General features: G+C 36.6%; 1 protein-coding gene and 1 long non-coding RNA gene across 2 annotated transcripts; one reads left to right on the forward strand and one right to left on the reverse strand.

Annotated features, from left to right (window-relative positions):
• The first annotated feature begins 29670 nt into the window (after nucleotides 1-29670).
• Nucleotides 29671-119756, forward strand: LOC131383398 (uncharacterized). Its single transcript, XR_009213388.1, has 7 exons — nucleotides 29671-29844; nucleotides 34932-35026; nucleotides 70659-70718; nucleotides 81023-81093; nucleotides 98477-98558; nucleotides 99548-99591; nucleotides 119715-119756. It is a non-coding gene; the product is annotated as an uncharacterized LOC131383398 (long non-coding RNA).
• Nucleotides 76292-76777, reverse strand: LOC116466426 (large ribosomal subunit protein eL21-like). Its single transcript, XM_032754941.2, has one exon. The coding sequence runs from the start codon at nucleotides 76772-76774 to the stop codon at nucleotides 76292-76294; it is 483 nt and encodes a 160-aa protein (XP_032610832.1). The 5' UTR covers nucleotides 76775-76777.
• Nucleotides 119757-144179: the final 24423 nt, after the last annotated feature.

Here is a 144179-nt window from a genome sequence, read left to right on the forward strand (position 1 = left end):
CCAAAACAGTATCTGGTCTAGAAGATGAAGTACAGAAATTGGCAGGAACCAGCGGGTGATGTGGAAAGCAATCCCTAGCTCCCCTTATTACTTATTAGCATAGGACACTCCCAACAACACCATCACAGTTTACAAAAGCCATGGTAGTGACCCAGAAGTTACCACTCCTTTCCATGGCATTGACCCAGAAGTTACCACCCCTTTCCTAGCAAGCTCTAAATAACCCACCCTTCTATTTGCACTGACGGGCTTCTTAATTTGCATGTAATTGAAAGTGGCTTTATGTAAGTAGAAAAGCAATTGCCATATTTTCTTAATCCAGTCTATCGTTTTTGGACATTTGGGTTGGTTCCAAGTCTTTGCTATTAATGGGTGCAGCACACCAATATGGCACATGTATACATATGTAACAAACCTGCACATTGTGCACATGTACCCTAAAACTTAAAGTATAATAATAATAATAAAAAAGAAAAGCAACTGCCAAAAGCCTGTTGGTTGACCTACTTGGGGTGCATGGCCTATGAATTAGCCCTGCTTCTCAAGGAGCAGTACAGTGCAATAAAAGATTGCTGTCTAATACCAGTGGGTCATACTTGAATTATTTTTTGGGCTAAGCCCCAGTTCTCGGGCTCCTCTGTTTTGCAACATCACAAGCTAATTACAGTTAACTACTCAAAATGCTTTCTTTTGGTAAATTGGAAATATGCTCAATTATAGATACAGGGATTATTGTAATTTGATGTCACAATTATAGCTTGTACATTAGAAAAAAAACTAAAAACTGATAAAAGTATTGATAATTCTGTGGTTTTCCTCCAATTTTCTAAGTCCTAACCAAATCTAGGTTAGGTATGTTGGAATCTAGTTTCAACATAAAGCCATTTCTTGACTAATAAGAAACAAACTTTACCAAACCTTGATAGTATTATACCATACCAATGTTATTAAGATTTCCTAAAGGAATAAGAAGCTAATAATTTTAAATATATACCCTAAATGCTCACTAGCGTCAGTGTGTGCATGTGTGTGTAAAACAGCATGGGCATATGTTTTACTTCATCTAATTTCTTTTTGTCTTAACATTGCTTTCTGGAATAAGAACTATTTACAAAAGTCATTCATTTCCTCCTCCTTTTTGCTGTTATTGTTGTTATATTTCACTTCCAAGATACAATTAAGCCATCTATATAAGCAGGAAAAACATGTCAGGGCTATAAAGAAGTCCTTAAAAAGAGTGATACAAACAGAAAACTGATTTGTTTTCATGAGTTTTAAATAGTTGAAGGATATGATAAAAGTGCAGACTTGATAATTTAAAAGTATGTTCCTATTAACAGCCTTAGCTTTCATCAGAGCTTTAGTGCTTAGGGCTTGCTTTGATTTTCTGAATTTTAATAAGCATAAATTATATTTCCATTTGATCACTATCATGGACACTAGGTTTTTAAAACAAGTCTTTGTGGACATCATCATTTTCAGAAATTTTTGTATCTGCTGTTGTGTAAAACCAATTATGTGATCTACAATCTCCACATACGATTCTTGATGGTTACTCAACGTGTCAAAAATATTTAATGAAACCTTTTAGAAACAGCAAACCACATATGTAAGGAGAATCTGAACATGTTTAGCACTTGTAACATCTGAATGTTTATGGATATAAAAAAATTATCTCCTAGGAAATACGTTGCTTAGATAGGGAGGTTTTGACTTCAGCAAGTAGACTTTATAAACAGATGGGATCACAGTCGTTTCTGTTTCAGGACACCATGTCATTCTGTATGTGCCACCATGCTACAGCAGTTTCTTCCCACCAGCCTAGTCACGTCAGTCATTCACCTTCTGGTACATCAGGGTTTCATTAGCTCATAGCTGCCTGACCTTGTGATGGGTGCAAGTCGACAGGTAGTTCATAACCCTTTGCTGTCAGAATTAGCATTCATGATACTATTTAAACTGTGCTGCCAATTTAGAGTTCATTATTAAATGGGGCATATGTTACTACACTTACAACTGATTCGGTCTAGTTATTTTTAGTTTGACCTTTTTTTAATTCATCAAATCCATTTTGAAATAGACATTGAAGTACCCTTTACAGTTCATTATAAAAATTTCTGTGGCTGATATTTTATATGGAGTTTTCCAGATTCTCAGTTGTTCCATGATAAACGTTAGATTTCAATGTTAGTTTAAACAAAAGTGAAGTAAGCATGGGTCCCCAGGATATTGATGAACGCTTTTTTTCAACCCTGAAACAGCTTTACACTCCAAGTATAACTGAATTTGAAAGCATACACCTTCCTTTCAGTATCAAAAGTGACAAAAGTAGAACTAGGAATAACAATGTATATTATGAATTATTTTACATCATTAATTCTTTTCTGACTCTCTCTACCCTTCCCACATTAATCTAGCATTGAAAAATATCAAACCCAAAAATATAGATAATATTCAATACAAAGCACTATATTTTTTCTTAAAAATAGCTAAAAGACATTTTACTAATTCAATTAGAGATTTCAAAAGCACGATTCTTAGAAATATGATTGAAGAAAGAAAACAGTACTGAAAGGAACATTGTTCCATAGAGAGTGAAGTCTAAGAACCATAGGAATAAAGGCAAAAGTGGTAGATGCAAATCTTAAAGGGTGCTTTTGGTCTTCTCTTACTCAGCAAAATTCATTGCTGGTACTATGGGAAAGTGTAGAATTTTGCAATGATTCCTTACTTTAAAAATTGTATACATTTATACATGTTAAATGATAGATGATGTGTGATAGAAGTTTCATGCATCTAATTATCTTATTCTTTTCTTCATTTATTATTATTTTACAGCAAGTTTAATATAATAATGTGGATACTATGCCATATTCATTACCAAATGAACCCAAGGATGATGTTTATAGCATAGGGAAATTCAAAATGAAAGGTTTTTTTTAGATGCTATAGGTGAATTTTTTAAGAAATAAGCAATAGAGAGAGTACTTTAAAAGGTAGCTTTTCCTGCAACATCATAATGACGTATGTCAATGTGGGCTTATTGAAGCCGGATCATAATACAAATGTTACTATATATAAAAGGTCAATAGCATGCCTTTGCTGTTTTCTTTACCTGCAAAGTCACCAGTCAGCGACATATTATCTGATTTCAAATTTGCAAGATTTCCTTGAATTTCTGACAGTGTATTGGCCATTAAGTTGGCCACATATATAAAAGAAGAATTTATTAATTCCAAGCATGACATTGAAGGGATAACTTGAATTCAGAATTTTACTTTTGCTAATTTTCTCTTTTAACTATTTTTGTGGGCCTGATTAAATCTTTAAAATCTCTATTATGCTTCTAACTGTTTACAAGAAATTGACAATTTTTGGTATTTTGTCACACTGGATCTTGGAGCATCTGTAACACTGGAGTATCTTTAAATGAAGGAACCAATAATTATAATACCAAAACTGCAACTGGATTGGTAATTAGATTCCATAAGTTATAATACATACAGTGAGCTGGTCTTGCCATATATAGAAGTAAGTGTAAAAATTAACTGGATGCTTTAAAACATGAGTGTCCAAACTTTCAGCTTCCCTTGGCCACATTGGAAGAATAAGAATTGTCCTGGGCACACATAAAATACACTAACACTAACAATAGCTGATAAGCTTAAAAAAAAAAAAAAGTCCATGCATGATATCTGCCACCACAAATAAGCAAAAAAGTCCTCAAGTTTAAAAGGCTGGAAACAGCTGCTTTAAAACTTACTGAGATTGGAAAAAGTAGCAGCAAAACAATTAAATACTAATAACTAAGCTGCTCCTTTGAACTTGATTTGAGAGGGTTAAAGGGTAATCATATAAATGATTTCAACACTTCTGCTTTTAAGGGCATTTATATTTTTTCCACTGGTCAGTTCTCTGTTTTCTCCTTGCAGGGTTTACTGTCTGATATTTCTTTCTGTATTATCATTCCTCTTCATTTATAATGCAAGCTTCCATAGACTCACAAAAACTAAAATCTAATGGGCACAGGTCCACTCCTCAGAACGCTGCACAGTTGCAATTCCTGTATTTACATACCCTTTTGGGAAGCCTATGTTCACTCCAGGCTCTTGGTTCCTTTCACATCCATCTGAACAACAACTACAAAATGATGTTTTGATATACTGCAAAAATTTAAGAGAGTGCCCTGAGAATCGGGCTACCTTTATCTTAGCCCTTTTACTGTAACTTTGGGAGAGATTCAAAAGCAAAGCCTTTAGTTTCACTTAGATACAATGTTGGCAAAAATAGAGTAAATCAAGTACCAAGAAGGGTAAAGTGCATCATATAATTGTCATACTGGAATCTAATGTCACACTTTCAGAGATTATTATTTAAAGAACTAATGTTTTAGTAATTTCACCAGGAGCAGAAATATTTATAAGCTGCTATTAAACTTACCTGTGCCTTATCTCCACTTCTAGCCCATGATGACATTACAGAAATATGCTTCCTGCTTATGTATAAATACAGTAAGAACATTTCATGCCAAAATTACATATATATACACACACATATATATACACATTTTTTTACTCCTCCAAGTATTTTTGTTTCCACCATCAATTAGAAAGTTTATTCTGAATCCAATTATCTTTGATTCTTTCTCTCAGTTCATCCAATTTCAATCACTGAAACGTTATATCTAGGAGACTACCTTTTTACAAATTGTTTTTAACATTGTATTATTATAAAATAAGACAAATTTTAGATACAAAATAAACAAAACTTAAAAGTGGCTAAATTTGCACATGTACAATGATTATTCTAGTTTGCATGACCAAAATGACAATAATAATTAAATATATAGATATATATTTTTAAATAGAGATAGAGTCTTGCTCTGTTGTCCAGGCTGGAGTGCAGCGGCACAATCATAGCTTGCTACAGCCTTGAAATCCTAAGTTCAAGCAATCCTCCTGCTTCAGCCTCCTAAGTAGTGGGGACTACAGGTGTGCAGCAACACACCAGGCTAATATTTAAAGTTTTTTGTAGAGACTACTATGTTACCCAGGCTGGTCTCAAACTCCCACTCTGAAGTGATCCTCTCACCTCAGCCTCCCAAAGTGCTGGGATTATGGGGATGAGTCACTGCACCCAGCCAGTAATAATATTAATAAAACTGCTTATGCCTTTCTAATTCCCTTTTTCTCAATTTGTCTTCTTTTGTGTAGAGCAAGTTGATGTCCTTTAAAAAAATGCAGCATAATTAGTCTGTATATTTGTTGTAGAAAATGAATACCTTTAAATAAAAATATAGAAGGGGTTTTGATGCAAGGACCAATTTTGAATAATGTATATTTTAAACCATGGCCAAGTTACAACAGTTATGACTACCTCTCCCAAATTAAAAATGGATAATATTTTAATATTTAACAATAAATTAATGGGCTTTTATGAGGCTTAAATGAGATAACAATGCTGCATCAGATATAAAATTTGTGTTTGTTTCTCTCCTTCGCATAAGTGAATATCTAATTTATAAATGTGAAACTTGGGAAATGGTTGTTTGTATAAAATGCATAATAAATATTGCCTATTTTCATTTCAGATCATACTGTCTTCACATAGGTAAAAGATGATAAAAATGATTAGCATTTCACAGGGCGCAGTGGCTTATGCCTGTAATCCTAACACTTTGGGGGGCAGAGGCAGTTGAATCACTTGAGCCCAGGAGTTTGAGACCAGCCTAGGCAACATGGCAAATCCCCATCTATACAAAAAATACAAATATTAGCTGGGCATGGTGGCATGCACCCATAATCCCAGCTACTTGAGAGGCCAAGGTGGGAGGATCACTTGAGCCCAGGAGGTCGATGCTGCAGTTTGCTATGATCACACCACTGCACTCCAGCCAGGGTGACAGAGTAAGACCCTGTTCCAAACAAAAAACAAAACAAAACAAAACAAAACAAATATATATATATACACATATAAAATTTCATCTGTACAAAACACTATATAAAACTACCTCTGTGGAAAATAAAATTTTCACTTCACACATAGGACATGGGGCATTTTTTTGTTTTCTTATGTATTGTTTATGTGTGGGGTTCCATATGGATTCCCATTTATATGATGTGGTAGTAAATAAATATTTATGAATATCAACAAATCATTAATTCTAACATCTGCGAAAGAAAAAACTTCTTAATCAAATTCTCTATGTTAAAAATGAGTCATTACTTAATTTAAAAAGAAATAATCCCAGACTCTGATTCTTAAGATACCCTTTCATTTACACAGATTTTGTTAACTTCGGGGTTTTATGAGTCAAACACAAACTGTACATGAAGTTGTAATTAAGTCTATGAATCTGTTTACAATGTCAGTAAGTCTAATAATTATAGTCTCACTTATTATTATTATATAATTATTGATGTGTTTTTAAATAATGTTAAATATTATTAATAATGCTAAATAACAATTTAATGGAGTTGTGATGCAGCATTTTGCCAATCTGAAACAAACTAAAAAATACTAAGGATTTGGGAATTTGAAGAGCCCAAATCCCTGAAGGCATAATTAGATGACTAGACTCTTCCGCGAATTCCTGCTCCCAAGCTGCTTTTCTTTTTTTTTTTTTTTTTTTTGAGACGGAGTCTCGCTCTGTCACCCAGGCTGGAGTGCAGTGGCGCAATCTCGGCTCACTGCAAGCTCTGCCTCTGCCTCACCCTCGATACTGGGCTACAGGCCCCACCACCCTGGCTAATTTTTTGTATTTTATAGAGACGGGGTTTCACTCGTGATCCGCCCGCCTCGGCCTCCCAAAGTGCTGGGATTACAAGCGTGAGCCACCGCGCCCGGCCCCAAGCTGCTTTTCACGTCAGCAAACACACAGGCACCTCTGTGATCCCTGTTGCAAACTGCACTTCCCTTTGGTATCTCCTGTTCCAAAAGTATTTACTTATACTCTGGTTTCTCTTCAGGTCATATAAATCTTCTGCCTTTTACCAAACGTATTTCCTCTATTAGTCAAAATTTATTTTTCTGAATTAAAGCTGTATATTATTTAGCTATTGTCAAAAAAAGCACCCTAAATTCAATTCCTTTAAAAAAAACACGCACACATATCATTTATTCTTACCCATCTGCAGATTGGTAGGCAGTTGGCTGATCTAGCTTAGCTAGTCTGGGTAGCTCTGCTGATCTCAGCTATATTCCACTTTTGCCACTATGGGTTGGCTCATCCAGCTCATCCAGGGTGTCCTTAAATGGATTGTCCATGTTCTTTCCATGGAGTTAATACAGACTGAAAAAGAGCAAGACCAGTTATACAAGCACAGTTCAAATATCCTCTTATGTCTACTTAGGTCTATAAGTATACCATTTGTGTCCAAGAAAGTCATAAAGCTTAATTCATCATCAAGGAAGTGAAAAAGTTTCATCTCCTGTGAAACTGAGGGAAAAGCGGACATTTGAAAATAATAATCTAATACTTCTTAGTCTTCACATTAATCTGAGAACTGGGTAAATTTGTAACATGTATGCATTAGAAAGAACCTCAGAGCATTATGTATTTCCAGTAAGACCTCTGCTGAAAATTCCATAAATCTAAGAGAAATTAGTGCACAAGAACTCTCTGCCACTCACTATATTTCTCCAGTAGTTCATTGTCTTACTATTACAGTCTGATTGAAACCACAAGGATCAATTTTGTTGTGCCCTTTTTTGGGACAGTCTCCATGGATCTCCTGCATTTTGGCATGTCTTGTGAGTAGAAGCACTGAAAATATTTGTTGTAGACTATATTTTTGATGCTTCTACAGCAAACAGACTTGAAAGACGATACCATATTACCTTCTGAATCAGAGGGAAGACTCATTTACTATCTAGTATAATGTCTTTTCCAAGTCAAAGTCGATTCAGGTTAACTTGTTGCCAAATATAAATGATTTGGATTCCTTAGTATTGGTGTTTCTTATTTACGATGCAAACACCGCATGCACAGTTTCTACTTGGATCAAGAGAAGCCAACGTGAATGTGAAGTGCATGCTGTTTGCTGTACTTTAAGTTAAAAAATCCTTTATTTCTGATGCAGGAATCTAATGTCTTCTGCCAGCATTCAGAAAACAGTGACAGGCTAACTTGTTTGCTTGGAATAAGAGTAGAATTTCAGAGTCTTCACAGTTCATGATACCATTTATTTTGGTTTGTATCAACTACCAAGGTAAAACAGGACTCACAGGTTAATCTGGATCTCACACTTTTTAAGCTCTGTACATCTATCCCCTTTTCTGATCTATTCCCTCATGCCTTTTCAGCTCTTGAAACATTTCTAGTGCAGCCTTTGAAACACTCTTAATCACTAGCAAAATTCATTATATTCTCAATCCCTTTCTGAATGTTCTTTTTACTTTCTTGCTCTCACTGCTTTTTCTACTTTGAGGACACTGAATGTCTCCAGTAGTAAACGATTTTCTTTTTCTTTCTCCCACAGCTTGGAATTAGAAGTACGATAAAGCACCCTTTGCTCATTGCTGCTTCCATGCCAGTCTCCTTTCCTTCTCCCTGCCCCACCCCAACCAAAAAAAGTAAAAAAACAAACAAACAAAGAAACCCCCCAAAAAACATGCAGCCTTGAATCTTATGCTACAAAAAAAAGCCCTCACTGTTACCCTCCTTTTTAAAACCACCTTAGCTATAATTTTTAAGCAATTTAATTAAGGTATAATTATCTTACTATAAAACTCATCCATTTTAAGTGTATAATTCTATAATTTTGGAAATTATTTAGTAAATCTGATGCACTGTGCATCCAGTAAGATTTCTCGTGCTTGTTGACAACTGATCTTCTCTCCCGTGCCAGACTCAATCAACCACTAATCTATTTTTTGTCTCTATAAATTTGATTTTATGAACACTTTCTATAAATGAAATGATAAAACACATGATCTTTTCTGTCAGTCTTAGAATTAGCAGAGAGTTCATCAGGTTTACACATGTCAGAGCATATATCAGTATTTCATTCCTTTTCATAAATGTATATTTCACTGCAGTGACATAGCAACTTTCTTGATCCACTAACCAATTGCTGGTTATTTGGATTTTTTAAATATATTGGTTATTTTGAATAATTTTAGTATCTCTATTTGCTTCCAAGACTTTATTTGGACATACGTTTTTATTTCTCTGAAGTACAAACCAGGAAATTTCTTGATAATTGAGTAAATTTGTTTAATATTTTTAAAAATTGTCAAACCGTTTTGCAATGTGGTTATATCACTTCCCATTTCCACAAGCAAGGCATGAGAGTTTCATTTCTTCACATCAACGTCAACAGTATCTGTCTTTTTGAATATAGCCATTCTAGTGAGTGTGAAATGATATCTCATAGTGGTTTCAGTTACCTCTCTTTTTGCAGTCAATCTCTGGTCCAGCTCAATTTCTCTCAATGTTTACAGATTTTGTTTCCTTGCATTTTAATTTTCACGCATTTTAATTTTAGTAAAAACTCTTTCTGTCACAATTCTTAGTGTTTGCAAACAACGTAGATGCTTTTTTCAATAATGCGGTATCTCAGTAACTAGACCTCACTTGCTTTAACAACTCCACAAATATAATTTCATGAGGCTGAATTTTTAATACTTATCTATTCAGCTTACCCTTAAGTTGCCCAAAACTACTCTTTTGGACTCCACTGAAATACTTCACCATTTAAGTTGTCCTCATCTTCATGTTTTCATTTCCCTCTTTAATTAGCTTTGATTCCATAGTTCATATTTTAATCTATGTTTTGCATTATCAATTCCATTATCACAGCCATGCTTTCTTTTATACTTGTCTGCTGGTAGATGCAATTCTTTGCTTGTTCCTGAAGTCAACTGTTGCTGGAGAAAGCTAGTCCTGTTTACTGGCTTTATTTTAATATCATGACTATTAGCATCAAGGGGTCCTTAGTCCTGCCAGGGGGACCTGTAACATTTTCCTACCTATTCATTTAAACTATTTCTCCCCATCTCATCCTTTAGCTTCACAACTCTAGCTGCTTTCTGCCCATTCTCATTTCCAGCTGCAGATTTCACTCTGGGAACAGAAACAGTCATAAACAAAATTTCCTTAGCATGTTGTTAACCATATACTCTATATTCTTATTGTCATGGATGAGAAGTCCATACTCTTCTTTAAACAACTCTTCTACTTGACCACTATATTTCCATCCTTTTCAACAACTTTTTTCTCTCTTCATTGTCATATGTCTCCTCTAGCTCCTCAAACAATCTCATCAGCTCTTAACAACACATGTTAAGTGCTATAAATCCCATCTTAAAAATAAAATAAAGAATTTCTCTTGACACATATTTTGTTCTAGTTACTGCCTTTTCACCTAAACTTTTCTTGAAAGAATTATGTATACTCAATGGCTGGCTTTTTCTCTTTTCTTGAATCCTCTTCCTTTTCTCTTTTCTTGAATCCATTTCACTGAGGCATTTCCCCTCAATACTCTACTGAAAATGTTCACCTCAAAGTCTCCAGTAACCTACACATTACTAGATCCAACATCACGCCTTAGTCACTGGTATGCTGGTTAATGTTTAACAATGCCTCTTAAGGGAAGAAAAAAACCTCTCTCTGGCTCCTAGAGCCTGCTGATTTCCATGCTGTAAATACTCCAACCATGGTGAATTTCAAGTTTTTAACATGATGTCAACGAACACAGAACATGAAGAAATGCATGCAATTGGCTCTTGCTTGCTGGTGGAGCAGGCCCTAGCACCCAATAAACTGGTCTTAATTTCAGTTGCCTTATCTGCAGTGTTTGATGTAACAAAATTACCGAATACTTCTCAACTCAATACAATATTTCTGGAATACCACTGTCTTCTATTATTACTCATATTGTGGTTTACTCCTTTTCATTGTGTCTTTTCAAACACGTTAATACTCTTGACCTCTAGATGTCAGAGGTCTCTATTGATGTGCCTTTTTTTTCCCTTCCGTCTATATTTTCACTTGAACATCTCCTTCAGGCCTTTAAATTTAAAAACCTTTTGTATATCCAAATAACCTGTCCAGTTTTTCCTCAAAAATTTTGAACGCCTGAACTCACATTTCAATTTCTCTATTCAATATCTCCGCCTAGATATTTAAAACTGAATTTATGTCCAACAATAAACTCCAGGCATTGTTTTCCCAAGTCTGCTCCAGCTACAATGACTAGCATTCTTCTAGTTACCTCATCTAAATACCATTCTTCTAGTTACTTCATCCAAGTACCACTTTCTGCAAAGTGTCATTTCTGTCTTCTTTTTAATTCTCACATCCATATTCTGTTACTTCCATGCCCACATCAGCAAATCCTGTCATCTTTTCTTTAAAAATATATTGAGAATCTACCACATCTCACCATCTCCACTATAAACATCTTGCTCCAAGTCATCATCATATTTTACATAGATTATTTCCACTTGTTTTCTGGTCTCACTGCTTCCACCCTATCCCCTAAACTCTACTATTAAAACAGAAACAAAAACCAAAGTGGATGTACTTTTGAATAGTGTATCTCACATTACCACTGTTCTGCTCAAGCCTTTAAATGTCTTTGCAGCTCACTTAAAATTAAATCTTTTCATTGCACTACAAATTTCTATACGGACTCCCTCTCTCAAGTTTGATAACATTGTTTACCGTCACTCTCCTCTTCACTCAGTCAGCCTCACTCACACTGGCACCTTGTTGCTCAAAACATGCTATCAGGAAAAGGCCTGAAATGTTTTTCCTCATATATCTACATGATTCAATCATTCATTTCATTTAAATATTTGTTCAAAGATGAAATCCTCATTGATACATTTCCTCATCACAATTTTAAAATGCTATGCATCACTACCATAGCACTAGTAATTTTCTAGTATAGTACACAAACACATATGCATATATGTGTATCTGTACGTGTATACGTGTGTCCATCATATCCATCTGATCCTACTAGAATATATTTTGCTTCCATTGGAATATATTTTGTTTACTGAGGTATTCCAATGTCTAGAAATTACTTGAACATAAGACAGGAATTTAGAGAAACTTTGTTGAAGAAGTAAAAACAATAATAACTTAGCACTTATTGATCATTACCTATGTTCAAACACTGTGATACATGTTATAATTATAGTATCTCACACGAATTTCGCAAACAAAGAAACTAAGGCACAGGACTTGGGTTTAATTTTAGCTCTGCCCACCTACTGGCAAGCATGTAATAAGATGTGGTCCTGGGCCTGTCATAACACTTCATGTTAGCTTATTCCACAGTCATGTATACATTTTTTCTTTATGCATATGTGTGCATGACTGTTTTCTTTTCTTGTATATTCTATAAACAGTTCAAATAAATGGTTTTTTTTTTTCTGGGCTTAATCAGCCAGGATACTAAATTAAATTATCAGGTGGTTTAATCAATTTTATCAAATATTACGTTTTCAAAAATTTTCCCGGAATAAAGCAAGATTATGTTCTATTTTGGACTTTGTGACCCAGAAAAGTTAATATTTCAACACCAAAACATTGTTTGGGATTCACAGATCCAGATTGTGAGAAACACATTCACCCATCCAAACCCAAAGAATGGACTCGGAGTCAAGAAGAATAGCAGAAGCGAGACTTTTTAGCACGGTCTTGCAAGATGGGTGTCTGGTAGGCAGGCACACCCAGTGCCTGTTACAGCAGGTAATTTATCCCCAGCAGGCACACCCATGCCTGTTACAGCAGGTAATTTATCCCCGAGCATGCACCTCCCTCCCTGAGTTCCTCATTGGTTGAGTACTATGGGGTTACAATCTTCCAGGACATTGTCTGAGTTTCATTATCCCCCTTATAAGGTTAATATCCCATCCTTGCTCAAGTTCCAATTTCCCAATAATGAAACTTTCTTCCCTTTTATGAGCTGACCCCTCCTCTACATTCTGTTCACTTATCGTGACTTTCTAGGTGCATGAGCCATGCGTTTTGTCACATCCATAGGCTGGCTGCCAGCACTCAGATTTATCATGCCTTGAAAATGGACCACTTAAAATGTTTTCTCACAAGATTAGGGTGATGTTTGACTAAACTTTACATCTTCTAATTCAGAAGCCTCTTCCAGACATCCTTCAATGCAAAGATCAGAAAGTTCCGTAATTGTCCAAGTCCACCATTTATGATTTCTTTCTGAGAGGATTATGAGGTAGGAGATAATTTTCATTTTCATTTATTTCTATTTGGCAGATATCTGAGAACTTGATCGTTTTCATTAGCTTCTTGGTACATATGGTAGAGGAGGAGCATGTTGAGAGGAGATAATGTTTAAGTTTATAATTTCTGCAGTTACACAGAAACAGCCTATCTTATGATCTAGCATTGTTTAAAAGCTGTGGTTCCTTGAATACAAGGTTAAACAAAGTTTAATGGAAAATATAGGTTACTGTTATTTTCATGGCTCAAAAGTTATTGTTTTTAATTATAATTATTTCTACTATTGGAGAAAAATATGATTTAATAAAAAAACATAGTTTTGTTCTGTTTGTTTTTTAACCACACATCTTCTAGGAGCCTATGTTACTCTCTTGAAGCTAAATAGGTCCTTAGAGAAGTGAATTGATTATTTCAGGCTACTAAGATACAACTTTGTAACACTGTTGAGCATGCTATTTAACAGGCCAGATGGGGACACTGATATACCGAAACAGGGAAAACAAGTTAATGTGGAGGAGAATTTAGACACCATAGGGGAATGTGTGAATGTAAGAAAAGAAATTGTGAATGATATACAGGACCAAAGAAATGTACTCTTTGCAACATATTTCTTTCTAGCCTACTTTTTGACTCTGTTTTTCTTTTTTTTTTTTCTATACATAGATTGTGGCCATAATAGGATGGTACAAAATATGTTTCTAGAGAAACTGGCATTAACTAAACCATACTCTGCAAAACTCAAGCAAAAGATAAGGACAACAACATATGGACTTTTACAACAAACGAGTTCACATGACTTTTTTTTTTACATTCTTCAGCTATGAATAGATGAAAACAGCAGAATTCATGGACAATGGGGATATAAAAGGTGGCAATACAAAGTGGAATAGATAATAAATGTTGTGACTAGAAGAAAATGGAGTAAATTGAACGTGAGTTCACAGATAACAATACCGAAGAGAAAAGAGTGACATCGGAATCTTGCAATTTGTCAAAGATTGTTTAGCCTGTAAGTCAACATTTTGTATAAATTTGAAAATTAAACTAGCTCTTACCTCCTAAGGCACCATAATGTAAATTCATTTTAATTATATTTGATTTATTGACTCATCCTCCATACAAACATTCATTCATTATTAATTAGTTCAAAGCATACTTATTTAAAAAATAAAACCTATCATAAGCCAGGTAGTTTGCTAAGTATGGGGAGGCATCAGCAGACAAGGCAGAATAGGTTCTTGTCCTGATTTCAGATAGCCATAAAAGTTGTGATGAAATGAAATTATGTGATAGAGATAAACCGAAGGAGAAGTGGTCGCTGTTAGGTTTTTTTTATGGTCACCTGTCCTATGAATGTTTGTGTCCCATGAAAATTTGTATGTTGAAATCCTAACCCCCAAGTTGATGGTATTATGTTGGTGCAAAAGTAATTGCAGCTAATTATTTGCAATGGCAAAAACCACAATTACTTTTGCACCAATGTAATATTAGGAGGTAGGGTTTTCAAGAGGTTATTAGATTATGAGTGTGGATCCCTCATGGATGGGATGAGCACCTTCATAAAACAGGTTTCAGGGAGCGTGTTTGCTCCTTCCAACATGTCAGGATGCACAAGGGAATGTGCCTTCACCAGCCTATGTATCTGCTAGCTCCTCGATCTTTCACTTCCCAGCCTCTGGAACTGTGAGAAGTATTAATACATTTCTGTTGTTATAAGCTACTCAGACTAAGCTGATTTGTTGTAGCAGCCTGAATGGACTAAGACAACCTGCTTAAGCCAGGCCCTGGGATTCCCAGTGTCTTTTTTTCATACTAGTTAGATATCCAACTGAGGAATCTGGATAAATCAGAGTGAAACACAATCCATTATTCTCTAATGTTGCCATGGTTAGACACAGTAGAAGATTGAGGCATAGGAGCCTGTATACTTATAGCTTGAGAAGGCAGCTACACAGTATATCCGCCCATAGACCTCACCATAAGTTGGCCTTCCCAGTCCCACTGCAATAGTTTCATGTGCTTGGTATTTCAATTTCCTTGCATGCTGTGATTTTTCAGTCATGATCAGCACTTTAAAGAAGGCAATTAGTGACTATTTCTCTGATCCTCTGAACCTTCCTTCCAGTTTACTTCCTCAGCTGCTTCTACATGTCTGTAAAATAGAGCTTTTATAATTAAATTATTTATTTCCATATTACCCCATAGTGTTTCCATTTCCAGACTGATAGACTATCTCTAAGAAGATGCCATTTAAACTGAACCTGTAGAAGAAATAAAAATCCAGGTATAAAGAAAATTAAATGAAGACAGGGCACATTTAATTCTCAGAGAAATTAAACACTCGTGAAGAAGACTTTTTGAAGGAGGAATGAGGGGAATGGGCTACGAGAGAGATTATTCAACAAAACTCCAAGTATGATAAGAAGAAAATTTGGAGGATATGGTTTTCTTCTTTCTATAATTGATTTGACTGGAAAGTATTTGGCATTATATCTAAGCACTGTGAAATAAGTAATAAAGTTTGAAACTTTCTTGAACATAATAAACAGACTCAGCAAGCATACTGGACTTTCTACTTTCTCCTTCCTGCTCTATGCACCAGATGGCTGATCTGTGTGGACCATATCAGTGGGCTTTCTTGTTCTCTGGCTTCTAGTTGAGTTTGACCAGTAATAAGCAGGGACAATAGCTCTGAGGGGAGGAGGAGAGTGAAGTTTGGTTCCTTCCTTGTAGGATGCTGTGTTCTGTGACTAAAAAGTCACAATTCCTATTAGATGCATCTCACAACACTGACCTCCTGTCACCTTTGAGTGGTACAGGCGACTGGTTGTTACATGCTTGGGAATTACGTTTTCCTAATGTGGCTTTCCTTTCACCTTTATATCAAAAGATCTATCTATTAAGCTTTCCTTAAATTACCCAATGTGAGTAGTTGCTGGGATCCTAACTGATAGGGTCAGAGATACTGAATGAATTTTGTAACAGAAGCACAGATGTGTACAGTTTAAATGTTTAAAGTACAAGTAATCTTGGCAATTATTACATGTCTGAATTAATGCACAGAACTTCCTTATTTTTTGAAATCAAATTTCATGTTATATACACAATATGATTTAGCTTCTATGCTGATAAACTTCAGTATTCATCAATATGAAATTATTTTTGTAAGACCAAAATACACATGTATCAAAAAATTCAAGAACAAAATAAATGTACGATATCTAGTGCCAGTGAAAAATTCAATATCCACAACAGTAGAAATACAGATGATAGGTGTAAAATGAGCCAAAAAAAAGATAAAAATAAGAAAACAAAGTTGATCAATTTAATCCAAATATAACAATTTTTTCATCCACCACTTGAAGTTGGATGGAGAGAATTGACCACCTGTATTCAAACTACCTGTGACAACTATTAAAAAACAGTTTAGAACAAGGAAAAAGAGATATATTACCTTGAATATATTACTTCAATAAATTTTTTACACTATGCATTCACTGTGTAAAATATACATAAGAAAATATATATAAATTATTAAGATTTTATATTGTATCATGTCTGTTAATTTCACTTAGAAAAAATGTGGGTCTTTTGTTTTGCTTGGATTCTAATATGTTCATAATACCATATGTTTTTAAGCCCTAGAAATTTCCAAAAGATAAAATTGATAAGGACAAGTATACTTTCTACAGTGTGAAGGCATTTAAAAATGACATTAAAAAATTGAGCCAAAGAAGTGACAAAAGAGGGAGGCATCTTTAGATTCATGTTTTAGGTCAATAAGGTAAATCACTTATATAGCAGAGTGATAATTTAAAATCAAGCTATGGTATACATTTATGATGTAACCCAGGCCTTAGTCAGAATTGAACAATCAGTCTAGCTACCACAATGCACAGTTTCCAAGTCTACCCAGCTTAAAGCATAACAGATGATGATGATGACAAATATGATCATGATGATCATGATGATTACTACTTTAATCTACTTCTTTTAAAACCTACTTAAGAATCACTTTGTTTAAATGTGTTCTTTGAATTAATACTGGGGTCTTGCCTTCCTATTCATAGTTATATTTCCCATTTCAATTCACATACATGTTATCTATTTGCTCTCTGATTTTAAACTTGCTGAGCCTTTGGATTACTTACGATACTTCTGTGTTAAAGCCTTAAGCTATCTCTGTTGTTTGTACCTAACATTTTGTTAACATTTGTGATAGTGTTGATGATGAAAATGAAATTCCACAAGTGTATGCTAAACCATGACCAAGGGAAGAAATAAGAGAGATGCTGTTTATGATTCTAGAGTGTCTGTTGTTGAAATAGGCCATATATGTTTCTGTGACTCATTTATTAGGTTGTACTCATTAGAATGAGTATGTATTTTTTGTCATTCATAGAAGTTGAAAGAGAGAAGAAACTGGTTGCAAGAAGTAGCTTCAACTTGCTACAGATGATTCTTTTCTGAATTGGAAAAGAATTGGTAAAAGGTAGAGATGCAGCAATGTATTTTTTCTTCCTATAATATTTTTACATATTTTAATTAAAAACATTTCTGGAACATTTGGATGCATTGTGAGTAATTGGCTATTGCTAGTGATGGGCAACAGATGGTCAGAAGTATCTATAAGCCAGAGGAGCTGGTTTGTGGTGAGATCAAATTTTTACTTAAAAAGGAAGAAATGAATAAAAACCCAAAGTTAAACTTTGGAGAGGAGAGGGATACTCGTGTTAACAGCTAAAATTGGAGAGGAGAGAAATACTAATGTTAACAGTGACAGATTCCCAAATAAAACTTTTTACATAAGTGAGATGTGAATTCTTTTGATTTCTTTAGGGCTACAATAGACAATATTTACTGAGTGAGAGACTGTGACCATCATTTTACATGCATTGTTGTATTTTTGTAACCTTGACATTCCTAAGAGATACACATTATATTGTTCCCATTGTTCAGGTTAGGAAATAAAGGCTGACATAATATGTCTATAGTTCTGCATCTAACGAATGACAAAGCTGGAATTCAAACTTTTACCTTCTCTGGTTTAAAGCTGGTGCTCTTTTTTTTTTTGAGACGGAGTCTCGCTCTGTCACCCAGTCACCCAGGCTAGAGTGCAGTGGTGCAACCTCGGCTCACTGCAAGCTCCGCCTCCTGGGTTCACACCATTCTCCTGCCTCAGCCTCCCAAGTAGCTGGGACTACAGGTGCCTGCCACCATGCCCAGCTAATTTTTGTATTTTTAGTAGAGATGGGGTTTCACCGTGTTAGCCAGGTGCTTTTTTTTTTAAGCAAAGAGAAAATTTACTATCCCTAGGAATCCAAGAAACGGTCCAACTACCAATACTCAGGAAGGGCAAGGAGGCTACTGGGTCTTAAAGACTTCTACAACATGGGCTCAAAACCTGGGCTAGTTCACCTCTCATTTCTGCTTCTTTTCATATGCTAACTTTTAAAACATTGTGGGTACATACATAGTAGGTGTGTATATTTATGGGATACATGAGATATTTCAGTACCCAGATACCTAGACAAATCTTTATAGGTTGCTGGATAACTTTACATATTTTTTCTCTCTCCTCTTTCCTCTTCTCTTTTTTCCTCTCATTTTTTCATCTCTTCCTTTATGAGGCTGGTAATGCAGAACCATAATGGAGTACATAAATTCCTGGACATTGTTCAAATTACAATAAAAATACTGGCTTTTCTATCATTGGTTTTGTTTTCTGCAGAAGGAGAAAACCAGTGCAAGCAAGACACTGAGGTTATGTTTCATAGGAGGAACACAACTTAAATCAATATTGATAGTTCGTGTAGTGGCATTCGGTGCTTTAAATTCTACTTTCTATATCCTGTCTTTGCAAGTCTAACTTTACTTTTAAGGAATGACTAGATCTAAGGCAGTCCTGTAGCCATTTGGAGATAGATCTATATGTATCCCTGAGGGCTGAACTGAGGTCTATAGAAATCACACCTTCAACCCAAGGTATGATACCTTTTGTGACAGGTTCTTTGAAGTTTTCCTTCAATCTTTCTTTAAAGAGAAAAAAAAAGTTCAAACACACATTCTTTTTTCTATTCAGAACTGAGATTAAAAGTTTCCCTGATCATAAGATGGGGGGAAGGAAGAAAATTACTTTTTTTTCTAATGACATTGGTTTGTCTTTGAAGTCCAGCTTCTAGACAAGTCACATCAATATCAAAGAATCTGTAAGCAGATTCAGAAAAGCTCAGATTGGATTCATAGGGATAAGTCAGTATTCTGTCTCCGAGCTTGTAAAAGTTTACAAAATCACAAAGGCACTTAGTATTTTAGTTAACAATAGCTTAATCATATTTTTGGTATTAACATGCTTAAATATTTTATAGATGAAAATATTTGGCTAAAAAGAAAGATCATTACATAAATTAAAGCCTTTGATCTTTGACTTTTTCTACTCTTAATCAAGCCTGATGGTGTGACTCAGTATTTTCTACTTCCAGGAAACATGTAATCAACATGCAGAAATCTGCATTTCTCTGAGATTGTTCTACCATTCATTAGTATTAATTAGTTTACCGATACTGGAAAAGTCAAACGAAAGTTCAATGTACTAAAATATATCATTTGAAGATTTGCAAGAATCTTTTAAAACATAATATTAGCCCAACTACACATGAGAAAACCTATTTGTATCAATGATGAAAAAGAATATTTCAAGGTCTTTCAGTGAATACCTGGAATTTATTAAAGAAGGTTTAACCAAAATGGTCATGCTGTTTCTACAATATAATGACTTTCTCAAGTTAGTTTAGTTACCATGGGTATTCTTCCAGTGTTTTCAACCTTACTGGAATTTTCCCCATATTGATATGATATAGCAGAAAGTTGGATTTAAAAATAAAAGTTTCATTTTTAAATAAAAATATGGGAAAAATAAAAATTTTCCCCATATTGATATGATATAGCAGAAAGTTGGATTTAAAAATAAAAGTTAAAATATTGGCACTAAGCACTTCAAGAATGGTAAAATAAGGATCTGTGAAAGACTTCACTTCTATTAAAGCAATGGCAACATTCATAAGAAATGCCAAAACTAACTTTTTCAGAACTCAGCTATTAAAACAAAAGCTTGCAACAATTCATGGAGCACCTATTCAAGAAAAACAGCTATATCTGGGTAAGAAATTGATCTTTTTGTTATTTTTGCTTGCCATATTCTCATCCTCTTAACATGCTCTGTAGTGGCCTGGAAAACCATCAGCCTAGTAAACGTGGTAGCTGTTAAAACCAGAAGCTTAGGCCGGGCACAGTGGCTCAGGTCTGTAATCCCAGTACTTTGGGAGGCTGAGGCAGCAGATCACAAGGTCAGGAGATCCAGACCATCGTGGCTAACATGGTGAAACCCCGTCTCTACTAAAAATACAAAAAATTAGCCGGGTGTGGTGGCGGGCACCTGTAGTCCCAGCTACTTGGCAGGCTGAGGCAGGAGAATGGCGTGAACTCGGGAGGCAGAGCTTGCAGTGAGCGGAGATCACACCACTGCACTCCAGCCTGGGTGACACAGCGAGACTCCGTCTCAAAAACCAGAAGTCTAGCAGCCTATGGATGGGACAGAATGTTTTTGGAGTTCTCCACAAGCCTAATCTCTTGAAATCTGTCACTATTTGATCTGTCTGGCAGTTCCTCAGAAAATACTTTTCTCAGGGATTGTCTCTTTGACATGACGTAGAGCTCACCTAGCTCTATCTGTAGGGCATTTGTCAAAAATGATCAGTGGAAGTTGTTTAACATTGCAGTGGCTGAAGCAGCACTGCTTGTTAGAACAAACACAAGCTGGTTAGAAGTCATAAATGGAAATTCTTGAGAATGAGATATCCGTAGGAGGCTTTGAAAAACTTTCAACACAATCCAAGGACATAGAAGGCAATGCATATGTGTAGGCCTGTGTAACTGCTTAGAAGAAAATACCTGAGAATGCCTTAATCTATTACCTCTGACAAAACTGCGATCTGTGTAGGCAGGAAGTAAAGACTAAGATAGAGTTGTAAATTGCCTGCCTGAGCATTGAATGTATGACCTAACATATGCACCAAACACTAGTAGACTTACTCATGCCATACTTTTTTTTGAGACGGGAGTCTCCCTCTGTCGCCCAGGCTGGAGTGCAATGGCCTGATCTCGGCTCACTGCAAGCTCTGTCTCCCGGATTCACATCATTCTCCTGCCTCAGCCTCCCAAGTAGCTGGGACTACAGGTGCCCACCACCACGCCCAGCTAATTTTTTGTATTTTTAGTAGAGATGGGGTTTCACCATGTTAGCCAGGATGGTCTTGATCTCCTGAGCTCGTGATCCACCCGCCTCGGCCTCCCGAAGTGCTGGGATTACAGGCATGAGCCACCGCACCCAGCCGGTGCCATACATTTTTTAAAAATATGTCCAAATTTTTAATGAATCAGTAAACTAACCAAGCATATAATTCACTGGCTACACTCAAAAGATAATACACTTCCCAGAATTAGACCCCATAAAGCAATAAACAAACTAATAATTGACAAAAACAACAAATAGAAAAAAAAAGCTAGCCCTAGTGTGTGGTAAAATGTGATTTCCTGAATCTTCAAATTATAATATTTAAAATGTCCAATTTTCAACAAAAAATTATGATAACTTTTAAAAAGGGAGGGTTAATTAAGACACTTCTAGATAAATAAATAAACAAAGAATTTATAATTAGCAGAAGTGCCCTACAAAAATAACAAAGAAAATCCCTAAGAATGAATTGAACGAACACAAATCAATAGCTCAAATCCACATGAAGAAACAAAAATTATGGGTAAGGGTACAATATAGGCAACTATAAAAGAAACTTATTTTTGTTTACAATGCTTGTCTTCCTCCATTTGATTTAAATGAGATGTGTATAAAGCAATATTTATAAAACTGTTTTGATGGGCTTGTAATATATAAAGATGTAATTTGCATGTCAATCACAGCAAAAAGAGAAGAAAACCAACAAATAGGAGCAAACTTTTTGTATACTATTGAAATTAAGTTACTGGCCACTTGCGGTGGCTCATGCCTGTAATTCTAGCATTTTGAAAGGCCAAGGAAGGAAGATGCCTTGAGCTCAGGAGTTTGAGACCAGCCTGTACAACAAAGTGAGAACTCGTCTCTAAGAAAAGCTAAAAAAAATTAGCCAGTAGTGGCATGCACCTGTAGTCCCAGCTACTTGAGAGGCTGCGGTGGAAAGATTATTCACACCCAGCAGGTCGAGGCTATGGTGAGCCATGATCATTTGACTGTACTCCAGCCTGGGCAACAGAGTGAGACCCTACCTCAAATAATAATAATAACAATAATAATAGTAAAGTTAGTATTACTCTAAGTGGATTGTCATAAGGCATGATGTTATTTGTAATCCCAAGGGCAACTACTAAGTAAAAAAACTGCCTGAGCGTTGAATGTATGACCTAACGTATGCACCAAACACTGGCAGACTTACTCATGCCATACTTTTTTTTGAGATGGGAGTCTCCCTCTGTCGCCCAGGCTGGAGTGCAATGGCCTGATCTCGGCTCACTGCTAGATAAAGGACATTTTATAATAACAAAAAAACCTCCAAATAATAAATTAAGATACACATCAAAGGTCCTAAAAGGATACACTGGAAAATATCTATTTAACACAAAACAGTGTGGTAATAGAGGAAAAGAACAACAAGAAAAGATATATTTTTTTAAAACATAGCAAGATGATAGACTTTTTACCTATCAACAATTATATTAAAGACAAAAGGGTTAAAATTTCCATCAAAAAGCAGAGATGGGCAGAAAGATTAAAAAAACAGTGTTCCAACTGTATATCTACAAAAGGCACACTTTACATTCAAATAGACAAATAGGTTGAAAGTGAAAAGATGGAGAAATGTTAACCATGCAAGTAGTAATAAAAAGAGAGCATGGGCCGGGCACAGTGGCTCCTGCCTGTAATCCCAGCACTTTGGGAGGCCGACACGGGTAGATCACCTGAGGTCAGGAGTTCAAGACCAGCCTTGGCAACACAGTGAAACCCTGTCTCTACTAAAAATACAAAATTAGCTGGGCATGATGGCTCATCCCTGTAATCTCACCTGCTCGGTAGGAGGTAGGAGAATCGCTTGAGCCCAGGAGGCAGAGGTTGCAGTGAGCTGAGATTGTGGTGCTATTGCACTCCAGCCTGGGCAACAGAGCGAGACTCCGTCTCCAAAAAAAAAAAAAAAAAAAAACAGCATGAGTCACTGTGCCAATATCAGAAAAAAACAGACTTTAATAGAAAAATTTTTACTAAAGATAAAGGATATTTTATAACAACAAAAATACAATCCATCATGAAGATTTAATAATTGTAAGCATATTCACCAATCAACACAATACCAAGTTTGGGAAGGAAAACCTGACAGAATTGAAAAGAGAAATAGACAACTAGAAGCAGTAGTAGTTGGAGAATTCAATACATCTATTTCAATAATGAATACAATAACTAGACAGAAGGTCAATAAGAAAATAGAAGACTTAAATGACATTATCTACCAATTTGACATAATAAATATCTATGATACTACAACCAGCAGCAAAATATGCATTTATCTGAAATGCACATGAAACATTCTTTAGACAAGAATTTATGTTAGGCTATAAAACAAACTTTCTTAAATGTGCAAATACTGAAATTATAGAAAGTATGTTCTCTAGCAAAAATATAATTAAATGTGAAATGTATGACTTAGAAAAATTTAGAAAACTTAAAAATACGTTGAAATTTCTTAACACAATTCTAAGTAAAAAAAAGGTCAATGAAGAAATCAAGGGATATCAGAAAATATTTTGAGATGAATGAAAATCAAGAAACAACATATCAAAACTTATGTAATGCAAGTAACACAGTCTTGGTGGAAATTTATAGTTGTAAACAACTATAGTAAAAAACAAGGAAGATCTCAAATCACTAAACTAAACTCACACTTTAAGAAAGTACAGTCGGGGTGTGGTGGCTCACACCTGTAATCCCAGCACTTTGGGATGCTGAGGCAGGCAGATCACTTGAGCTCAGGAGTTTCAGACCAGCCTGGGCAACGTAGTGAAACCCTGCCTCTACCAAAAGTACAAAAAAAAAAAAAAAAAAAAAGAGCCATGCATGGTGGTATGTGCCTGCAGTCTCAGCTACTCAGGAGGCTGATGTGGGAGCATCACTTGAGCCCGAAAGGCAGAGGTTGCAGTGAGCCGAGATCACATCACTGCACTCCAGTTTGGGTGACAGAGTGAGAACTCCTCTCAAAAAACAAAAAGAAACTACAAACTACAAACTACAAAATGAAGTGAAAACTGTTAAAAGCAAGCAAAGAAAAGGAAATAATAAATACTATGCAAGATATAAATGAAATCAAGTATAGAACACAATAGAGAAAATCAATAGAATCAAATGTTTCTTTGAAATGATCAATAAAATTGAAACACCTTTAGTTATACTAACCAAGAACAAAGGACAGTAGCTCAAATTATCTAAGTCTGTAATTAAAGAGGAAACTCACTATGAACTTTACAAAAAAATTGTAAGGAAACATGCATAACTGTTTATGAATGACTTAAGTAACTTAGATAAAATGGACAAATTTCAGGAAAGACAAAAATGATCACAAGTGACTCAAGAATAAATAGAATATCTGTATAGACCTACAACAAGTTAAAAAAAATGACTCACAATTTAAAAACAAAACCAAAAATCTTACACAAGGAAAAATACAAGTTTAGATGGTTTCATTGGTAAATTCTACCAAACTTTTTTTTTTTTTTTTTTTGGAATAAAGTTTCGCTCTTGTTGCCCAGACTGGAGCACAATGGCGCGATCTTGACTCACTGCAACCTCTGCCTCCTGGGTTCAAGCGATTCTCCTGCCTCAGCCTCCTGAGTAGCTGGGATTACAGGTGCCCACCACCACGCCTGGCTAATTTTTGTATATTTAATAGAGACGGGGTTTCACCATGTTGACCAGGCTGGTCTTGAACTTCTAACCTCAGGTGATCCTCCCACCTCGGCCTCCCAAAGTGCTGGGATTACAGGCGTGAGCTACCATGCCTGGCCAATCCTATCAAACTTTTAAAGAAGAATTAGCAATAATCCTTAACAAACTTCCCATGAAATACAAGAGGAGAATATAAATTTTCAGGCCAATGTCTGAGGACAGTTTTATATTGCTTAGAACGCTATCAAATAACACCACATGCAAAAAATAAAATTAAAGACCAATATGTCTATGAATACAGAAGCAAATTTTTTCTACATATAGAATACTAGAGAATCAATCAGAAACTTATAACAAGAGTCATATACTACTACTAAATGAGATTTATTGCAGAATTACAAGGTTAGTTTAACATCCAAAAATCAATGAGTAAACAATATTAATAGACTATAGGATAAAAACTATATGATCATCTTTGGAGAATAGAAAAGTATTTGATATAACCCAACGTTTCATCATAAAATTGTCAAAGTAGAAATAAAAGAGACGTCATAGAACTGATAAATGCAATATATGAAAACATCTGTAGCTCAAATCATATTTAATGGTAAAAGATAACTGTCATTACAAAATCACGAATAAGGATGTATGCTCTTACCACTTCTATTCAACATTGTACTATAGATTTTAGTCAAGAAAGTCAAGAAAAAGAAAGAAAAGCATACAGATTGGGAAATAAAAGTAAAATTATATATTTTCATAGATGACATGATCTTATATATAGAAAGTCATAAGTCATCCACTTAAAAACTAGTATAAATAATAAATAAGTTCAACATGGTTTCAATTGACATGATCAATATACAACATAGACCAGGCATGGTGGCTCATGCCTGTATTCCCAGCACTTTGGGAGACCAAGGCAGGAGGATCACTTGAGACCAGGAGTTGGAGGTCAACTTGGGCAACAAAGCAAGACTTTGTCTCTACAAAAATTAAAAGTGTTAGCTGGGTGTTGTGGCATGGGTCTATAGTCCTAGCTACTTAGGAAGCAGGGGGATTACTCAAGTCTGGGATTTTGAGGTTACAATAAACTGATCACACTACTGTACTCCAGCATGGGTTACAGAGGGAGACTGTTTCAAAACAAAAAACAAACATGAATTTTATTTCTATACATTAACAATGAGCAATCCAAAAAAAATTTAAAAAATTCAATTTACAATTCAATAAACAAAAAAATCTTACTACTGGAGAATAAATTTCACAAAGATGGCAAGACACATAACTTAAAACTACAACGTACTGTTGAAAAAAATTAAAGAATACCTAAATAAATGGAAAGATATCCTTTATTTAAGGATCAAAAAACTTTATATTTTCTAGAGGGTGATGCTACCCAATTGACCAACAGATTCAACAAAATCTTTTTCAACATTCAATCTGCCTTTTTGCAGAAACTGACAAAATGATTCTAAAATCTATATGGAAATGCAAAAGATTCAGAATAGCCAAAACAATTCTGAAAAAATAGTATGGATTTGAAGGACTCACAACTCCTTATTTTAAAACTCACTGCAGGGCTGTATTAATCAAGACAGTTTTTGTTTGTTTGTCTGTTTGTTTCCTACAATGGTGGATTAGAGGCTTTCAGCCTGACTCAGCAACCCAGAAATAGCAAGATAGTTCATAAAGATCAGCTCTGTGAGCTTTAATTCTAGAAAGAACAAGGGAATTTACCAGAATTTTGAAGGACATCCCAGATCCTGAAGAGGAGGATGATAGCAAGCAGCCCCCATGACGGAATCTATGATAATAGTGAGTGAAGACCCAGTAGCTGAAAGAGGCAGAGAGCTTCTCTCTATGATTCACCTTTCCACTGGGCATCTGAACAACCCAGGCCAAGGGAGAGGACTTTGCTTCTCCCAAGCCCTGGAGTTAACTTGGGTAGAGGCTTGGAGACCCTGTGAGGAAAAATAAAAAACATTGGGAAAAGCTGCAGACATTTTCCTAGACCCAGTACTGAGAAGAGGATGCCATTTTTAATCTGAGCATATACAAAATCTGCCATTTTTTGGTGTTCTGGCAACATGACCCTGAAAGGGTTTTCATCTTGGGCCAGGGATTGGAGCACCTTCTCTGGAGTGGGGTAGGGACCTCCATAGCCAGAACTATGGAAAGTGCCTGAGCAGTAGGCACTGAAATTGTGATCTACCCCCTTGCTTGCCTGAGGCAGGAGGAGAGCTGCTATAGTGGCAGTTTTTCCTGTGTGGCAAGACTTGCAGCCAGAAGTGGCTTGGCAACCTGGAACTGATTGGCATGTGTCATTGGTGCACCAGCCTGCTTCTCTGAGATTGTAGTGCATCAAGGCCCCTCTCTGTTCCATCCCCGGACAGACATCCAGATATTTGGAGCACCTACTTTCCTGGATCAGTAGCCTGAACACCATTCCTAGACATATTTTGTCATACAGCGAGGCTCTCTTTGCTCCATGCCCAGGCAGATGTCCAATATTTGGAGCACCTGTTCATCTGGTTCAGCAGCCTGAGCCACCTCCTCCTTTCTGTGCAGAGATCCTGGTACAGGGGGGACCCTCCCTGCTACATACCTAGGAAGATCTCCAGGCATTCAGAGCACCTGCTGGCTTGGTCCAGTAGCCTGAGTTGCCCCACTTCTGCTTCACACAGATTTTGGTGGAAGGGGCCCTCTCTGCTCCACTCCCAGACAGATATCCAGGCATCTGGAATACCCATTCTCCTGTATCAGAAGCTTAGACTGCCCCTCATCCCCATACAGAGAATTTGCAGCCAAGGAGGTTTCCAAGCTCCATGCCTAGGCATACCTCTAGGTGCCTGGTGGCCACACAGTGTATTCTTTCTTGCCACTGGTGTTTGTGTCTGCCATCAGGGAACCAGCAGGTGGACCTGCCAGGTCCAGCCCCAACTGTTGTGTCTCTCACTCTCCTGGGGCTGAGCAGAGAGTTCAGACCACTGTTCATTTAATGACTCGGCCGACTGTCTGAGGCAATAGAGAGCTTTTGTCAGTAAACAAGGATCAAGTATATAACCAGCCACACCAGCCGCAGCCAGCTCTTACCTAAAAGTGTCATCTATGGGCTTGTAAGATAAACTGCACAGCCCAAAATAAAATCTGTCAAAAGAATTTCACAGGATAATAGAAACAAAGCCAAAAGACCCTACTCAGCATTATCTACAGTCACACACCCTAAGGAGGAGGAAAAGGAAAAGGGAAAGAAAATTAATAATAATAATAATAACAACAACAACAACATTATAGGGAAACACAGGAAAAGTAAAAAGAAATGCTATCCACACAAAAATAATGACAAAAATTAGAAGATAAAAATCATACAGTGGCAAGTTGGATAAAAAACAAGACTCATCTGTTTTTTGTCTTCGAGAGACCTTAGAAACACCCAAAGACTCAAAGTAAAGGGTTGGAGTAAGAACTACTATACAAATGGAAAACAAAAAAAACAGGGTCACTATTCTCATATGAGATAAAACAGACTTTGAATTAACAACAGTAGAAAAGGACAAAAAAGAACATTACATATAGATAAACAATTCAATTCAACAAGAAGACTTAACTAACTTAAATATATAAACATCCAATATTGGAGCATCCAATTTCATAAAACAAGTACTTCTAGACCTACAAAAAGACAGCTAGATAATAATTGTCAGGGACTTCATCACCCATTGACAGCATTAAACAAATCATCAAGGCAGAAAACTAACAAAAAAATTCTGGACTTAAACTTGACACTTGACCAATTGGACCTAATAAACATCTACGGGGTACCCCACCCATCATTCACAAATATACATTCTTTTCATTTGCATATGGAACGTACTCCAAGACTGACTGCACGCTTGGCTATAAAGCAAGTCTCAAGAAATGTTAAAACATTAAAATCATACAAAACATACTCTCAAACTACAGTGGAATATAGAATTCAATGCCAAGGATATTTCTCAAGGACACAATTACATGCAAACGCAACAACTTGCTTTAAGACTTTTAGGTAGCCTCCTCGCCGCCCCTCGGAGCCGACGAGTGGCGGCGGCGGCCCCAGGTCCCGGGTCCCTCAGGTGAGAGGGCGGGTGGAGGAGGAAGCGGCCGACCCCAGAGTCCTGCTTCGGCGCCGCCAAGCACCGCCCGCCTCAGCCGACCAGCCCCGTCGGCTACCGGGCCTCGCCGAGAGGAGAGGCGCGAAAGGCCTCGGCGGCCGCGAGGAGACGGCGGCTGGGGCGCGGGCGGAGGCGGCGCGGGCGGTCGCGGCTGCCGCTTTGTTGTGCTGCCCGGACCGGGGAAGGAGAAGTGGGAGGAGCGGGGAGCTCGGCGTCCCGCTCCCTCCGCGGCTCAGGGCGACGACGCTCGGCACATCCGGGACCCTCCGGCCGTGGCGTCCGCGGCGCCGGCTGCTCGGGCCCCAGTCCCGGCAGCTGTGGTGACTCCGCCGCGCCTCGCCGGCGCCCCCATCCCCGTCCCCGTCCCGCCCGCCGCCCCCGCCGTCAGGACAAGTCTAACCGCGGAGGCCGGAGGAACGGGCCCTTCAAGCTGCGCCTGACAGTCACTGGAGGAGGATCCATGGCCAAGGCTGAACTCTAAGGACCATATACCTGCCCTGGTTTGTAGCAATGCCTTCTCAGAGAATTTTTTAGAGGTTTCAGCTGAGATAGCTCGAGGGAATGTCCAGGCTGTAGTCATACCCTCAAAAGATCCAGAACCACTTGAGGAAAATTGCGCTAAAGCCCTGACTTTTAGGATACATGATTCTTTGAATAATAGCCTTCCAGTTGGCCTTGTGCCTACTAATTCAACAAACACTGTCATGGACCAAAAAAATTTGAAGATGTCAACTCCTGGCCAAATGAAAGCCCAAGAAATTGAAAGAACCCCTCCAACAAACTTTAAAAGGACATTAGAAGAGTCCAATTCTGGTCCCCTGATGAAAAAGCATAGATGAAATGGCTTAAGTCGAAGTAGTGGTGCTCAGCCTGCAAGTGTCCCCACAGCCTCACAGCAAAATCTTTGTTAAACTCACCATGCAACACAGACTTAGGGGCCACAAGAAAATTGGAAATCATTTAATTCATCAACACAGGAAAACTGTGTTTGCTGAAATGCATCTGGGAAATGAGGTTTTTCCAAACTTAGGATATAAGAGGGCTTTTTAAATTTGGTGCTGAAGTTGAACTTTTTTTAAGGGGACAAAATTAAAAGAATATACAGTTTGACTTTTTGGAATTAAGCAGTTTTATCCTGGCCTTGTACTTGCTTGTATTATAAATGCGGATTTTGTAGATGTTAGGGTATAAGTTGCTGTAAAATTTGTGTTAAGTTTGTATCCACGCAAATTCAGTCTCTTACTCATACACAGTAATTGTGACAACAGAGCTAAATATTTAAAGAAATAAAAAGAATCTATTAGATTTTAGAAAAACATTTAAACTTTTTAAAATACTTACTAAAAAATTTGTATAAGCCACTTGTCTTGAAAACTGCACAAGTTTTTAAAGTAAATTATTAAGCAGACTGGAAAAGTGATGTGTTTTCATAGTGACCTGTGTTTCACTTAATAGTTCTTAGAGACGAGTGTCTTTTAAACATTATTTTTTATTTCTGATTTCATAATTCGAACTAAATTTTTCATAGAAGTGTTGAGCCATGCTACAGTTAGTCTTCTCCCAATTAAAATACTATGCAGTATCTCCGACACCAGTAGCATTTTTCTAAAACCTTAGTCATCAGATATGCTTACTAAATCTTCGGCATAGAAGGAAGTGTGTTTGCCTAAAACAATCTAAAGCAATTACATTCTTTTTCATCTCAGACCAATGGCATCATTAGGTCTTAAAGTAGTTACTCCCTTCTCGTGTTTGCTTAAAATATGTGAAGTTTTCCTTGCTATTTCAATAACAGATGGTGCTGCTAATTCCCAACATTTCTTAAATTATTTTATATCATACAGTTTTCATTGATTATATGGGTATATATTCATCTAATCAGTGAACTGTTAAAGAAAAACAAAAAGACTTTTAGGTAAACAAAATCAAGACTGAAATCAAAAAATTATGTGAAATAAATGTAAACAGAGACAAAACATACCAAAATTCTTTGGATGTATCAAAAGCAGTGTTAAGAGGAAGATTTATAGCACCAAATGCCTACCCCCAAAAGTTAGAAAGATCTCAAATTAATAATCTGGCTGGGCACGGTGGCTCATGCCTATAATTTCAGCACTTTGAGATGCCAAGGTGGGCAGATGGTTTGAGCTCAGGAGTCTGAAGCCAGCCTGAGCAACATGGTGAAATCCTATCTCAACAAAAATTTAAAAAGTTAGCCAGGTGTGGTGGTGTGAACTTGGAGTCCCAGCTATTTGGGGAGCTGAGGCAGGAGGATCATTTGCACTCATGAGGTTGAGGCTGAAATGAGCCATGATCATGCCACTACACTCCAGCCTCAGTGACAAAGCAAGACTCTGTCTCAGAAACAAACAAAAAATCTAACATCACACCTGGAGGAACTAGAAAAACAAGAATAAACTAACCCCAAAGCGAGCAGAAGAAAAAAATAACTAAAATCGGAGTGGAACTGAATGAAATTTAGACACAAAAAATCCACACAAAGAAACAATTAAACCAAAAGTTGGTTCTTTGAAAGATAAACAAGATAAACAGACCACTTGCTGGATTATTAATTACAAAAATAGAGAAGATCCAAATAAGCCCAATCAGAAATGACAAAGATGACATCACAACTCACCCCACAGGAACACAAAAGATCTTCAGAGACAACTTGTCGTGATGGCTCATGCCTGTAATTCCAGCACCATGGAAGGCTAAGGCAGGCGGATTACTTGAGGTCAGGAGTTTGAGACCAGCCTGGCCAACATGGTGAAACCCTGTCCCTACTAAAAATACAAAAATTAGCCAGACTTGGTGCGTGCCTAAAATCCCAGCTACTCTGGAGACTGAGACAGGAGAATTGCTTGAACCTGGGAGGATGACGTTGCAGTGAGCTGACATTGTGCCATGGCATGTCAGCCTGGGTGGCAGAGTGAGATTCCATCTTAAAAATCAAAATAACAACAACAACAACAACAAAATATCCTCAGAGACTATTATGAACACCTCTATGCACAAAAGCTAGAAATTCTGGAGAAAATGAATAAATTCATAGAAACACATATCTGTCAAGATTCAATCAGGAAGAAAATGAAACACTGAACAGACCAATATGGAGTTATGAAATTGAGTCAATAATAGTAACAATAAAACACCTACCAAACAAAAAAGCCTCAGAACAGACAGATTCACATCTGAATTCTGCAAGATGTACAAAGAACAGCTGGTACCAATTCTACTGAACCTATTTCAAAAATTGTGGTGAAAGGACTCTAACTCATTCTATGAAGCTAACATCACACTGATACCAAAACCTGGCAAAGACACAGTTATAAAAAAGGAAACTAGAAGCCAATATTCCTGAGGATCATAGATGCAAAAATCTTCAACAAAACACTAGCAAACCAAATCCAGCAGCACATTAAAAAGTTAATTCACCATGTTTAAGTATGCCTCATTCCTGGAATGCAAGGTTGGCTAACATATGCAAATCAATAATGTGATTCCTCAGATAAACAGAAACAAATATGATCATCTCAATATATACAGAGAAAACTTCTGATAAAATCCTACATCCCTTCATGATACAAACAACTCAATAAATATGCATCAAAAGAACATACTTGAAAATTGTAAGAGCTATTCATGACAAGGCCACAGTTAACATTCTACTGAATTGGCAAAAACTGGAGCATTCCCCTTGAGAACTGGAACAAGACAAGGATGCACACTCTTACCGCTCCTATTCAACATAGTCCTGGAAGTCCTAGCCAGAGCAATCAGGCAACAGAAAGAAATAAAAGACATCCAAATAGGAAAAGAAGAATTCAAACTATCTCTTTTCACAGACTGAATGATTTTATACCTTGAAAACGTTAAGAACTCCATCAAAAGGCTCCTAGAACTGATAAGAGACTTCAGCAATGTTTCAACATACAAAATCAACATATAAAAATTGATCTTATTTATATACACCACTAACATTCAAGCTGAGAGTTAAATCATGAATTCAGTCCCATTTAAAATAGCCACAAAAATTAAAACACCTAAGAATACATCTAACCAAGAAAGTGAAAGATCTCTGCAAAAAAAAACTGTGAAACACTGCTAAAAAAATCATAGATGACACAAACAACTGGAAAAACATTCCATGCCCAGAAGAATGTTAGAAGAATCAATATCATTAGAATCAATTAGAAGAATCAATATCATTAAAATGGCCATGCTTCCCAAAGCAATCTACAGAATAAATGCTTTTCCATCAAGCTACTGTCATTTTTCACAAAATTGGAAAAAAACTATTCTAAAATGCATATGGAACCAAAAAGAGCCCAAGTAGCCAAAGCAATCCTAAGTGAAAAGAACAAAGTTGGAGGCATCACAATAGCCATCTTCAAACTATGCTATACTATAGTAATCAAAATAACATGGCACTCATACAAAAACAGACATGTAGACCAATGGAGCAGAATAGAGAGTTCAGAAATAAAGCTACACATATAGCCATCTAATCTTCCACAAAATCAACAAAAATAAGCAATGGGAAAGGACTTCCTATTCAATAAATAGTGCTTGGATTGCTAACTAGCCATATGCAAAAGAATTAACTAGAACCCTTACGTTTCACAGTATACAAAAATTAATTCAAGGTGGATTAAAGGTTGAAATATAAAACCTCAAACTATAAGAAAACTAGAAGAAAACTTAGTAAACACCATTCTGGACATGGGCCTTGGGAAAAAAATATGACTAAGTCTTCAAAAGTCAAAAATTAACAAGTGCAACCTAATTAAACTAAAGAGCTTCTGCACAGCAAAAGAAGCTAGCAACAGAGTTAACAGACAATCTACAAAATGGCAGAAAATATTCACAAACCATACATCCAAGAAAGATCAAATATTCAGTATTTATAAGGAAATTAAACAATTGAACAAGCTAAAACCAAATAATCCCATTATAAAATGAGCAAAAGACATGAACAGACACTTCTTAAAAGAATACATAGAAGCAGCCAACAAGCATATGACAAAATGCTCATTATCACTAATCAGCAGAGAAATGCAAGTGAAAACCACAAAAAGATATGACTCATACGCGTTAGGTTAGCTAAGAAAATCAGACCAAAAAAATGGTGAAGATAGAGAGAAATTATAACATTTATTCCTTACTCATGAAATTGTAATTATAAGTGTTGTAGCCACTTTGGAAAACTGTTTGGCAAATCTCTAAATGTTAAAAACAGAGTTACCATATTTACTGTACGTATGTACATACTTCATATTTTCTGAATATTATGATGTTTCGATATCTTAAAAGTAAAAAAAAAATCTTTCTGGCTGGGTAGAGACTGTTCCTTCCAGGAGTTGGCAACTCTGGCTTTTTTTCATAATGCACAATAATTGTACATATTTATGGAGTATATGTAATATTTTGATACATGCATACGATGGATAAAGATCACATTATAGTATTTAGCATAGCCATGATCCCAAACATTTATCATTTGTTTGATAGCAATGTTGTGTTGGAAACATGTTAAATCATTTCTTCTAGTTATTTTGAAATATATAATACATTGTTGTTAAAGGTCCATTCCAAGATGGCTGAATAGGAAGAGCTCCTGTCTACAGCTCCCAGTGTGATTGACGCAGAAGACGGGTGATCTCTGCATTTCCAACTGAGGTACTGGTTAATCTCATTGGGACTGGTTGGACAGTAGGTGCAGCCCATGGAGGGTGTGCCAAAGCAGGGCAGGGCATCGCCTCACCCAGGAAGTGCAAGGGGTCAGGTTATTTCCCTTTCCTAGTCAAGGAAAGCCATGACAGACTGTAGCTGGAAAATTGGTACACTCTCGCCCAAATACTGCACTTTTCCCACAGTCTTAGCAACTGGCAGACTAGGAGATTCTCTCATGTGCCTGGCTCAGTGGGTCCCATGCCCATGGAGCCTTGCTCACTGCTAGCACAGCAGTCTGAGGTCCACCTGCAAGACTGCAACCAAGGAGGGGAAGGGGCATCCACCATTGCTGAGGCTTCAGTAGGTAAACAAAGTGGCCTGGAAGCTTGAACTGGGCGGAGCCCACTGCAGCTCAGCAAGGCCTACTCCCTCTATAGACTCCACCTCTGTGGGCAGGGCATAGCTGAACAAAAGGCAGCAAACAACTTCTGCAGACTTAAATGTCCCTGTCTGACAGCTCTGAAGAGAGCAGTGGTTCTCCCAGCATGGCTTTTGAGCTCTGAGAACAAAAAGATTGCCTCCTTAAGTGGGTCCCTGACCCTCATGTAGCCTAACTGGGAGACACCTCCCAGTAGGGACCAACAGACACCTCATATGGGTGGGGGCCCCTCTGGGATGAAGCTTCCAGGGGAAGGATCAGGCAGCAATATTTGCTGTTCTGTAGCCTCTGTTGGTGATACCCAAGCTGTTAGGGTCTGGAGTGGACCTCCAGCAAACTTAAACAGACTTGTAGCTGAGGGACCTTACTGTTAGAAGGAAGACTAACAAACAGAAAGGAATAGCATCAACTACTGTAGGAATTGTAAATGCAAACCGTTCACAGTCTTGCTCAGCTAAGGGGATAGTAAGGAAACAGTCTTTTAAATCTATGACTATTAAAGGCCAATTTTTCAGAATCATAGCAGGAGAAGGCAATCCTGGCAGTAATGCCCACATAGGTTGTATAACTGAATTAATGGCCCTTAAGTCAGTTAACATTCTCCATTTACTGATTTTTTTCTTGGTTACAAAAACTGGAGAATTCCAAGGGGAAAATGTTGGAGCTATGTGTCCTTTTTCTAATTGTTCAGTAACTAAGTCCTCTAAAGCCTCAGTTTCTCTTTACTTAGTGGCCGTTGTTCCATCCAAATTGGCTTATCTCTTAACCATTTTAAAGATATAGGTTCTGGAGGCGTAACAATGGCTGCCATCAAAAATGATATCCTAAACCTTGGTGGGAACTTTGTCTTTCCACTTGAAATGTTTCCTTCAAAATTTGTAAATTTTTTCCTAGCCCCATACCAGGGACATACCCCATTTCATTCATCATATGTTGACTTTGAGGGCTGTATAATTGCTCTGGAATTAGAACTTGTGCTCCCCATTGTTGTAATAAATCCCTTCCCCATAAATTTATAGGTACAGAAGTTATAATTGGTTGAATAGTCAAAGATTGTTCATTGGGCCATTCACAATGCAAAATAAAACTACTTCGATATACTTCAGGGGCTTTACCAACTCCAACTATGTTAAATTTAACAGGTTGAATTGGCCAAGTAGATGGCCAGTGCTGTGGAGAAATAATTGAAATGTCGACTCCTGTATCTACCAAACCTTTAAATTTCTTTCCCTGAATAGTTGTTTCACAGGTAGGACGTTTATGAGTAATTTGATTCACCCAGTAAGCTGCTGTGCCTTGTTTATTTGTGCTTCAAAATCCTCCTGTTCGTTTAGTTTCGCTTTTCCACATTTCCACATTCAGCACAATCAGGAGCTGTGCTATATGCTCTCCTGGCTCTGCTTTCCAGGGAACAGAAGTAGATATAACAATTTGAATTTCCCCATTGTAATCTGAATCAGTGACTCCTGTATGTACTTGCACTCCTTTTGAACTTAAACTAGATCAACCTAGAAGTAATCCTACAGTTTCTGCTCGCAACATCTGACTAGAGATAGCAACATTCTTTAACAGTCCCATTACAAAAGGAGAACCTGGTCCATATTGATTAATAGCTTATTTAAATTCTTTGAGTAATTCAAAAGGAAAGGGCTCAAATGTAGCTATAATATTTCCCTGTTGATCTGGGGGTGTGGGTAACCTAACAGGGAACTGCCAAGCGTCTATATCACCCTCTCATCTAGCTTGCTGAATTCCTGCCTGAATAGAACTGAGAGCAGTCACTCAAGGCGCTGCTTGAATAGTCACTGGGGCAACTACTTCTCACCTAGTATCCTCAAGAAAAGAAAGATCTGCAGGGTCAGGCCACTCTTTTTCTTCAAAATAATGAGGGGGTGCAAAAGGGTAGGAACAAACCTCTTCCTCCTTTGCCGCTTTAGCTTTAGCTGGGAAAGAAACCTGCTCTGTCATATCTTCTGTTACTTCTTTATACTCTCCTTCCTCCTCATCATCAGTGTGAAAAGGTTCCAAGGTGGAATGAACCAGAGCCCACACTTGTCCCATTATTACCTTGATGCTTATGAGCTCCCCTTCTTACTCACCATAGGGATTGCTTGAGAGTACTCGGGTGTCCTCTAGCTTAGTTCCATGTTCTCCACCTGTCACTCTGGTGACCCTTAAATATGGATTCAAGCCCCATGTATGGGCACCACTTGCCGAGACCAGCTCAGTCGTGGAGACCCTAACCCAGTGGCACTAGAGGAATTAAAGACACACACACAGAAATTTAGAGTGCAGAGTGGGAATCAGGGTGCTGACAGCCTTCAGAGCTGAGAGCCATGAACGGAGTTTTACCCACAAATTTATTGACAGCAAGTCAGTGATAAGCCTTGTTTCTATAGATTATAGATTAACTTAAATGGGAAACAAAGGGATGGGCTTTAGCTAGTTATCTGCAGCAGGAACATGTCCTTAAGGCACAGATCACTCATGCTATTGTTTATGGTTCACCCAATACAGGGGCACCCAGATTCATAAAGGAAGTCCTTAGAGACCTACAAAGAGACTTAGACTCCCACACAATAATACTGGGAAACTTTAACACCTCACTGTCAATATTAGACAGACCAATGAGACAGAAGGTTAAGAAAGATATCCAGGACTTCAACTCAGCTCTAGACCTAACAGACCTAATAGATGTCTACAGAACTCTACACACCAAATCAACAGAATATACATTTTTCTTAGCAGCACATTGCACTTATTCTAAAATTGACCACATAATTGGTAGTAAAACACTCCTCAGCCAATGCAAAAGAACAGAAATCACAAAAAAACTGTCTCTCAGACCACAGGGCCATGAAATTAGAACTCAGGATTAAGAAACTCACTCAAAACCACACAACAATATGAAAATTGAACAACCTACTCCTGAGTGACAACTGGGTAAATAATAAAATGAAGGCAGAAATAAATATGTTCTTTGAAACCAGTGAGAACAAAGACACAATGTACCAGAGTCTCTGGGACACATTTGAAGCAGTGTGTAGAGGGAAATTTATAGCACTAAATGCCCACAAGATAAAGCAGGAAACATCTAAAATCAACTCCCTAACATCAAAATTAAAAGAACTAGAGAAGCAAGAGCAAACACATTCAAAAGCTAGCAGAAGGCAAGAAATAACTGAGATCAGAGCAGAACTGAAGGAGACAGAGATATTAAAAAACTCTTCAAAAAATCACTGAATCCAGGAGCTGGATTTTTGAAAAGATCAACAAAATTGATAGACCTCTAGCAAGACTAATAAAGAAGAAAAGAGAAAAGAATCAAATAGACACAATAAAAAAGGATAAAGGGGATATCACCACCGATCCCACAGAAATACAAACTACCATCTGAGAATACTGTAAACACCTCTATGCAAATAAACTAAAATATCTAGAAGAAGTGAAAAAATTCCTGGACACATACACCCTCCCAAGACTAAATCAGGAAGAGGTTGAATCTCTGAATAGACAAATAACAGATTCTGAAATTGAGGCAATAATTAATAGCCTGCCAACCAAAAAAAGTCCAGGACCAGATGGATTCACAGCCGAATTCTACCAGAGGTACAAAAATGGGCTGGTACCATTCCTTCTGAAACTATTCCAATCAATAGAAAAAGAGGGAATCCTCCCTAACTCATTTTATGAGGCCAGCATCATCCTGATACCAAAGCCTGGCAGAGACACAACCAAAAAAGAGAATTTTAGACCAATATCCCTGATGAACATTGATGCAAAAACCCTCAATAAAATACTGGCAAATCAAATCCAGAAGCACATCAAAAAGCTTATCCACCATGATCAAGTTGGCTTCATTCCTAGGATGAAAGAGTGGTTCAACATACACAAATCAATGAACGTAATCCATCACATAAACAGAAGCAATGACAAAAACCACATGATTATGTCAATAGATGCAGAAAAGGCCTTCAAAAAAATTCAACAGCCCTTCATGCTAAAAACTCTCAATAAACTAGGTATTGATGGAACATACCTCAAAATAATAAGAGCTGTTTATGACAAACCCACAGCCAATATCATACTGAATGGACAAAAACTGGAAGCATTCCCTTTGAAAACCAAGGGCACAAGACAAGGATGCCCTCTCTCACCACTCCTATTCAATATAGTGTTGGAAGTTCTGGCCAGGGCAATCAGGAAAGAGAAACAAATAAGGGGTATTCAATTAGGAAAAGAGGAAGTCAAATTTTCCCTGCTTGCAGATGACATGATTGTACATTTAGAAAACCCCATTATCTCAGTCCCAAATCTCCTTAAGCTGATAAGCAACTTCAGCAAAATTTCAGGATACAAAATCAATGTGCAAAAATTACAAGTATTCCTATACACCAATAACAGACAGAGAGCCAAATCATGAGTGAACACCCATTCACAATTACTACAAAGAGAATAAAATACCTGGAAATCCAATTTACAAGGGACATGAAGGACCTCTTCAAAGAGGACTATGAACCACTTCTCAAAAAAATAAAAGAGGACACAAACAAATGGAAGAATATTCCATGCTTATGGATAGGAAGAATCAATATCGTGAAAATGGTCATACTGCCCAAGGTATTTTATAGATTCAGTGCCATCCCCATCAAGCTACCAATAACTTTCTTCAAGTTAAAGTAGAATTGGAAAATCTACTTTAAAGTTCATATGGAATAAAAAAAGAGCCTGCATAGCCAAGACAATCCTAAGCAAAAAGAACAAAACTGGAGGCATCACGCTACCTGACTTCAAACTGTACTACAAGGCTACAGCAACCAAAACAGCATGGTACTTGTAGCAAAACAGATATATAGACCAATGGAACAGAACAGAGGCCTCAGAAATAATGCCAATCTACAACTATCTGATCTTTGACAAACCGGACAAAAACAAGAAATGGGGAAAGAATTTCCTATTTAATAAATGGTGCTGGGAAAACTGGCTAACCATATGTAGAAAGCTGAAACTGGATCCTTTCCTTACCCCTTATACAAAAATTAATTCAAGATGGATTAAAGACTTAAATGTAAGACCTAAAACTATAAAAACCCTAGAAGAAAACCTAGGTAATACCATTCAGGACATAGGCATGGGCAAAGACGTCATGACTTAAACACCAAAAGCAATGGCAACAAATGCCAAAATAGACAAATGGGATCTAATTAAACTAAAGAGCTTCTACACATCAAAAGAACTTACCATCAGAGTGAATATGCAACCTACAGAATGGGAGAAAATTTTTGCGATCTATCCATCTGACAAAGGGCTAATATCCAGAATCTACAAAGAACTTAAACAAATTTACAAGAAAATAACCCCATCAAAAAGTAGGTGAATGATATGAACAGACACTTCTCAAAAGAAGACATTTATGCAGCCAACAGACACATGAAAAAATGCTCATCATCACTGGCCATCAGAGAAATGCAAATCAAAACCACAATGTGATACCATCTCATGCCAGTTAGAATGACAATCATTAAAAAGTCAGTAAACAACAGATGCTGGAGAGGATGTGGAGAAATAGGAACACTTTTACACTGCTAGTGGCAGTGTAAATTAGCTCATCCATTGTGGAAGACATTGTGGCGATTCCTCAAGGATCTAGAACTAGAAATACCATTTGACCCAACAATCCCATTACTGGGTATATACCCAAAGGATTATAAATCATGCTACTATAAAGACACATGCACACATACGTTTATTGCGGCACTATTCACAATAGCAAAGACTTAGAACCAACCCAAATGTCCGTCAGTGATAGACTGGATTAAGAAAATGTGGCACATATACACCATCGAATACTATGCAGCCATAAAAATGGATGAGTTCATGTCTGATGAGTTCATGTCCTTTGCAGGGATGTGGATGAACCTGGAAACCATCATTCTCAGCAAACTATCACAATGACAGAAAACAAAACACTGCATGTTCTCACTCATAGGTGGGAATTGAACAAGGAGAATACTTGGACACAGGGTAGGGAACATCACATACCGGGGCTTGTTGCGGGGGGTGGGGGCTTGGGGGAGGGATAGCATTAGGAGAAATACCTAATGTAAATGACAAGTTAATGGGTGCAGCAAACCATCATGGAACATGTATACCTATGTAACAAACCTGTGCGTTGTGCACATGTACTGTAGAACTTAAAGTATAATAATAATAATAATACATTATTGCTAACTAGTTACCCTGCTGTGCAGAAAACTAACAGTGTGTTTGTAGTGTGGTATTGAACACTAGAAGTTATTCCTTCTACCTTACCGTGTGTTTGTACCCATGATACAAACCTCCATTAATCCCCTCCACCCTTTCCAGCCTTTGATAACCATCATCCTTCTGTCTACATTCATGATATCAACTTTTTAGCTCCCACATGTGAGTGAGAACATACAATATTTGTCTTTCTGTGCCTGGCTTATTTCATAATAATTTCCATTGCTATCTATGTTGCCGCAAATGACAAGATTTCATTCTTTTTCATGGCAAAATAGTAGTCCATCATGTAGAAATACCACATTGTCTTTATCCATTCACCTGTTGATGGAAACAGGTTAATTCCATATCTTGGCTGTTATGAATACTGTTGCAATAAACATGAGAGTAAAAGTATCCCTTTGATATACGGATTTCCTTTTCTTTGTGTGAATACCCAATAATGAGAATGCTGGATCATATGGTACTTCTGTGATTAGTTTTTTGAGAAACCTCCATATGGTTTTCCATAATGGCTATACTAATTTACATTGCCACCAATGATGTCTATATGTGTTCTGTTTTCTCCACATCCTCACCAGCATTTGTTATTTTTTACCTCTTTGATAATAGCTATTCTAACTAGAGTGAGCTGATATTGTGGTTTTGATTTGTGTTTCCCTGATGATTAGTGATGTTGAGCATTTACTTATGCAATTTTGGCCAATTTTAAGTCTTTTTTTGAGAACTATCTATTCAGATATTTTTTCCACTTTCTAATGGGATTATTTGGTATTTTTTTGCTTTTGAGTTCATTGAGTTCTTTGTGTATTCTAAATATTAGGCCCTTGTGAGATGCATAACTTACAAATATTTTCTCCCATCCTACAGGTTGTCTTTTCACTCTGTTGATGGTTTCCTTTGGTGTGCAGAAGCTTTCTTAGTTTAACATAGTCCTATTTGTCTGTTTTTGGTTTTGTGCCAGTGCTTTTGAGGTCTTGCCAAAAAAAGACTTTGTCTATACCAGTGTCCTAAAGTGTTTTCTTTATGTTTTTTTTTCTATTAGTTTTATGGTTTCAGGTCATATGTTTAAATCTTTAATCTATTTTGATTTTATTTTTGTATATGGTGAGGGATTGGAGTCTAGTTTCATTCTTCTGCCTATGAAATATCCAGTTTTTCCAGAACCATTTACTGAGAGGTTATAACAACCTAGCCAAAAGCCTATCTTTTATGTGCAAACTAACCAGTCCAGAAACATACCTCCACTACCTGGCCAGTAAACCCCAAGAGGCAATAATCCTCTGTCTTAATCATCCCAGGGCCAGATGCCAAGCAACTAGGAAGCATAAAACTATTCCATACTTTGTAAAGTTATTCAGGCTTGCCAGTCCTACACTGTTCACCTTGCCTTGTCTTGCTTTTTCCATGGAAACCCCAATAAAGGTCATTGCCTAATCTTTCCCCTTATTCCTGCCTTCTGTCTCCCAACCACACTTCTTTTTCCCACATAGTCATGTGTGGTAATATGGTTTGGCTCTGTGTCTCCACCCAAATCTCATGCTGATTTGGGAGAGGAACCTGGTGGGAGGTGATTGGATCATGGGGGCAGATTTCGCCCTTGCTGTTCTCATGATAGTGAGTGAGTTATCATGAAATCTGGTTGTTTAAAAGTGTGTAGCACTTCCCCACTTGCCCTCTCTCCTACTGGCCATGTGAAGTAGTGCTTGCCTACCCTTCACCTCCTACCAAGACTGTAAGTTTTCCGAGGCCTCCCCAGCCATGCTTCCTGCACAGCCTGTGGAACTGTGAACCAATTAAACCTCTTATCTTTATAAATTATCCAGTCTCAGGTAGTTCTTTATAGCAATGTGAGAAGGGACTAATGTGGTGTGCTGTTTCTCCTGTTTCTAGGACCTGTGAGTATAATGAACCTTGTTTTCCCTGAGCCTCTTCTCTGTCCCCTATTGTGGCCACACCTGGCTGACCACTTCATAAAATAATATAAAACATCATATAATCCAGGAATCTACTCCTAGTTATATATTCAAGAGAAATGAAACCATAAATCTACACTAAAACTATTTATAGCAGGTTTATTCATAGTAGTAAATAAGTAGAAAGCACCCAAATATTCACCAATGAATAAATAAAATATATCTTTACGATGAAATATGTTTCATCAATTAAAATAAAATTGAGTACTAATATGTATTATGTCATGGATAAATCGTGGAAACATTATGCTAAGTGAATAAATCCAGCCACAAAAGACAATATGTGGCACAGTTTCATTCATGTGAAATGACCCAAATAGGCCAATCTGTAAAGATAGAAAGCAGACTAGTGGTTTCCAGGGGCTAATTGTGCTGGGAATAGGGAGTGACCTCTAATATGTATGAGATTTCTTGTTTGGATGGTAATGAACTGTTGTAAAATTAGATAGTGGTGATGACTGCACAACTCTGTGAATGTTATTAAAACCATGGAATTGTGCAAATTAAAAGGGTTAATTTTATTGTCTGTAAATATATTTTAATAGCACTGTTGATAGAGAAATAGCTATAAACTAACATTTATGAACCATGTAATGCTGAAACTTAACCTGTCTGAAATTCAGTTTTTTAGCTAGAAAGTAAAAATTTTAATGCCTCCTTTTATCTCAGAAATTTAAGTATCATGACAGTTAAAAACCTGTGCAAATATGCCTTGCAAATTGTGATACCTTCAAAAAATTTAAGCTATTATTATTATTGACCAACTTATCAAATAAATACTGTTAAGTTCTCATTTGGTTGCTTAAACTCCTTCTGGGATGAGTTATATTCATGTATTATTTATTTATCTTAGAAAAATTTAAATATATTTCCTTTGGGTTTTTCATCACATTGAAAGTATAATAATATTTGAATCAGGCTTTTTAAAGTTGATATCTTGATTAATGGATATTTCTTTAGATTCTGCTTTAGAGAACATGTAAGGACTGGACATCATGGGGGCTATAAAAACACAAAATGTTGCTCTTTCCAAGTGCAGATATAAAATTTTGAATGTATACATATATCTCTGTGTGTGTGTGTGTATAAATACATGCTTTACATGTAGGCACACATACATATTAGAACAAAATAATTGCCATTCTGTTTAAAAAGTTTATATATTTGGTCTATCTATGTGCAAGTTCTAAAAAATATTTAAGAACTCTTTTAGGGAACATGTAAAAAAACACTTTATGATTTATTAAAATTCCTGTTTTTCTATCCATTTGATTGGTAAAACAGGGAAAAGTTCAACAATACTAAATATCAATAATGATATGGAGTACTGAGGAATCATAAACTCTGTTGGTGACCATATCATTTTGCACTATAAAAATATAGTTAAAAACTACATTTTAACTATATTTTAGCCAAAGAATATATATATAATTGACTTCCTTAAAGCCATGTTAATAAAGAGGTTTTGAAAAACAGATTTTTTATTTTTGTTTTGTCTGATTGATAAGAATCTTTCATGTGAGGTTACTTTGAAATAATACAATCCTTAACCTCATTTGCTTCTCCCACCTTTTTTCATAAATATACATAATATATATAACTACTTGTCCCCTACCATGTCTGCATAGATGTGACATTCCTTAATCTCTTTGTCCCACAATGAATTTGTAGATTAAAGAAATAAACGGAAAGCAGTTTAGAGATTATTCTAGTGTGATTGTATGCACAACCTTGTACACTCTATGAAAGCAGAAGAATGCATTTTTAAGCCTTCTTTAGCAACCTGTCAAACTTAATTTGTGTCAATTATATTGCTGTTGATAGGCACTCTCAAGGTGGAGAATCATAGAGTACATTTTAGTTTGCCAAGACTCATTTTTCTTCAAGGAAAAGTATTGTCCAGCTTATTTTTTTAACTACTGAAAGTTGTCATACCTTGATCCATAATACCACATGAATACAAATTCATCTTTATAATACATAATTACTTCCTAGACCTTGACTTTGCAGACTCTTTTTGTCCTGAGGATATAATGCTCAAAAGGTTTTTTTTTTCCTCAGCGTAACATCATTAACTCTGAAAAGAAGCAGTCTTTCTGAGAAGGATGAGGTATTACCCTCTATGAAGAGTACTTGATAAGAATTCCTCACACTTGAGATTGAAAAAAGAAAAAAAAACATTATTTTTGGTCTGAAATATCACCCACCCATTCACAACATGTCAAAAGAGACTACTGCTGGCTGCATTAGTCAATTTTTTGGAGCCATCTGCCCACACTGTGGGATATAGTACAGCCAGAATGAGCACTGCAGGTACCTGAGAAAATGCCAGAAGTGGTCTTAGTCAAGATAATTCATTGGCTGGTAGAAAGAGAATTCCGTGGCTTATAGGACATAGAGATTGAAAACTGAGAACAGTTGCCCTTTAAAAAGTGTCATGTTGCCCTGAGTTCTTGTACATGTCTTTTGGCCCATAAGATTTATATCTCTCTGTCTCTTCAAAGTGTCAATTATAGTATTTTTGAGTGAATTTCTATCTGACTGAAAGAACTAAGTATCCTGCTGCAAATGAACACCCTATGTATCTCTGACTAAATTGACTACCTAATAAGAGCAAAGCAAATGAGGAGGAAAAGCATATTTTATCTATTTTAGGCTTGTTGCCTGATTTTACTAAGTGCAATATGTTTCCTGTTAGTCTTTCAATATATGTATTTATTTTTAGAACTGCTTATAGATACATCCATGTCCCCTCATTCAAAATAGTATTAGCAGGAAATTACCTGTATGTTGGTTATCTTGACTAATAGCCTTAATTTAGCCTTCGATTTTTAGTTCTGCAACGTTTCTCAACAGACCTCTATGTTAATATGTTTAAACAGTTTTTTCAGTTAATTATTTCAGATTCTTTAATAGCTTAAAAAGGTATTTTAATTTTACAAATTTACATTAGTTCAACAAGTAGTAAATATCATGCCAATCTGAGCTCTATTTATTATTATCTTGAAATTATAGAAGTGGCTAGGAAATTTCTGAGTTTAGTTGAAATATAGTACATCATATGGTATTGAGTATACATTTGTTAATTTTTCTACTCCTTTTCTTACACTTTTATGAGGTTTTTGGTTTGTTTTTCTTTAGTGCTTGCTATGTCTCTGTAGTGCTCTGGGAGGTAAAAGGAATTCATGTATAAAATATAGACACTATTCTCTAGATCTTACTGCATACTACAGTTGAGTAGTCTGGAATAATACACTGAAAAAATTAAAGAACTTTGTAAGAAATAAATATTAGTATATTTAATATTCTATATTTATATTATGAGATATAATTTCTTTTCTTTTTTTTTTTTTGAGATGGAGTCTTGCACTGTTGCCCAGGCTGGAGTGCAATGGTGCAGTCTCAACTCACTGCAACCTCTTCCTCCTGGGTTCAAGTGATTCTTCTGCCTCAGCCTCCCGAGTAACTGGGATTGCAGGCACCCACCACCATGCCCGGCTAATTTTTTGTATTTTTAGTAGAGACAAGGTTTCACTATGTTGTGCAGGCTGATCTCAAACCCCTGACCTCATGATCTGCCTGCCTCGTCCTCCCAAAGTGCTGGGATTACAGGTGTGAGCCACCGCACCCAGCCCATGAGACATAATTTCTATAAAAGAAGAGAAAATTGTTCTTAACTAAAAGATCTGGGATTCTTTCCTTGATTCATGAACAACTGCTTTGAGCCTTTATTCCAATAAAACAATATGCATTTAATGTTAAATGGCTTGTTACAGTTTTTATAAGTTACTCAAGATGCTTGATATTAGTTAAACATTTATATAAATCAGTGGATATTTGGGTTTTTTCAAATACTCATATAACTAAATATACACATACATATTATATAATCTCTATTATACATTATATTATATAGTGTATATATGTGTGTGTGTATGCATGCAGCTACTATTTAGAACCATCATTTATACAGAATGCTGATTATTATAGATGATAAGTGTTGGCTAAAAAAAGATAACTCATTTGAAGAGGAGATCTCAGTGTGCTTCACTACTGAAAACATTTTGGTTCATCTTGAAGCAAAAATAAACAAGGTTGAAATGATCTATTTAATTGTATCAGACTGATCTATTTCAGAAAACATTGCTCCATTTCCACTGTTCAAAATTGTTTTTTACTCCTAAACTCACAGCAGTTAAGGAAAATTGTGTGACCTTTCTCACACAATTGCTATAATTAATAAAACTGACAATTATTGGTTCCAAGAAATGAATATCATTTCCTTATAAATGTCTTACCAAGGTCCTGGCAGAAGGCATGGCACTCCAATTTTTATAATGAGAAAGTAGTACCTACAAATGGGGAGACAATTCTTTTTATGTAATTTATATGAAAAATACTTTCTATTAAAGCAATAGTAAAGATAATAGTTGGTCTTAGTAACTTTACCCAAAACCTCAGAATGTAATCTTATTTGGAAATAGGATCTTTGCAAATGTAGTTAAGGTAGGGATCAGGATGAAATCATGCTGAATTAGGGTGGATCATAAATACAATGTAAGTGTTCTTTTAACAAACAGAAAAAGAAAACTGAGACACACACAAAAAAAGGCTACGTGAAGATGGAGGCAGAGGTTAAAGTGATGCCACAGTAAAACAAGAGATGCCAAGGATTGCTGGGGAGGGACCACCAGAAGATAGAAAGGGGCAAGGAACTATTTCAAGAAAGATTCTTCTCTAGACCTTTTGAGAGCGCATGGCCCTGACAATAAATTTGTTTCAGACTTCTAGTCTCCACAAATGCAATAGAATAAATCGATAAATCTCTGTTGTTTTAAGTCACCAAGTTTGTGGTAATTTTTATGACATCCCTAGGAAACAAATATAGTGATGTAGCACAAGTTGAGCCATATTTTGCCTCAAATAGGTTTTGACATCCTGGTTTCTGACTCTTAATCACACTTCATGGATGAACTACACAATTCCACCCATTCCTCCACTTGTGTACCTAGTCCTAATGCTCATCCGTCTCCGTAGAAATGTGGTTCTAGGTCTTCTTGTTCTTATTGAGTTTTCCTATCTACTGGATCAATTACCTTAACTTTAATATATCCTGTGAAGAAAGAGAAAGTCCTAATTCCACCCCTTGACTCCACATTTCCCTCCAACTAACATTTCTTCTCTCTCCTTTTTTACACAAAACTTTTCTGTATTCACGGTCCACAATTAGCTTTGTCTCATTGTCTCTTGAACCACTCCAGACAAGTATTGTTCCCATTATTCCGCAAAAAGTTTTTGTCAAGATAACTACCACATTGTCAAATTCACTGGTAAACTCTTTTTGTCTTTTGTCTTCTCCATACCATTTGTTAACAGATTTTAAATGCCATTTGAAATACATTCTTCACTTTTTTAGTAGGACCATGTTCTCAATTTTCCTTTCATTTTAATATCTTCTTCTGACTTGGCCTGAACACTCTTTCCCGGACCTCTAAATGGTGTAGTGCTCAAGCCTCAGTCCTCATATCTCTTTTTTTCATTACCTATCCTCTTTTTCCTGGCAATCTCACTCAGCTTCAAGGCTTTAAATCCCCCATATTCTGATTTCTCTAGAATTTAAATATCAAGCCTAAACTAGAACTGACTATAAATAAGTAACAAAGTAAGAGGCCAGGCAGTGGCTCATGTCTGTAATCCCAGCACTTTGAGAGGCTGAGGCGGGTGGATTACTTGAGGTGAGGAGTTTGAGACCAGCCTGGCCAACATGGTGAAACCCCGTCTCTACTTAAAAATACAAAAATTAGCTGGGCGTGGTGGTGCACACCTGTAATCCCAGCTACTCAGGAAGCTGAGACAGAAGAATCACTTGATCCTGGGAGGTGGAAGTTGCAGCGAGCTAGGATCATGCCATTGCAAGACTCTGTCTCAAAAAAACCCAAATAAGTGAGTAACATGGGTTTTTGGAGTATAACATTTAAAAGCTTAGAATTATACTGAGACTAAAAATCAGGTTTCTAACCAATAAGATACAGAAACAGAAGCCTGACTATAATTTTTTAAATTGCTTCACTTATTCATGAGGATGGGTATTAAGAAAAGAAATTGAAGATAGTTTTGGGATTCCACAAGTATTACAGAAATTGCTTAATTGAGGCAGAGACGGCTGGATTCGTTTCTTTCTGCTTTACTACTGAAGAAACTTTAATGTTCTTCAAGGTTCTAATGCAAACTATTATAGAAACACATTTCCCAATCTTCTGAAAAGGCATGTAACTAAGACAGCCAATCACATTCAGCAAAACTGTGTTCTGCAAAGAAAAGAATAAATGCTTCCTCCCTTCTTCCTCATTTTAGCTGTCTTGAACATGAATACAATGCCTCAAGCATCAGCAGCTATATCTTAGCCCAGGAGGTGTCCTTGAGGATACAGGTCACCACGGCTCACCAAAAAGAGAGAAAGAAATTGTGTCTCTGGTGGCCTCCTGGATCCAAAATACCAGCCTTGAAATACTTTCCTGCCTGGTATGTTCATGTTCCTGTCTTTAAGCTTCCATTACTTTAACCAAACCTGATCCTAACTGGTACTTTACTTTGTATCTGAAAGGAAAGTGCTTCAGGTAATATAAAAACTGAATTTGGCTAAATAAAAGATTTGAGGCATTAGAAGCACTGATGACTGATTTTGTAGGCTGAGAAACTTTACTAATCTGTAATATGTTTTACAGATTACTATACATTAGAAGTCTTTCTTCATACTTATCAGTAAGAGCGATAATTGAGGCCAGGCGTGGTTGCTCATGCTTGCAACCTCAGCACTTTGGGACTTTGGGAGGCTGAGGCAAGCGGGTCACCTGAGGTCAGAAGTTTGACACCAGCCTGGCCAAAATGGCAAAACCCCATCTCTACTAAAAATACAAAACTTAGCAGGGCATGATGACACGTGCCTGTAATCCCAGCTACTCGGGAGGCTGAGGCAGAATTATTGCTTGAACCCAGCAGGCGGAGGTTGCAGTGAGTCAAGATCTCGCCATTGCACTCCATCCTGAGTGAAAAGAGCAAAACTCTGTCTCAAAAAAAAAAAAAAAAAAGAGTGATAATTGAGTAAATTATAAAAATTTGGTCTATATTTGCAGTTCTTTATTAGTAAAGACCTGAGACAGATAAGATCAGATTAAAGCCAGAAAATTTTAAAACAGAGATGGGTAAGTTAAGAGACCTCTACTCATTGAATAAAAACTGTCAACTGAATATTTTGTAACGTGGAATATTGAAGGTGTCATCTCTTTCTTCTGTTCCTTAAGTTAAAGGTATTATAACTGGTGGAGGTAAAATTACAGTCTTAGGTAATATGCATGACAATCATAAAATACTCATAAGCCCTTTTGTCCGAGGTGTTTGAACCAGAGTGACTCCATTTTGAGTAAGGGCTAGGAAAATGAGCCTGGGACTTACTAGGCAGCATTTTCAGAAAGTTAGGCATTCCTAGCTTCTGGATGTTTATGGTTAAGGGAACAAATCCATAATGTTTACTAAAGAGACCCAGAGTTGGGAGCATACAGATATCCTGGTACCTGGAGAACAATGGCATTCCTAATTTTGCTTTAAAGATAATAATATTGTTTCTTGCAAAATATAGTCATTAATAAAATTAATCTTTTATCACAAACCTTTGTAGCCGAGCACATCTCCCCAAGATCTTTTTTTTTTATTTTTATTTTTTGAGATGGCGTCTCGCTCTGTCACCCAGGCTGGACTGCAGTGGTGCGATCTCGGCTCACTGCAAGCTCCACCTCCCAGGTTCATGCCATCCTCCTGCCTCAGCCTCCCGAGCAGCTGGGTCTACGGGTGCCAGCCATCACACCCGGCTAATTTTTTGTATTTTTAGTAAAGACGGGGTTTCACCGTGTTTGCCAGGATGGTCTTGATCTCCTGACCTTATGATCCGCCTGCCTCGGCCTCCCAAAGTGCTGGGATTACAGGCGTGAGCCACCGCGCCCGGTCCAAGATCTTTTTTTATCCTTTACATATACAAGCATTGTACCTAGAGTGTACATATACCTCCTTTTACTTTCAGGAACGTCCTACTCTGTATATGGAGAAGCTGTGCTTTCATCACTTTACTTTCTTAATAAACTTGCTTTTACTTTGCACTCAGACTTGCCCTGAATTATTTCTTGTGCAAGATCCAAGACCCCTCTCTTGAGGTCTGGATTGGAACCCCTGTCCTGTAACACTTTGAGAAGGAAAGTAGATATGTTACCTCTTCATTCAAATCTGTTACTTTAAATGGTTTTAAGATAGCTACAGTTAATTTGAGGGGTAGGTTGATAAGTAAAATATACAGACAAGTAATAAAAACTGGTAATGTTCAAGCTCAAAGTCTATGGGACTGTAGATAAAATACATTTTATACTTTTTCACAGTCAGGTCTTTTGAAGAAAATTTTGCTGAAACTTGGGACCTGGGATCTCTGGATGTTAATTTCTGACAGATAAGATAATGAGAACTTCAGAGAGATTTACTTCTTGGGAAGAATATTTCAAGAGTGAATAAAACTTGGGATCATGAGACACTAGAGTTATAAAGCTGGAGAAGCTGGTCTTATTTTTCCTCAAGAGAGACTTATTTACATATCAATAGATTAAAGTAATGACTCAGGATCCTTACCATAGTGTTTCCAATGAAACTCAGGGAGTGAAGGCAACCAAATTTTTCTCCTGTATAGACGTGTACATGGAGTGTGACAGCTGTCTTTTATTACCTCATTGTATAAGAATTGAGTCACTTGGAAACAACACAGTTATCATTTGTAGTAAGTAAATAATAATAATTTTCTCTGGTCCAGAAATCTTATGTGTACATTCAAGATAATACCAATACATAAAGATATTAAAAACTTAAAAACCAGTATCTTACAAAAGGATTGACTGTTAAATATGTCCATGGAACTTACAAAAAACAGACAAGAAACCTTTTGTATTGTTCATGGAATTATAATGTCAAATGAATGCTAACTTCGCATAAAACAGACCAAGACTGTTAAATGTTTTAAAAAAGCGCCAGAGCTCCCTCACTCCAATTAATAAGAAATTTGCTGCTAAAACTTTGACATGCCCAAGAAATATGTATTCTCCAATACCCATCTCAAATATGGGCACAGAAGATAGAAGACAATCAAGTCCTTCCCAGTGATTGGAAGAGGCTGTGAAATGGGCCAAAAAATTATGTTATTTCTCCTTCTAGTTCATGGAATCTTTACTACTCCAACCCACAAACTGAATTTGTAGGGACTTATGTACTTTCAATTTTCTGTTTCCACATGGGTGTTTTTACTGTGGTTATTCTTTTTGTTCTCCTCTATTGTATGTGGTGCAGGTTAATTAGTATTTAGTTTATAGATCGCTGTATCACAAATCGCTGCACAAAGCCCTGGTGTATAGATCCTTACCCCATTCAGAGATTCAAGAATTTGTGCTAGATGCAATAATTGTTTAATTTTTTTCTTTCAGGGAATAGAATCATTTGTTATTATATAAATCAGTGCACATTTATGAGTAGGTATGCAGCCAGAGTAGTAAATTATGGACATACCATTAATTATTAGTTTCTGTATCCATTATTTTTTCCTCTTTATTGAAAGAAAACTGATTGTGTTTGGACCAGAACAAAGCATTATGTTTTCCAGCCTTCTTTAAAGTTAAGGCTATCTATAAGATAAAGTATATCTGTGTAATTAAATGCTGATCAATAAGATATCAGCAGTATTGTTTTGTGGAATTCTGTGAAGACTAATTGGAAAGAGTAAGCCCTTCTTTCTCCCTTCTTCATTCATGAGATAAAGAAAGGATACTGAGGGTGAAGATATAGTAGAAGATAAAGATCAAGGGCTTAAAAATATATTTTAATACCTTTCATTAGTTCAAACTAGCTGGAATGTTTGGAGAATGAGAGTGTAAGATTGATAAATAAGCAGCCAGAAGCAAGATCATACTAAAAGTCTCTCTCTATAGGTATATATATATATACACATACGTATATATATACACACATATATATGTATGTGTATGTGTGTATGTGTGTGTATTATAGGTCTAAATTAAGAAAACGCCAACTTAGAAATATACAGTAGAAGAAAGAACATGAACCAAATTCTATTTTTAAAAGATCCATGCAGTCCAGTGACAATATAAATGTCAGCAGTGAGATCCTTGCTAGGTTATGTGAAAAAAAAAATAGAAATGATTTGAAGAAGAAATGGGGACTTAAAATCAGGGAGAACAGTTAAGGCAGGAAGTAATGAGCCCATGGGGTAGGACAATGAAAAAAAGAAGGTTTGAATTCATGAGATATTTTAAAGGGAAAATCAACAACATTTATTGAAAAATTTGATGTTCTGGTTGAAGGATTTGAGAAAATAAAGAATAATACCCATGTTTGTAACTTGCATCTTTCTGTAATAAAAAGAATCAATGAGGATGATGAAATTTAGAGAGAAATATTATGTTTGGTTTGGCATTCTTGTTAGAGTTTTGTCTGGATAAAAACCCAAATTGTTTTTCCTCTGCTCTCACACCAGCAACACAACAACAAAAATCAACCCAGAACACTTCAGTAATGAAATGTGGGGGAGTGGGTTTCTCTCCACGAAGCAAGCAATCAGTTCTGTAGGAGACACCAGCTGGGTGTCCTCCAATTCAATTCCAACGCTGTATACCCGGAGATAGCATCAAATCTCACAGGTTGAGGGCTCAGTCCTCAAAACTGCCTTCCCTTTAGACACCAGTCATGAGTCCAGGACTTCAGAACTTCTAACCAATTGGTTTCAAATTGAGATTCCCACCCACTACCTCCTCTTTGGGTCCAATTAATTCTCTGGAGTAGCTCACAGAACTCCAGGAAACACTTACTTACTTTTTCCAGTTTATTATAAAAGATATAGCAAAGACACAGATGAAGAGATGTATGGGATGAAATATGGATGAAAGTGTATGGACCTTCCATGTCCTCCCTGAGTACAGCACCTTTCAGGAACCTCTAGGTGTTCACCTATCCAAAAGTTGTACAAACCCTGTCCTCTTGGGTTTTTGTGAAGGCTTCGTTAGTAGGCATGATTGATTAAGTCATCAGCCATTGGTAATCAATTTGACCATCAGCTTGTCTCCCATTCCTGGAGGTGGGGGTGGGGCAGAATATTCCAACCCTGCAATCTTGCTTTTGTCTACAGGATAACCCATCCCGAAGCTCTTGGTCAACATTAGCATACAAAAGGACAGCACTTATATATTTCAAGGATTTTAGGAGTTGTATGCCAAGAAGTGTTGATGAAAACCAAATATATATTTCGCAATATCTCAAATACACACATTTAGGTTATTGTATAATCCTGGTGCTACAATTCAAAATCACAGTGTTGATGAAACCACAGGAGTGTAAGGTCAGCCAAGAGAAAGGATGAGAGAGAGAGACCCAAGTTCAGGAAAGCCTTTATTAACCTGCTGGCTGCTCCATTACAGACAGAGGAGACAGCCCTGAGCTTACAAAATGAGGGGTTTATATGGAGGAGAGAGACCCTGGGGTCGTTTATTGGTTAACTTTGCCATATATCACCTTGTGACATTTACGGTAGCAGCTAGATGAAGGAACTTCAGGAGGATGTAGCTAAAGTTTGCTTATGCTTCCCACGACCTCCCCCTGTATGTCCAGATGGCTTGTAATTGGGGTTTGTTTATCGTAGCAAGACCTTATAGGTAAAGTCTGCTGGCTTCACCATGGCACCTAGATAAGGGCTTAGAAAGGTAAAAAGGTTTGGGGGGAGGGTGGGCAGCAGGGAGAGGTTTCAGGGGAGTGTTGGCAGTACCAATAAGATTTTTCGGGAAGTTTGTCCCTAATATTCCAGACTTTTAATAGGTAATAGAAGAGGGTCACCATTATCTGGTTGTTGTCTGGCTGCTTCCTGCTGGGAAGGGGCGACAGTTTTGGGGGAAAGCTGGATGATAGGGACTGTTGTTCTTGGAGCTGTTGGTATTCCTGGAGCAGCATCATATCGTGTATTGTTCCGTGGGTGAATGTTCTGATACAGTCTTGTAAAAACTGGGTGAGAAGGCGTGGGAGACAACGGCCAAACGCTAGAAAAAAAAGAATGGTTATGGCCGGGCCTAGGGGGGGCATTAGCCATGGAAACCAGGTACTAAAGGACCAGGATGGCCACGCTGGCCATCGGGAGATGTTGTCCTTAATTTTTGTGCATGGTCCTTTAGTCTTTTCACAGCATCTTGTACTAAGCCAGATTGATTAAGATAAAAAACAAACACTGTTCATGTACAAAAAAGCAGAGTTCTCCTTTTTCGGCTGTTAGTAAGTCTAGGCCTCTATGGTTTTGAAGAACTACTGCTGCTAAAGAATTTATTTGCGATTGGAGAGTTGTAATGGATTGGACTGAGGAAAACCAGGGTGCAGGTGCCTGTGCAGTTAGAGGGGAGGCAAATATAGGTTGAGGTATCACATAGGAAAAGTATGCCTTGACTTGGCAGAGAGAAGTGGTTGTGAATGTTAAAAAGATGTACTGAGAGGTGAAGCCAGCTGGATTTCCTGGGTCCAGTGGGGACTTGAAGAACTTTTCTGTCTAGCTAGAGGATTGTAAATGCACCAATCAGCACTCTGTGTCTAGCTAAAGGATTGTAAATGCACCAAAGCACTCTAAAAATGCACCAATCAGCACTCTGTCTAGCTAAAGGATTGTAAATGTACCAATCACCACTCTGTAAAAACACATCAATCAGCACTCTGTGTCTAGCTAAAGGATAGTAAACGCACCAATGAGCACTCTGTAAAAATGCACCAATCAGTGCTCTGTGTCTAGCTAAAGGATTGTAAATGTACCAATCAGCACTCTGTAAAACAGACCAATCAGCACTCTATAAAATGGACCAACCAGCATTCTGTAAAATGGAACAATCAGCAGGACATGGGCAGGGACAAATAAGGAAATAAAAGCTGGCCACCCCCAGCCAGCAGCGGCAACCCGCTGGGGTCCCCTTGCACGCTGTGGAAGCTTTGTTCTTTCACTCTTCACAGTAAATCTTGCTGCTGCTCACTCTTTGGGTCCGCACTACCTTTAAAAGCTGTAACACTCACTGCGAGGGTCTGCAGTTTCATTTCTGAAGTCAGCAAGACCACGAACCCACCCTGGGGAACAAACAACTCCGGACTCGCCACCTTTAAGAGCTGTAACACTCATTGTGAAGGTCTGCGGCTTCACTCCTGAAGTCAGAGAACCCGCTAGAAGGAAGAAACTCTGGACACATCTCAACACCTGAAGGAACAAGCTCCGTACACACCATCCTTAAGAGCTGTAACATTCACTGTGAAGGCCTGCGGCTTCATTCTTGAAGTCAGCAAGACCAAGAACCCACTGGAAGGAACCAATTCCAGACACAGTACTATTTTGTTATTTTCATACATCTATACTTTTAGGGTTCTGGCTAGGGCTGCTGCTGTAAGTGGTTGTAAAGGGGTATGTGGTTTAGGCTGGGAGGCTTTGAGGTTCTTTTTTTCCCAGTGTAAGAGGAAGCATTTTGTGTCCACTAAGATCCATGTGGGAGTGTTGTTGAATGTTGGGATAAAGAGAGGTTGCAGGTGGTGGGTGCAGGGATGGTGCATGGAGAGGGGAGCCAAAGGAAGAGGCATAAACAGGGAAAGTGTCCGCCATTGCAGTGCTCTGAATTTTTATTAAGGAGGTGGGAGGTGTCAAGGGCCAGGGGGGCAGCTAGAGAAGCCAAGCCTGTTTTCATTGTTGGCGGCTTTGAGAGTAGTATGTTTGGTGGAAGGTTTGAGTTGTAGGGTATAGTTGCCAAGGGGAATGCCAGAGGGTAGATGTCGTTGGATGCACAGTGGAGCTGGATAGGATAAGATTGTGTGGGTTGTTATGGCTCCTGATATGGGTTTATCACGGCTACTGTAGGGAGATAGGTTGCGTAAGTAGGGATGTAAGGTTGTAACAGCTGGACCGAACTCGCTACCTAATGGGGATGGGAGGAGTTTTCTGCTAATGCCCGTATGTCGAGTTTGAGGGGGCTGTTAATGAGGATTTCAGGATGGTAGTTTACTTGGGTGGAAGTCCAGTTATACGCTGAGGCAGGGATTGTATTGTATGTTGTGGAGAGGAGGGATACGCAGAGCCAGCAGACTTTTGCCAGGGAGGAATTGGAGTTTTTTAGTAAGGAATGTGTGAGACTGAGTGTTTTGTATAGGTGTTCAAGGGTTGTAGGTGTTGGTTTGGCTGAAAGAAGGGTTGGGGTATTGATTACGAGGTGAGTTAGAAAGGCAGAGAGTGAGCAGAAAAGCAAATAGTTTGGTTTTACCTGGAGTGAAGCCATAGAGAGAGCCCCGGAAGAAAAGGTCAGTTATCCACTTGAAAAAGGTTTCTAGGGTGTAGTTCCATGGGCGGAACCAGGAAATATCTTGTGTGAGGACGTGAAGGAAGAGAGTGAAGTGGCAGGATAGACAAAAGCAGGGCATATAGGGGGAATGTGGGAATGTTTGTTTGTTAGTGATTGTGATTTCTGCTATAAGGATAACGATTAGGCAGAAGGCTAAAGTGAGGGAGACTTTATGGCTGGTATTCCAATTGGAAGGAGTTACATTATATAATTTCACTGTAAACAATAGGGTAAGTAGTATGATAGATGGGGAATGGAGGTCTCCTTGAGAGGAGGTAACAGAGCATATATGACAGTTTGAAGTTATGTTTTTTAGTGAGGTTAATAGGTGAGGGGAGAAGAAATATGGGCGGCGGAGGAGGTACAGGGGATGTGCATCACTATGGAAGGATTGGTGGAGAGATGTTAGGATTTTGTTGGTTTGGCCCTGGGGAAGGACTAGCTTCTGGTCCTTAACTATCTATTCCCTCTGGAGGAAGTCTCCTTGTTGTAGTAATAAGGCCTTTTCAGTGGGGGAGCATTGAGGTTGCATTTCAGGGGTAATGAGGAGGAGGGAGGCAGGAGTGGAAGAAAAGGAGGCTTCTTTTGCTGCCTCATCAGCCTTTCTGTTCCCTCTTGAGATTTTTATCTGTTCCTATTTGATGTCCCTGATGGTGTATAACTCCCGCTTCAGTTGGGAGGTGTGAGGCCTGAAGGAGTTGGTAAATAAGGGGACCGTTAGTGATGGGGGTCCTGTTGGCAGTAAGAAATCCCCTCTCATGCCAGATGGCAGCATGGGAATGAAGAATGTGATATGCATATTTGGAGTCTGTGTAAATGTTGACTTGTTTGCCTTTGGAAAGGGTTAGGGCTCTAGTGAGAGCTATGGTTTCTGCCTTTTGAGAGGAGGTTCCTGGAGGTAGGGGTTTAGCTCTAATAACTCAGTCAAGGGAAACAACTGCATACCCAGCAATTTTGCAGGAGTCAGTGGGCCCAGAAGAGGAGCCATCTATAAATAGCTGGTCATCAAGGTTGATTATAGGCTCGGAGGAAATATTTGGAAAGTGTGGCTGCAGGTGATCTAGGATGTCAGCGCAAGAATGAGTAGGAAGGGAAGAAGATACAGGGAGTAAGGATGCTGGGTTGAGGGAAGTGCTTTTGGCAAGACTGAATTTGGAATTTTCTATAAAGAGGGTGAGGAGTAATTGAATTCGGGAAGGAGGAAGGGAACCTAATGCTTGGGAGGAAAGGAGATCCTGTATAAGGACTGTAAATGGTCGTATTTTGGCTGAATGTTAGTTTTCTGCTTTTTTAGAGTTAAATTGCCCGCTGCTGCAAGCGCTCTAAGAGAGACTGGCCATCATCTTGTAATGGCTAAGGTTCTTGCCTAGCCACACCAAAGAATTGGTGTGGCGGCTGACCATGGCGAGTGATAGAGACACGGACCAAGAGAGAGAAAAAGCTGTAGGCTTTATTGAGCAGAGTGAAAGTACAAAGCTTCCACAGTGTACAAGGGGTCCCGAATGGGTAGCCACTGTTGGTTTTGGGTGATTGCCTTGTAAACTCTTTAAGGCAGGAGATACATGAGGCAGGAAGCTTGTTACAGGAGCGAGAAACAAAGGTAGTAAAATATTTTGTGACATATCTTAGATTGTGCGGAAAACCAGAATTGCAACTTAGGTTTTATCTACTTTATGACTTTGCAGTGGCATGGCAAAGGAGACAGGATCTTACAGGACTTTACAAAGTATGTTTATAAGGAATCGGAATTGGGAGTATAGATAAGCTCTGCTGGTCACAGAAAAACAGGCAGTTAACATTCCTTTTACTTTAGTTTCTGGGGAGGGGGAAGGGAGAGAGGGAGAGAAGGACATGGAAACTTACAGCAAAATTTTCGCTGTTTATAGCTTTCTTGGGGAAGAAAACACATGCACAAATCTTGGTGTTAGGAATATTTTAAGCATATATCTTCAATATTATTCATCCAGGACCGATGTAAGTCCTGATGCAGGAAATGAGTGAGTTTTCACAGCTCTCTGAGCCCCTATTCGACCCAGGAAGCCCAGCTGGCACCTCCTCTCACTCTACCTGTGTTGTTTAATTGTTTAGAAGGTAGGCTACAAGGAGTGAAGGAAGGAGGATTTCCTTTCTCTTGTCCTAAGACACCGAGGTCTATTCCTCAGCTTTTGGCAGTATAGATAGTGAAAGGTTGGGAGATATCAGGTAAGAACAGAGCTGGTGCAGTGACTAAAGCAGTTTGGAGTTTGTGAAGTTGGGGAGTATGTTATGTGAGGGATTTAGGGGTTCATTGAGAGGGCCTTTGTCCACTTCATAGAGGGGGCGAGCTAGGAGGGCAAAGTTGGGAATCCATATTTTTAAAAACCCTGCTACCCCTAGGAAAAAAAATGATTTTGCTTCGGGAGGAGGGCAGGGGTAGATTATCTATTAATGCTGCTGGGGCTGGGGTCATAGCTTGGGCCCCAGGGGAAAGTTGAATTTCTAAGTAGGTCACCATGCAGGTGGAGAGTAGTGTGGAGTTTTGAAAGGATGTCTCTGCCCAGGAGCAGAGTTGGACATAAGGGCAGGATTAAGGAAGAGTAAGTGAAGGAAAAGTTGTGTAGGGAGCAGAAGAGTGGAGGGGTGGCTCAGGGTTTGGAGACTTGTCCATCAATTCCTACAGCAGAGACCTGGGAGGACTTGGTGGGTCCTCCAATCCTTTAGCTAGACACAGAGCCCTGATTGGTGCATTTTTACAGAGTGCTGATTGTTGCATTTACAATCATTTAGCTAGACACAGAGTGCTGATTCACCATTTGCAATCCTTTAGCTAGACACAGAGTACTGATTGGCGTATATATACACACATTTTTTTTGAGACAGAGTTTTTTTTTTTTTTTTTTTGAGACAGAGGTTCTTTCTTGTTGCCCAGGCTGTAGTGCAATGGCATGGTCTCAGCTCACTGCAACCTCTGCCTCCTGGGTTCAAGTGATTCTCCTGCCTCAGCATCCCAAGTAGCTGGGATTGCAGGTGCCTGCCACCACACCTAGCTAATTTTTTTTGTATTTTTAGGAGAGATGAGGTTTCATCATGTTGGCCAGGCTGGTCTTGGACTCCCGACGTCAGGTGCTCCACCTGCTTTGGCCTCCCGAAGTGCCCGGATTACAGATATGAGCCACTGTGCCCAGCTGTACATTATTTTAATAATAACACAAGTTTTCTTTCCTGTTCCCTGTGTATTTTCTATGTTGTAAGCAAAATGATACTCTTAAATTTGGATCTGATCTTGCTCTTCTTCTGCTTAATGCCATTCAATTGCTATCCAGTTGCATTTAGGTTAATCTTTAAATTGTTAGTGAGATTTCTTATTAATCTGGCTGCTGGCTACAGCTTCCTTTAGCTTCACTTCTCCACCCTATTTCCTTTGTAAGATATATTCTAGCAGGATTAAACTTGCCTTCATTTCTAAACACACCACTGTAATTTTTTTGATTCATTGCACAAAATGCTTTGTTCTTATATTTAATATTTTTTTCCTGTCATTTGCTAACTTAACTTCTACACATACGTCACGTATTTCAACATCCGTTTACAGGTTATTTACTTTAAAAAGGCTTTTCTGACCCCTAAATGAACATAATATGTCACTCTTTTCATATACTATTGTAATTGCCTATTTCTCACTAGATTTTAAGCACTCTACACTCATATGTTGCTTAACGAAGGAGATACCTTCTGGGAAATGCATCATTAGGCAATTTCATCACTGTGCAAACATTCATAGAGTGTACTTACATGAACCTAGATGAGACCGCCTACTACAAACCTAGGCTATAAGGTATAGCCTGTTGCTTCTAAGCTACACACCTGTACAATGTTGCAGTACTCAATGTATATATATACATTTGTGTGTATATATATACATTTATATATAAATGTATATATATAAATATATACAGTACTCAATACTGTAGGTAATTGTGACACAACAGTAAGTATTCATGTATCTAAACATATCTAAATAAAGAAAACATATGGTAAAAATACAGTATAAAACAAATTGGTATACCTGTATAGGGTACTTACCATTAATGGAGCCCACAGGACTGGAAGTCACTCTGGGTAAGTCACCGAGTGAGTGGCAAGTGCTTGTGAAGGCCTAGGACGTTACTGCGCACACCAACATAGACCTTATAAACACTGCACACCTAGGCTACAATAAATGTATTACAAATTTTTTTTCTTTAATAATAATTTAACCTTAGTTTACTGTTACCTTTTTACTTTTTAAACTTCTTAATTCTTTCTAACCTTTTGACTCTTCTAATAATATTTAGCTTAAAACACAAACACATTATACCATTATACAAAAATATTTTCTTTATATTCTTTTTCTATAAGATTTTTCTTATTTGTAATTTTTTTTGCAACTTTTTAAACTTTTTATGTTAAAAAACCAAGACCCAAACACACACACTAGCCTGGACCTACACAGGATCAGGATCGATATCACTGCCTTCCACCTCCACATCTTATCTCACTGGAAGGCTTTCAGAGGCAATAACAAGCACAGAGCTGTCATATCCTATGATAGTAGCACATTCTTCTGGAATACCTACTGAAGGACCTGCCTGAGGCTGTTTTACACTTAAATTTTAAAAAGCAGAAAGAGTGTACTCTAAAATATCAGTAAAAGTATAGTATAGTAAATACATAAACCAGTAACGTAGTTGAATGGAAAAGTGAAAAAATATATATATACTTAAAAAGAAGGCCTAATAGTCGTTGAAGGGTTGACTAAAGACAAATGACAAGGGCATAGTCAAGAGCAAAACAATAGCAAGTGTAGGGGGTGTAGGGATCACACAAGTCAGAGCAAAGGAGTGTTGCCTCATGGGTGGTAAATCAAGCTACATTTATTGGCAAGTGCATTATGGCAGTATTGTCATCTGCAAATATAAAATAGATGAAGAAAATGCAAAGCAGAACAGGTCAGCAGTTGGAGTGAAAGGCAAAGGATAGCAATACTAAGGTCTTGTTTTGGAAGGATATTATCTTCCTAGATAGGAAGACTAAGGTCTTCCCCAGGACAATGGAATACTAAGTGTTTTGTTGCTGTCTTCATTAATTTAAAGAGATTCTCATAAAAAAAGAGTCAGAGAACAATGACATTGGGGAATTTAATCTAAAAATTTTAATTTACACAAACATGTTTTACATGTTGGAGAAAAATATAGTCATTAAGTCCTCCTTTTTAGCGTCTACATATATTTTAACTTTTCCAAACTCAGATTTTCAGCATGGAAATTAATCTTGGTTTTATGGATAAATAATAAATATACATGCAAATTTAAATTTATATTATTTATAAACATATAACATACAGTCACAAATGTAAGTTCTTTACACAAGTATGTCTGCAAATGAGTGTCTATGTGCATATGTAAGCATTGATTAATAGCACTGGAAATTAATGTCTTCTTAATTTTCTTACAATATTATCTCCAATGGGATTCTTGTTTTGCTTGTCACCTCTTGTAGCTTGTACTAAGTGAGAAGATAGAATCACTGATTAACATCTAAGTGTTGTCACTGAGGAACAAACTGTAAACACGAAGGATATTTTCAAGGTTTTAAAGGCACTTTTTCTATAGTTTATAAGGACCTGTGTTATGTTCTTATGCATTTTACATCTTTCTTATTATAATAACAACTGAATATAGTGTGAATGAAAAGCTAATTGCATTTTTTACATGGAAACTCACTTTTAGCATACCAAAACATAACACATCTTTACTTTTTAAAATGTTAATGAGATTCTTTATCATTATTAATAATAGTTTATTTAAAATATTATTATTTTAGGGTCAGCTGTGCCAAAGAAAGCATGGAAATATTTACTAATATCTAAATCAAATAACGATAGTAAATTTGCTTTTTATCACCCAACATTTCTTCTGCTAGGGAACCTAAGTGTGTCAGAGATTCAAAATTGGGATTCAGTCAACTCTCTGAAAACACCCTATTATGCTAGCATAATGAAACAATAGCACTCAGTTGTGGAGCTTCATCTTAAATGGTGCATCTATTATTACGCTAATGATTGCAAACCATATGGTGTAACCAATAGGGCTGTCTTTAAATACACTAATTACATCAACTGCAGGCAATAAAACAGGTGCTAATACAATGTTCTCACACAGTTTTTCATTTACAGCTCCATAGAAGACCTTTAGTAGAGAGAGTGGAATCCCAATCTATTTCCATAGACTCTCATTTGACATTTAAAGATCCTGCATAGCTGTCCAGTCAACTCCAATTTAAATAACAAATATGCTATTTGTTAGTAAACCTAGAAACAGATTGTTTAAGTGAGGATTAATGGATGAAAGAAGAGCAATTTAAAGCAAATGATGTCAATGTTTATTGGGAATTCTATAGTCAATTTTACCTATTATATGTTGTGCCATTCTGCATTTATAGATCATTTTATATGAGTAAACTTGAAGTCAGACAGATTGGGGTCAAATTCTGGTCTTGGCTTAGATTTTATTAGCTATAAGTATTTGAGAATGTTATTCAATATATCTCTGACTCAGTTTTCTCAGTTTTCTCACATATTTAATAGTTTAAGTCATCATAACAAACTCATAGGGCTGTTTTGAGGATTAAGTGAGGTGAGTCTTCTAACCTGTGTTAAACCCCTGCTTGGCATAAATACCAAATAAATGCTAGCTAATATCATAAAATAATTACATTGTAGGCACAAATACACTAAAAATATGTATCCTTGTAAATATACACTAAAAAGAAATGTTTAAAAAAGGTAATATGTTCTAGAATAAATTGTAGATATTATCTTTAAAGACATTGATATTATCTAATGCCTTATACAAATTTAAACAATGTAAAATATTCATTATCTAGTTATATATTTTTTCCAATAACAAAGCATTTAAAATGAAACTTGTATAGTCAGATTGCAAGAAAAAAAGTATATATAGAAGAATTAGCAAACAAATTGCCTATTTGCAAACTACTGTTATGTTAGTGACCTAAAATGAAAATTGGTTCTCAAATTACTAGTCTTTAATGAGCTAACAACTTTAATGAGAGAGTAAGTAGTAACCAGCATGTTGGGGAATAGGAAAGCACCGCTGGTCAAAAATCTCTATTAAAGGATGTTACTGCTTTACTTAGGCTGAAATAACATGGTGGGGAGGAGGCTATGGGGTTTCTGGCAAAAACATGCAATTTTGGCGTCCACCCAGTCTCTATCACCCATGGGTTTGCCGGCGTTCCTGCGGGTTTTGCTCCTGGACATGATGGTCCCTCCTACCACTGCTTCTCTCACAGCAAAGTCTCAGCATCCTTCCTTTCAGATTTGTCTGACATTGACATCTTCTGTGTGAGAGATTAGGAGGTAATCGCCATGTCAAAAGAATATTTATGGAGAATTCATTTAGCCACAGCATTGAGTTACTATAATAAACCTCCAGAATCATACGAAGATATTGGAACTTGCTGCCAGGGTTTTGAAACTTCCAGTTGGTCAAATGTCAGTTAACATGAAGTAGCAGGTTCAGTGAATTTACAGTATGCCATGAAATCACTTCATGTGATGTAGCAGCAGGAGACCCTTCACTGTCTTTTAGCCATATATTCTCTATCAGCAGTTAATATTATCAACACTGCCAATATCTTTCTCCCTTTCTTCCTCCCTCCCTTTCTCCTTCCCCTACTTTCTTATTTTCTTTGTTCCTTCCTTCCTTTGTTCCTTGTTTCCTTATTTCCCTTTTAAATGTCTTTCCGCCTTCTCCCTATTTATCCAACTATAGTTCTTTTAGAAATGATGTAGTTGGAAGAACAGGGAACCCAGATAATAGTGTCTTAAACCATAGAATTTCTTAAGAAGGATTCTTGATGAAGGCAATCTAGGGCTTGTTCAGCAGCCCGATATCACCGTTAAGAAGCTTTCCATTTTTCTCATCTACTATCCCTTTGTATATTGGTCTTTCGTCCTTGAATGTTTTGTGATTCATCATCACATGTGATATGGTTTGGCTTTGTCCTCACCCAAATCTCATCTTGACTTATAGCTCCCATTATTCCCATGTGTTGTGGGGAGGGATCTGGTGGGAGATAATTGAATCGTGGGGATGGTTTCCCTCATACTGTTCTCGTGGTAGTGAATAAGTCCTATGAGATCTGAGGGTTTTAAAAGGGGAAACGCCTTTTGCCTGTCTCTTATTCCCTCTTGTCAGCCGCCATGTGGTCTTTCTTTTTTTTTTTTTTTTGAGACGGAGTCTCGCTCTGTCGCCCACGCTGGAGTGCAGCGGCGCGATCTCGGCTCACTGCAACCTCCGCCTCCCGGGTTCAAGCGATTCTTCTGCCTCAGCCTCCCCAGTAGCTGGGATTACAGGCGCGCGCCACCACGCCTGACTAATTTTTGTATATTTAGTAGAGACGGGGTTTCACCATATTGGCCAGGCTGGTCTGGAACTCCTGACCTCGTGATCTGCCCGCCTCGGCCTTCCAAAGTGCTGGGATTACAGGCGTGAGCCACCGCGCCCGGCCCCACCATGTGGTCTTTCACCATGAAGGCCTTTCTCATCCTGTCGTGATTGTGAGGCCTCCCCAGCCATGTGGAACTGTGAGTCCATTAAACCTCTTTTTCTTTATAAATTTCCCAGTCTTAGGTATGTCTTTATTAGCAGCGTGAAAACAGACTAATACAATATGACTTCCAAAGGTCCAAGAACCACATCATTTTTGGAGCGGGAGGAAGGGAAAAAAAAAATCAGCACTTCTTCCATTTAAAAGGAAGCAAATATTTTCCCAAGCCTCAATGTGGACTTCCTCTGGAGTCTCATTGGCCACAACTTTGTCACACAGCAATCCCTAGTTGTATGGAAGTCTAGAAAAGTAAGTGGTATTTTAGCTTCTTGCTTACTGTGAAAAAACATGAGGGAAAAAAATGCTGTATACTAAGAAAACCTACAACTGCTACCTAATAGAAAAAAAGTAAGCAGAATGTAAAAATTACTTTAAAAATTAGAAAGTTAATCTTTTAATTATAAAAGAACTTCTGGAATATTTTCTTCCACAGGAAAAAATAAATTCTTCTCGATAAGGCTTGTATGAGATGCCAGCTGATAGATAAATATAAAACATACACCCTTATGATTGATATCAATTATTTTGGACCTTTCTAGGAATGTTGAGGACAAGCAGTGTAATTCAGTGCTGTTCTTCAACAGTAATGGCTAGCTGGACTCATTAGTATAAATTCACAATATCCTCTGTGCCGTTGGGTTTGGTTCAGGTTTTCTTCTACCCACTCCTGGATATTACGCTTTACATTCTTCTTGAATTATTTCATGTGTAGTTATTGTTTTTCTATCAGCAATATTTGCTCCTTGTGACACAACACTATATATTTTAATTAAGTTTATATATAAGCAATGCAGTTTAAAAAAGTGTTTTTGTTATCCAAAGAAACACCCAAAATGATGACATTAAAAGACTCTAAGAAATAAACATGCTTTGTTTTTCACATATTAAATTACCTGGTAGATGGCATGCGATAAACACTGTTGGACTTACTACCAGAACAGCAGCACACAATTGTGTATTTCTAGGTCTGCTAATCAAAGAAAGTGACTTCAAGGGCCACTGTCTCTTTCATGGCTTGTTCTTCATATAAAGGCCACATAATTTGTACACCAGTTTGTGAAACTTCATATATATATATATATAAATATATATAAAATATATTTAATATATATAATATATATATAAAATCTTACTAATGTGATCTAATTAGGTTTGCTGTGATGAAAATTAGAAAAAATTACTTAGACACAGTATATGTAGTGGTACATTGGTAACTCAGCCCTAATGGAAAGGGGGAAAAAGTTTTGATTTAAATTCTTTACTAATTTTTTGTGATATAAATGCCCCAGACATGGTCAATTTCAAACTATGAATGATTTAACTAGTGGCTTGCTCAATTCCTATTTGCCAAGTGGCTCTCAGGAGCCACTGTCAGCCACATCCAGTTCCAAGGCAATAAGTTTATTGACTCCTATGGCTACCAGACTCCCAAGTTGTCGAGAAAACGGGCTGATAAACCTACTCATCTGTAAACACGTGCTACCTTTTAAGAATAAGGAAGAATGACTCAGAGGCCGGATGCAGAGGTTGAAGCCGTGGGTGCAGAGGGTAGAACTATTAGGCACAGAGGATCATTTCTATACTTGGAATCCTAATGGAATGTACTGGATATTTAAAATTTTTTGGAATTGGTCATCCTTTTTTCCTTGATTGTCTGTTTTGGAATGAGAACATAAATAACTGTTATTCTATGCTTCCTTCATCATTGTATTTTGGAAACAACTAATTGTTTTCTAGATCCACAAATCTACAAATGGAGAGAAATTTTGGTGCAGGATGGATTTTACTTAGAGTCTTCCCTATAATAATTTAGACAATTTAGATAATAAGATTTGAGAGTTTAAAATTGATTATATTTAGACAAGATTTTGAACTTCAGTTGATACTGTAGTTGTTTGAGCTTATGAGAATGTTGAGAATGCAGTAATGCATTTTGCATTTAGCATGGACATAAATTTTGAGAGTTCACAGGGGAGACTGTGGTAGGAGTATAATGGCTTCCCAAAAGATATCCATGCCCTAATTCTTGGAACTAGTATTAATTTATATGGTAAAACAGACTTTGCAGATGTGTTTAAGGATTTTGAGATGGCATGACCATTTTATGTTACCTAGGTGGACCCTAAAGGCAATGCAAAATATCCTTGAAAGAGGAAAGTAGAGGAGGATTTGACACGGAAAGAAGAAAAGGTAATATGACCACAGAAGCCAGAATTGAAGTGATGCAGCCAGAAGACAAGGAATGCCAACACTCAACAGAAACTGGAATAGGAAAGGAATAGATTCTTCTTAGAGCCTCCAGAGGGAGCACATTTTGGCCAACATCTTGATTTTGACTGAATTAAACTGATTTGGATTTTGGACTTCCAAACTTAAAAGAATAAATTTCTGTTGCTTTAAGCTAGCCAGTTCATGGTAATTTATCCACAGCCACTTTAAGAACTAATAAAATGTCCAAATATAGTCTAAACAATATGGTGAAACTCCATCTCTACAAAAGATACAAAAATTAGGTGGTGTGTGCCTGTAGTCCCAGTTATTGGGAGGCTGAGGTGAGAGGATCAACTGAACCCAGGAGGTCGAGGCTGCAGTGAGCAAAAATCATGCCACCATACTTCAGCCTGGGCAGCAGAGTGAGACATGGTCTCAAAAAGGGGAGAAAAAATGTCCAAGTGTAGTTTATCCCATGTTTGACATTTGAAAAAGTAATCAGTATAATTCATGGATAATGTTATTTTATTATTTTTTGTGTGTGTGCCCTCCCATTCTCAGAGGGAAAGATAAGGTTACAGGTAAGTTTTACACAATGTCTTTTTATCAAATTAAGGAAGCTCCCTTATATTTCTAGAAATCATAGGTGAGTTTAGCAAGAAAACTAGATCCAAAATCAACATAAAAAAGTCGTGCTTATATTCTAGCAACAAGCAATTAGAAATTAAAATTTTAATACAATTTAGTGTCAAAATATAAAATCACTTAAGAGGAAGTGACGACATATGTACAAGACCTTTACACTCAAAACCAGGAAACATTGCTAAGATAAATTAAAGATGAACCAAATAATGGAGAGTTATACCATAGTCATAAATTAGAAAACTGATTACTATAAAAATGCTAAGTCTTCATAAATTGATGTAGAGATTAAAGATAACACCAAGCAAACCCTCAGGAGGTTTTTTTTTTGTTTGTCTTTTTTGTTCTGTAGAAATTGACAAATTAATTCTAAAACTCAATGAAAATGTGAAAGTCATAGCATAGATTAAAGAAAAAAACTTTAAGAAAACCCAATACATTTATGTAATTACCTACATATTTTATAAATTATTTTTAAATAAGAGTAATAAAGACAAAATGGCATCTGTGTTCAATGAATAGATAATTGAAATAAAATGAAGAGTACAAAAGTGACCCACATATATAAAAACAACTAACTTTTCAGTAAACAATTTGGGAACCACTAGATATGCTTATGCAAAATTTAAGCTTAAATACATGCTTCACACTGTATAAAAATTGACACAAAATGGATCATAGACTTAAATGTAAAATGTAAAATTTAATTTTCTATAACATAGGAAAAAAAACCTTTGTGACTCAAATTATAAAAAGATTTCTTAGATACTACAGCAAAAGGATGATGCTGAAAAAAATGAACTGATAAAATGAACTTCTTCATCAAAGATGGTACAGTCGATCCTTGAACAATACAGGCTTGAACTGCATGGGACCACTTACACGGGGATTCGTTTCAGTAAGAGTTACATTGAGTGTTCCTGTGTCTCCTGCTTCCCCTTCTATCTCCTCTACTTCTTTCTTCTCTGCCACCCCTGAGATAGCAAGACTAACCCTCTTCCTCCTCCTCTGCCTAGTCAGTGTGAAGACAATGAGGTTGAACACCTTTATGATGCTCCACTTCCACTTATTGAATAGTAAGTGTATTTTATCTTTCTTATGGTTTTCTTAAGAACATTATTTTCTCTATCTCACTTTATTGTATTAATAATAAAATAAGTAAATTTACAGTATATATTCATGTAACAAAAATCTGTGTATATTGACTGTTGATGCTATTGGTAAGACTTCTGGTCAACGTAGGCTATTAATAGTTAAGTTTGATCAATCGAAAGTAGTAAGTAAATTTTTGACTATGCAGGGGTCGGTGCTGCAACCCCTGCATTGTTCTAGGTTCAGCTGTATACAGATGGCAAATAAGCACAGGAAATAGAATTTAACATCACTAGTGGTTATGACTATACTAATAAAATCTACAACAAAATTCCAACACACAATTATTAGAATGGCTACAATTAAAAATACTACACAGGCTAGATGCAGTGGTGCAAACCTGTAATCCCAGCACTTTGGGAGGCTGAGCTGGGTGGATGGCTTGAGCCTAGGAATTTGAGACCAGTCTGGGCAACATGGTGAAACCTGTCTCTCCAAAAAATATAAAAATTAGCGGGGTGTGGTGCTCGCCTGTAGTCCCATAGTCCCAGCTATGTGGGAGGGAGGCTGTGGTGGGAGGATAGCTTGTGCCCGGGAGGTTGAGGCTACAGTGAGACAAGGTTGTGCTGACGCACTCCAGCCTGTGCTGTAGAATGAGACCCTGTCTCAAAGGAAAAAAAAAAAAAAAACCTACAAAATGTGCTCAAAAAGATATGAAGAATTCAGAATTCTCATAAACTGCTGACAGGAATTTAAAATAACACAATCACTTGAAAAGCAGTTTGGCAGATGCTTAAAAAGTTTATATACGAATGTATGATCCAATCATTCCATAGTCCAGATATCCATACAAAGATCTGTGCATTAAGGTTTACAACAAGTTTCTTTGTAATAGCTCCAAACTGGAAATAAATACAATGTCTACCAATAGGTACAGGTATGAACAGACTGTTACATCTATACAATGGGATACTACTCTGCAGTAAAAAAGAATATACATACACACTACAGTATGGATGAATCTAAATAAATAATGCTGAGGGAAATAAGCTAAACAAACAAAAGATTTGATATATTATTCTATTTATATAAAATTATACAAAATGCCAACCAATCTATAGTGACAAAAAGTAGATAAGTGGGTTCCTTAAGGTGGGTTTAGAAGAATTCTAAGGAGAGTTGGAAAGAATTACAACGGAGGTAATAAGACATTTTGCTAATTATACCTCAATAAAATTTATTTTCAGAGTAGTCTCATTGGCAGTGCCAAAACATTCCAGTCAAATTAGAGTTGTACAGGAATCAAAAAGAGATTTATCTTAAGGCAGAAGAATGTGAAGAATTGAGCAAATAGAAATGGAGATTATGCGAACTCAATTACGAAGCTAGAGATGAATAATACTTCAAAAGAAGATCTTTAACCATGCTATATCCTTCAGAAACCAGTTTTGCGTGTGTGTGTGTGTGTGTGTGTATATATATATATATATGCTTTTCAGGATATGATTTTTGTGAGTTTTGGTTTTGTTCTCTTTCTTTGTTTCATGTTTCATTATTTATACGCCTTAATTAAAGAACCTGGCTAGCCTCAGCTTCTCCGATTGCTATTCAGTCACAGTTTCACACCTAGCATTCTAACCAGGCTCTTTTGAGAAACTGGTTGGAAATGAGTCAGAATAGTTATGCCAAAGTGGTACATAAATGTTAACATAAGCCTTTGATCTTCCTAAGATCTCACACTGGAAAAAGAAGGTTGTTTTTCTCCTTCTAACACAGTCTTTTAGAACTCATTTTTCTTTAAATCTTTCTTTAACATTTATTTTAAGTCTTTGTTATCGAAATACAAATAAAATGTGAAAAGGATTGACCATAAGTAATCATCCAGAATAATATGACCATACTTCCAGCTAGGACACAATTATGGGTCTCTCTATGAATTTCCAAAACATATGTGCATTTCTTAGGATGTTTTCTTCATTTTATTATGAAAGATTGTCTCCATTGTGTGTTTTGTCACTCTAAAATGTTCTACTGAAACTTGTTACTGTTTTTACTGCATATGTATATGTGTATATATATATATATGTGTATATATATATTATATATATATATATATAGTCTTTTTAAACACGTTACAACTACTAGGTTTCACCCTGTGGTTCAGTATTGCATTTGATAGAAATTCATGTTATTTCAGATGATGATAAATATATATGCTACACTTACTACAATGAGAAATTTAGCAACTATGATACATTGGAAAGATATTGTGGAGACCCAAGAATATTAGTAATTGAAAATTAGATTTGCTATTGAAAAATGGGGAAAATTTTACATTAATTAACAGTGAATCAATTTATAATTATATTTTGTTATTATATAGCAATGTGAAACAATAGCTGTGGTCATTGATATTGTAAAACCATTAGAATGGAGTGACTTTATTGAAAATGAAACTTTTTTTCTGTTTCTCTTGCAAAAAAAAAATGTAAAAAATGAGCTAAAGTCTTAACTAACCTATAGTAATAAAGCTCATAGAAAAGATAAATTTTTGCTCAATGTCATTGTAATTGTTAGAGTATATTATTATTATTATTATTATTATTATTATTATTATTATTATCATTGTAAGACCATTTAACACGAGGACTACCCTTCTAAAAAAATTTTAAGGGCACATTACTGCATGGATAACTATACGTACTATGTTATACATGTGGTCTTAGAACTTACTTATCTTGTGTGGCTGGAACTTTAAACTTTATACTCATTGAACAACTCATTTTCTTTTCCCTCAGTCCCTGACAACTGCCATTCTAAGCTTTCCTTCTGTGAGCTTCCATTGTGTTAGAGGCCTTATGTAAGTGAAATCATGCAGTATTTGTATTTGTCCTTTCGTGTAGCTTATTTCACTCAGCTAATGTCCTCAAGTTTCATTCATGTTGTCACATATTGTAGGATTTCATTTTTTTAAGGCTGAATAATGTTTCATTGTATGTATACATCACATTTTTAAAAATCCACTTCCCTTTCAGGGGACTTTTAGGTTGTTTTCTCATCTTGATTATTTTAAATAATGCTTCAATAAATACGAGAGTGCTAATATCTCTTTGAGATCCTGATTTCAAATTGTTTGAGGTAAACATCCAGAAATTTACTTGCTAGATAATAGCATAGTCATATTTTTGGTTTTTTGAAGAACCTTCATATTGTTTTCCATAGTGATCGCACCATCTCTCATTCCCAACACAATGAACAAGGGTTTTAAGTTCTCTACAGGTGTGCCAATACTTATTTTTTGTATTCTTGATGATAGCCATTCTAACAGGTATGTAGTGATATCTCATTGTAATTTTGATTTGCATTTCCATGAAGCAGGTGCTGTTGAGTATCTTTTTATATAACTGTTGAGTTTTCGTATTTTTGTTGGAGAAATGTCTACTCAAGCACTTAGCCCATTCGTAAAATTGGGTTATCAGTATTTTTGCTATTGAGTTATAGGAGTTCTTTAAATAATTTTGGACTTCAAACCTCATCAGATATATGGCTTGCAAATATTTTCCACCTTTTAGTAGGGTGTCTTTCCACTCTAGTCATGGTTTACTTTGCTGAGGAGAAGCTTTTACATTTAATTTCGTTTCTCTTGTTCTGTATTTGTTTTTGTTGCTTGTGGTTTTGGTGTCATATTCATGAAATCATTGCAAAGGTCCATATTGTGAAATTTTTCTACTATATTTGCTCATAAAAGTTTTACAATTTCAGGTCTAACGTTTAAGTCTTTAATCTGTTTTTGGTTGATTTTTGTATATTGTGTAACAAAAAAGTCTGATTGCGTTTTTTTTTGCATGTGTGTGGATATCCAGCTTTCTCAGCATCATTTTTAATAACAGACTATACTTTCCCCATTGTGTATTCTTGGCACCCTTGTCAGAGATCAGTGGCTGTATATGCATGGACTTATTTATGGGCTCTCTGTTCTGTTTCACGGGTCTATATGTTCGTATGCCAGCATCATACTATTAGTTACTATATCTTTTGAATATATTTTGACATCAGAAAGTGCGATGCCTTCAGCTTTGTTCTTTATCAAAATTATTTGGCTATTTGAGATCTTTCGTGGTTTTATATAAATTTTAGAATTTTCTATTTCTATAAAAATGACATTGAAATTTTGACAGAGATTGATTGAATCTGTAGATTGCTTTGGGTAGTATGGACGTTTTCAAAATATCACAAGTTCTAGTACATGAACATGGAATGTTTTCCCATTTTTTAAAATGTCTTTCATTTCTTTCACTTTTTTTAATAGTTTTAAATGTATTAGTCTTTCACTTTCTTTGTTTATTCTATTTTTTTTTTTTTACTTTGACGCTATTGTAAAAAGAGTATTTTCCTAATTTCCTTTTCAGATAGATACTTGTATATAGAAACACCACTAATTTTGGGATGTTGATTTTGTATCCTAAAACCCTACCAAGATTATTCATTAGTTCTCACGGATTTTTGGTAGTCTTTAGGATTTTCTGTATATAGAACCTGCAAACAGGAATAGTTTTTAAGTGACAAGAGCATCCTTGTATTGATCTTGATCTTAGTAGAAACGCATTCAATTTTTTAACACTGAACATGATGTTAGCTCTGGGCTTGTCATATATGGCCTAATATTCAGTAATTTACTTTTATTCCTAGTTTGTTGAGAGTTGTTATCATAAAATGGTGTTGAATTTTATCAAATGGTTTTTCTGGATCTATTTGGGTGTGTGATTTTAGTCTTCATTTTGCTAATGTGATATAACAAATTAATTGATTTTCATATGTCCACTCAACCTTACATCCTATGGATAAATCCCATGTGGTCATGGTGTATAATCCTTTTAATGTGCTGCTAAATTTGATTTGCTAGTGTTTTGTTGAGGATATTTGGATTTATGTTCATCTGGGATATTGGCCTAAAGGTTTCTTATAGTGTTTTGTTTGGCTTCTATATCAGTGTAATGCTGGCCTCATTAAATGGTTTTAGTTTTGTTCTCTCCTCTTCAAATTTCAGAAGAGTTTGAGAAAAAATGGCATTAATTATTCTTTAAATGTTTGATAGAATTTGCTAGTTAAGCTGTCTGGTCCTGAACTTTTCTTTGTTTGGAAGTTTTCGATTACTGATTTAACTTGCTTACTTATTGGTCTGTTCAGATTTTCTGTATTTTAATGACTCAGTTTTGGTGGGTTGTATGAAGTTTTCCATTTTTTCTAGGTTATTGAGTTTGAGTATAATCATTCATATGTATTTGTTATTATCCTTTGTATTACTGTGGCAACAGTCATATTATCCCCTCTTTAATTTCTGAATTTATATTTTGAGATTTATCATCTTTTTTTTAGTTTAGTTAAACGTTTGTCCATTTTGTTTATCTTTTTGAAAAACCAACTCTTAGTTTTGTTGGTTTTCTTTTTTGTATTGCTTTCTCTATTCTCTAATTTATTCATTTGTGCTTTATTCTTTTTTTTTTTTTTTTTTACAGCCCAGAGGTCCTTTATTATTATTATTTTTTTTTAACACCTATTATGCCATGAATTCATAGGGAATAGGTTCCAGCAGCTCAGGCTCCTTCCCACTGGTCCTCACAAAGTGTGCTTCTCTGGGTGGAGCAGGCTGGCGCTTTAGTTGAACCCAGGTACCTTTCTCTTTGGCTTCTTTCTTTTTCTGATCATTTTCCTTCACGCGTTTCAGGAAGCTATCTTGGCTCTTAGAGTGCTTAATGTGCTCAATATGCACATTAATTCCCTTGGCAAGAATCTTGCCCTTAACTTGTTTGTTTACAACAATGCCAACAGCATGCTGGGTAACATTGTAGGCTCTTCCAGTTTTGCCATGGTAACACTTGTGGGGCATTCCTTTTTGAACAGTACCCATTCCCTTGATGTCTACAATATCACCTTTCTTACAGATTCGCATATACGTGGCCAAAGGAACAACTCCATGTTTTCTAAAAGGCCTAGAGAACATATATCGGGTGCCTCTCCTCTTTCTCTTTGTGTTTGTCATTTTGGTGAATTACTGGAAGATGGCGGTTCCGGCCGAAAGGATGCTTTATTCTTTATTATTTTCTTCTTTATGATAAATTGAGTTTCATTTGTTTTTCCTTTTCTAGTTCCTTGAGATATAAAGTTAAGTTGTTTGAGATCTTTCTTCTTTTTTAATGTAGGTGTTTATTGCTGTAAGCTTCCCTCTTAGTGATACTTTCGTTGCATCCCGTAAGTGAAGAATGATGTGTTTGCATGTTTGTTTGTTGCAAGTTTTTTTCTAATTTCTCTTTAGATTTTTCCTTTGACCTGTTGGTTGTTTAAAAGTGTTGCTTTTAATATTTGTACATTTTTCAGTTTCCTTCTTTTATTAATTTCTAGTTTCATTTTATTGTGACCAGAGAAGATACTTCCTATGATTTAAATTTCCCTAAGTTTGTTAGGACTTGTTTTGTAATGTAACGTGATCTATCCCAAGAATTTTTTTTTTTTTTTTGGAGACAGAGTCTCCCTTTGTTGCCAGGGTGTGATGGCTGTAATACCGAAGCAGGGCAGAGAAGTGCTGGGTAGAGAAGGGCAGGGTCTCTGGCGAGGGCTCCACCCTGGGCTTGTGCCCATGGACCTAAGTGAAAAACAGGTACTAATGTTTTCAAGCCCAAATGTTTCATTTTCCAAGACCACTCTGGCCTGCCATGCCCCCATCCTGTGTCTATATAAACCTGAGACCTTAGCGAGCGTAGACACAAGTGGCCGAACATCCAGAAGAGTAGAGGAACAGAGATGCAGAGAGTGGCAGAGAGCAGCAGGGCCGCATGGCACAAAGGGAGGGAAGAGGCCTCTGAACCTCAGCTGAGAACAGCCGGACTCCAGGGCAAGATCACCTTCCACTCCATCCCCGCCTTCCAGCACCCCATTCATCTTGCTGAGAGCAACCTCTACCACTCAATAAAGCCTTGCATCCATCCTACAAGCCCACATGTAATCCTATTTTCTTGGCATCCTGGGCAAGACCTCAGGATACAGAAAACTGTCACACTGGCCCTCTGCCTTTGCTATAAGGCAGAGGGTCTATTGAGCTGATTAACACAAGCCATTTGCAGACAGCAAAGCGAAAAGGGAACATTGTAACACACGCCCACTAGGGCTTCAGGAGTCACAGACACTCACCGTAGATGCTGCCCTGGGGCCGGAGCCCAAAAATGCTCCCCATGGCCTCTGCGCCTGCCCTGTGTACGCTCCCCCTAGTGCTTTGAGCAGCAGGGCGACCAAAGGAACAAGCCACACCCCTGTCACACCTCCTATGTGGGGGATAAGGGAACTTCCCTTTTTCAGCGGGAGGGCAGTAGCACCATCTCGGCTCACTGCAGCCTGCACCTCCCAGGTTAAGCGATTCTCGTGCCTCAGCCTCTGGAGTAGCTGGGATTACAGGAGCGGGCCACCAACCCGCTAATTTTTGTATTTTTTTAGAGACAGGGTTCCGCCATGTTAGCCAGGCTGGTCTCCAACTCCTGACCCCAAGTGATCCTCCGACCTCGGCCTCCCAGAATGCTGGGATTACAGGAGTGAGCCACCATGCCCAGCCCTGAATAACGTTCTTTTTGCACTAGAGAAACGTGCATTCTGCTGTTGTTGGGTAGAATGCTCTGTTTATGTCTGTTAGGTCCATTTGGTCTGTAGTGTAGTTAAAAGCTGCATTTCTTTGTTGACTTTCTGCCTAGTTGCTCTATTCTTATTGAAAATGGGTAGTGAAGTCTCTTAGTATCATTGTATTGTTGTTCAATTCCTCCCTTCAGTACTGTCACTGTTTGCTTTATGTTTAGGTGCTCTGATATTGGTTGCATATACGTTTGCAACTGTTATATCTTTCTCAAGGAGTGACCCTTTTATTATATAATGTCACCTACTTTCTTTTTTTTTACTTAAACTATATTTTGTCTGATATAAGTATAGCTGTTAGGCAACAGGGGTACCTTAATGGCGCCGGTTCCGGGTTCTTCTCCCCTCCTTGACCAGGCACTGTCTGAACCCGCCAAAGAAGGGCCAATCAGAAAGAAGCATCTCCCGCCTTCCCTTGAGCCCGCCCCACGTAGGCCCAAGGGATATAAAACCCAGCACGCCAGCAGCTCTCTTTCTCTCCTCTTCTCTTCTCTCTCTCCCCTGCGCGACCTGACCTCTACCTCTCCAATAAAGATCTCTTGGCTGCCACCGGTGTCGTCTCTGACTAGCCTGTCGCCCTTCAATAGCCACTACTATTATGTCTTGGTTACAGTTAGCAAGAATTATCTGTTCTCACCTCATCATTTTCAGCCTGTGTGATTTTTAGATCTAAAGTAAATCTGTTACAGAGAGGAGAAAATTGGATATTCCTTTTTTTCCTTCCATTAAGCTACTCTGTCTTTTGATGGAAGGAGTTTAATATATCTATGTTGAAGGTAATTATTTAAAGGGAAGGATTTATTATTGCTTTTTTGTTTTCTGTTTGTCTCATAGTTATTTTGTTCCTCTTGTCCTCTCTTGCTGTCTTCCCTTGCGATTGTTTTGTTTACATATTTCTGTATTCCTTTCACCTTATCTTTTGTGTAACATTTATACAGGTATTTTCATGAGGCTACCATGTGTCTAATGTAAAATACATTATAGCAGTCTATTTTAAACTGAAATAGCTTGACTTAGTCATATACAAATACTATACACTTTAACTTCTTCCTCCCTATACACAATTTATGTTATTCATGTGACAATTTAAGCTCTTTATATTGCTTATCTGTTAACATATTTTCATTCATACTTAGTTGTAATAATTTTTCCTTTTAACTTTTATACTAGAATTAAAAAATAATATGTACTTCATTGTGACGGTAATGGAGTATTCTGTATGTCAACGTATTTATCTTTACCAGAGAGTTTTATATGTTTTTATGCTCTGTTGCTGATTAGCATCTTTTCTTTTCAAGATGAGAATTCCCCTTTAATATTTCTTTTAATGAAGGTCTAGTAGTGATGAACTTGCTCAATTTTGGGGGATAGGGGCTGGGAAAGTCTTTGTTTTCTTTAAATTTTCGAAGGACATTTTTTACTAGTTATAGAATTCCTCATTGACAATTATTTTTTTCTTTCAGCAATTTGACCCTACAACATTCTAATCCCTTCTGGACTGCAACGTTTCTGCAGAAAAATTTCATGATGGTATTGTCAAGGTTCCCTTATACATCACAAGTCACTTTTCTCTTGCTGCTTTAATAATTCTCTCTTTGTTTTTGACAATTTGATTATAATGTGTCTTGGTGTGTGAACCCAAGGTGTAAATTTCCTTGGGTTTATTTTACTTGGAATCCTTTAGGATTCTTAAGCCTGAATGTCCATCTCCTACACAGATTTACAAAGTTTTCAGCTGTTATTTCTTTGAGTAAGCTTTCTGGTGCTTATCTCTCTTCTCCTGCTGGTATTTCCATATGCATATATTGGTCTGCTTGAGAGTGTCCCATAAGTCTTTTAAGCTATTTTTATTCTTTTTCGTTCTTCTCTGTGTTTGCTCTTTTGACTGTATAATATCATATGACCTATCTTTAAGTTCACTTAGTCTTTTATTTCTGCTTGCTATAGTTTGCTGTTAACTCCTCTTGAATTTTTTTAGTTGAGTATTGTATTCTTTAGCCCTAAGATTTCTGTTGGTTTCTTTTTACATTTTCTATTTCTTTGAAAGAATTCTTACTTTATTTTTGCATTATTTTCCTGAGCTAGTTGAGCATTTTTATGATGGTTATTTTGAATTATTTGTCAGATAATTAATATACCTCCATTTCATAAGAATCAATTTCTGGAGATTTGTCTTGTCCCTTTGGATCTCATTTCTCTCATTCTTCATGTTTTCCTCTTTGTGTTGGTGCCTACATTTAAAACAAAGAAACAAACACAAAACCTGCCACCTCTCCCAGTATTTGTGTATTGGCCTATTATAAGCCAAGACCTTCACCAATCTTCCTGACCACTCAAATCTTTGTGGTAGTTTGAACCATTGTCTTTATTGCTAGCAGCCCTCAAGCATCTAGAGTATGCCAGATCCTGTTAGCATGGCAAGACAGGTGGGGCAGAAGTTAATTCCTTAAGGACCTACCAGAAAAGTTGGAACACTTTATGGTTTGACTTTTTTCCTCTCCAGAGAGAAACTGGTAACTGGAGTTATTTGCCCACTAGTCCTGTGTTTAGCCAAGGGGTAGAGCTATACTGCGTGCCTACTCACTATTTCAAGACAACATTTTATTCTCCATAGCCATCAGCAGATACCATATGCCAGATGCTGTCAGCTCTTTGGGACCAGCAAGACTGAAGACAGTCTCTCAGGTAACATGCCGAAAATTTGGGATACCAAATGTGCATTCTAACTCCTTTGCTTCTCAAGGAGAAGCTGGGAGCAGGGCTTCCATCTTGATCTTATGGATTTGTGCTGGGTATGGGTATTATGGCAAGAGGTATCTCCACTGCTTCTACCAGTTGTGAAGTGGCTGGTTTCTCACTTGCCTAGGGTACAGGAGTCTCTAAGCTTGTTTCTAAATTTCTCATAAAAATAATTGATTAATGTACTGCTGTTGAGTCAGTGTGTCTGTCAGGGAAGAAGAGTTCAGAGCTTCCTATCCTGACATCTTGCTGAAATCACTTCTAGAGTATATATTTTTAATCATGTCTGAACATCTGGTAAAAACAAATATCCATAAAACATTATTATTACTTCATTTTTTCCAAGAGAGTATATGTTTATTATCTAACAAATCATAACTTAGTCAAAAACATAACTTGTAAAATTGTTTTTGTCTACACTGTTTACATTAAGTGCTTCCATATTTACTAATAATATATAATTAGTTACCTGCTTTTTCTTATTTTTTTCTCCTGCCTAAATAATAGATGCAGATAAAATGATCCGTTTAGAATAGCAACAACTAAACAGAAAAATTGATAAATTTTATGAATAGAATAATTTATTTACAAATGCACAGATGACAGTGACTAATACATATATGCAAAAAAGACTTTAGTAATTAAAGAAATGCAATTCAGCTCATTGAAATTTTCGACATTTAATATTCACAAAATGATATTCAAATAAGCAAAAAAGCAGATAAATGAATCATCTCAACATTGCTAACGAGTATAATTTTGCTCTCCTATTTATAAAATTATTTTGGGAATAAGTACAGTTCTCTTTTATAATATAAACTATATTTTTTTAAAAGTTATGGCCAGGCGCAGTGGATCACACCTGTAATCTTAGCACTTTGGAAGGCCAAGGCAGGCAGATAACCTGAGGTCAGGAGTTCAAGACCAGCCTGACCAATATGGTGAAACCACGTCTGTACTAAAAATACAAAAATTAGCCGGGCATGGTGACTGGCGCCTGTAGTCCCAGCTATTCGGGAGGCTGAGACAGGAGAATTGCTTGAACCCAGGAGGCGGAGGTTGCAGTGAGCCAAGATCTTGCCTCTGCACTCCAGCCTGGGCGACAGAGCAAGACTCCGTCTCAGAAAAAAAAAAAAAAAATTATTAGAAAACTCTGATGCGGCCGGGTGCGGTTGCTCACGCTTATAATCCCAGCACTTTGGGAGGCCGAGGTGGGTGGATCACGGGGTCAGGAGATCGAGACCATCCTGGCTAACATGGTGAAACCACGCCTCTACTAAAAATACAAAAAATTAGCCGGGCGTGGTTGCAGGCGTCTGTAGCCCCAGCTACTCCGGAGGCTGAGGCAGGAGAATGGCCTGAACCCAGGAGTGGAGCTTGCAGTGAGCCGAGACTGCCACTGCACTCCAGCCTGGGCAATAGAGCGATACTCCGTGTCAAAAAAAATAGAAAGAAAAAAAGAAAAAACTCTGATGCAAAAGAGCAAATGAGTAAAAATGGTTATGAATAAGAAAGTTTAGGACTTTTTAGTTTCTAACCATTTTCTCCCAAGTGAAACTATTACTTTTATAATAAAATATAGCAAACTCAGTTATTTTTCTTCCAGGAATTTCAACAATAAATGTAGTTTTATACTTTGCATTTGTTGCTATAAGTCTAAGCATCACTGAGCAAATCCAGAGTTTAATAATATTATGCTTTTTATCCAAAACTGTTTTTTCCTATTACCACTGGCATTAATATTGGAAGGGCAGGTAATATCCATTCTTAACATTTTAATAGCCTTTATTCCACATGATTATAATCTACAATATCTGTTGTTCAAGCAATAGTTTTTAAAAGCATTAGTTACTGATGGTTACTAAATCTAAGCAATATTTATGCCATTAAAAATTGTGCAAGATGCATAGTATATTAATCAATTTTATGTTCACTTTATTGTGATAATTTGTTGTATAAGAGAAAGCCTGTTTTAAATTTTTAATGTTGTTAATATATTTAGATTCAATGGTTTCATTTCTAAGTATTTATTTTAAAGACATAGTCAAATATATGCACAGAAAGTTTATTATAGTTTTTAATTAGTATATTTAAAATATTTTTATGAGCAAATTTTTCTTATGCTGACATGGGGAAATATAAATAAATAAATCTTTAAGAGGATACTGGTTAAACTTATGTGTTATGCAATAATATATACTACCGTAGAGTCAATAAACTTCATTTTATATGAGAATATCTTTGACATAATAAATGTTTGCAACATATTAAAAAGTAAAAATTATTTCAAAATACAGAAATAATTCACACATTGCTTCTCAGGCATTTGGCCAAAGTCAGGCACAGCAATAATATACTTTTATAACACAAATTTATTTGCATATTTGTTGCTTTTTATATCAAAAGATATTTAGAGACAGATATATAAAAATCATGAGATAATATATATCAAAATGCCAGGAAAACAGTAATTTTAAATTAACTAATATGTATGGAAAATATTATTTTCTTGTGTTTTTCTGACTTTTTCAAATGTTTTACATTACATATATATTATTTTAGCTATTAGAAATGTATAGACAGAGGCCAGGTGTGGTGGCTCAGGCCTGTAATCCCAGAACTTTGGGAGGCCGAGATGGGTGGATCACCTAAGGTCAGGAGTTTGAACCCAGCCTAGCCAAATTGGTGAAACCCCGTCTCTACAATAAATACAAAAATTAGCCGGGCTTGGTGGTGCACACTTGTAATCCTCGCTAGTTGGGAGGCTGAGACAGGAGAATTGCTTGAACCCAGGAGGGGGATGTTTCAGTGAGTGGAGATTGCGCCACTACATTCCAGCCTGGGCAACAGAGTGAGACTTTGTCTCAAAAAAAAAAAAAAAAAGAAAGAAAAAATAAACATATAGAAAACATATAGATAGTGTATACACTTTTAACAATTAAAAAATTTTTTTAACATAAATATATATTTATATATACAATTTGGCAATATAACCCATCAAAAAAGTTAAAAAGCAAACACTCCATTCAGGATTAAACCATTATATAATTTTAGTTTAAATCTTCTAAATTATTTCTTTCTTTATTGTTTGTTATTTGTATTGAAATTTTAACATTTTAGTTTTTCTTTTTTGTTGACTACCTAACCTTTCCTCACATTAATGAAGATCTTTCATCAGTTAGGTTTTTCTAGCCTCAGATATTCTTTGTAGGTTTCCACCTTTCTTGCTTTTCTTTCCACTCTTTGAAAATAATTCACATTCATTCTTTAGGTTACTGTTTAAATATCTGCTCCTCAGTGTAACTTATGATAGATCTTCAAAATAAATCAGAACCATGCATTATAGTTTCCTTAACTTTCTTATATAGCATTCATAACATTTAATGATTGTGTCTATTCATGCAGTCATTTTATTTCTATATAGTTACTACTAGACACTTTATTTTATATTTCAATTTATTAACTCATTCAATCTTTCAACAGCAACAACAAAAAGGAGCTTCTGCTAAGTTCTAGGCAGCATTGAAGGAGCCTATCTTTCAGTACATAAAGCTGATAGTGTTCTTAACCTCATGGAGAGTACATTCCAAGGTGGAAAAGAAAATAATATATTTCTACAACTGTGGTTAGTAGTAAGTTCCCTGAGGAAAAATGAAGCAGGGTAAGGAGATGAAGACCGATTAGGAAGACAGGGTTCTTTTATTTTAGAGAATGAGGAAAGATTACAGTGAGACTAATGACCTCAAAGCAAAAATCAGAATGAAATGGAGTATGCTATGCAATGATATGTGGGAAAAGAGATCCAAGCTGAGGGAATTGCACTTGCAATTGATGAGAGAACATAGAAAATTGTAAGAACTAGAAGCATGTCAGTGTCACAAGACCAGAGTAAGTCACTAAGAGCGATGTAAGATGAGGTCAGAGAAATAGAAAAGGGCCAGATCACGTAAGGTTTATTCTGGACGTGGTTAGGAATTTGGATTTTAGTTTGAATGTGATGGGAAGTCTTTGGAAGATTTTGCAGATGGAAATAAAATAATCTCCATTTTACTTATTACAAGATTATTCTAGCCTGGCATGGTAATTCATGCCTGTAATCCCAGCAACTTGGAAGGTAAAGGCAGGAGGACTGCTTGAGGCCAGGAGTTCTAGACCAGCCTGGACAGCATAGCAAAACCCCAGCTGTACAAAAAAATAAAAAGAGAAATTAGCCGTGTATGGCACACACCTGTCGTTCTAGCTATTCAGAGGCTAAGGCAGGAGGATTGCTTGAGCCCGAGAGTCCAAGGCTGTAGTGAGCAATGATCACTCACCACTTCACTGAACCTGGGCAACAGAACAAGATCCTGTCTCTTAAAACAATTAAAAAGATTATTCAAGCTTTTATACAGAAAACAAACATTTGGAGAGTAATAGTAGAAACAGAGGCCACCTAGGTGAATATTTTAGTTGCCCAAGTAAGAGGCGTTCCTGTACTAATACAGCCCATCTCCTCTTACCATACATAAATGCCCCAAGATTCAACTCTGTATCTGCTGACTACACAAATACTAGAGAAAAATGAATTAATATATATAAAATCTATCACTAGGTTTTATTTTTATAATTTTCAAGAACTTAGGCCAGCAGTCTAACAAAGGACTACACAATTTTGCCCAAGCTCAGCTATTGACCATTTTTATTCTCAATGTCACCTAGTATAGAAATCTATTAGAAATAACATAAAGCCATTGACAGTTTTTATGACCTTTGTGTGCCCCGTGACTCAGTGTACAGGAATCATTACTAGGCTAAACTCTAAGAACTCAATATAGATCTTGAAAATCTTACAAAACTGCACCTAAAATCTCCCAGGATAGTCAGAATCCAGATTAAGAATCTCAAGATGAATCAAGTAGTAATTCCCAAAATGCAAATCAGTGATCCCATTCCCACTTTTCCCAAAGGCTTTATATTTTTCTTCTACCTCAGTAGCTTGTCCTCATTTTGTTTGTTTGCCTCACTTTTCTTACTTAACGTGGTAAAACATAAACGTATTTTTATATAATAATGGTATAATTTTTCTGGCTCCATCTACAAATACCTCATTAACAATTTAGTCTGCTCTATAATGATGGATAGTCAGAGAGTTAATAGACAATGACACCAGTTTGAAATGTGTTCTTTAACATTTAATTGACAAAATTAAAACTACTTTGGAGAAAATTAGCTCCTTTACTTATATATGACTTTGTTTTTCAAATAATTCCTTTACATGATTACCAATGTTAAAAGGTGGATTTTATTTGGACTGGGAAGCTGTGCACACAATGCATGGATATTTCAAAACAATAATATTTTCATATATTTTGAATTTCCACAACTTAAAGCCTTAGGAAAAGAACAAAGGGCTAAACTATGAGAACTCAGTATCAATAATGATGTCCTATGGGTGCTTCATAACTCTTATTTTGATTGTTTTTCAACCTAATGATTTTATAGCCAGGCTCCATGGAAAAGACTGTTGGACACTAATTTATTCTATTCTTTTTTGGGCAGAACATAGTAGCACATTTTGGGAAATATTTCTTTAAACTATAACTCTAATTTGGCCCAGGTTATACAGAGGTAGAAAGATTTTCTACTCAAATAATGTCTGCTTTAGAATAGTTGACCTCCAAACAAAAATGTTAATCCTCCAGCTCAGCTGACTTTTAAACCATGTTTCTGAATTAAGAGTAGATGTGCTGTTTGTAATTCAGTTCCTTTTGGGAGTGACCACCTCAAATTCGCTGCCACTAGTAACATGCAATCAAAAAATAAATAAAATGTACAGAGGACTCCTGAAAGGTCCGTATACCAACTTTATATGGTTGAATATTTTTCACTGAACAAAGTCAGAATATCAGCATATTTCTATGACCGCATATTTCTATTTATTTTATTAATGCTTTTATATAGCAAGCCCACACTGGAGACACTATAAAAAGTGCAGTGAAGTTCCTATTTATTGTAGAAACATTTTTAATAAAGTCTTATGATAAAATCTCATTCTGAACTCAGATTTAGAAAGATGTGTACTTCTAAGCAGTGTCTAGGTTTTTATCTTATATTTGGCGTGACTCATTACTGCTCTTATATTTATTTTGTCTTATGTCATAGAAAACATTGAGGTAACAGTGTCTTGCCATTTGTCAGGCCCACAGATAAGACCACCCAGCATTCACTTCAAGCATTTAGCTTACCCTTAGTTTCATTTTGTTTTGCTACTGAGGCATTATCAAGGTATTTTTGGCAGCTATCAATAACCTCTGGGACTTAGAGGTGAGCAAGGCCTTGGGAAAAAATATCCAGCTGTAGAGCAAAGATTAATGCTCCCTTGCCATAGAGCAGTTACTGTATATGTCCTGTCCTCTTGAATCTGCTGGGCTATGTGAGCACATTTGGGCCAATGACCTGTAAGCTGAAGTATGCAACTTTTAAGCCTAAACTCAAATGATTCCCCAACCCTCTTTCTTCTTCTTAGCACCAATTGTATGCTGAAACTCTGGGTGACATTTGAGAGTGACACATTGAAGATGGCAGGTTTTCAGCCATATTGGCCCCTTCAATAACAGCATTGAACATAATATTTCTCTCCACCCTCCCTACTGCCACCAACTGGAATTTACTTGAGTATATATAAACCACAGAAGTTTAGAGCATATGTTTTTCATCAGTTACAGGTACCTTAACTAAAACCGAAATTTGCACCTTAAATAAGGATACAATCCACATTAGCCAAATAAGATGAAATTAAGGGTAAGCTAAGTGCTTCAAGCAAATGTTTGATGGTCTTATCTCTGTGCCTGATAAATGGCAAGACATTGTTGCCTCAATGCTCTCTGTGTCAAAAAACAAAAGGAATATAAGAATAGTAATGAGTCACACCGAATGTAAGATAAAAACATACACATTACTTATAAGTATATCTCTTTCTAAATTTGAGTTCAGAATGAGATTGTATTCCTATTCCCAAACACTGTCTCATGTTATCAACTGGAAAACATTTTGTGAAACTGAGTGAGGTAACTTGAGGAGCAGACTATATGCGAGCTAAATCTATAGATTAGATTAGATTGAAAAACCGAAAGTTAATAATGTTTGTTGATTGTTATTGGTAGCATTTAGCAAAATGTTTGAAAAAGGAATTCACTTGAGAGAGATCAGATGGTTTTTCAAGCCAAACTAAATTTAAAAAAAAGAAAAATTTAGAGTCTTCCAAAATGAGAAAGTATCATATTAAGTAATTCTAATCTCCAATGGGTAACTAATAAACCAAATAATGGTAAGGATGTGGAGCGAGAGGAACTTTTATTCATTGCTGGTGAGAAAGAAAAATGCTATAGCCACTTTGGAAGACAATATGGAAGCTCCTTACAAAACTAGATGTGCTTATACCATATGATCTAGCAACTTCACTCCATGGTACTTACTCAAAGGAGTTGAAAACTTATGTTCACACAACAACCTGTACATAAATGTTTATACCATATTTATTCATAATTGTCAAAACCTGGAAGCAGCCAAGATGTCCGTTACTAGGTGAATAGATAAATAAACTGTGGCATATCAAGAAAACGTAATATTTTTCAACAATAAAAAAATGAGCTATAGATTTCTGGGAAGACATGGAGAAAACTTAAATGCATAGTACTCAGTGAAAGAAGTCAATCAGAAAAGGCTATATACTGTAGTATTCCAAACATGTGCCATTCTGGAAAAGTCGAAACTTCTTGGATAGGAAAATAATCAGTAATTGCCAGAATTTAGGTCGAGAGAGGGAAAAATAAGCAAAGCAGAGAGGATTTTTAGGTCAGTAAAACATATTCTTATATAATACTGTAATAACGAATAAATGTCAGTATACATTTGTCCAAACCCATAATATATACAACACTGGCAGTGAACCCTAATGAAAACTGTTGTTTTGGAGTAAAAATGATGTGGCAATGTAGGTTCTATCAATTGGGACAATATGGGACTCTGTTAGGGATATTGACAATGAGGGAGGCTGTGTATGTTTGGGATCAGTGAGTATGTGGGAAATCTCTGTAACTTCTCAATTTTACTGTGAACCTGAAACTTTTCTAAAAAATGAAGTCTATTACAACACACATGTGCATTCACACACATACACAGACACACAGAGAGAGCGAAAGAGAGAGATTAAGTTATAAGTATTAAATGTCTGATCTACAAGGCTCAGTAAGTCTTATGGCAAAAATTTAAAATGTGGTTTTCCCACCTATTATTTTAGAGAATCACAAAATAGCTACTAGTCATATCTCAATAACTGAGATATTGCGGTAGGGAAATAATGGAGCGAATAGCTTTGAGAATTATGCCATAACTTTCTGTGTTATGCTGGCTCATGAATTTAATAGAAAGAAAATTGATAAAAATCCTACTAAATTTTTGAAGAAATTATACTACAAAATATATCTTATAAAAGCATTTGATTAATAATTTTTGAAAGAAATTCTGGCCACCTGTACTTGCAGAAATGGAAGGAGAACTAGAGGGATTTCAGAATTGTTTCCTCTTGAGAACAGAAAGGGAAATAGGCATTGGAAGAAGAGACTACAAAGACAGGTCAGAGGGACATCTCAGAGCAGAGACATATATCTTTCTACCAGAGATTTTGCTTGCCTTTATGGTATGTAGTATTGTCCAGCATGGAATATTGTCTGCTCTTTGTTCTATGTGGGTTCAATTGTCTATATTCTAATTAATTGAAAATAGACTAAATTGATCTATCCTAAGTCTAGCTGCTGAAAGGCTTCTGCACAATGTGTCACACCTCTTCTTTGATGTTGCTATCATGATAGAAACTCCATTGCCCTTGGTTACAAATAAAGCTCTGTTGTGTTTACACACTGGAATTTGAAGGTTTATTTATTATAGCAGTTACCATTACCTTCTATGACCCTGAAACCATTACCTTATTATCGGATGATATGTTATGTAAAGGTCAATTGTAGACCAAATTCTGCCAGTGATACAATATTTATTAGCAAGAAAGTAGTACATAAGCCACCATATCACTTGTTCCTATAACATGTTATTCAGCATTTTGACAAATACCTTGCATAAAATTTGACTAGAGGCCAACAAAACAGTATTCTCGTTGACAAATCAGCCAATACTCTAGTTAAATCTGCAGAGTTCTGTGTGAGATGGGGTAGCACAGAAATGAACAATGCATCAGAGAGCGAGAACTGGCTGCTCCTGCTTAATTATTATAGCTCGATTATATGTACAAGGCTGTCTATAAAATGTTTCTATCCAAACATGAATCTTGAACACCACTAATTTCACCAATGATTTGTGGTGTAGATGTCATCGCTTTTGTTAATTTTAGTGCAAAACAGAATTTAGTCAATATACTTTGCAATTCTGAGGGTGAATATTTCTGATTACACTAACTATATTGCTAACAATATATACTAATTGTGGATTCATAATGAATATATGTCAAATTCTAGTTATTCCATAGGATCTATGGTTTTGTGATTAAGATACTTTGATGCTCTTTAAACATCAGAAGGAGTGAAGACTGAATTTAACCTATATAAATAATTTTTTTATATTGAAATACTTTAAGGAGATATTTCATTTAATTATATACATAAAGTGTATAAAGTCATAAATATACAACACGAAGCATACACACCAAACTAATCAGCACACAGAATAAGATAAAGAACATTTTCTGCGTCCCAGAAGTCCCTCTCATGCACACTCCAGCCCCTACTCCCTCATTTGAGGATAATGACTATTCTAATTTCTAACCTTTTGTACTAGCTTTGCTGGCACTTGTTTGTTTTAATCAGTGTGTACATTTTTATGTCTAGTTTTTTTTGCCCAACATTATGTTTCTAGGATTCATCCATGCAGTTCGTGGAGTTATAGGTTGGTTCATTCTCATTGCTGAATAATATTCTATTTTATAAAACTGTATTGATATTTCTATCTGCTCTACTATTGATGGACATTTAGGTTTTTTCCATTTTGTAATATTACAAATCATGCTGCTAAGAAAGTTCTAGTACCTGTCTTTATTACTATTAGCTATATAACTAAAGGTAGAGGTGCTGGATAATAAAGCATGAATATGTTTAACTTTAGTAAATATAATCAATAGTTTCCAAGTTGGTTATACCAGTTCACACTCCTACTACCAGTATCTGAAAAAAAATTGCCTCCCATTATCAATAAAAAATTGGCATTGTCTAAATTTCTCATGAATTATATTATGGTTTCATATTTTGTTTCAATTTACATTTCCATGATGACCAAAAAGTCAAACACTTGTCAGATGTTTTATGACTAGCATTATTATTAAAAACTTATAAACAAATCTATCAAATTTCAATCAGCTTTGACCACACAAGATAAAATTTTCATAAACCTTTCCATACTCTTTCTTTCTCCAACTTTCTATATTCACTTAGTTTTATCTGTCACCCCCTTTTTATTTTTTCAATTTAAAATCTTAAAACTAGATAAAATTACTTTTCCTTTAACAAAAAATACATTTTATGCCTTCCTTATATTTTGTACCAAAAACACAATATATTTTCCATACACATTTCAAATACAGAAATGTTTCTCTTATATTTAGAAGTTTTAACTATATATTATTACTTACAGTGTTAACTCTTAGTAACCCTAATTTTCAGTGCAAAACATAGGAAGCAATTTTAAGCGTTATGTATTAGATGCATAGCCCGGGACAAAGGACAGAGCTTTGAAGGCAATGCCTGGAAAATCTGACCCGTTCCAGCATGGCCAAAAGGCACAGCTGGGCCAGGGAGTATGGGGCTAAGGCAGTGCAGACACACATATGTCCTCAGGCCTTACCATGGCCACTTGACTAGGCTTTAGAATCTGAAGGCTCAAAACCAAAGGCATAAGCTCATAGACAAATCAAGCAAGTATCACCAATTCACAGAAGCAAGTTTTATAACCTTAAAACATCTAGCAGTGATAGTATAAGTTTGTCCAACTAGTAGACCCAAGCAAAATTTCTCAAATTCTGAAAACATTTTTATTTTGTTTCACCAACAATTTTAACACTCATTTTATTTACCAAAGATTACTAAACTCACATAAACTTGCAAAACATGTAGGCTTACTTACTTATAAGTGATTATTTATTTGTAAGACAATTTCATACTATGTAGACAATATACAAATACAGATATGTAGACATGCATACATAAAAATAGAGACAGTACAAATATAGCTTTGATTTTAAAATTTTAGCTGTAAAATAGGGAAAACTCACTAGCTTAAAAGGACGTTTGTATTAAATTGTGCCTCTGTAAATATAGTAAGTTTATCTGTCCTACATGACTGAAGCACTTACCGAGTTTTGGAGAAAATAGTGTAGCAAATTTACATCTCAAAGAGAAGGGAGAATTTAAGCTTTTTCAAGAAGAAGTTTAAGTTTGTTAGAGGAAGACTAAGAATAATTGCCAAGGTAATACAAAATCATAAGAATTCACCACAGATTTGTATAAGGAGATCAGTTTTATTTGGATAGGTAGCTTCTCATTTTGGCTCTGTTTTCCAATTAGACCACGGAGTTCAGGATGAACACATTAACAAATAGGAACAATAAAATATTTGCAGTTTTCAAGGCCTAATATTTAAATATGTAAAAAGTAGGTGCAGGCCGGGCGCGGTGGCTCACGCTTGTAATCCCAGCACTTTGGGAGGCCGAGGCGGGCGGATCACGAGGTCAGGAGATCGAGACCACGGTGAAACGCCGTCTCTACTAAAAATACAAAAAAATTAGCCGGGCGTGGTGGCGGGCGCCTGTAGTCCCAGCTACTCGGAGAGGCTGAGGCAGGAGAATGGCGTGAACCCGGGAGGCGGAGCTTGCAGTGAGCCGAGATCGCGCCACTGCACTCCAGCCTGGGCGACACAAAAAAAAAAAAAAAAAAAAAAAAGTAGGTGCAGCTGATAGACAGAACATCTAGATTTTCAAAAATCAAGATTCCAACCTTTTTTTTTTTTTTTTTTTGAGACAGAGTCTCACTCTGTCGCCCAGGCTGGAATGCAGTGGTGCAATCTTGGCTCACTGCAACCTCCGCCTCCTGGATTCAATCAATTCTCCTGCCTCAGCCTCCCGAGTAGCTGGGATTACAGACAACCGCCACCACAGGTGGCTAATTTTTTGTATTTTTAGTGGAGACAGGATTTCACCATCTTGGCCAGGCTGGTCTTGAACTCCTGACCTAGTGATCCACCCACCTTGGCCTCCCAAAGTGCTGGGATTACAGGTGTGAGCCACCATGCCCGGCCACTTTCAACTTTTACACTGAATCCCAGGTGCCCAAAAGGAAGTAAATGCCATGGGGGTGGCTGTGCAATGCTTCCACAGTGCACCTAACCACCTGGGCATTTTCCTGAGGATGGTGGATGATACAATGCCAATCAGCCCACTCTGTGATCAGACTTCCCTCATGGGAGTCTTATCACTTGGTAGCAAGTGTTCCCATAGCCTCCAGATATTTAAGCCACACCTTTCTTATCTCCAGGCCCAAAGAAATAAGTAGCCCCTTGCAGTCACAACCATTCACTGCACTGTCAGTCACCTCAGAAACTATATAACCTTCTCTAGTAACTTGCCAGCTATTACACACCCAAAGATCCAGTTCTCTCACAGTATTAAGTAATCCCTGGTACTCTCCAAAGCCAAAGAGATCACATAGTTTAATGTGAAAGAGAGCAAAGCTTTAGACCTGACAGAAAACTGCCCATGTCTCTTCAGACTCCAAAAGTAATCCAAAATATCCCAAAAAGAGTGTGTTCAGTGCCTTTTTCTGTGTTCCTGAAGGGTCTCAGCGGTTCTAGATAACTCTTCTAGATGTCTTTACATGATATTGAAGATGGCCAAGAGGAAGGAGGAGCAGAAGTAAAGGGGAGTACAAATCTTAGAGGAGCCATTTTCAGAAAACTATAGGTTTTCCAACGGGGTCAAGGAAGTGTTGCATTTTTTCTTCAGCAAAATTGTACCAGCAAGAAAGAAAATGAACAGAGGGACCAAACACATAATTAAAAAGTGTCACAACTGACTGAAAAAAATTTCCCAAAATCAGGATCCAGAAGAGAAAAAAAAAAAAAAGAAAGAATTTTTTTTTTTTTTTTCAAAAAAAATTATTATAACCTGATACTGTCAGCTTTTAGTTAAGCTGACTTCTGGCCATAGAGCTATTAAAAAAATCTTTGCAAATCTCTTATCAGATTTCAATCAGGACAAACAGCCAATATTGCTGCCTTTTAAACTGTTTCTTTCTTTCTTTTAAATCAAAGATACCTTTCTAAGTGACTTACCAAAACCAATAAGCCTTTAACCAAGGTTGTGACTTAAACAAGGACATACTAGATATCTCCAAAGAGATGCAGAGCAGTGCTTGCAAGATTTATAATGACCCCAAAACAGCTTAAAGAAAAGAATGTTTCCATAGTCTCTAGAATCTCAGCTTCTTAGCCGACCATCTACAAACAAAGGCCCCAAATTCGCATATGGCCCAAATACGAAAGAAGTCAAAAGCTGGCCATGAAAGAGAAAAATTATCAATAACTAATGGGTACCCCCCCCCAGGAATTCAAGAGTCACACAAATAATTTCCAATGGTGTACTTATTCCATTGGGAATAAGGAGGGACCCAATTCCATAAACCTCTTCATGGAGAGCCCAGGAGGTAATTTTTCATGTTTAGAATAACTTTTTACCTTAGCAAGAGGTATTATCTGGATAGAGAATAGACGAGGCAGTTCCAGTGATCCTCTCAGTCAAAAAACTCACTCTCAGGAGTAGATTAAAATAGCAAAATACTCTTGTTGTCACAGACAGTTAAGGACAACGTCTGAGCACAAAGTGCCTTTGTTATCCCACAAATGTGTGAAGGGTCACCAGTCACAGACATGTCAATCCATGACACCAAATAGGCTCTCCTGGGATTGGAGCTTCTCAGGACTGACCAGGCAACAAAGGGGTTGAGATGACGAAAGTCCTGTAGGGATGGGACTTTTCATTAAGACAAATTTCCCTGACAGCCTGACACCTTTGGAACAAACAGTTTGCTGCTTAAAATTTTATGTGCCTCAGTGTTTCCAGCCATTTCAGACTGGCCACCAGAAGTAATCTGAAAATCATGTCCCTCAGATGGTAGAGACCAGGAGAGACTCCTTCAATTTGGTCATAAGTCAAGCTCTTAAAGACTGAAACAAGACAGGAGGAAACCTCATCCAGTTATATTTTGGGAACCCACGGTAAAGTTTATAGACACTTGTCTGATCAGAATCTCAAAACTGACTGGTCTGCAAAACCAACTTGAATGTCAGGTTTGTAGAAGTTTTAGGCCCTTGTTCTACTCTGTGGTACCCCTCTTTATGACAGAAAACACAGACAAGGGAAAATACTATTTCTGGCAGAAAAGGGATCAAACAGTATGACGATTCCGATCAGAAAGTATATCAGGGTTGCTATACCCAAAGCTAGTCACATGAATTCTCTTCTCCCATTAATCAAAATTTAGCAAAGAGAGACAGTGATATTTACCTTCTGTGTGACTGGATTCCACAGACAGAGAGGCTGAAAGCCTGGCTGGTAAGAATCTCTTACCTGCTCGCTTGTCAGGTCCTGGGTTCCCTTTACTGTGCCTTCCTGAAGAGCAAAGCGTCTTTGGTATGCTGCTGGTTGTGCCAAAACCGTAGGGGCCAAGGGAACACTTCTCCTTCACCCACTTTAGGTTCCCTGAAAAATCAACTCACAAAAAACCAGATTAATGAAAGACACACAAATTAATTAATTTGAATGGGGGAAAATCACAGAGCATTTACTCCACTGTGCAATAGGGTACAGATGCTTATATCCACTTCTTTTTAGGAGGAAGAGAGATGGGAAAGTGCAAATTATTTCAAGGGAGTAGTAAATTATATTTAGGGGACTCAATGGGCTTGGATGCACAGTGGCCTGGGACAAAGTCTGTTGGACCCACGTAACAGACAATGGTTTGTGACAATAGTCTGTCCAGGTGTGTTGACTGATTTCAGTCTTTCTTCATGCAATATGAGTTCAGTTATTAAAAGCTCAAGGAAGGAACCAGAGGTGATTATTCTCTTCTTTTGTGTGTTCAGACTTTGGGCAGATAAGGGAACTCAGAGAACAACTTCATCTCGTGCATTGGAGGGATAGAGGGTTAAGAGAAGGTGGGGGAAAGTGTGTGGGAGGGGAAAGGTCAAAGAGACCTTGAGAGGCTTCTTCAGTTCATCAGTTCAAAAGTGCCATATTTTTGGGGTGTCAGTATCTGAGCCTCAGCCCAACACTGTATTGTTAACTACAGGCACTATGTTGTATAACAGATCTTTAGAATTTACTCATCTAGCATAACTTAAATTTTATACTTATTTACCCCTCAATTCCAGCCCCTGGCAACTCCTATTTCTATGAATTTTACTACTATAAATACCTCATATGTGGGGGAAAGGTGGCCTAAGTTTGAGGCTCATCAAGTTTTCTATTTGGTTACTCTATTTGGTTATTCTATTTCTATTTGGTTACTCCAGCTCTGCCGGTTTATCTCTGGACTTGCCCATTTTCATGCCATCTGAATTCTTAGTCTTTTGGTCAGGCATGAAATCCACACCTACACCCCACAGAATTGGCTGTAATCACCCTGCCATCTCTATTACTCTTCTGTAATAAAATTTTAAGTCTTCTAGTCTTTGGTATACTTTAGTTTTCTGTTGCCATTAAATAGATAATTTATGTACATTTTCTGACTTTCTAAAGATTTTTGGTGAAATAATAATTCTAAAACAAGCTGTTCCAGGTACTCCTCAAAGACTTCATTGAGGTGCTTTTGGTTTTATCCACACGGAAAAATGAAATGCCTAATCTACTTATTTTGCAATTAATTTCCTCTCATACATGGTTATCTATCTGTATGTTGTGTCATATTATGAAAGCACATTGAAAAAATATAAACTATATATATATAAACTATGTCATTATAAAATGTTGCCTACTCTCCTTCCTTAGAAAGTAGTTTTAAAAATTAACTTTCTTTTAATGATTCATAAATTTGTAGTATTGGATGCCTCTCCACTCTCTATCAAATATATGGACAGTGCTATTTTTCAGTTGTAGGTCAGTGCTAATTGTTTGCAACTAAGAGTAATTTGACTAGGATTCTAGATCTGTGCTTTTGTTTGTTTTTCTGTTTGTTTGTTTTAGAGACAGGGTCTCACTCTGTTGCCCAGACTGAAGTGCGGTGGCAAGATCTCGACTCACTGTGGCCTTGACCCTCCATGCTCAAGCCATCCTACTGCCTCAACCTCCCGAGTATCTGGGACCACAGGAATGTACCACCATGCCCGGCTAGTTTTTCATTTTTTGTAGGACAGGGTCTCATTAGGTTGCCCAGGCTGATCTTAAATCCTGGGGTCAAGTGATCCTCCCACCTCGGCCTCCCAAAGTGCTGGGACTACAGGTGTGAGCCACTGTACCTGGCCAGGTCTGTTTTTTAAGTTCTGGGTGATATTAGCAAAATCCCTCTGCTCATAGGGTGTCAGTTTCCCTATTGCTAAAATGAGGTAGGTGAAGTATTTAAAATTAAATGATAAGTCCTATATAGCTACCAAATTGGCTATCTGGTATTAGGATTAATCCATGCTGAATTTAACATACAGCATATAATTAATTTTTGTTTGTTTTTAATAGGTTTTTGCCATCTAGATAGCACCTTTTTATGTTAAATATACTTTTTTCTCATGAAATATCTAAGGAAAAAATACTTTGATTATTGAAGTTTCTTCTTATTACTAATTATAGTTACCATGCTTACTGTGCAACAGCACTGTGCTTATATCTTTCAGGAGAGACTATCTTATGTTGTTTCTTTTTCTCCCTCTGTCTGTCCCTACCTCTATCTCTCTGCAGCTTTGGAGTCTACAGTAAGCTTCGTTGAATTTAATTTTTAAATTTTATTTTTAAGAGACACTACCATCTCGTATTGAAGCTTCACATTAGGTTCAGTTTGTCCTTCAAAACTGGATTAGAGAGCATTGCCAACACATATGGTAACTTCTGGAACTCTAAAATTTCACGGTCTTCCACAGTCAAATGTTTATTTCTCCCTCATGCCACATGTCCAGTGAAGGTTGGCTATACCTCTGCTATGCTTCACCTTCACTCTGGTCTGCGTTTGTTAAGAGTATTATCCGTCATGTAGAAGAGAGAAAAGGCATATAGTAGAAACCACATGATGCATCTCAAAACTTCTGCCCACAGGTGCTACACATGAAACTTCTAACCAGTTACTACAGGCGAAAGCAAATCCATGTCTTCAGGCTGGTGTCATCAGGGAGAGAAGGTAAATCTTCCTTAAGTAGGGGCAACGAATATTTGCAAAAATAAGATACAGCCTAACACAACGTACTTAAATATATTATTTACATAAACTTTAATTCAGGACTAACAGTAGGTGATACTTTCTTTTAATTCTGGGGGAAACAAAGCTATGACCGTAGATGTAAAGCTATCAAATTCAAAAGGCCTGGATTTGAATGCAGATGCAGACTTATGGTTGTCAAAGAAGATATTATTAACTTCTAATCATTTGGTCAAATTTTTGTGAATTGATTATATTCTTTTATTGTGATCTCCTAAAAATAAATAAGAATGAGCTAAATGAAAATAAGGACAATGATTTTTTTTTCTTTTTCAAAAACTGGGATTGCCATTGCTCTGTTGGAAACTATGTTTTATATGGCTCCTAAGCTTTTGAAGTATTTGTTTTTTTATTTTCATGGAAACTTTTTCATGGTGATTCAATTTTTAAATTCTAATATTGCTGTTTAATTTTTTTGACCAAGGAGGTAGAGGAGCAATGAGTCAAAGTCAAAGAAGTAGAGCAAGGAGAAAAGGAGGGGCAAGCATAGCACTTTTCATCCCACAGAAATTGGGAATTTAACAGCTGATTAGCTATTAGAGTGTCTTACAGGTTCCCTTGTGTTTTACATTTCTTTTAGCTTAATTACTGACTCACTCTGCCTTTTAATCTGCCCTCCTTAGATTATTAACACAGTAGCCTTGTTAATTTAAGGGAAATTGCAGGGAGGCGGGTGTTAAATACTATTGGCCAGTATCTTTCCCATATTAGAATGCTTAATCATGTCTTGCTGATTCATATTTAGACCTTTCTGTATTTAACCTGGTTCTATAGTTGATATATGATACAGCTTCTAAATTTTCATTATTCTGGAATTTATTGAATAATGTTTGAAATTGTTTTTGAAAAAGATTATTTTTTAGGTTCCACAGACAAAGCATAAAATTAAAATATGTTTCATATTCCTTCAGCTTTGGTTTCCACATAAGGATATAAGTTCATTGATGTAAAACAAGTGCGTTTCACTTTATACCCAGGTAATATGATCTAGCATTTATTAAAGAAAGCAAATTATAGTCAATATTGGTTGCTGCTGCTCTATTATTGCATTAGGTTATTTGCTACTTTTTCTAAACTCTTCTAGAATCACAATTTCATTGTTATTAATCCAGGAAAACAAGAATTTAAGACTTTCTGTTTTTCTCTTTTTCTCTCCTTTCTTTCTCTCTCTTTTCTTCCTCTATCTCTATCTCTCTGGCTTTGGAAGCTATAATAAGTTCTGCTCAGTTAGTTTTTTTTTATTATTTTTCTGAGGCACTGCAAACTTGTATTCAGAGGTTCCACATTAGATTTAGTTTGTCCTTCAAAACTGGATTAGAGAGAGATGCCAACACATATGGTGACTCCTGGAACGGTTCATAGTTTGAACAACCTACAGGAAACCATGAAAGCCACATTTCCCGTCAGTATTGTAAAGCCAAAATCTGTGTTTGGAAATGAACTTGAGCATGTACTTAAAATCTGTGCAAAAACCCATTTAGTGATCTTATGTAGTTTTAGAGGTGACATATCTCAAATGACATTCAAATAAAAGCTACCAAAACCTTGATTGCATTTTAATGAGTGAAAGTAATTTCAAGTTTTATTTTGTTTTTTAAGTGAATACTATTTTTATAATTTTTAAACGCCACTCCAAATCAGAGTTAAGTTCAATTGCTTGTCTCTCCTTGCTTTGCCTATGAGTTCCATTTATGTCTTTTCTCCAAAAGACAAGATGTAAAATTTTTATCTTTAAAATAGTTTCCAGTTTTTCATGTTCATTCTGTGAAAAAAGTGTGCGATATGTTTACGTAAATAATGTTTCAGTCATCCCTGGTATTAGATATTAGTGGTGAAATAAACCAGTAACAAGCTAAATAAATTTTTAAATATCTTCCATATATGAGTGCTCTATGGGAATAGGTCCTTTGATCTTTTAGAAAGAACAGAGTTGATAAGAAACACTGTAGCAAATTTCCAAAGCCTGAAAGCTCCTGGCTGTTAACAATTGGCACTTCAAAGATTCTTTGACAGCAAAGATGGTGACAGCTAAGAGTGTATCATGAGGAGAGTTTATAGTAAACAAATGTTGCCTTTGATGCAAATTTGGGTTTCTAAAAACATTAGTTATTACTGAATGGATTTTCAAAGACTTCTCTACAAAGCCTGCTAGAGAAATTGCTCTGTGGCATTACTCCAAAGCTTGTGTTTATGTATGAAAAATGGGACTTTTTCTCTTTCAAATGTAGGATTATACATTAGAATGTATAGGATTATACATTATAGGTATCTTCCATGTATATTATGTTCAGTAAGGATTTTGTGTCAATTTAGCCCAGAGAATAAGCTGTTATGCGATGACTGATGTTTGAGAAGATTCTTTTAACTTTGGATGGGCTACTCATCTCCAGCTTTTGTCATCCCAGGGCTCACCTATTCAGCAGAATTCTTTCCCTCTGTACTCTCTTAGGCTACAGCTTCACCTGAGAAACTTGTGTAGCTGTATATCCGAGTGTGCTCTCCTACCATTATTATTTTCTCCAATATAGAGTTTTCTCATCTTTCTTTTCTTATTCAGTTAAATTTTGAACTTACTAGAATTTTTCCAAGCTTAGTCTCCTCTTCTCTTTCACACTTAGAATATATAGTATTAGATAGGAAAGTTGATTCTGCAGTGTCTACTCGCCATGAAGCTAAATTGAATAGAAGCCAGTCTAAGGCCTACATTAATTTATTCAAGAATACAAATCTTTCCTTCAATTTTTTGGAAAAAGATTATTTTGTTTGCCAGTGTTTATACATATAGATAAATATGCCACCAGGTGTAAAAGGGGAAACACTACACTGAGTTCTTAGAAATCACAAGGCAGTTGTCAAGCCTTCTTGTTCTCTTACTATTTTACAGCTCTGTTTATAAAACTTCATGGTTGAATTGGCAGAAAGAAAACAACCACGGGTAAATTATCCACCTAAAGTATTAACATTCATTAATATAGATAACAGTGTCAAATTTAAGAGTATTAGGTGGCAATTGTGGTGAAGTGGTTTTAATGACTAAAGATACAATGAGGATAATTTAAAAGGCTTTTGAAAGAAATGTCAACCCAACACTCTAATGAGGGTGAATTTTTTAAAGAATGATGAGACTGTTTACATTCAGCAGACATCTTGTTCTTCACATAGACCAAAATACAAATGAGACAAGTTAGTAGTGGATGAGAAACAGAGATAAATTATTAATATCTCTGTCATCCTGAACCATTGGGCTGTTCTTCTTATCTATCGTCTGACATTAGGTGTGTTTACAGTAAACCCAACCATTTTTGTTTTAGTGTAAAACAATTTATTTTTATTATTTGCTGAGATGCTTACACATATATGCACATATTTTTGCTTGATACAGAAATATCAGTTTACTTTATATAAGTTGCATATTGTGATCCAAAGATGAATCAGGTATAAGTCAATACATTTCTCAACAAATTTATGTTTATGTTTAAAAAACAAACAAAATGATACATTTAAACATCAAAACAGTAAAATGAAGAAATTGTATTATAGCTATGTTAGACAACAGATTAGTATTTATATATTATTCAGTATAGATATAAGTTGGTACAATGAGCCCTATCATCTCAATATATGCTTTAGGCAAAAACACAATAAATGGTTAATGTAAGAAGAAATCAGGATATGTAATCAATACATCTATAAAGGTTCACTGTCACTAATAATCAAATAGTTGTAAATTAAAACAAGTTATATTTTTTGTTTTTTGACTTTGCAAAAATTGGAAACAAATTATAAATAATAAGAGACCATAACAAAGATACTTTTTCTTTTTTTTTTTTTTGAGACGGAGTCTCACTGTCACCCAGGATGGAGTGCAGTGGCACGATCTCAGCTCACCGCAACCTCCGCCTCCTGAGTTCAAGTGATTCTACTGCCTCAGCCTCCCGAATAGCTGGGATTATAGGTGCCCACCACCATGGCCAGCTAATTTTTGTATTTTTTTTAGTAGAGACAGGGTTTCTTTCACCATGTTGGCCAGGCTAGTCCTGAACTCCTGACCTCAGATGATCTGCTAGCCTTGGCCTCCCAAAGTGCAGGAATTACAGGCATGAGCCACCACACCTGGCCAAACAATGCTATTCCTAATAATAAAAACTTTAAAAATTATATTTAAATTATATTTTAAATTGACATTTTAAAATAATGAATTTATCAGTCAACATTTGGTCAGGAAAACAGTTTATAACTAAAATGAATTGGCTAACATGCACAAGACATCATAATTAAGGTTTCAGGACATTATAATATTACTTTTGGACTTGTCTTTGCTCTAGAGGTGTAAAATAAGACATCTGTATTATCAGTTCTGCTTTGATGAACTAGTTTTCACTTTCACCACTAGTATGTTAAAAACATTTTCTCACAAAGATATTCATTTCAATGAGTTAAAAGAAACATTTATTGGGTTTGGGGAAGCAAAGCAATGTGTGAACATGAAGAATTGGGGTCAGAAAAGTGAGGGGACAGAATTTAGTTAGATAGACAGGAACCAGAAAAATTCATATCACATAGAAATCAGAGCAAAATATGTCCCAAGAGCATGCAGGGCATCAGCAGGAAATGAGAAATAGGTGAAGTCAAGTAGAAGAATAAGCCCTCGGCACACATAAATAAGGAAAGGCATCACAATTGAGGCCATTTTCTATTGCAGTCTTGCTGAACTTTAAGCTTCTTGAGAGCAAGGACCATCTTTTATTCCAATACGTAGTAGAATGGCTGGAAAAAATGTGTTCAAAAGTAGAAATGAAATAATGGACTCTACCCTTTAACCTTGAGGCGGCCTATTCTGGAGTTTTCGGCCACTTAATATCAAAAGCAATTGCCAAATCAAAATAAATGATAATTTATATTTTATTTGAATGAAAGGCAGAAAAATATTTTATTTATTCCATACAAAAAGGTAGATATCTCAGATTGAAAAGGTCAAAATAAAAATTTTTGTGCTTTGACTTCACTTTGAATTACATCTTTTTTGTGAAACTTGGTATACAATATTATGTGCATTTATTTATGTTTGTCTCCCCTACTACAGAGTAAGCTTCTTGACCTGGAACATATATTCCGCTTTAAATTCTCAGCACCAGGTTGTACTGATAGTTTTCGTTACTTTTAAATTGATCTGAAATTTTCCCCTTTTGAACAACCATTCATTTCCCTTCTCCATCTCATGCTTTAGGCTGAATCAACTTTATACTTGACTCAAAGAGCAGACCTGTGCTCTAGGCCTGAATAATATGATTCTTTTCAGAAATGAGTCTATAACCCCAAAGTAGACTTCACCAGTGAAAATCAATCCTTGAGATGATTGCTACAGTTCTTAAATAAGAAGCATTCTTTTCTTTTGAACTCCAAACTGTAAGAATGATGTAAGCAATACTTACACAATATAAAGAGATCCTGCTCAATAATGAAAGAAATTGAAGAGAGAGTAAAGTGAAAACTAAAGTGGAAGAGAAAGAGAAAGAGATGGAGAGACGTGATGGTACCGAGCCCTTAGAACTCTCTCTGAAATCTAACCCTATTTTCTCAGGGTTACATAGGCCAGTACATTTCTTTTTTGTACTTGAGTTTGTTTCAATTAGATATCTGTCACCCACAAGTGAGAGAGTGATCAAAATTTTCTAGTGGAAACTAAGGTCAGTTATAAGCATATTATTGGTAAATTCAGAAAAATTTGAATGTAGACTGTATTTGATAGAATTTTATATAAATGTTCATGTCCTGTGGTATAATAATAATAGTGAGGCTATATAAAACAATAGCTTTGAGAAATACATTCTGAAATATTTAGAGGTTCACCATCATAAAATCTTCAACTTTTAAAAGGATTATCATAATAAAGTATATATTTATATGCAGAGATGAAATGAACATTTAAAACATTTAAAAATTAGTGAATCTAAGTGACGGCTGTCTATGTGTTCATAGACTATTCTATTAACTTTTCAGTAGGTCTAACATTTCTCAAATATAATTCGGTGAGGGAGGGAACCCAAAAAGCAAAAATTATTGAGTACCACAATTGCTTCATAATAGATGCTCCACAAAGCACTTTCCCCCCAATTTTTGCTAAACTTCGTAAGCTCCATTATTCACTTGAAGTAATCAAAATAGTTAAATCAACAGTACAATGCTTTTATTCCCACCATGTTTTACGCACAGAAGTCAAATTGTGTAATACTTTATTTGGGAATGAAAGTGAGTTATGTATCTAGATAACAGAAAGGACCAACTTATCAAGTTAGACTCAGGTGAATCAGAGATCTTACCCAGAACTAACCTGCCCTAATCATTTCAAGGATACAAATATCTACCACATGCAAAATAAAGAGAGGCTTGAGAGTATCACCACAGCTCCGTGAGTCTTTTATTGTCACATTAGGACATGCTCTGTCCAGAACAATATCTTAGGATTCTAAGTGATATATGTGGCTGGATTACATACACAAAATAGAGATGTTTCATTCCGGAAACATCTTATTTTATACTCAGTTACATAGCTCACATGACATTTTCCAGGGAGCCATGCCTATACATCTTCCTATTCTGTGTTTGCTTACCATAAGCAATCTTAGACAAACTTAGTGCATTCCATAAATAGTCTCTGTTAGGAAGTATCATTATATGTTTGCCAAGTCTGTTGCTAGGAGTCAGCATGTTTACAAGGAGGTTTCAGCAAATCACCTTTCTTTTTTCTTTCCCCAGGACATGTAACCTCTTAAATTGAGAGAATGGACTGTAGAGCTATTGTTGACCATGCTTTCCTCTGTATCTCACCTTCCCCTCTCCAAGAATTCCTTGTCAATTACCCATATTGATAACAGTTTATTCACATCCATGCTTTCAAGTTTAAACAAAGAAACTAGGCAAAGGCAGCTATGTATTCGCTAGGATTAGGGAGGAGAAGATAATCAACTACTGGGTAGTGAGAAGAAAGAGAGATGGAGAAAGTGAGAGACCCCAGTAACAGAGGACAGGGACACATTGCTAAGGATAGGGACACATTCACTGTAATATAGAAGGCCATGCTTATATGTAAAATATGCAATAATTGTATATATATGTACGAAAGTGATACACACATATGCAAATAAACAAAACACAATTACTATCTATGTTTCTTTATTTGTGACCTTCAGTTGTTTGTAACTGAAAAAAAAATTCCCTTCTGAATAAAATGTCAATTTTGTGAATGCATTTTTTCTTGTTCTTACTGTAATATTTCAATTATTTGTATATATATATTTTTGAGACAGGATTTCACTCTGTTGGACAGGCTGGAGTGCATTGGCCTGATCATGGCTCTCTGCAGCCTTGATCTCCTGGGCTTGAGCAATCCTTACACCTGTGCTTCCTAAGTATCTGGGACTATAGGCGTGCACCACTGTATCTGGCTAATTTTTTTATTTTTTGTAAAGACAGGGTCTCACTATGTTACCCAGACTAATTGTTTACATCTGAGTGACGGAGTTTTAGTTTTATTAAATTTAATCAATTTCATTGGTTACTGTCATAATGGCAAATCACTTTCATACATATATGATGTTTGTGATATGTGTATGTGTGTATATACACGTACATCTTAGGACTTGTGAATCATCTTAGGACTTCCTACCTGTAGGTAGAAAGAAATGATCACTCAGTAAGGCATATTATCCTAAACTATACATGTGTATATCAATGAATTTATATATATATTATGGTGTGTAGCACAGTTTAAATTCCTTGATGCCATACTTCCATTACACAAAATAATATATGTTCAAATATCACATGATTTGCAAGACTTTTTACTATTTTGCTATTTTAAAATGGAATAATTTCATGTTATCTATTATTCAGAAATTATTTCCATGTATTTCATATTTGTGTTTGATGAGAAGCAGTTAAATAATACGTAGAGTGTCCTTATTGTCATCACATAATAATAAAGCTTTTTATTTTATCCCATTCTGGGAATGAAACCTCAGGTTTTATGCAAGGAGAACCTAGATAGTTTAGAGACCTGTGTCCAGCTTTCTACCTAGAACTTACAGACGAAAAAGCTGTCTTAGTTTATTTGCCCTGCTATTACAAAATACTTTAAACTGGGTGATTTGTAAAGAACAGAAATTTATTTCTCACAGTTCTGGGGGCTAAGTCCAACTCAAAGTGCCAGCAGTTTTAGGGTCTAGTAAGGGCTGCTCTCTGCTTCCAGAATAGCTCCTTGTTGCTGTGTCCTAACATGGTTGAAGGGCAAAAGGCACTATGGCACTCCCTCAACCTCTTTCATAAAAGGACTAATTCATTAATGAGGGTGGAGCCATCATGACTGAATCACATCACTAAAGACCTCACCTCTTACTACAAGCACATTGGGTATCAGTTCCAAAGTATGAACTTTGGAGGGACATTTTGTTGCAGGACTTTCTCCTGAGTTCAACTAAAACCCAGATTTTTGTCACATGACCAGGAAAGATTAGGCTCTCGGACACATAGAAGGGTGGGAAAAACAAAATTTATTGGGCAAAAAAGGAAAAAGAGAAAAACTTTTGGCAGAGTGAGAGGGAAGCCTGTTAACCAGCTCCTGACCCACCACACAGGAACTCCAGAGGCCGGGCTCCTCCCCTCTGCAAACAGGACAAACTTCTGTGGCTCCACCCCATTCTCCCAGTGTGCAGGCTAGATTGGAGGTTCTTCAGGGGGTCCTTTTTACTTGGCTGTCTCATTATATATTGAAACCAAAGCAAAAGCTATGGCCACCTCCTTTCAAAAATATCTTGTTCACACTGTAGGATAGTACTGGAAGGTGGGCAGGGGGCCCAAAGAGCTGTCCTTGCAATCCCTACTCCATGTGATCCTGGCATGGAGAGGGGCGTACTCAAAGAATCCCTGCATCTCCCAGAATGTGGTGTGGAGATTGACTGGGAGTGAACTAGTGAACTCACAGTCCTGAAGGGGACTTGTAACCCTAAAGAAATGAACACAAAATTTTCAAAGCTGGTCACTGGAAATGCCAAGGGGCAGACACCCAAAGATGAGATAAAGTGAGCTATACCTCATCAAAAGCCAACTAGAACCCACCAACTCTCTCTTCAATCCCTGGGAACAGAAATCAGCCCAGCGAGAAAGGCAGAAAAAGGAGAAAGAATTGTGAAATCACTATTTACTTTTAAAAGACTGAATTATATATCCTGAATTTGCAGTGAGAAAGCACTTTAAATTGACTCAAATATGTTGTCCACCATTTAGAGAACTAAGGCTGAGTTGGAGATAAAATTTGAGCTATAAAACAATGTTCTTTCACTACACACTTGAGTCTAATGGACTCCTTCAAATTTTATATCCTCCAAACATTCATATCTTTACATTTTTGTTGTTGAAAGTACAAACGGTTTGTATGCCATGCATTGAGAAACCAGGATTCATGGATATAATCAGAAAGCAGCTTTTCTCTTCCATTGTCTTTTAAAAATTTGTTCAGTGATAAAGTACCACCTCTATGCTCTGCTGAGAATTCCAAAAAGCATTCCTCCAAAAGCATTCCTATGCTTTTTGGCTTACTTTTGTTATAAAAGGTCTTACAGTTACATGAAAAAAAATACCTTTTCAATTTAGTGATTACATGCTTCTAGTTGTTTTCTAGTTCTCAAAGTAATCTAAACATCACACCTGATATAAAATGAGATCTTCCCTTTCTCTTTCGCAACTTGCTGCTTGCTGGCCTCTGGCAGGACACAGTGGTGTTATGTCTCCCTTATATTTTCACCTCTCTTTTAAATTTAGCTAAGGATCCTTGACCACAGTGATATTAAATGGCTGGAGGGAGGTGAGTTTAGAGAGACAGAAAAGTTGTCGCCTTATACTGCATAAGCTGGCTTTGTATTCTCGTGGCTTGTCTGGTGTTTAAAATACAATTTGATTTATAAGAGATATTCATACTCTAGGAGTGAGCCATTTTCAACAACAGCATTCTTCTCCACTCAGCCGCCAAATCAAGTAGCCACTCCGTATCTCTTGTCTCCTGTCTCTCCAGATTTCCCAGGTGAGAGGCAGAAACAAAACTGCTGAGTGCCTCTGAATGCAGCAAAGATTTGTCAAACTTCTTTCTTCTCCTGAGTGAAGAGACAGTTATGCCACTTTGTTCCACTAGAGTGTAGGCCCTTGCAACACAGCGCTCCCCAGAGAAATACTTGAAGCATAGCTTCTCTCTTTATCCATGCTCTTTCATACCCACAATGTGGATAGAAGAGGCCGGAGTCAGTAATCAATTTTGGTTAATCTTCTTTTCCAAGAACCCCATGCTAGTCAATATTGATATTTTATTTTATTCAATATTGATGTGCATGCTTCATTCAAAATTAGAGACAACAAACTCGATATTTATATGCTGTTTGTCTCTATGTATCCATCTATGTATCTATCTATCTATCTATCTATCATCTATATATCTATCTTTTTTTTTGACAGAGTTTCACTCTGTCGCCCAGGCTGGAGTACAGGGGCATGATCTCAACTCACTGCAACCTCTGCCTCCCAGGTTCCTCAGCCTCCAGAGTAGCTGGGATTACAGTCACGCGCCACCATGCCTGGCTAATTTTTGTATTTTTGGTAGAGACGGAGTTTCGCCATGTTGGTCAGGATGGTCTCAAACTTCTGACCTCAAGTGATCTGCCTTCCTCAGCCTCCAAAAGTGCTGGGGTTATAGGTGTGAGCCACCGCACCAGGCCTATATATCTATCTTTGTATCTTTTCTTTTTATCTATTTACCTATTCTAATTGGTTTTACTATACTATATGCTTGTAGTTCAGAGTAAATTAGCTAGCATTCCAACAGGATCTTCTCATTTGCAATGTCTACATTTAAGAATTCAGAAGGGTCTATTTTCTCATTGCCAAAATAAGCAGAATTTGATTCACCATCTTTAGATTCTCTTGTAAATCTGATATTTAAAATTATTTGTCCCTTGTTCCTACCATGGATCCTCCGTGGAGCAAGTAAGTAAGGTATATACCATGTTCTAGATATAAAATTCTTTCTTTCTTAATATGGCAAGGCATATAAATAAGTCTCAATTATGACTGTAGATAAGCTACATTGGGTTTTCTTCAATTTTCATATTGTGTATACCAGTTCACTATAACTGTCAAGTTTCAGACACCTTGGTAGATGAAAAGCAATATATGTGTGAATGTGAGCAGTTAAGAATACAAACAAAGAAAAGTGCCTTAGGATGCAAAATAAGATTTAAAACACTAACACAGGCATACAAAGCATGACTGCAGGAGAGTTATACCCACCAGATTTGTGATAGAATCTCAAAGTTACGCATTGCAACAAGGAATAGCAAATATACAAAATACACTTTCTAATAGTGTCTGAGTAAAGGAAGTACATAAATAATAGAAGAAAAGTGAAAAAGAAGTCTCACAAGATTGAATAACATTCATATGAACAAGCTCCCTCTGTGCTTAAAAAAAAATACAGTTCGTATTCCTGAATCACACTAGTCACTTCGACATAAAGCAGGGACTTGATTGTTTCATCGGTTTCCCTTATTGAATTGTGTGCCTGTATATTTTGGAGAAGTTCTCAAAAGGAACTGTTTTTCCACCAGTTTATATCAAATTATATATAATCATCCAAATACAAAGTTCAAGAACTCTAACCTCTAAAAAACAGTGAAACATATTCATTTTTATTTCCTTATTTTGATTTTTAAGTATGCATATACTTTAAAAGGCCTATTTTTTAAATGAATTCATGCTTTGAATGTTTCCTTGAAATCCTTTCTTCTGAATATGATTTAATCTATGTTGGTTTTGTATGTCAACTTTTCATTGACTATTAATATTAATAAGGCTGTTTCATGCATGTTTATACTACTTGAATCTACGTAACTTCATTCTTCTAAGTGTTTTGTACTGTATATTTATTAAGGATATAGTCCTTTTATCATTTTCTGTTTGTAGTCATTAGCCTCATTTTCATACGTTGCTCTATAGTGAATATCACAGTCAACTATAATCATTAGCTAATGATCCATTGTCTCTTAGATGCAAGATTAGAAACAGAGATGCTCATGCTGAGCAAGTGAAAACTGACTATCTCACACCTTGTGAAAAGGAATTAAAGAGAAAAATCCAATTAGATACTCTTAGTAGGGGTCAGAAGAAGTAAGGGATTTTATTAGTTATTCTATATTCACATTGTCAATATAGCATAGAAGAAAATTATGCATTGAAGAGGCAGATATTTATGAAATGGGTTACTGGACAATTACTGAAGTTTCTGTGGCCAAAAAAAATGTAAATTATAAGCAATGGCTTAATTTCAAGTCAGCCTTTACTCTTTAGTCAAACTACCTCTGTATGTTTCAACATACTAATTTCAGTATCAAAAGTGCTCAATAACAATAACAATTTTTGAAGGTTTTTCCAGAATGTACTGTTGGCAAAGATTCACAGATCCTTATATTTAGTGTTCACTTCCTAGAATTAATTTGATAAAGTAAGAAGTTAAGAGTACAATAGACTCCTTTAATTGGGGCTCAGTTGAATAGTTGATACTGAATAATTTTTGTATTACAGAATAGTTGTACTTTTTCCTCATTACACATTTATAATCTTACAGCTCTATCTCAGGCCATGATATAATTATTCTTTACAACGTTAATTATAGTGAACATAACACTGTGTAATGTTGACATAGGGTTTTTAATTTTAGGTCTGTGACTTATGTACACAGCTTCCAGAGTTAATCATATCAATTTCACCCCCTCACCACCAATTATTTTAGTAGATGTGATCATTTAAAACAGCAGTAAAGAGAATGTTTGGTGGCAACTTTCTGTTATTTCATATGCCATCTCTCATATTCTTTGTTTTTAATGTTTGGCTCACCTTATATCAGTCTTTAATAGACATTTGTTATTATAATTTAAATGTTTAAATTTCTTCTTCCCCATTAGTTCTATGATGTCGTTCTTTGCAATTTAAAATTTAATTAAATTCTGATGAATCTTTCTTGCCAGAGTATTATCAATCATGCCATATTTGTTATCACTGTTTTACATCTTTAAGAAGTATGTTGCATGTAGGCTTATGTGTTACAAAAGGTGTTTCCAACTACAGTCATCTGATAGTTTAATCTGATATTTTAGCAAGATATATTTAATTTCTAATTTTAGAAAGCTTAAAATTCAAAAGGTAGAAAAACAACTATGATATAGCAGAAAGAGACCGAAGAGAAAGCCTGAAAGCCAGAAGGTGGCAATGTCATAGAAGTCAAGACAGATTGAGATGCTAAAGTTAACATGAGGAGAAGAGAAGTGTTCCCTCTGGGTCTCAGATGAGGAATGACGGATGTATTCATGGTGTAGGTTGTAGGTTTATGCTTGGATTGAGGAGAATACTTGTTTCAATATGACAGGAAGGGAAAGGAAGAATAAATGCAGATAGTGATTTATTAGCTGGCAGTAAGATGGGGAGTGGAAGTGAAACTGACCCAGTTGTCCCATAGAGCTGATGTTTATGCTTTCTTTGAATAAACATGGAAATTGGCCCTCCTCCTTTTCAAATTTGAGAAAGTTATATTTGACTCATCTGAGTTCCCTTCTTGGGAAACCAACCATCACGCCTCCCAGATAGTATCAAGGAGCTGCAATGAACCAGATCACTGCATTTGGACAATAAGACTCCAAACCCCTCACCCATCATGACTACCTAACCAACCACCTGCTTCCTGTTAACCAAATCTTCTTCCTTACCCCTCCCTAATTCCTGTTTTACCACACATGGTTACATTTCTTTTCTGCTATATAAACCCCTAATTTTAGTCAGTCAGGAAGATGGATTTGATAATGATCTCTCATATTCTCAGCTGTAGCACCTGATTAAAGCCTTCTTTCTTGGCAATACTCATATTCTCAGTGATTGGAATTTGGTGTGGCAAACAGGAGGACCTAGACCTAATCCCTGGTGTTTTGGTAACAGAAGGAGTTCTTGCTTAATTATTTTATTTGCTGAGAAGAAAAAGAGAAAGTGGTAAGGTTTAGAACCTAAGGTGACAGATGTGGGCAGAGAGAGAAATAAATATCCATGTACAAGAAAATGAATTAATAAACATCTTTAACATTCTGATTGAGTTTAGAAACAATGGGTTTCAAGTCATGACAATGTTTATATTTTTATTTTGCAATACTTAATAACATAAGGTTAAAAATGGAAGAAAATAGTCATTTGAATAGATTTAAAATTTTGTAATTTTGGAGTATGGCTGGAAAAAAAGAAATGAAGATAATTAAAGGTCCTAGAAAGAGGGTTCTTAAAGTAGTAGACCATAGGTTTTAGATCTAAAATAGAAAAAAAAAAAGTCCCAGGGGTATGTGGGTAGACCAAAAGGACATAGAAAGATAAAGGAAATTGAGCCCTTAATTAAAACAAACGAACAAACATAAAAGGAGTAAGAATGAGGGGAAAAAAAGAACATGAATATGAGGAAATTGAAGTGTTAGATTTTAAAGTTGTAAATGTCTGACAGATGTAATTGATGCCAAGTTTCTGAATTGCCTATTAGAATAAGTTACTGAAGCAGAATATTAGTAAATATCATTAAAAATGAAAAATGATTTCTTAAAAGTTAAAGTTTGTTGGCTGAGACAACTAGAGCCAAACTGATAGTGGGCATGGGGGGAGCAATGAAATAACAGGAAAATGAATCCACATATAAAAGTTCTTTATCAGCAAAAGGATTGTGGTGAAGAAGTGGATGCAGCCCAGAAATGACAGGTGAGGGAAAAAAAAAAGACAATAGGAACAACAACAAAACATCTCATTTTTAATGTTTTAATTTATTATAATTTTAATTTTTGTCATGAGTCCTTTCATATTTTATGAATAATTTTGAAAATGTATATTCTTTATTATTCTATGTTATATTCGATATATTTGTTAAAGCACTTTTACAAAATTTTGGAAACTACAAAGTTGGCTGTGATAAAAGAAAAAAAACCTTGTAAAATAAGCATGGACCCACTGCTGAGAGTCATGAGTGTGCTCATTGTGCTCATTCTGTAAATAGGAATAACTGACTAGCCATCAAAGCTAGCAGTGGCCTCATGTTTACTCCTTTTAATCTAGTAAAAGGCAATTTTTATGGTGTTATATATGTTAATTATACCATTTATAATTATTTACCTTCCTTAATTAGTAAAGCTACAAAAATAACTCTAAATTTAGATTGGTCTTATTGCATATTACTCACAGGAGAGAGAAATATATTGCTGAGAGTTTTGACATGTGTTGTTATTAGGAAAAGATAAGTAGCAGGAGTCTGTAACCAAATTATATTACTTTCACACTATACAAATAGGTATTTTCTTATTGCTTAGCGGAGTGTGTTCTCACCTTTGGGTTTTTGCCCAAAAATAGAGACAAGGGTGCTGACAAATTTTTACTTATGTCTCTTCTTTAAAAATGCTTTAATTTGCCTTGGTAAACAGAAAAAAACTCCCATCAGCTGAATTAAAAATGTCTTTGAGGACAGATATATGTGTTTTTTTCTATTATGTTTTATTACATTTGTTTATTGTTTCTTTGTGTTTGGTGTGTGTGTGTGAGTGTGTGTGTGTGTGTGCTATAAATTCTCTCTTTATGGAAATTTTAGCAGAGAGATATGGTATAGGTCATGATGATATTCGTAATTTAATTGTCAAGATTAAGATATTAATTTGGAGTGGTGAGATTGTCATTTGGACAATTTTCTGTTCGTTTCAAAGTATTGGTATGGTAATTTTTCAGATGGGCTTAGATTTTCAGAAAATATGTCTCCATTTCCTCAAAGCAACCACACTTTCTGCTATAATAGACAATACTGTGAAACCTTAGTCCTCAAATCATTGGATAGAAATGTCCACACATTTCAGTTTTTGAAAGCATGTCTTAATTACCATTGTGTTAAATAATTATTTTTGTATTTTATTGTTTTAACTTAATAGAATAGAAAACTAAGTAAACATACTGAAAATAAATTGTATGTTTTTATCTAATTTTTATGATTATCTAATTTGCCAATTTATATGACCATGCAAGTTAAGAACTGAGAATTACATTTTACAGATGAATAAACCAATGAGTAGAAAATTAACGTGACAGTTTAAAAGTTCAATGAACCTTTCTTTCCAATGAGAAGGGAATTTACATCAGCTTTTTCACTACAATATGTCTCCTAATATTTGGAGTATGTCTAACTCCTAGGACTGTAGAAATGGTAGGAAGCCAATTCTGAAACTTAATTATTTCTTAATGAAACTGGTCCAATAGTCCCATAGACAGCTGTTTTGGGATAAACATAGAAATTGGCCCTTCTGGTCTTAAAAAGCTTGAAAGTTGCATTTGCTTTATCTGAGTTCCTTCCTCAGGGAAGGATCTTTAGGCCTCTCACGAAAAGTATCAAAGAACTGAAACCAGATTACCACAACAGATGCTGGATTCCTCATTTACCATGATTGCTTTTTTGCCCCTCCCAGGTTCCCATTTTCTTATACATTGTTAGATTTCTTGCCTGCTATATAAACCCCTGGTTTTAGTCAGTTAGGACATGGATTTGAGACTGAGCTCCTATCTTCTTGGCTAATGCACCCAATTAAAGCCTTCTTCCTTGGCAATACTTGTCATCTCAGTGATTGGCTTTCTCTGTGGCGAGCAGCAGTACCTAGACCAAATCTCTGGTGTTTCAATAACACTAATAAAGTATATGAAACCAGCTTCTGGTTTGTGCATTTCACAGTTGCCAAATTCAGCATGTTGTATTGTTCTGTGGTCTGTGTTCTGTGTTCTCTGGTCTGTGATTAAAAACATAAGTTAAAGTACACAAATCCCATTGTTCAAATTGCTAGAAAACTTGAGGATTAAATATACATCTCTTCTTCAGTAATGATCCAAAACATTAAAAAGATTTAATATAGGTGAGTCCTGATTTTTAAAAAAAATCCTTTACTGTTATAATGAGCATCTCTTGTTAGAGAGAAAATGTGCTGTAAGAATGAGTGACCATTTATCTCTTCTGAACACATTACATCAAAATATGAAATTAATCCAGGACTAACATGCCTGTTACAAGTTTAAAATGACTCTTTCAATTATTGTCAACCATCTTTCACAACATTTATTTATGGATATTTCCCAACATACCAAAATGTTTAGAATTTGACAATAAAGACTAATATACCCAGTACCATGACTCTACCTTAAACATTTCATTATACTTGTTCAATCACAGAACTTCCCTCTATCCATTCTTTTATCATTACACAATCTTATTTTTTGATTTTTATAGAAAATTGTTTAGGTATCAGTATACTTCCTCCTAAATCTTTTGTTATACATATCATTAACCAGAGTTCACTATTCTATTTTGTATACAATGAAATGTAGACAAATTTTATAAGCATATGCTGAGTTTTGACAAATGTATAACCAGATAATGCATGTAACCTGTATAATCCAAACACCTGTATGGAACACACAGCATTACTATCATCCCAGAATGATTGTCTATGACCTTTTCTGGTAACATTCTGTCTCCATCTCACCATATAAAACCATGAACTGTTTTTTGTTTTTTTTTTCACTGATGGGGTTTAGGACTCATTATCCTAAAATATGACTGCTCATATTTTGAAGAACAGAATTTGCTAGCCCAAAATATGCCTTTTTGGCATAAGGATTCTTTTGAATTGGTTATTTTAAGAAATACAGATACATAAGATGCTCTGGAAAGTTACCCTTTTGTAAGAGAAATTTAAACCTATTAAAGAAATCTCAATTTGTAAGGGTATTTCCTTCTCTGCACCACAAAGATAAGGATGACTAAATTACTAGACAGTTTTAATCAATGCAGAAAGTATTTTAAATCCTAAATTAAACGTGTAAATGTGCGAGACAAACCTTACTCTTGTAACACAATGCTTTTACTGGCCATTTTGCCTTAAGTAGACCTTTTTCCACACCCTACTTTCTTTGCCTCAGAGAATGATAGTATATAAAGCCTGAGATCAAAGCCACTTCTCTGAGATCTCCTGTAAAGATTTATTCATTTCTCTGGCTACCTCCCGTATATACAGGAAGAATGCATGTTATAAAACTTCTGTTTGTTTTTCTTTTGTTAATCTGTCTTTCATTACAGGAGTCTGTCCCTACTAAAAAGTATAGAACATAGAAAATATTTATCCTCCCCTACACTACCATATATTAATTTTGTTTGTTTTAGAGTTTCATATTATAGCACATATACTGTTGTGTAAGGCTTGTTTCATGCAGCATAATGTCATTTTTCCTTTCCATCATAGTAGTCAATACTTTTATTGACCTAAGTAAATGAGAATAAGTTTATCCTCTCTATAGATAAACTGAGAGTATTTGGTTGTATCTCAAACAGTGACAAGACATTGTTGTTGGCCTATTCATTTCTAAAGCTCTTTAGTTTAATATCTTTCATTTTTTCATAATTAGAACCTTCACTCTACTCATTTGTAATCACTGATTCTACAATTATATAAATCGCTTTAGCTTTTCAATCTATCTCTTTTATCCCCAGAATTTCTCATCCTCCCTTTCTTTCTTTAAAGCACAGATAATTCTTTCTTCAGTTACCCTCCCTTCTGACTCTAAATTAGTAAAACATGCCTGACCTTACATAAAAGTGAAAATATATTCTTCGAAATGACTTGTTTTTTAAGTTTTGAAATTTGGGAAAACTTTTTTTCTGATTATTCTTATACTTTAAAATAGGTGCTTAATAAAAACCCTCTTAACAGAAACTCTTTCAGTGTAATCAACTGAAGGGTTCTCTGTGCCCACTACGTAGATGAAATCAATTCACTGAGACTGCAGCATTGAAGTAAAGAGAGTTTAATTGATGTGAGGCTAGCCATGCAGGGGATGGAGTGATTACTCAAATCAATATCCCCGCGAACGTTGGAGGTTAGGGCTTTTCAAGGATTATTTGTTGTGCAGGGGCTTGGGAATGGGAAATGTTAATTGGTTGGGGATGAAATTTTAGGGGTGTGGAAAATGGTCCTCATGTGCTGCATCAGCCTCTGGGCAGGGTCAACAGGATTGGTTGAGTCACAGGTCATAGGTCTAGGTGGAGTCAGCCAGTTGCCAGAAATGCAAAATTATGAAAAGACATCTCAAAAGTCCAATCTTATGTTCTAAAATAGTGATGTTATCTACAGGAATAATTAGAGAAGTTACAAATCTTGCGACTTTCCGAATGGGTTGGCTGATTATTGTTTTACTATGCCTACATCGGCAGAATGATTTTCATTACTTTTACAAAGGCAGCTTAGTTTTGGGAAGGACTATTATCATCATTGCTTTAAATTTAAACTATAAACTAAATTCCTCCCAAAGTAAACTTGGCATATGCTCAGGAATGACCAAAGACAGCCTAGAGGTTAGGAGCAAGATGGAGTCAACTATGTCAGATTTCTCTTACTGTCATAATTTTGTAAAGACAGTTTCATTAGCAGAAGCTAGAAATAGATGCTGTTGATACCTACTCAGACCCCATTTGCTTCGCAGGTTCCCACATTCCTCGGCTGGTATGAGTATTAGCTGCTGAGAGCTCACAGCTGCACTTGTGGCTGGAGAATTTCCCAGGACTATTGGGCACAATCTGATGTAGAAATTCATGGGATGCTACAACTTTCCCAGACACTGTATCACAGCCAATTACTTGCATACAGAAGGCCAGTCCTCGTACATCAGGTGGAAGTAACTCTAAGATGCCATTCACAAATGCAGCTCCTCACAGGATCAAGTTGAGACTTCAACTGAAATCAAATTTTGCATAGCTTTTCCCCCCACTCAGTCCTGCTTTTTTCCCTTTCTCATAGGACTCTCCTGTGGGCATGCCCTCAATAAATCACTTTTAAATGAATCCCATTCAAAGCCTTTACTTCTGGGGAACCCTAACTAAGAGAGCTTCACTGCCTCTTTTATCTCTCTGTGCTCCATAGTGAGTCACCGGTTAATAGGAATGGATTAGTTAATATGTATACTCTTTGGGGGTAGTATAATCTTTTAACTCTTCAATAATTTTTCTTGTAATGAATATTTTAAATTTTAAAATGTGAAGATGTTACAGGGGCCAAGGGAAAGTTTTCCCCTAACACTCTGAAAGTTCACTGAAGAATCAACTGACAAAAGGCAGATTAATGGAGAAAAGACACAAAATTTATTAATCTGAACATAAGTGAGAACCACAGAGTGATTCCCCCAACTTCCCAATGCGGTACAGAAACTTATATGCCATTTTTGGAGTTACCCAAAGGATGAGCGTTCAGAGCATGGTCACAAGTAGGTTATGGTGGCTAAATCGGGTTATGGTGGCAAGACAGGTAATGGGAGGGAGAGCAAAGGAGGCCTGGCTAGTAAAGGTGATTTGTTATTTAAATGAACCTCACAGGTAGTAGCCCTCAAGAGAATAGATGGTAAATGTGTCTTTCAGACCTTTAGAGGTGTCAGACTCAGTTAATCCTTCCTGAATCAGACAAGGAAAGACCTTCAGAGAAATTCTAGCTACATCAAATGCAAATGTTCTCTTACAAATGCATATCTCCCCCACAAAAAACAGTTTTGCATGACTACTTCTGTTTTCTGGCTATCTGAAAACCCATCTCAAAATATGTCAAAGAAGTATATATTGTGGGGTAAATTATTTTACTTTCCTTATTGTACATATCTTTTTTTAAATTTTCATTGTCACTCTGTTATTATTACCTTGCTTTACGATTTTGATATTTGCTTTTTAACTCCTTTTTGATTGTATTTGACAAATTTTCTTAATTTTGTTACTTCTCTATTTTTAACATTAAAGCTATCCTATGTTTATTTCTTTTAGTTATTACTTTAATTTTTTCCTTTTTCATGCATATTTAAAATTTACTTTTAATTTTTGGATTCAGTTTCTAATATGTTAAGGTTCATGATTATTTTCTCATTTATTACTGAAAATATTAATGCTATGATTTTACTTTTTAGTAGAGGATAGCTCTCTTCTGTATGTTTCATATTGTCAGAGGCATTTGAACCAAAGCGACTCCATCTTGAGCAAGGGCTAGGAAAAATGAGGCTGGGACTTGCTGGGCTGTATTTCCAGAAGGTAAGTTATTACTAGCGTCTAGATGTTTACAGTTAAGGAAACACTGTATCACAGTGGACTTTGGGTGTAACAGACACCTACCCCTAGTCCCCGCCACAGGGCTGGAGCCCAGAAACACTTGCACCAGCCTCTGCACCTTCCCATCTGCATGATCCTACTAAGAGTTTGAGCTGTAGGGTGACCAAGCATGTGAGCCACACCCCTTGCATGTCCTGTGAAGGGAATCAGGGAACTCCCCCATTTCAGTAACATGAATGATAATGGCAGCACAGTTTTTATGTTTTTTCACAGCTTTCTCCATGCTTGGTTATTTGGTTAGTATATTTTTAAAGGCAAATTATTATATACATTGCTCTGCAATTTTTTTTATTTGCCTTAACATGGATATGCCTCTTAAACAATGGATGTAGTTTTAACTCATTCCTTTTAGCAGATTATAAAATTCCACAGTATGGTTGTAGCACATTTTTTTCTTTTTCAATTTGTGATGGTTAATTTCATGTGTCAATTTCACTGGGCCAAGGTATGTAAACATTACTGTAAACAAGCTGGTAAACAAGCTATGTGTTTACAAGCTATGTGTTTACAAGCTATGTAAACAAGCTATGTGTTTACAAGCTATGTGAACAAGCTGGTAAAACATTACTTCTGATTGTGTCTGTAAGATTGTTTCTACAAGAGATTAGCATTTGAATCAATGAAATGAGTAATGATTACCCTCACCAAAGAAGGTGGTATCATCCAATCTGTTTCATGTCAAAATAAAACAAAAAAAGCAAAGAAGGAAATTCACTGGGTTTGAACTGGGACATCCATTTTCTTATGCCCTCAGACATCTATGCTGGTGTTTTCTGGGTCTTTGGACTCAGACTGGAACTTACACCATGGGATCTCCTGTACTTCCAGCCTGCTGATTTTCAGACTTCTTGACTCCATAATCAAGTGAGGCAATTCCCATTTTGTGTGTGTTTGCATGTGTGTGCACATGTGTATATTGTTGTAGTGGGGGGGTCAAGGCCGTCGGCCACTTAAAGATTTGATGAAAAATTACTGACATGAGGCAGATTGATTAATAGAAAAAAGGGCACACAAACTGAATGTGTATGCACGGGAGTGTTCAGAATGAAGACCCAACCCCCCCTAAGGAGGTACAGAAGCTTGTATACCATTCCACAAAAGGTGGAAGGGTTTTTCACTTCTGTGGTGAGCTCACGGAAAAATACTGGAGGATGCTGGAGGAGAGGGTTGGTCATTGTGATTAGAACATTTGTGTTTGTTAATTGTTGCTTACTGACATTAGGCTCCTGCCCTCCCCTACAAACCAGGAGATTGGGATGCTATCTCTTTAGATTATTACATTTAAAACAGATGATCCCCAGGTCCTTCAGAAAGGCATTTCTGGCAAGAGGCTGAGAGAAGATTTATATCTCAAAAGGACAGAGAAAGAATTTACAGTTGGAACTTTTCTAAAGTAAATGCTCAGATAAAGGGTAGGTCAGGGGCCTACAGTCAGGAAGAATTCTGTCTAAAAGTTTAGTTAAGTTGACGGGGACTAAGGCCATCTTGGTTAGCCGTTCCTCTTATTTCTTAGGAAATCAGGTTCTTTTGGGAGTAAGAGGCATGCCTTTTGAATTGACCTTCGGGTATTATTTTAAATCTGACAGCAACTGTCCCATCACTGCAGAAACCCCAATTTATGACAAGTAGAGGGCACTCACTTTTGATTTCCAGAGCTGTTGCAGGTTTCTTGCTAGTTTCGTGTTGTGACATTCCTTCCAAGGGACATGTGGGAGCATAAGGGTAAGCCAGAGGCACTGTCATTTTCTTTGAGTAGCCATGAATGATATGTTTTAAGTAATGGTTGGAAATCAATGAGGACAAACCTCTCATTTTATAAATGAGGAAATTAAAACCCAGAGAATGTAAGAAGTAGCTTTCCTGAGATTCCAAAACTAGTTAAGAAAGTAGCTGGACAGTTAATATCTTCAAAATCTGTATTAGTTTTGAAGAAGTAATAGCTTACTTCTATTGCCACTTTCAGTTAACATTAAAAATTGCCTCTTCAACAGATTACTATTTTCTTGAACTGTATTCTGATATTGGATTATTTTTAACCAATTGAAATGTTGCTGTAAAATAATTCTTATTGAATTTTTCTTCTTTTATATAAAGTTAATAATTGAACTCCTTGTTTTGCTATGGACATGCACTTGTTCCTTTTGCCTGAGAACCAGTAGTTATAAGAAGTTTTGAATAATTTGGAAAATGTGTGGCTTAACAAGAAATGTTGTATTTTTATATTATGTAATAATTGTAACATGCTCTTATTAACAGCACATTTTTTGGATGTATTTCAGAGAAGTGCTTTAGTAAAGTGCCATTACTTCTGATAACTTCATGCTCAACATATATTATGATTTAATTACATAAGATTTAGTAAATTATGCTATTAAAATAGGTACTTTTAATAATTTATGTAATTAATTATATTAGGTATGTTACAACATATGACAAGTAGATTTCTAGAGCAGGAAAGAATACTTGAAAATTATAAATCAAAAATAAAGTTCTAATTCCCCCAGCCAACTGAATGGACCCCTCCTCTCAGCCAAGGGCATTGCAAAGTTAACCCAAGAAACTAGTTGAGGCCATGGTGGGAAGTGGGGGTTAGACATGCCTCGTTATACCCTTGTCCCTTTTGAATTCAGGCACAACTGACCAGCATTAACGTTAAAACAGACTTTAAGACTGACAGCCGGGCGTGGTGGCTCACGCTTGTAATCCCAGCACTTTGGGAGGCCGAGGCGGGCGGATCACGAGGTCAGGAGATCGAGACCACAGTGAAACCCCGTCTCTACTAAAAATACAAAAAAATTAGCTGGGCGTGGTGGCGGGCGCCTGTAGTCCCAGCTACTCGGAGAGGCTGAGGCAGGAGAATGGCGTGAACCCGGGAGGCGGAGCTTGCAGTGAGCCGAGATTGTGCCTCTGCACTCCAGCCTGGGCGACAGAGTAAGACTCCGTCTAAAAAAAAAAAAAAAAAGACTGACAAAACAGACTCTTTGTAGCAATAAGATATCAACAGGACAGCAGGCCCTGAAAGCAATCAAAGCATTTTACCATAATATATATTTATTTGACATATTTTGAAATGGCTCTGCAAAGCTGTCTCTTGTGGGGAAAATTTACATTCTGTAGAGAATCCTCTTTCCCTTCGAGGTCTCTTCTCTGATCCAGGAGAGAATTAACTAAGAGTCTGTCATTTTTTAAAGTCTTATCTGAAACATTTATTATCTATTCTCTCTGAAGCCTGCTACCTCGAGGCTTTATCTGCATAATAAGACCCTTGGTCTCCACAACCGTTTACCTGAACCCAGACACTCACTTCTATTGATTCTAGGTTTTTAGATAATTTCTTAACTCTTTCAACAAAATTTCACCCAGTTGCCAATCAGAATTGGCAATCTTTGAATCTACCTATAACCTGAAGACTGACCCTCACACCATCCCTACCCTGCTTCAAGTTACTGTCCTGAACCAATGTATACCTTATATGTATCAATTGGTATCTTATGTCTCCCTAAAACATATAAAACCAAGCTGCAATTATACCATTTTGGGCATATATTCTCAGGACCTCCTGGGGCTGTGTCACTGGCCATTGTCACATATATTTGTCTCAGAATAAATCTCTTCAAATATTTTACAGAATTTGGCTCTTTTCATTGACAAAATATATCTAGACTTTATAGGAATGCCAGTAATAATAAGAGTTATCTGTGCTAGTCTGTCCTTGCACTGCTGATAAAGGCATACCTGAGACTGGTTAATTTACAAAAGAAAGAGGTTTAATGGACTTACAGTTCCACATGGCTGGGGAGGCTTCTCAATCATGGCAGAAGGCTGGTAAGAGCAAGTTACATCTTACGTGAATGGCAGCAGGCAAAGAGAGAGCTTGCGCAGGGGAACTCCCAATTTTAAAAATCATGAGATATTGTGAGACTCATTCACTATCATGAGAAAAGCACAGGAAAGACCTGTCCCCATAATTCAGTCACCTCCCACTGGGTTCCTACCACAATACGTGGAAATTGTGGGAGTTACAATTCAAAATGAAAATTGGGTGGGGACACAACCAAACATATCATTCCACCCCTGGGCCCTCTCAAATCTCATGTCCTCACATTTCAAAACCAAACATGTCTTCCCAAGAGTCCCCCAAAGCCTTAACTCATTTCAGCATTAACTCAAAAGTCCACAGTCCAGTGTTTCATCTGAGACCAGGCAAGTTCCTTCTGCCTATGAGCCTGTAAAATCAAAAGCAAGTTAGTCACTTCCTAGATACAATGGGGGTACAGGCATTGGATAAATACAGCCATTACAAATGGGAGATAGTGGCCAAAACAAATGGGTTACTGGCACCATGCAAGTTCAAAATCAAGTAGGGAAGTCAAGTCTTAAAGCTCCAAAATGATCTCCTTTGAATCCATGTCTCACATCCAGGTCATGCTGAGGCAAGAGGTGGGTTCTCCTGGTCTTAGGAAGCTCTGCCCCTGTGGCTTTGCAGGATATAGCTTCTCTCCCATTTGCTTTCATGGGCTGGCATTTAGTGTCTGTGGATTTTCCAGGCTCATGGTGCAAGCTGTCAATGGATCTACCATTCTGGGGTCTGGAGGACAACAACCCTCTTCTCACAACTCCACTAGGTGGTGCCCCAGTAAGGGCTGTGTGGGGGCTTCGACCCCACATTTCACTTCCTCACTGCCCTAGCAGAGGTTCTCCATGAGGGCCCTGCCCCTGCAGCAAACTTCTGCCTGGGCATCCAGGCATTTCCATACATCCTCTGAAATCTAGGCAGAGGTTCTCAAACTTTGATTCTTGAATTCTGTGCACCCACAGGCTCAATACCACATGGAAGCTGCCAACGCTTGGGGCTTCCACCCTTTGAAGCAATGGCCTGAGCTATACCTTGGCCCCTTTTAGTCACAGCTGGAGCAGCTTGGATGCAGGACACAAAGTCCCTAGACGGCACACAACAGAGGGACCCAGGACCCAGTCCAGGAATCCAATTTTTTTCTCCTAAACCTCTGGGCCTGTGATGGGAGGCCTCTGACATTCCCGGAGACATTTTCCTCATTGTCTTGGTAATTAACATTTAACTCCTTGTTACTGATGTAAATTTCTGCAGCCTGCTTGAATTTCTCCTCAGAAAATGGGATTTTCTTTCATCCCATTGTCAGGCTGTAATTTTTCCAAACTTTTGTGCTCTGTTTCCTTTTTAAAACTGAATGCTTTTAACTGCACCCAAGTCACATCTTGAATGCTTGCTGCTTAGAAATTTCTTCTGGCATTTATCCTAAATCATCCCTTTCAACTTCAAAGTTCCACAAATCTCTAGGGCAAGGGCAAAATGCCACCAGTCTCTTTGCTAACACATAACAAGAGTCACCTTTGCTCCAGTTCCCAAAAAGTTCCTCATCTCCATCTGAGACCACCTCAGCCTGGACATTATTGTCCGTATCACTATCAGCATTTTGGGCAAAGCCAAGCAACAAGTCTCTAGGAAGTTCCAAACTTTCCCACATATTCCTGTCTTCTTCTAAGCCCTCCAAACTGTTCCAACCTCTGCCTGTTATCTAGTTCCAAAGTTGCTTCCACATTTTTGGGTATCTTTTCAAGAGTGTCCCACTCTACTGGTACCAATTTACTGTATTAGTCCTTCTCATGCTGCTGATAAAGACATACCTGAGACTGGGTACTTTATAAAAGAAAGAGGTTTAATGCACTCACAGTTTCACCTTGCTAAGAAGGCCTCACAATCATGGCAGAAGGCATGGAGGAGCAAGTCACGTCTGATGTGGATGGCAGCAGGCAAAGGGAGAGCTTGTGCAGAGAAACTCCCATTTTTGAAACCATCAGACCTCGTGAGACTCATCCACTATCACAAGAACAGCACAGGAAAGACTCGACCCCATAATTCAATCACCTCCCCCCAGGTTTCTCCCATGACACAAGGGAACTGTGGGAGTTACAATTCAAGATGTAATTTGAGTGAGGGTACAGCCAAACCATGCCACTATCCTTGGAATTTTTTTTAAATAAAAACAATCTCTATAAATAACAGTTTCAGAATATATATTTATTTAAAGAAAATTTTAACTTTTTTTGTTATATTGTAGAAAAACAAAGAGCTTGGGAAGAACCACAAGCTCCTTGAATTACTATAGCCTTTTTGAATTCTTCTGTAGCCTTTCCTTCAATTTGTGATATGTTGTGAAATGGCAATTTGGTATTATTGACACCCAGATTTTATAAGAGATTAGATCCCTGAACTCATGCATGTTAACATTATCATTATTTTTGCCATATGTTTAATAGGACAAATATTAACTCCACTATACAAAGTGTTAAACATGTCTCAGATTGAAAAAATAAGATTGAATGGACTATTCATTTCCATCTAAGAAAATCTTATCCTGGATTAGCTCTTAGATAGCATGTTGTGCAGAATTGAATTTTATGTGGGGGTTTCATATCACCAATAAACTATGAAACATATCAGACTGGAAGAGAATGAGACATATTTCATGTCAAAAATAAATTGGTATTGATTTTCAAACTTTGCCTTAAATAAAAGAAAGAACAGAAAAGGTTTTCTGTGAAGTAAGCTACACCAGCAAATGTAAGTAAATAAAGATTATTTGGATATTCAAGAGTTTTAAATGTGATATAAATGGATGTCTTACAAGTATATGTAATGTTAATATATGTATGTCATTTTGGAAGTATGCTTGTATATCTTTGTATATATGTGTATTTACCTATTTGTTTATTTTACATGTTCTACATTGTTCTTGATTTAGGATGTTTTTCAAATTACCATTAGATATGGTTAAATTTTCTCTTACTAACAATTCAACATCAGGAATGAGTTGAAATTTAATCTTTATTTAGGTCTTTTATTTACATTGATAACTTTGACCTTTATCTTGATTGAATAATTTAAATGAAATCAGTCTTTTCTTAACAGCTTTTCAATCTGGTAGTAAATTCTTATCATTTTAAATTGCCTCAACATCCATTTTGAGTACAAGTTTAACTTTCTCATACCAGAAGCAGGGCTTAGCTACCCTGACACAATTTCTAGTTCTACACCAAACCCAAATGGCACAAGCCTATGGCCTGAGATAAAAACCTAGAGCTCTCTCTCCTGCCTAGCAGACTGTGCTCCCACTTTCCCTCTGCACCAGAGCAGTGGTCAGGCAGGCGTGGGTCAGCAATGGGTAAGACAAGAGCCATAAGAGTGTTTGCCAATATAAACAAGTTCTCCATGTGAGTGAGCCCTGGTCATGGGTGGGAGAGCTAGGCATTAGGCTGCTGCCAGATAAAAGAAGTATCTTGTTGAGGTAGGAAGTAGAACTTGATTCTGGAGGCTGGGCTCAACTCCAGACCAGGTTGAAGACTGACTGACATGCCCACCAGCACCATGACAGTTTACCCATTCCCTGTCAATGCCCGGAAGTTACCACCATTTTCTAGGAATTTCGGAATAACTTGTGCCTTGATGCGTGTGCAATTAAAAGTGGATATACATGTGGATATACAAAGTGGATATACAGAACTGCCCCTGAGCTGCTACTCTTGATGCACTGTCTATGGGGTAGCCTTGCTCTGCAAGAGCAGTCATGGAGCTGCAACCCTGCCACTTCAAAAAAGCTTTCTTCTACCACCTGCTTGCCTTTGAATCCCTTCCTGGAGGAAGCCAAGAAATTTCACAGGTGGAGGCTCAAAGTTGGGGCTTCCTTTTCCTGCAACACTGTGAGAGACACACTGTAAATACTCATGTCCAGCTCCCCTCATTTCCTATTAGGGCAAGGTTGATAATGGCTCTGGTACTAGAACCTCAATTTAGCCGGAGGGTCCCAAGAAAGTCCTATAGCATCAGATAGAAAATAGCAAGCTTATATTACAGAAAGAAGTTATTAATATTTGAGCAAAGGATGACTAAAACATGAATAGCTACCATTATGTTTATTAAATACACTTAGTATTGAATCATCCACAATTTTCATAATTTTTCTCATTTTCCCATTAGATCATAGTTCCAATTTTTTTTTTTTTTTTTTTTTTTTTGAGACAGTGTCTTGCTCTGTCGCCCAGGTTGGAGTCCAGTGGCTTGATCTCGGCTCACTACAAGCTCCACCTCCTGGGTTCATGCCATTCTCCTGCCTAAGCCTCCTGAGTAGCTGGGACTATAGGCACCCGCCACCACGCCTGGCTAATTTTTTGTATTTTTAGTAGAGATGAGGTTTCACCATGTTAGCCAGGATAGTCTTGATCTCCTGACCTTGTGATCCTCCCACCTCGGCCTCCCAAAGTGCTGGGATTACACCCGTGAGCCACCACGCCCAGCCAGTTCCATATTTAATTTAAGCTTTTCTTCCTACTATGCATAGCCCCAAATTATTTGAAAACATTATGTTGATAAAGTAATTTATCTCTTATATAATAAATTGAGGAATATTCCTAGGGAAAGTAGAAAGATTAAAACATAAATTCATATTAAAATCATAAAATGTATTCAATATATTCTATACTTTAAATATATCTAAGTTTTAACATATACTCAAATTGTTTAAAAGAATATAGCATTTTAAGGTTTTAAAAGTTGTTTACATTAAAATATATACAATTCTCTCATAAAAATAATAAAATATTTGTTTCTTTACCCATGAAAACATGTTCATCTCAACAATGCTTCACATTTTCTTCCCTCATATAACACAGTGATCAAAGATGTCTGAAATATTTTTAAATGAATCATAGTTATTTTGTAATTCATAAATGTATGTATCTAGCAAAGTTATTTTTATAATAAATGGTTTAGCTTATGGTTTATTGCCTACTGAAATACTTCTAATAATTTTATGGTGGTAGTGGTAATCATGCAGTGAAAAGTGCCAGTTTGATGGTTTCCACAATCTCTTAAAGAAAAATGCATTAAATAAAATAACATTTTATATTTCTACATTTATAAATAACTACCCAAGCAGCCAGAGAGAAAGGTTGGGTTACCTAAAGAGGGAAGCCCATCAGAATAACAGCGGATCTCTCTGCAGAAATCCTACAAGTCAGAAGAGAGTGGGGGCCAATATTCAACATTCTTAAAGAAAAGAATTTTCAACCCAGAATTTCATATGCAGCCAAATTAAGCTTCATAAGGGAAGGAGAAATAAAATCCTTTACTGATAAGCAAATGCTGAGAGTTTGTCACCACCAGGCCTGCCTTATAAGAGCTCCTGAAGGAAGCACTAAACATGGAAAGGAAAAACGCTACTAGCCACTGCAAATAACATATCAGATTGTAAAGACCATCGACATGGTCTACATGTTGATGAAGAAACTGCATCAACTATTGGGCAAAATAACCAGCAAGCATCATAATGACAGGATCAAATTCACGTATAACAATATTAACCTTAAATGTAAAGAGGCTAAATGCCCCAATTCCAAGACATAGATTGGCAAATTGTATAGAGAGTCCAGACTCATCGGTGTGCTGTATTCAGGAGAGACCCATTTCACATGCAGAGACACACATAGGCTCAAAATAAAGAGATGGAGGAAGATTTACCAAGCAAATGGAAAGTAAAAAAAAACCAGGCGTTGCAATCCTAGTCTCTGATAAAACAGACTTTAAACCAACAAAGATCAAAAGAGACAAAGAAGGGGATTACATAATGGTAAAGAGATCAATGCAACAGGAAGAGCTAACTATCCTAAATATATATGCATGCAATACAGGAGCACCCAGATTCATAAAGCAAGTTCTTGGAGACCTATAAAGAGTCTTAGACTGCCACACAATAATAGTGGGAGACTTTAACACCCCACTGTCAATATTAGACAGATCAACGAGACAGAAAAGTAGCAAGGATATTCAGGACTTGAACTCAGTTCTGAACCAAGTGGACGTAAAAGACATCTGCAGAACTTTCCACCCCAAATCAACAGAATATACATTCTTCTCAGCACCACATTGCACTTATTCTAAAATTGACCACATAATTGGAAGCAAAACACTCCTGAGCAAATGCAAGAGTACGGAAATCATAACAAACAGTGTCTCAGACCACAGTGCAATCAAGTTAGAACTCAGGATTAAGAAACTCACTCAAAGCTGCACAATTACATCAAAATGGAACAACCCGCTCCTGGATGACTACTGGGTATAAGTAACTACCCAAGTGAAAATAAGGAATAATAAAATAAATTTCACTGTTTATTTTAGCATCTGTTATGTTTAGAATTTAACACTATTTTGCACTTATATTAATTGCTTAATAATTGGTTATTTTCATTACAAAATCATTGCAATCTAGAAAATTAACATGAAACTCCAAGCAATTATATTTAATTTTTTTATCTAGTCATCAGCTTTCAGATAGCTTAATTTGAGATCATTCATTTTAGATTATTTTGTTATTATAACTATCTAAAAATATACTTTTTATTATATATTTTTCTTATTTAATTCCATATCTTCTTACCAACACAATTTTTATTGATTGGCCAACATGAAAAATCATACCATGTAACATAATAACAAGTTCTTTTACTCACATTTATGTTTTAATTAAAAATTATTTAGCTAAATAATATTTAAATGTAAACAATTTAAATTTATTTTAAAGATTTAAAGATTTAAATAATTTTTAGCTAAATAATTTCAGCTAAATAATTTAGCTGAATAATTTCCTTGCAAGGAAAATAGGAAAAGCCAGACATTCTTTCATGTTAGATTGTTAGAGACTGTAACAATGTTAATAATAAAACATTTGCTGAGTTGAAGAACATTGATACAAAGTAGCCCAAGCTCACTTGGCTTATAAAAGTGTAATGGTATCCAAAATCTCATCTCGAATTGTAGTTCCCATAATCCCCACATGTCATGAGGGACCCAGTGGGAGGTAATTGAATCACAAGGGCAGTTACCCTCATGCTGTTCTTGTGATAGTGAGCCAGTTCTCACGAGATCTGATTGTTTTATAAGGGATGTTTCTCCCATTGCCAGGCACTTCTCTCTCCTGCAGCCATGAGAAGGACATGTTTACTTTCCCTTCTGCCATAATTGTGAGTTTCCTGAGGCCCCCACAGCCCTGCAAAACTGTGAGTCAATTAAACCTTTTTTTTTCCTTTTTAATTACTCAGTCTCAGGTATTTATTCATAGCAGCATGAGAACAGACTAATACAGTAAATTGGTACCAGGATAGTAGGGCTCTGCTGTAAAGATACTCAAAAATGTGGAAGCAGCTTCGGAAGTGAGTAACAGGCAGAGGTTGGAACAGTTTGGAGGGCTCAGAAGAACACAGGAAAATGTAGGAAAGTTTGGAATTTCCTAGAGACTTGGAAAGCTCAGAAGACAGGAAAATGTGAAAAAGTATGAAATTTCCTAGAGACATGGAGGGCTCAGAAGACAGGTATGTGGTAAAGTGTGGAATTTCCTAGAGATTTGTTGAATGGCTTTGACCAAAATGCTGATAATGACATGGAAAATGAATTCCAGACTGAGGTGGTCTCAGATGGAGATGAGAAACTTGCTGGGAACTGGAGTAAAGGTCAGTCTTGCTATGCTTTAGCAAAGAGACTGGTGGCTTTTTGTCCCTGCCTTAGAGATCTGTGGAACTTTGACTGTGAGAGAGATGATTTGGATTATGTGGTTGAAGAAATTTCTAAGCAGCAAAGCATTCAAGGGGAAGCAGAGCATAAAAGTTTGGAAAATTTGCAGTCTGGCCATGTGGTAGAAAGGAAAGACACCTTTTCTGGGGAGAAATTCAAGCCTGCTACATAAATTTGCATAGTTAATGAGGAGCCAAACGCTCATCACTCAGACAGTGGGGAAAATGTCTCCAGGGCATGTCAGAGTTCTTCACAGCAGCCCCTCCCATTGAAGGCCCAGAGACCCAGGAGGGAAAAATAGTTTCCTGGGCTGGGTCCAGGCCCCCCTGCTGTGTGCAGCTGGACTTGGTGCCCTGCATCCAACCTGCTGCAGCTGTGGCTAAAAGGGGCCAAAGTACAGCTCAGCCCATTGCTACAGAGGGTGAAAGCCCAAACCCTGGCAGCTTCCTCATGGTGTTGGTCCTGTGGCTGCACAGGAGGCAAGAATTGAGGTTTGGGAACCTCTACCTGTATCTGAGAGGATGTAAGGAAATGCTTGGATGTCCAGGCTGAAGTCTGCTGCATGGGCAGAGCCTTCATAGAGAACCTCTGCAAGGGCAGTGCAGAAGAGAAGTGTTGGGTTGAAGCCCCCACACAGAGTCCCCACCGGGCACTGCTAGTGGAGCTGTGAGAAGCGGACCACCATCCTCCAGACCCCAGAATGGTAGATCCACTGACAGCTTGCACCGTGCAACTGGAAAAGCTGCAGACACTCAACACCAGCCTGTGAAAGCAGCCAGAAGGGTAGCTGTAACCTGTAATGCCTCAGGGGTGGAGCTGCCCAAGAACCTGGGAGCCCACCTCTTGCATCATTGTGACCTGGATGTGAGACCTGCAGTCAAAAGAGTTCATTTTGAATGTTTAAGGCTTAATGACTGCTCTATTGGATTTCAGAGTTGCATGGGGCCTGCAGCCCCTTCATTTTGGACAATTTCTACCAATTGGTATGGGTGTATTTACCCAATGTCTGTACCTACATTGTATCTAGGAAATAGCTAACTTGCTTTTCAATTTACAGGCTCTTAGGTGGAAGGGTCTTGCCTTGTCTCCGGTGAGACTTTGGACTTGGACTTTTGAGTTAATGCTGGAATGAATTAAGACTTTCAGGGACTGTTGGAAAGTCATGGTTGTGTTTTGGAATGTGGGGACATGAGATTTGGGAGGGGCCAAGGGCAGAATGATATGGTTTGACTGTGTCCCACCCAAAATCTCATCTTGAATTGTAGTTCTCATAATCCCCATATGTCATGGGAGGGACCCAGTGGGAGGTAATTGAATCATGGGGAACACCCTCATGCTGTTCTCATGATAGGGAGAAAATGTTAAACCTCAATGAAATGAGTAAATGATATCTCGGAATTAGGTGTGTCATTTTTGTTAATTTTTGAAAATTTTAATGTATTTTAGAAAGTAAAGTAATTAGTTCAACAAAAATAGCAACAAAGCAAATGTTAGGCATTGAGTACTTCTTTCCACTGCCTTACTTACCAGAGGCTGTTTCCAACAAACTAAGGAATAAAGACAAGAGTATGTCAGATTTGTATCAATATTACCTTTATTACCAATAATTGGTAATAAAGGTAATATTGAAACATGTGGCTTATGTCATTAGTTAAGTGGAATTATTTAATACATTCAGATTAAATGTTGAATTTGTGGTCATTTGAACTATCACTCTTCCTTTTTTGAAGGTCAATATTCCATCAAGATGGGCCTAATTTCACTTTCATAAAGCCAATTTACAGCAGCAACCCTGACTTCTTCCATATTCCTGAGATCACTGGGCACTAGTAGATATTTTGATACCAGAGGACTCTCAAAAGAATCAGAGTAGTGTATTAATTAATGCTTAGGTTACTTTGTATGCGAGGTTGAAATTAATTTTTTATTCTATTCTTCATCTTAAATTGTATGCAGCTTCATTGTTGAATAAAGTCATTGGAACTTTAAAAATGAAAGGAAATGGCACAGAATCTAAACTAATATAATTTTATCCCGTTATCAAATTCTCACAGAGAAATAAAGTTAAAATAAAATCCAAAATATTTGATTGGTCTTAAAATCTAAAACCAATGTTTCAACAAAAAAAGTTAAAAATTTATCCTTCCAATTTCTTATTTCCCAGTATTAGGGAGAAGGGTGCTTAATTCCTGGGTAGAGTTGGCATTCCTCAAGCAATTGCCATGTGAAGTGCCTCTGGTTAGAATGAGTGTAAGTTCTTAGTTTGTTTAGGACATAAGATGTTTTACGCATTCAAAGTTTTTTATTTGCCTCATTTTTTATAAGGTAGAAAATATTTAATAGGGCAAGCAAAATCATTTCAGCAACGGACTGAATACCTGCAACATTTAATAAACACTCCATTTTAGGCCTATAATGCACATACTCTAAAACAAATTGTTTCTAGAACCCAGTATTTGCTGTTACTTAGACATAAGAGTGATTCAGCGGTATGTGAGTATGTAGAATCTAAACTCTTGGCTTTAGACTTGTCAGTATACATTCTGTTGATTGGATGCCAGTTGTTCAGAATTTGTAACCTGAAAACATAAGGCAAACCCAGTCATATGATCCAATTTAAGCCTTTATAAGCCATCAACATCACAGCTTCCCAATAACATACTCAAGTTCAAGGCTGTAGCCACATGAAAAACCTCAACCACTCCATTTGTATTTTATTCTATAAATTTTACTTTCTTTGCCTATTTCTTGAGGCAAACAGATCAATGCAACAAATTTTGAGTGTTCAAAGAGCTAAATAAATATCATCCATTTTTTTCTGAGTGTCCATCCAGTTGAAAATATAATGACATATAATAAAGTTTTAAGGGTAAAAATATTACCTTTATTATGAACAAAGTTAGTATGGAAAATATGGCTTTATCTGTATAAGAAAGGAGTTTACATTAGATTTCATGCTCTCAATGGTCAGCAAAGTCTTAATGGAAAGAGAAAGAGCAGGGGACCATGCCTAGTTTCTCTTTCCAAAATCATTAGTCAGGCAGTTTTCCTTTTTTTTTTTTTTTTTTTTTTTTGAGACGGAGTCTTGCTCTGTCCCCCAGGCTGGAGTGCAGTGGCGCCATCTCGGCTCACTGCAAGCTCCGCCTCCCGGGTTCACGCCATTCTCCTGCCTCAGCCTCCCGAGTAGCTGGGACTACAGGCGCCCGCCAACATGCCCGGCTAATTTTTTTGTATTTTTAGTAGAGACGGGGTTTCACCGTGTTAGCCAGGATGGTCTCGATCTCCTGACCTCGTGATCCGCCCGCCTCAGCCTCCCAAAGTGCTGGGATTACAGGCTTGAGCCACCGCGCCCGGCCAGGCAGTTTTCCCTCTCACTCCAACCTCCATCCCTAGGAAAAGAGCAAGTAAGAGATAAAGAAAACATAAATGTTTTATTAATAAAGGTCTCTCCATACTACACTGCTGGGCATAAACATTAGGGCTTGGATGCAAATATTACCCCTTCAACAGACATTGCAAAATGTTACATTTCCAGTAAACCACATGGAAACAATGGGAAGATCACTAGAAGTTGAACATTGAGGGGTGAGGGTAAAGGGGATACAGCAGAACACTTGTCACTAAACACAATCTTATAAATCTCTAGCTTGCTAACACTTTCTACTTCTATTTCCCTGTAGGTAGAGTCAAAAGAAAGTATTAATTAGTGCATTTAACCTAACGTAAACAGCATCATGACCTTGTACATGATACGTATTCCTGCTGACAAGAATGCTCACCAGAGACTTTGTAAACAAATTCTTTGTTTTCCTGTTTCTCTGGATTTCTCTTATATGAGCTTATTAGTAAATGGTAAGACTTCTTAACAAAGTGGGATTTCATTATTTATTCTGAAAATTTTTGACATGCATGAGTAATTTATTTTTGCAATAAAATTTTATAGCCAACTAATACTTTTTGTCTAGCCTGATCTCAATTGTTTGTTATAATAGATGTCACACGCTAAACTATCTAGCCAAGTAATTTTTTTTTTTTTTTTTTTTTGAGACGGAGTCTCGCTCTGTCGCCCAGGCTGGAGTGCAGAGGCACAATCTCGGCTCACTGCAAGCTCCGCCTCCCGGGTTCACGCCATTCTCCTGCCTCAGCCTCTCCGAGTAGCTGAGACTACAGGCGCCCGCCACCACGCCCGACTAATTTTTTGTATTTTTAGTAGAGACGGGGTTTCACCGTGGTCTCGATCTCCTGACCTCGTGATCCGCCCGCCTCGGCCTCCCAAAGTGCTGGGATTACAAGCGTGAGCCACCGCGCCTGGTGCCAAGTACTTTCTAACAGGTACAAAATACACATTTTACATGGAACTTTTTTTTTTTTATTTTTAGAGATCAACTTTTAAAACATTAGGGTGATACTAGAATACAGCTTATATTCCTTTTTAAACTTACTGGTTCAGTCATTCATACATAAATGAATTCTAAGTTTAGTATTAACTTATAAAGCAACATTTTATTTTTAGTTTATTTCCCTAGTGTTGCTCTGGAAGTACAATTTGGGTAAGTTAAGTTCTAATCTGAAGTCTGACAATCACTCGATTTACAAATGTAGACAAATTGCGTAATTTCCATGAGCTTCATTTTTTTTTCGAACTACAATAATTTCTCAGCCCATTTCCATTCCAATTCTATCCAAACATGTTGTTAATAGGCAGGTTGTTTCAGTTGGAAGGCACTGGGATTGAAAGCAATGCATCTTTTTTGAGAGTCATACACTCAGGGCAAATTCAGTAACACTCTCTGATATTCAGTTTTATTATTTTCAAAATAATATTGTCAATGATATCATCTATTTCAAAGAATCAAAGGGAAGATCAAATAAAATAAGATTACATAAAATTATTTTGTATCTGTAGAGTCTTATTAAATTGTAAAGAATTACTCTAATTCCAAGAAATATCTTTCATGCTTCAAAGGTAATGTTTAATGTATGCTATTATATGGTTTTATGACTGATACATTTGTTTTAGCTATAATTTGTATTTTATTTAATCAGAAGCCTTTATAGTACCTATTCTGTAACTAATATTGATGCTATTAATATATATTTACAAGTCATGATGTTCTCACCTTTGTTTCTGATAGAATAGTCTTTGTTCTACTGAGGCTGTTCTCCGCCTCCTTGGTCATCTTTGAGCCATACTTTTGGAACTTACTAAAGAGTACCATGGCTTTTTGTGTGTGGATAAACAGATAATAGAGCAAGTAAAGATACTATATTTTTGACATGGAACTAAACAATAATTTCTTTTCTGTTTCTAACACTCATTCTAATGGTGAAATGCTTAAATCTGACAACTTGTAGTCCTCATATCGCTGATGAAAAGCACATCAATCATCATCTTAATGGCATTTAGTAGTCACATAGGCCAGATGTCCATCAGCATCTGGACATTTCCCAATCCAAAGTAAAATATGAATATGGGTTACTGGCATCTACTCTATGCCTGGGTTGTTAGCAGGCATCAGTATCAAGCCTTTCTAAATTATTACCAATATTTACTGGCAGGAGGAGGAGCAGTGTGTCACTTTTTGTAGTTGGTAGTTTTTCCAATCTGATTTCTTGATATCTGTATTCTCAGAAAGCAAGTTATTCTCTGGGTTTCTTGGATCTGGACTGAGAAAAGTAAAGTCTACCAAAAATGATCCTCAATACTCAATCATACTCTTATCCTTTAATCAGACTCTTAATAACTTTATGTATAATGTGCTCCACTCTTTATAGCATTTTTGTTTAGGGCTTTTCTCTTGAACTGATTCTGTAAGATTCTTTGCCCTACATTCTCAGATTTATACATACAGAGGACTTCAACATTTTCATCCATTAATGTAATAAAAATGTATACTCCCTTGAGATAAAAACAAAAGAATGAGAAAGTAAAGTATAATAATTCCCCAAAGATACTTATTGCTGTACATTGACATTTGTGACCTCAAATGTGAACTTAAATGTAGGACTTTTTCTTTTTTTTGAAAAGCCATTATTAAACAGAGAGCATTGGAGTAAACACTTCTTAGAATTAAGAATATTTGGATGGGCCGGGCGTGGTGGCTCACGCTTGTAATCCCAGCACTTGGGGAGGCCGAGGTGGGCGGATCACGAGGTCAGGAGATCGAGACCACGGTGAAACCCCGTCTCTTCTAAAAATACAAAAAATTAGCCGGGCGTGGTGGCGGGCGCCTGTAGTGCCAGGCGCGGTGGCTCACGCGTGTAATCCCAGCACTTTGGGAGGCCAAGGCGGGCGGATCATGAGGTCAGGAGATCGAGACCATCCTGGCTAACACAGTGAAACCCTGTCTCTACTAAAAACACAAAAAATTCACTGGGCGTGGTGGCGGGCACCTGTAGTCCCAGCTACTTGGGAGGCTGAGGCAGGAGAATGGCATGAACCCAGGAGGTGGACCTTGCAGTGAGCCGAGATCGCACCACTGCACTCCAGCCAGGGTGACAGAGTGAGACTCTGTCAAAAAAAAAAAAAAAAAAAAAAACACACTAATACAATATTCAGTGAAATAAAAAAAGGAAAATTTGGTAGTCTTAATTGCCTAGAAATATAACTTTTGATTGATATCAACTTTTTCCTTGGTTATATTTTATTCTTTCTGTTCCTCATTATTAAATGTATTTCAGTGAGTTGTGTCATGGAAATAAGGTTGAAGCTGTAAAGAACATAACTGAGCTATGACACTTAGAAGGAACCTTATAAATTTTAATAGATGACCTTTCCAAAAGTTGTCAACAGCAAAAGCTTTAGGTGATAAATGTAGTGATTTCATTTTATATCTACCCACACACACACGTATGGTTAAAATTTACAATTATACATAAGGAAGAAAAATAAAAATATATTAATATTTCTAAACACTGATATCTAAAGATAGTTTATTTAAAGCATTGCTCTTATTTAAATTTTAAAAAGTTTTATAAACAATACTATTTTTTTCAATATGTTTAACGTACTCCTCAAAGGTATAGGATGTGCGTAAATGTACACATGTAGAGAAAAAAAAAAATGTATCCTAAATAATGTGGTTGTCAGAATGCTCAAGGCCTGCTTTTCAAATTATGTGTAATATCACAAAGCAAGGGGGAAATCCTGTCAGTTTAGCTATGGAGTTCAAACATGCTAATGAGTACATATTCTGGCATAAATGAGGTTAGAAATATACTGTGTCAAAGAGATTGATCTCCATAATAGTTAATGAATCTGAAATGAAGAATAGAAGATACAGTGTCATAGATCCGATTTTATTGCTTGAAATTATATTTGCCCTTGGCAAAGCAGCTTGTTTATTGGTGCTCATTATAGCTGATACAGTATAGTAAACTACTTTCATCTAAAAATAAAGGTTTTCAAAGATCATAACATAATACAGTCACGAGGCATTTTCACAACATTTCAGCATGCTTTTATTGTTGACTATAATAGAGCAATACATGTAGTGTAAGTATTAGCATTACAATTATATTACCAACATCTTACCTATAGTTTTAGTGTCAGAAGAAATTATATTTAGTCAAGCTTGGATAATGGTACAACTAAGAGCAGTATTGAAATCAAAACTGAATGCATGGCAAACATTTGAAAACACGTAGGAACGATTTATTATTCATATTGAATACAATTATTTCTTATTACCAATGGAAAGAAAACACAAAAAGACATGACTCACTAAAGACTTCTATTGTTTTAACCTCAATTTACTGGGAATCCTCTTAGCTTAAAGAAGCAGGCAGGGGTGTGGGACTGCTGTATAAAGCTATCATGTTCCCTACAAATTTTGTAGTTTAAAATGTATTGGATTTTCTTTCATGCAGAGGTATTTCAAAGGCAACAATTTTATTATACAAGTTATATTGAAGCCATACCTAAGCAAAGTTTGAAAACTTGAAATAATCTTAAAATGAATTGGGTTGCTATTAGGATCTTTAATTACATGTCTTTTTAAAAGTAAGTAGCTATTGTACAGTAAGGTAACTATAATTAATGATGAAATATTGTATTCTTGAAAAAAGAAATAGAGTGGATGTTATATGCTCTTATCACAAAAATGATAACAATGTGAGGTAACATTTTGGTTAATGAGCTAGATCTAACTATCCCACAATGTCTGTATACTGCAAAAAATGATGCTGTACACAACAGAAAACACTTGAAAAATAAATAAAATACAAAGTCAGTAGAGGGCCAGGTGTGGTGGCTCACGCCTGTAATCCCAGCAGTTTGGGAGGCTGAGATAGGTGGATCACTTGAGGTCAGGAGTTCTAGACCAGCCTGGTCAACATGGTGAGACTCCATCTCTACTAAAAATATAAAAATCAGTCAGGCATGGTAGTGCATGCCTGTAATCCCAGCTACTCAGGAGCCTGAAGCAGGAGAATTGCTTGAAACTTGGAGGCAGAGTTTGCAGTGAGCTGAGCTTGTACCACTGCTCTCCAGCTTGGGCAACAGAGTAAGATTCCATCTCAAAAAACAAACAAGCAAACAAAAAAAAGTCAGCAGAGGTTGTTAATTTAATTGAGGGAGGTAGTCATATTGCAAACCATGACTACCCAACAGTATAAAAATGTATGTTCTAACAGTATAAAAATGTATGAATAAACAATTAAAGGGAAAACAAGAATATCTTGAAAAAAATCATGAAGTGATAAGTGTTCAATGAATGAATATAAGCTATTGATTTCAAAACTAAGCTTATGGAATTTTCTAAAGCTTTAGAAATTTTTGTATAGGTTATTGAGACTTTGATTCATTTTGTCATCACATACTTATGAAGAAAAAATGTGCTTCATTAGTGCCCCTTATAGATTATTTCTTATTGTTCTACTAAAATACCTATAAGAACAAAGAAAAAGATGTAACTAAAAGTAAGGGGTTTTCAAATAAATAAATAAATGACACCTAACATTTTAAAATATTGTGAAACTTCCACTGACTAAATTAATGATTTAAGTATAAAGAAAAACATATAGACATGAACCAAAAATGCTTAGTCATGGGTGACATTAATGTGTAATCAATCTGCAATTCATTCTTTTCATATGTATATATTTCAGAGGCTCCATAGGTTGGCTCTGTTAAACAAGAAGCTAATTTATGCTATCACAAATCCAATATTTAAATTACCATGTTGTCCATTGATTCTGAGTGTCAGAGAATAATTAGGGAAAGTATATCTTTAGCAAATATTATTGTTGATTTAATTCTTGCTATACAGTGTTAATTAGACTGGGTGAAGGTAATTTGAACATTTCTCATTTAGGAGGTGAGAGTAATGATATAACTTCAGAAATTCAGATTGTTTAACAAAAGTCAACTGAGTAGAATTTTCATTCTTTAAGAATGATTAAGGATATCAAAAGATGTCATTAAAGAAGAAAAATGCTGTGGAAGAGAGAACAAAGTTTTCATCATGCTTGAGATGAAGGAGGCGTATTTGTGAAACATAATATTTCACAGGTTTCAAAATAAAATTTCAGAAACGTGCTTAATATATTCAATAACATGCAAGAAGAGCATGGTGTTTGTATCAAAGATTTGCTATTAGGAGATAAGTGTTTATTGAGATAGAAAATAAATTTAAAAAACACCAAACAATACATTTCAAAGAGAAAAGTCAGGTGGTTGAACTAAATAAAGGACTGCAAGTTAATGGTAGAACTAACATCACATTGGGTAAAGTAGGAAGCAAAATCATAAAAGAGGAAATTGAATGCTCATATAGGAAATAAATCAAGACGAACTGCTGTAATGCATAAACCCTGGAAAGACATGGTGAAAATAATTAGAGTATATAAGGAAGAAACAGTAAATTCACATAGATTCATTTAAAGAAAAGACAAAATCAATAACAGAAATGTCAAAGTCATGATTTTAAAAATATATATTGAGTTGAAAAATAGGTTTTAACAATATAGATTCAAATTATTTACTATAGTGAAGTAAAATAAATAAAAGACTCACCTGTGCATGAAATTAGTCATATTTTTCATTTAAGGAAAGAAAATATAAGCATTTAGGTAAAATATATTGCAAATAATAACAAATCAAGCAGTGTTCAGTGATCTCCATTACAATGATAAATAATGGATAATAGTGGGGTTTGGTAACTAGAGAAATAACTGAAGAAAACTACAGTTGTAAACAAGGATTCCCTACGTATTAGTTACTTGTTCGTATGTGAAAGCCGCTTCCAAATTTGCATGATAATAACAGAGGAAGATGAAAATTAAAGAAAAAAAAAGGTGTATTTCTCTTTTGACATAGAACAGAGTCAGGTAATATTGTTCAGGGTTTTTACAGGGAAAAATAAATTAAAATAGGTTTGTAAACCCTACCAAAAACTTAAAGTCCAGAATACAGAGCTATAGATGTAGAAACAGATATAAGTATCCGTGATGGTTAATACTGAGTGATAACTTGATTGGATTGAGGGATACAAAATATTAGCCTTGGGTGTGTCTGTGTGGGTGTTGCCAGAAGAGATTAACATTTGAGTCAGTGGGCTGGGGAAGGCAGATCTGCCCTTAATATGGTGGGCACATTCTAATCAGCTTACAGTGAATAAAAGGCAGGCAGAAAAAATGTGAATTGAGAGAGGGGTCTAGCCTCCCAGCCTACATCTTTCTCCTGTGCTGGATGCTTCCTGCCCTTGAACATCGAATTACAGGTTCTTTAGCACTGGGACTTGGGCTGGCTCACCTTGCCCCTCAGCTTGCAGTCAGCCTATTGTGGGACCTTGTGATCATGTTAGTTAATACTTAATAAACTCATATATATATATATATATATATATATATAGGAGTTGGATGTGTGTGTGTGTGTGTGTGTGTGTGTGTGTATATATATATATATACATACATACATCTATCCTATTAGTTCTGTCCCTCTAAGATAATCCTGACTAATACAGTATCTATATCCAGGTCTTCATAAGGAGCCATCACGAATTTTAATTAGGAGTATGCTATGGCAATATTTTCATTGAGGAATTTTATGGTGGAAGCAATGTAAAATATACTTGAAGGTAGCAATGTTAGTGAATATTAAAAACTAATAGTTCTAATGTGACTTTTGGTATAAAATTATGAGGCATGGGAAAGGAGGAAAACTGTTAGTGATAGTAAAGAGAAATAGCAACATATTGAAGAGATAAAATCAACTAGAATTTATGAAAAATTTGAAAGTACAGATTTAGGAAGGAGAGAGAAATAAAAATGACTTCCCCATTTCTTGCTTGACAGAATAAATAGATTATGGTATTTTCATTTGGCGGATGAAAATTACCAAGTTAAATAAAATTTTAGGAGAGAGGAAGGTGAGGAAAGATGGAATATTATGGCTTCATTTCATGTACTGGTTTTTCAGTGCTCACTGGAGTCTAAAGACAGATGTAGAGTAGGTAATTCAATATGTAAATATGGAGTCAAGGGGAGAGTGATAATTTGAGTTGCAGCTAAAGTTGGTTTTTCAAGCAATAAGAATAGCTGGCATTCAGCTGGGAAGGTGTATAGATGCAGATTTGTGATTAGTGGGTCATGGTATATTGGTATGCTGCAAAAGGCTTCAAAGTGGCCTTGAATATATTTCCCATTATTTTTCATGAAGGCCTGGAAGAGCTTATTGTTTCAGGGGTTAGGACATTGTGTACCTCAATGTTTTCACCCCAGTCCCCTACAATACAACACTAATATATAGACTTCAGGCACTTTATCAGACAGAAGCAATTGTAATGAAACAATTAAAGAAATGATGTCCTAGAAACCAAGAAAAAAGATTTATCAGTTGAATGAGCTAAAATATCTAATTTTCAGCAATGCCAAGTGATTGTTTGGCATGGTAGAAGCTATCTCAATTATAAACCTAGAAATCAGATGTAAGTACTTTGAGGAGGTAGTGACATATGGTCATTACACATTAGCTATTCTTTTGAGCAGCTTGGCTATAAATGAAGGAAGCAAGACACCTTAATAGTGGGAGATTTAGCATAAAGAGAAAGGGAAACTATGTAGCATACTTGTTGGTGGAGGGAAGAGAGGTAAAGAGTGACTGATTTACAATATAAAAAAGAGATTTACAATATAAACAAGATTCCAGAAGAGAAAACAGACGTGAAATTATTCACTGAAGAAAAAAATAGGATTATGGGATTACACTGAGGTGAAAACAAAACTTGAGGAAATTCCCAGAACAAAGCTTCTATTTCTTTAGTAAGAAGGTAGGCAGTGCCATTCACTTAGAGTGAGTGGGAAATCTTGTGTAGAAGGAGTCTCTGGAAGAATAAACGAGACTTGAAATAGTGGTTTCATGAAAAAAAAAGAAAAAGAAAGACATTACTTTGTCAAACAGCTAGATTTGAAACCACGAATTTGTAGTGTTGCAAAATACACTGTGCATACTAGCAATGCTACCAGCATTTATCTATTTCATATAAAATTATCTGGTACTGGAAAATCATATGTTATATTGCACAAGTTTTTTTTTTTTTAACACTGCCAACTTCAGAATGACTTTATTTTTTAATGTGGGAGTGAATGATGATTATTCTCTAATACATTTTAAATCTGCTGAAATAATCTTGATATTTTCACTTAACTTAGATTTGTGCATTTTATT

Source organism: Hylobates moloch, unplaced genomic scaffold, assembly GCF_009828535.3.
Source record: "Hylobates moloch isolate HMO894 unplaced genomic scaffold, HMol_V3 SCAFFOLD_4, whole genome shotgun sequence".
Taxonomy (NCBI): Eukaryota; Metazoa; Chordata; class Mammalia; order Primates; family Hylobatidae; genus Hylobates; species Hylobates moloch.

Excerpts from the sequence above, each read along its gene's own strand:
- LOC116466426 (XM_032754941.2), bottom strand. The coding sequence starts at position 76,774 with ATGACAAACACAAAGAGAAAGAGGAGAGGCACCCGATATATGTTCTCT.